The 130,556-nt window shown below is 44.0% G+C and overlaps 1 protein-coding gene and 4 long non-coding RNA genes across 8 annotated transcripts; 3 read left to right on the forward strand and 2 right to left on the reverse strand.

The window, feature by feature from the left end:
• Nucleotides 1-24,761: 24,761 nt before the first annotated feature.
• LOC147824741 (uncharacterized) lies at nucleotides 24,762-37,499 on the reverse strand. Its single transcript, XR_015441923.1, has 4 exons — nucleotides 37,250-37,499; nucleotides 35,572-35,716; nucleotides 26,450-26,590; nucleotides 24,762-24,935 (listed from the first exon to the last, which is right to left on the reverse strand). It is a non-coding gene; the product is annotated as an uncharacterized LOC147824741 (long non-coding RNA).
• Nucleotides 37,500-48,983: 11,484 nt separating this feature from the next.
• Nucleotides 48,984-53,252, forward strand: LOC110346902 (uncharacterized). The gene is made up of 3 exons (XR_015442042.1): nucleotides 48,984-49,435; nucleotides 50,886-51,191; nucleotides 53,081-53,252. It is a non-coding gene; the product is annotated as an uncharacterized LOC110346902 (long non-coding RNA).
• Nucleotides 53,253-53,329: 77 nt separating this feature from the next.
• LOC110346901 (uncharacterized) lies at nucleotides 53,330-93,768 on the reverse strand. 3 transcript variants are annotated; one of them, XR_002391193.2, is made up of 6 exons: nucleotides 93,584-93,768; nucleotides 93,380-93,508; nucleotides 58,119-58,259; nucleotides 56,740-56,942; nucleotides 54,817-55,728; nucleotides 53,330-53,510 (listed from the first exon to the last, which is right to left on the reverse strand). XR_002391193.2 is itself a non-coding variant. In XM_087189004.1 (6 exons), exons 4-6 carry the CDS (start codon nucleotides 56,863-56,865, stop codon nucleotides 54,348-54,350), a joined length of 957 nt encoding a protein of 318 aa, XP_087045130.1. In that variant the 5' UTR covers nucleotides 56,866-56,942; nucleotides 58,119-58,259; nucleotides 93,380-93,508; nucleotides 93,584-93,768; the 3' UTR covers nucleotides 54,178-54,347. The 3 variants fall into 3 exon arrangements, 2 of the variants coding, with proteins under 2 accessions (XP_087045130.1, XP_087045131.1); XM_087189004.1 differs by lacking the exon at nucleotides 53,330-53,510 and having other exon boundaries at nucleotides 54,178-54,978; nucleotides 55,529-55,728; XM_087189005.1 differs by lacking the exons at nucleotides 53,330-53,510; nucleotides 93,380-93,508 and having other exon boundaries at nucleotides 54,178-54,978; nucleotides 55,529-55,728; nucleotides 93,584-93,736.
• On the forward strand, nucleotides 72,455-74,072 carry LOC110346903 (uncharacterized). Of its 2 annotated transcripts, none has more exons than XR_015441924.1 (3): nucleotides 72,455-72,607; nucleotides 73,446-73,645; nucleotides 73,864-74,072. It is a non-coding gene; the product is annotated as an uncharacterized LOC110346903 (long non-coding RNA). The 2 variants fall into 2 exon arrangements; XR_002391196.2 differs by having other exon boundaries at nucleotides 72,468-72,806.
• A 231-nt stretch (nucleotides 93,769-93,999) lies between the features above and the next one.
• LOC147824742 (uncharacterized) lies at nucleotides 94,000-97,765 on the forward strand. The gene is made up of 3 exons (XR_015442041.1): nucleotides 94,000-94,177; nucleotides 94,253-94,381; nucleotides 95,297-97,765. It is a non-coding gene; the product is annotated as an uncharacterized LOC147824742 (long non-coding RNA).
• Nucleotides 97,766-130,556: the final 32,791 nt, after the last annotated feature.

A 130,556-nucleotide genomic window follows, 5' to 3' on the forward strand; every position in this document is an offset into this window, starting at 1 on the left:
TACGAATTGCCAAAGTTAAATGAAGAAGATATAGAAATTCTAAACACCCCAATTACAATGAGTGATATTGAAAATGTAATAAAAAATTTACCAACAAAGAAAACCCCAGGTCCTGATGGCTTCACTGCTGAATTCTACAAGACATTTAAAGAACTATCACCATTACGCTTTAAACCCATCAAGGAAATTGAAAGGGAAGCAAGGCTTCAACTTTCATTCCTGGAAGCAAGTGTTACTTTGATTCCAAAATCAAAGAAAGACCCAACCAAAAAAGAGAACTACAGACCAATCTCCCTAATAAACATAGATTCAAAAATCCTCAACAAGATACTGGCAAACAGAATACAGACAGTCATCAAGAAGATCATATGCACTGAACAAATTGGATTTATCCCAAGGATGCAAGGATGGTTCAACATACACAAATCAATAAATGTAATACACTATATTAACAGAGTCAAGGACAAAAATCATATGATCATCTCAACAGATGCAGAAAAAGCATTTGACAAAATCCAATACACATTCATGATAAAATCCCTACAAATTTGGAATAGAAGGTCTTTTACTGAACCTGATTAAGGCTATTTATGAAAAACCAATAGCCAACATCACACTAAATGGTCAAACACTGAAAACTTTCAAGCTAAAATCAGGAACAAGACAAGGATGCCCACTATCACCATTCATGTTCCATATAGTTTTGGAAACATTAACCACAGCAATTAGAAAAGAGAAAGAAATAAAAGGAATAAAGTTAGGAAAGGAAGAAGTTAAACTGTCATAAATTGCTGATGATATGATACTTTACATAGAAGACCAAAAAATCTCAGCCAAAAGACTTCTAGATTTAATTGACAGATTCAATAGAGCAGCTGGATATAAGGTCAACACTCAAAAAGCAATAGCCTTCTTATATGCAAATAGCAGATTCACTGAGAGAGAAATTAGGGAAACAATTCCTTTTACAATAGGATCCAAAAAATGAACTATCTAGGAATCAATCTAACAAATGAAGCAAAAGACCTCTACACTGAAAACTACAGCACTTTGGAAAAGGAGATTGAGGAGGATATAAGAAAATGGAAAGATATCCCTTGTTCCTGGGTAGGAAGAAGCAATATAGTGAAAGTGGCCATACTTCCAAAACTACTATATAGATTTAATGCAATGCTGATTGAAATTCCAATATATTTCAGAGAACTAGAGAAAAGAATTAAAAAATACATTTGGAACAAGAAGAGACCTAGAATAGCAAAAGCAATTCTAGACAACAGAGACATGGCTGGGGGTATCACAATACCCAACTTGAAACTATACTACAAAGCTACTGGGATAAAAACAGCATGGTACTGGCAAAGAAACAGAACCGAGGAGCAGTGGAATAGATTAGAAGATGCAGAAACAACTTCAGACATACTCAGCCACCTCATCTTTGACAAAGGAACCAACCACCCTCATTGGAAGAAAGATAGCCTATTTAATAAAAGGAGTTGGAAAACCTCGATTTTGACCTGCCAAAGTTTAAAACTGCACCTATATTTATCACCATGCACTAAACAAAGATCAAAGTGGATTAAATATTAAGACAGAGACAGTAAGCTTGCTGGAAGATAAGTTAGGTTGAACTCTTGAAGACACTGGCATAGGAAAAGACTTTATGGACAAAAGTTCAGTAGCATGGGGACTAGCACAAAGAATCAACAACTGGGATCTCATCATATTAAAAATCTTCTGCACTCCAAGAGAAATCACCAAAAGAGCTAAGAGTCAACCTACAATGTGCGAAAAAAATTTTAGCAGCTGTACCTCAGACAAAGGACTACTATCTAGAATATATAAAGAATTGAAAAAAATCAGAGCCCCCAAATTCAAAGACCCAATTCCAAAATGGGCATCTGAAATGAACAGACATTTCTCAAAGAAGTAAAAGCAGCAAATAAATATATAAAAAAATGTTCAACATCCTTGTTCATTTGAGAGATGCAGATGAAAACAACACAGATTCCATCTCACCCCAGAAAGAATAGCTGTTATCAAGAAATCAACCAATAACAAATGCTGATGGGGGTATGGGGAGAAAGGAACCCTTCTCCATTGTTGGTGGGAGTGCAGACTGGTGCAACCACTGTGGAAATTAGCATGGAGATACCTCAAAGAGCTAGGTATAGAGGTCCCATTTGACCCAGCTATTCCCCTGCTGGGTATCATCTCCAAAGAATTAAAAGAGTCATACCACAGTGATATATGTGCACCCATGTTTATAGCAGCACAGTTTGTAATAGCTAAAGCTAGGAAACAGCCCAAATGCCCATCAACTAGAAACTGAATCAAGATGTGGGTTTTTTTTTTTAATAAAATGGAGTATTACTCAGCCATAAAGAACAAGAAACTAGAGTCATTTATAGCTAAATGGATGCATATTGAGGCCATATTTTTAAGTGAAATAAATAGGACATACATGTGTAAATACCAAATAGTTTCTCTAATGTGAGAAACTGAAAGTGTAATTAAGGATTTAAATGATTAAAATGAATAACTGATAATTTGAAATAGGAAAAGTTCCAAAGGTGTAGGGGTGGTGGCAGGCAAAGGGGAAAGGAAAGAAGGGAAAGGAAAAATTGTGAGAAAATAAAAAAAAAAAAAAGGAAACGAAATCTATGTAAATAGGGAAGGGTGGAGGGCATGAGGGGTGCACAGGTAATGAGGAAAAAAACAACAACCAAGATTCATCATGTACAGGTACAAGCACCTAATGATAAATGTAAACATATTGTATACCTAAAATGTACCATAAAATAATTTAAGGAAAAAACTAATTTCTGTGAGTGTAAGGAAATAATTTACAGAATGGCAGAAAATATTTGCAAATAATATTATCTAATATAAGGTTAATATCCAAAATGCAGTGGTGCCTTGGTTTTTCAACTTAATTTGTTTCACATCTTGGGGAAGATGGCTCTGTTTGTGTTTGTGTGGGGAAGATGGTCATGGTCATGTTTGTCACCTGATGCAGAGTTTGTAAACAGAAGCAAAATTTTGTGAAAGCTTTTGTTTTGGAACTGAGTTGTTTGCAAACAGATGTGTTCTTGAATTGAGGCATTACTTTATTGAAGGAAATGCAACTTAACAAAACTGATTTAAAAGTAAGCAAATAATTTTAATACTCATTTCTCCAAAGAAAATTAAAGGTGGCAAATAAGCACACAACATATTTTTAATACCACTAATTATTGTGAAAATGAAAATGAAAATCACACAATCTTTGGGCCAGGAATTTAGCATAGTGGTGCTGCCACCTGCCTCACAAGCATGAGGTCCCAAGTTTGAAGCAAAAACTAAACAAAACAAAAGAAAACCATACTATCGCTTCATACCTCATAAAATCAACTTATATGCTATTTATAAAAAGTAAACCTAAATAACATCAGAAAGATTGAAAGGGGAAAAGATTTGTAAATTAACATGGAAAATAGTAACAATCATATCAGAAAAGTATGGAAAGGCATGAAACAGAACAAAATGAAGAGTGAAATGAAGACAATTCAGAATTATGAGAGAAAGGAGGGGCAGAGTCTATGTAAATGGAAAACAGAAATACTAAAGGAAAGGTGACAGACACACAAAAGCTGGCAATTGCAACATAATTTAGTGAATCTTTGACTGCCGTATGCAAGGAAAAAATAGATATGTTATTTAAACAGTATTATGAATGAAGTTGGATATATGCATTACAGAGCCTAAACTCTGAACCTTATATAAAAACACTATCTATTTTTTCTAGCAAAAGTAAAGACAATTAAAGATATAAGTAGTCAGTTTCAACCAATCTAAAAAGGTTCATAAGGATTTCAAAAGGAAAAAAGATCATATAGTTTTTATTTTTCATTTTATTTATTTATTTATTTTGGTACTGGGGATAAAACTGAGGATCTTGTGCTTGACAGGCAGGCATTGGAACCACTGAGCTAAATCCCTGGCCCATCATCATATAGTTTTTAAATGAGTGTGCATTACTAAAACTAGGCCCAATATTATGCCATTTAAAAAATAATGCATAAAAAGTAATAATGCATAGAAGTAAGGAAATGCAGGAAGGCAAATAAACATGTTAATAGCAGTTCTTCATTTCTGGGAAATAAGATTATGATGAATTTTTATTTTCTTCTTTTTGCCTGACTTTACTTTTAAAGCTTTCCTTAATTATTACATTATATTTATGATGTGGACTTATTTTAAAATATTAAAATATAAATATTATATTTAAAAATACAAATAAAACTGATGTACTTCAAGAAAAGTTCACACTTCTAAATGCCTATGTTAAGAATAAAGAAAACTAAATAGTGCATTCCAATACATTTTTATCTCTTTAAGGGATTCCATCTAGGCTAATATTGCTGACTGAATAGAATGTTCATTTCAACAATGAATCCAAACTTTAATAATTTGTACTTGACAATTTATATATAATACATACATGGTGTTCTTCCTTCACTGCTTCTTCTAGCTGAGCTCCAAATTTGGAGCAACATACCAAGAATGAATTTATATCAACTCCAACCTTTTCAAAAGAACAGCAAAATGGAACATTACTCTTATTTCATAACCTATCTGTATATTGTTTTATAACTAATTTTTCATAAAGCTTTGTTTGTGATTTGTCACCTCAAATACACAAGGCAAGAACATATGCTTCAAATGTACTAACAAATTTTCTCTGTAAAAGAATGTGTAAGAAAATATATTTTTGTAGTGGTTTCTTAATACTACATGTCTCTTCTCATTCTCTGCACAACTGCAGAAACTCAAGCAGCCAAGTCTCACATTCCTGTATTTTCTGGGTGACCCAAAAGAGCCACCCTTGTGTGTATACCTCTGCCATCTCTCTGTGTTGGAAGCTGAATGTGAGGCTGGGAGAATATCTCAGTGGCAGAGTGCTCACCTACCTCATGCAAAGTCCTAGTTTGATCCCAAGCAACACAAAAAGGAAAGGAATGAAATGTGAAATACAACTTTTGACTATAAGTGTACTTGCCAAAAACTTCAGTGTGTCTATTCTTTCATGCTGGGAAATAGAAAACGTGGAGAAAGGATGGTTAAAAACTGGGAGGAAAAACTAGTTACAAATGAAAACATCAAAATGATTATCTCTCTTCTCATGGGAGTAATTTGTAAATCAGAGTATTGTCTCAAGATAAATGGGACTCAGATGCTTATATACAGTTAGGACTTATATACAGTTAGAGTGCTTTTCCATGAAGAACGCATTCTGTAAACATTACATTTTAAACATACTTGTAGGGGAAAAAACTGAAATGATCCATTCAAGACAGGTAGAAAATGAATGGACTAGAGTTACTAGTCACAGATATAAAGCATGACCGTTGGTATCCTTGGGGACTTTCTTCTACTCACATTCCTGTGCCACAAATACAGAGATGGAGATCAATCAGACCAGATTTGCTGTTGAGCCAAATGAGAGCAACAGAGGAAACAATACAGAGCAAGAGAGTTCAGACACCAAGAGTGATAACATTAAAAATATACTAGGTGATTTCAACTGGGTAAGAGAACACAGGATTTGGTACAGTAAATGGCAGCAGATTTCAGGTACTAGTGAATTCAAGCATTTCTGGACTCAGAATGTAAACAGACTGAGTGGGGAGTATAGGATGAGGGGGTAGAGGCTAGAATGCAGTGATTAGTAATTTAATCTACACTAAGTTATTTAAGCTTAAGTATGCTAATCATATCAGTAAGATGTCCATCATCTTAAAGCTAAAATATGTCATTTATATAAATCATTAGTCTCATTTTACATGTGATTAAACTGAACTCAGAGAAGTTAGTTGCCAGCCACAAGTCATAAAATTCATTATCATTATGGGAGGAATTTCAACACAGATGGATTCAACTACAGACCTTCCTTCTTTTCTATTCTACTTATTGTTCAACTATTGGCATTTTTATCTACAGGATTTATAGCATTCTGTACAAGAGGGAGAAGAAAATTATCTCAAATTTTAAGTGATGGAGAGTTATCAGTTTCTATGTAGATGCTGAATCCCCAATTCAACTCCCCCAGTAGAACTTCTAAAATGGAGAGGGAAATATTCCTAACAACAAATAGTGAGAAGATTAAAAACAATGATCAGAAACCCATGTGAGGCTATGTGAATAGACATTTTGGATGAAGATGTAGGGAGCAAAGAAGGCAGAGACAACAATAACATAATCAGAAAAACTTGTAAATTCTGTTCTTGTCTTTCCTTCTGATTAAGCTAATACATACATGCCCTTAATAATGACCCTTTTCCCCAAAGGTATGTTGGGATAAGGAAATACAGAATGGGTAGGCCCTAGAGTTTCATTCCTTGAGCCTCCAAAGCTGAGCAAGACCCAGAAGGATGACTCCTCCTAAATATTTTCTTTTTTGAGACAAGGTCTTGCTATGCAGTTCAGGTTGGCCTTGAAGTCACTCTGTAGCCCAAGCTGGTCTTGAATTTAGAGTAGTCCTTTTGCCTCAGCCTCCTGAATGCTGAGGTTACAGGTATGTGTCACCATGCCTGCCTCCTCCTAAAGATTTTAAATTTGTGTTTGAGCATGGGAATTGTGGATGGAATGGCAAAAATTAAGATAGAATAATACTGGTTCCCTTTTGCAGTACTCTCACCACACTGTTGTTGTACATCACACTATGTCCCCTAAAAACATTATGTTCAAGTTCTAACTCCTGGCACCTGTAAATGTGCCATTTCAAGTTAGAGTCTGCAGAAATAATCGAGTTAAGATGAGATCATCCTGGACTACAGTGGGTTCTATATCTGATCACTGGTATCACTGTAGCCTGGGAGGTAGAGATTGGAGTGATGTACCCACAAGCCAAGGAATGTCCAGGGTTGCTGACATCCACCAGAAGCTTTGAAAGAGCAATATAGGTCTCCACCCTAGGGCCTTCAAGGGAAACACAATTTTGTCAACACTGACTTTAGACCACTGGCTTCCAGAGCTCTAAGCTAGTAAATTTTTCACACTAATCCTGGGATAATGTTTTAAGGAAGATTAATATTATAAGGAAAATGGTGCAGAAATTGGAAGAAAGTTTATAAAAGTAAAAAGCATCAAAAATGCCGAATAATTGATAATGTAAAATAGGAAGAAAAGGTCCAAAAGGGTAGGGGTAGTGGGAGAGGCAGGGGAAAGGAAAGAAGGGAAAGGAAAAAATGATGAGAAATGGAAAAAATGGAAATAAAGTCTTTGTAAATAGGGAAGGGTGGAGGGCGTGAAGGGAGGGCTAGGAATGGGGAAAAAATAAGAACCAAGATGCATTATATAAAGGTACAATTCCCAATGAGAAATGTAATTGTGTTGTATACCTACAATGTACCAATAAAAGAATTTAATACAAAAAAATGCTGAAGAAGTTTATATTATTAAAGAAATTTCATCAAACCATCGAGTCAAAGAGACGAGGAGCCAGTGATCCAGAAGGGAAAACCGAAAGGTGATCTATTGAAAGCGAAGTGAAGAGCACATCACAGAAGCCTGAGTGATGAACAGTGAAGAGCTAGGAAAGGTGTGATGGGGACTAAGAAGTGACCACCAGATTTGACAACATAGAAGTGCATCATATGTGACCTGAAAGAGCAACAATTTCCTTAAAGTTATAGAAGTGAATGCCTAACTGACTTAAATTCAAAAGACAACTGTCAGAGCTGCAAATAGTGCCTAGGAATATAAGAACTCCAGAGAAATCTTGCTACAAAAGGAAGTAAATAGTATAGTATAAAAAGAAAATCCAGTGCAAAGGAAATAATTTTAATAAGTGAAATAACAAGTTTGTACTGTTATGGATTAAATTGTATCCTCACCCAAAATATGTTCTTGTCCCAAATCCAGAACCTGTGAACCTGACCTTGACCTTGTGTGGAAACAGTGACTTTGCAAAGGTGAACTGAGTTCCCAATGCAATAACTGGACACACAGACCCATGCAGAAGAGAATGGCATGTGATGGACGACACAGAGAAATACTGGAGTAACAAGTCTACCATGCAAAGGTCACCAAGGACTGCCTACACCACCAGAAGCTAGGAGAGTAGGATGGGGCAAAGACTAAGAGCCTCCACAAGGAGCCACTCCTGGCAGCCCCTTGGTTTTGAACTTCCAGCCTCTGGCACTGGGAAATAATAAATGAATGGTTGTATCAACAGAAAGTATTTAAATATTTTACCCTTTTGCCACACAACAATTGGCCAGCTTTCATCACCCTGCCCCCACCCAGACCACCACAGTGCACTGAGGTTCGGCCCCAAAGGATGAACTCGGTTCCCCCCCACACCTAGGAGAGCAGGGTCAGGCATCAGTCTGGGAAGAGAGTGGTGGGCCCAGACCAGGCCTCCAGAGCAGCCCAGCCGCCAGGGCAGCAGGAGAATGGGGGACACGGGTGCAATTGGAGACCCCATACCTCCGCTGCTGGCTGCTGGAGCTGGGGCCTGCCAGACACTCAGGTGGTTGGGATCCCAAGCTGCCGGGACTTATGGGAAGGAAGCCTGGGGCTCTGCCCTCCACAGGCCGACTTTTGTGCTCACAAAAAGGCCCAGCCTTTGTGTCCTGGGGCACCACAAGGCCTACTGGGCACATGCCTGCATCACCTTGACATCATCATGCAAAAACGTCAGTGGGGCAGGGCCTCCTACCTCCTTGATTTCACTGTTCCCCTAGCAACTCATTGCACCTTTAGCAGGAGGCTAGTGGGTTCCAGCCAAATCTGACTAACTTAGCGACTTAAAGAAACCTTATGTAAAAATGAAAAATAAAAAAGGGCTGGGTTGTAGGTCAGTGAGAAGGATAGGGGTTCAATCATTGGTACCAGGAGCACTGTTTTCCCATTCAAGTACTGTTTTAGCTACATTCTACAAACTCTTAATAGCTTGGGGTTTTTGTTTGTTTGTTTTGGTACCAGGGATCAAACTTGGGTCCTTGCCCTTGCAAGGCAGGTGGTGGAACCACTGAGCTAAATGCCTGGCCCAATAGCTTGTATTTTTATCTTTGCCAGTAGGAAAATCATGCTTTCCAGATTGTCATTATTTCTTTTACCCAGGGTTATTTAGTCGTGAGATACCTAGTATCCAAACAGTTGGATATTTTCCAGAGATAGTGTTGTTACTCATTTCTAATTTGGTAGAATCATTTAGGGAAAATACTTTGCATGGCTTAAATCATCTTGACTTAATCCTCTTACTAAAATTTATTTTATGATCTAAGAATATATTCCATTTTAGTAAGAAGGGTGTTGTGCAAGTCTACCTGTTCTTGCTGAATTTCTGCTTTTTTCCCTATCACTTACTGAGGAAGGGATATTGAAATCTCAAGCAACACCTGTGAATCTGTCAATTTCTTTTTGTAGTTCTATGAATTTTTGCTTCTTGGGTACATTAATAATCAGAATGGTATATTCCCTAATTAATTGAAACTTTTATCATAATGAAATGACTTTATGGCCTGGAGTACTTTTGATAGGAAATCTACTTGGGTATAATGAAAGCTTTTCCTGTTGAGCTTTTTCTTGTCAAGTGTTAGTGTGGTACATTTTAAAAATCTTTCTCAAAACTTATGTCTCTACATTGAAAATGTATTTCTTACAGGCAGGATCTATTTACAGCCAGGGTGTATTTCTTACATAGCTGGTTACTTTTTTATTCAGTCTGACAATCCACCTTATAATAGGAATTTTAGACCATTTTCATTTCCTATGATTACTGATGGACAGTTGATACATTTGTGCTCATGGTTATCTCCCCTGCCAGGTAAATATTCAGTTGCTACCTTGAACAATGTGAAGGTTCAGAGGAGGGGCAGTGCCTTGTACAGTTGGGAATCTATATATTTTGACTCTCTTCAAACCTATGTATTAATACCTACTATTAATGGAAAGGAGGGCTTGCTGATAAATGGTTGATTAACACCTATTGTGTATGTTAAATATATTGTATGTGGAGGAAATACAAGAGAACTGTGAGAGAGCCTTTTTAGTGTGATAGGCCATTTCCTGGAGGGGGAAACTGCTGTCCTGGGAGTGGCATTCCCCAGCCTCAGATCCAGCTGCTTGGAACAGGAAGGAGACTGCACCAGAGGAGCAACAGGAGGTGAATACAAAATGAATACACTTGTGTAGTTGAGTAATACAATATCTTCATGTGTGCTTATGCTTGTCTTAACTTCAAATGGTACCATTTACAGGCTGTGGTCATGTGCATAAGAGTTGATAAATTTTTGCTAATATATTTATGTATATTTTATGGTTGTAAATGATAAGAGAGACTATAATCCACATGTACATCCTCATTTTTAATATCTCTGGGTTCATCTCGGAAGTTTTTCTCTTTCTTTTTATATTTCAAGTACTTTAGAAATAAGCATATAAGTGGACCTGCATAGTTCCAGCCTGGATTGTTTAAAGGGACAATGGTAGTTAGGTTTGTCTCTCATTGTGCTCTTTACAATTGTTTTCATTTTTCCAAGTACAATTTGGTTTTTAAAAAATAACCGTCATCTCTGTACTTCTGGTTTTGAATTTCTTTGGGAACAGTTCACTTATATATAAACAGATTGTCCCTTCTTGGTTTTGTTCTTATGCCTGGTTAGGTGTAACAGAACAGCAGTCAATAGAGGGTTAATCCACACTGTACTGGTGTTCGTGGATACTGGGGTGTCCAGGGGTACCTTCTAGGCTCTTGTCCTGTTGAAAGAATTGGACAAGATAAGGGAAGAACATAGAGATTTTACATTTATTAAAGGTAAAAGTAGGGAGAAAAGGGAGAAGTGCTTTGAAAAAAAAGAAAGGGTCTCATAAAAAGGAAGTGGTCTGAAGAGTGAGTGTGGAACAACACACAGAGACCATTACAAGAGAGACAGTGGCCATGAGGCCAATGGCCACAGTCTTTTATACCTCCATTCTGATGACAGATCTGGGCTGCCTATGCAGGGCTCTGAAGCTGCTCTGCACATGTGTCCTGATCATGATTAACAGGTCTCCATGACTGAGAGGTCACACCCAATTGCTCAGCTGCTGGGCCACACCCTAACCTCCTGCCTCACTGGGAGATGGCCTTTCTGATCACTCTACCTGTAGTACTGTGCACTGTTACTGTTCCAGCCTGACTGATGGGTGTGGACACTCTTCCTGGAACTGTGTGAGCACCAGGCACAGTTTCCTCTAATACTTTCAGGTAGTTTTTCCTTCAGTCTTGAGTAGTTTCCTGGCACATCTGTGTTGTTCCTCACTCTGCTCAATATTCAAGGAGGGCCCTCTGCAGATATCCAGGGTCCTTTCTCTCTACTGCCCTCACCATTCTGTCCTGCAATCTCCATCTGCCTTGGTTTTACCAGATTTAGCTTCAGCACCTCAGCTCAAGGTCTGGGGCACTCAAGTTCAGTTCCTGCTCCTGTGTCATGGTCTGGGAAGTCTCTAAGGGTAGCAGGGAGCTGGGACCTTATGAAGGCTTACCTCATCTGTTTCCTGCTGCTCAGCTATCATTGTCTTCATTAAATGAGGGCTGCTGTCTTGGAAATTGTTGTTTAATGTAGTGTCAGTTGAGGTTGTTTCAGACAGGAAGATAAACCTGTACCCATGACTCCCCTTGGCTAGTAGCAGACGCAGAGCCTCAATACCTGCTGTAGAATAATGAGTGTGTTCTTCTTCATGCTCTGCCTAACTGCTCCCTGTTCCTTTCCATTTCTCAGTGCCATCATCTCTTCCCCTGTGATATCTTCCAGAGCCAACTGTATATCACATTCCTGTATGTGATCAGAGATCTTTGCTTACACCATCTATGTGAATTTATAATGATCTTTTTTTGTCTTCCCCACTAGAATTGAAGGTAAACAAAAGCAGGAGGCTCATGTATTTTGTCTGCAGGGCTTTGTATAGTTTCACATTGTGGGCACTCAGTGTACATTTGTTCAGTCTATGAATGACTGAATGTGCAAGTGGAAGTTTCTTTATATGTAAAAGGTGGTCCTATATTTTATTTCTGTCTTCTGTCTCCCTGATATAGATACTGTTAGGCTGCTGAAAATATGGGGTGTATTTTATTCATGTAATAAATTAATAGAACTGCAAAATATGTAGAAGAAAAATTGAAAATAAAAGTAGTAGACTATAAAAAGAGCTTTCAGAAACAAAAGAACAAAATCACAGAACATGAAAAAGAAGAACAGGTACAAGAACTCTGCAGTGCAAAGTATAATATCCTAGGTTTAAAGAAGTGTTTGGACTACTTATTTTATACAGCAGATAGGGGAATTTTTATTATTCTTGACTAACTTCTGAGGGCTTTCAGGGGAGAATACTTCTTGGAAATAAAATGACACCTTGTTCATTATGAATATTTCTAATAAGTAAATGTGCATTTTCCAAATAATGATTGATTTAATAACTATACAAGCCCACCATATAGAAATTTTACTATTTAGTGAATAGAACTGTGAGGTTTAAAAATGTACATTTGTATTACAATTAGTGCTCCAAGGCACATCCTTTATGAAACTCATTTCTCATGTTACTAATTTTTCACCTTGAATAAATTTTTAAATTTTGTATTTAATTTTGAATTATTTGGTGAAAGTATAGAAATTTTAAAAATATATCTTTGCTGTTTCTAAATTGTTCTCAATCAGTGTATAGTAACTTACAATTCTGCCAACAGAGTATGAAATGGCCATTTGTTAACCTAGAAAAGTTTTTAAATAGTTATACAGTTTTATCTTTGTGTGTGCACATTGTGTGTGTGTGTGTGTGTGTGTGTGCATGCACATGCAGTGAGAAAGAGAAAACCCAGGACCTCCTACATGTTGTAAGGTAAGAACTTTATAACTCAGTGAGAATGCCCACTCCTGATTGATATTTGACATGCACAAAATAAAAAGTAAAATGGAAAGTGATTATTGATTTCTTTATTCAACATTTCTCTTTCATACATAGATAAAATTAATTCAAATTTCAATGTTGAAAGAATGGATTATTCTTTGTCATTTCATTATTCAATCCTGTCTTATACTACAAGGATTTAAAAAATTATTTTAAAACTATATAACAATGACCAGGATTGCCTGAAAGTTTTAAAATAATGAACATAAAAGATGTGATCATAATTATTAGACTCTTTAGTGTACTGTTGTATTAAAATAAATTCTAAATATATGCTCTGTGTAAGACAGCTGAAGGCACTATCTTATACTGTAAATCATTTCTCAGATACTTATAGTGTTTGAGAACACAAAATTTTACATGTAATGAATTTATAAACTTGTGAAGAATCATTTTTAAAATTGGTATATGCTTTCAATGGCTAATATTTATCCTTGTTTTGAAGAACTGGTATACATACATATTTTTCTTCTCTCACTTCTTCTGATGCCCATCTCACCAGACCCAGAAATCTTGGGCCCTGGAACTAGAGAGAGCTCAGGGAAGGAAATCCCAGAGCTTTGGGAGGCTGAAGAAGGAGTATCACAGATTTAAGATCAGCCAGGCCCAATTAGTGAATGAGACCATGCATGCCTCAAACAAAAAAGAAGAGAAAAACAAAATTTAAAATGATGGAATAGAACTCAAGGAGAAGTGCCTCACTCAAATTCTAGTACCAAAAAAAAAGAAGAATGATCAAATATCTTCCAACTAAGATATCCAGATCCGGAGAGGATATATGTAGTAGCATATTTGCAGTCATCTCATTTACATGCTTAGAAATAAAAAATTGAACCAACGCAAATAACCACCAGTATGCCAATGTCTACATGATTGTCAATCCCTTGCAAGGTGTGCTGACTAAGACACACATGAAAAAGGAACAGCAAAAGCTTTGGGTTCCTGAAATTATATGTGATTTTTATTGTTTTTCTTTTTAATTTTTTCTCCACTATAGAAATACTGAATTTATGTAATATAAACAGCATGTTCTCAGGCTGATTATACAAAATCAAATAAAAAAACACTGATAATCCAAGGATATACCTTCACAATCCACCCCCCAAACCAAGACACAAACAAAATGAAACAAAATAGCAACAAAAAAATCCTCAAGCTTGGCTTTCAAGTACTTCAAAATGAATTCTAACAATTTTAACATTAAACGTACATCAGCAGTATGATTGAACAATTTCACATCTAAGTATCTCTCCTAAGAAGTGACAGTCTACACCATAAAAACAGGTGTGTAAGAATGGTCACAGCAGCTTCACTTTTAAATCAACACTAGAAACAAAACAAATGGCCATCAGCAGATGGATGAGGAGCAATTCCTGCCCCATTCACACAATGGACTGTGAGGGCTTCACCACTGACAAGAAGCAGCACATGGGAAACCCACCATGGTTTACTGCCTGAAGACCTACAAAAATATATATACTGAATGGTTATAGCTCCCCACCCTCTAGAAAGGGCAAATCAAGTGGTCAGCATGGGATGAGGGGACAGAAGGGGATAGCAATGGACACAGGAAAAATTCCCACGTGAAGTGTGAATGTGCCCTGCATCACCACTGGGGCAATGATCTCCAGGGCCTCACAAAGACTGCACCTTGCACTCACCACCTGCTGTCCCTTTGCACTAGGTCAGAGCACTGAACACCGCCCTTTGTGATTGAGTTCATTATCTGTGTGAATACCTTTAAATGTGCACCTGAAAGTTACAGCCTGCAATGAATCTTCCATGACAGGCCATTCAGGAGATAATATTTCAAATGTTTTTAGCTCTTAAAGAAAATGACTGCACATATTTTTGGAACATCACCATAGTCAATGTTTGAATTGAAATGAAAATGAAGGCAATGCAGTAGAGAAAATCCTCCTAAAATTCAACAGATCTTTAAGTGATGACCCTGAGTACTGGATCTTGAGAGAATGAATCTTTTGGATGGAACATCACACTCCCCACCATGACTGCTGCATCTGAAGTTTCTACATATATGCTGCAATAAAACAAAGTTCATCAACCTGTACCATTACAAACAGCTTTTCTAGTTTTTCATTGCTGTTTTTAAGGACCATTCAAATTTCTTCCACTATGAAAGACATGGGTGGTATCTTCCCAAAATCATGAAAAGCTTTATACCACAGCAATATATGCACACCCCTATAGGAGCAAAATATATAACAGCAAAATCTTGGAAACAGCACAAATGCCCATCAAAAGTGTAGTGGTTAACAAAGATCTAGGGTCTCTTTTTTTACAAAAATGGAGCATTTATCAGTGACAGAAAAGGATAAGCTTGAGGCCTTATGCACCTTGAGATCATAGTCTTTATTGAAATTAAACTGACACACATTTTCAAACATTGCATTGTTTCACTCCAAAAGGGTAAAAAAGGTTCAAATTGCATAATAGATATTGGGGAATAGAAAATGAACAAAGAGAAAAGGGAATAAGGGAGTTGGGAGGGGGAAATTATAAAAGGTACAATGGAAAAAGAATAGCAAGAAAAAAATGGAAGCAAAGCTTTTGTAAATAATGAGGGGATGAGGAGTTACAGAGAGAACAGAGGACTGGGGAAAAGGAAATCATGACACGTCACATAGAGAACCACATTCCCTAGCATGACTGTGATCAATATATATATATCTAAAATGTACTAATATTAATTTTATTAAACCTCCATGATGGTAAGGTATTTCTGGAATGATATATACACAATACAACATAGTAAATTTTTCTGCCAAAATAAAAATAAAGGAAGGGGCCATAGGATTTTCTTCTCAGAGGGGGAGGCTCCACTTATGGACCCCAGCACATGACCTCACTTCCTTGGTGACAGGTTCCAACAGAACTTGGAACCCTGGAGTCACCAGGCACCACAGTCTCACCAAGGCTGCCTAACAGTCACTTGGCTGAAGAGAGTCAGCAGTGAACATGCTGTGCTGCTGTCCCAGGCCTCGAGGCCACAGCCTCAGGACCTCACACAGCAAAAGCACTTGGGAACAAGTGAGAGGATGGGTGACTAAGTCCAGATGTTACAGGCCACTCACCAGCAACTGCCCAGTCCTCAGGAGCAGCACAGGGCAGGCCTTACCACACCCAGAGACCTCAGAGCCTGAGATGAGAGGGAGCCCAGGGCAGGTCTCCCTGGGCCTGGCCACCAGGCACTCTGAGCAACTGAGTCCAGGGCAAGAACATTTAGGCCTGCCCACCACTGTGAGTCCCCTGCACCACTCCCACCCTAGGTCTTCACTCTCTGTGTGGGGGGTGGGAGGACAGGGTCAGGAGAGAAGTTCCTCCTGGGCTGGAGTGGGTGCTGGAAGGCTGTGAGCCCAGGGTCCTGTCACATCGCACCCATGACAGGGATGGCAGGAGGAGAAGGCCACTGCCCAGGGATGATCCACAGCCTCCGGAGCCATCTCCTGTCCTCCTGGGTTAGAAGCCTCTGGGTTAGAAGCTGTTTGCATTTGGGGAGCATAAGGTTACCTGGTGCAAAACCAGCACAAACTGTGACAAGGCAGAGACTCATACTGCCTGCCAGCTGCTGGACACTGTCCCACCAGAGCTGCACAGAGGACATCAGGACATGGGCCTGGAGCTGTCCCTTGTGCCTGTGACAGACACTGGGCCAAAATAACAGATGCCAGCTCAGGCCCAGGGTGTGTGTGTGTGTGTGTGTGTGTGTGTGTGTGTGAGCAGAGGGGACTCTGTCCTGAAGGCATGGGGCAACAGAGAGGCCCCTTGAGGATAGACAACACCTTCACCTCCTCCCTGCAGGGCTTGGTAACAGTGGGCCAGGGTCCTGCTCCCAAAGGTATCTGGGTCCCATGTCACCAAGATCCACATCCTCTCTGTTCAGCCTCCACTTTGGCCAGAGGCAAGGTCACCATCCACATGCTGGAGGAGACCCAAGAAAGAGATATGGACAAGGTGTCACTTCAATCCTCCCATGATTGCATTTGGCCATTTCACCTCACTGTAACTCCTGGCCCAGGCATCCATGTGGCTGATTCCTCATAAGTACCCTGGGAGGGATCTCAGGACCCAAGGGATGTTGCTCATAATGGCACAGAGTTACACACAACCTCTCAGCTAACAAGCTGGCCTGAAATGCTAGTATTTATAGGAGTCCCTTTTGAAATTGAACTCTAATATGAGGCCCACTTTCTGCCAGATCCTACTGTACCCTCCTGGTAGGAGCCACTATGGACAATTCAGAGTTTGATCAAGGCTTAATCCTCAATTCCTCCTTATGAGTGATGGGTGGGACACCAATTCCATGTCTCTTCACTGTTCCCTCATAGACTCAAAATCAGGTGGCCCAGAGCCTGGCAGAGGTGTGCACAGTGAGGGCAGCACAAATAGCCATGACAGACCCTGAGGGAGGCCCCGGGGCAGGCCTTCCTGGACAGCTGGCCCATCAACGGGCCCTCCTTCCCAGACACCAGAAGGGCCTGCATTGCCTTCCCACAGGAGGGGATGGTGGGAAGGTGCGTTTTGCTTTCAGCAGCACAGTGGACCTGGCCACTATGGCTCCTAGTTTGGGAAGGTGCAAGCCTCTCTCAGCCTCAGTTGCAACTCTGAGCAATGGAGTTCTGGGAAAATCAAGCCCACATCATGGCTGTGGGATGGAATGCGGCCTCTATGGTAAGGGTTGACCTTGGCCTTGGGGCTGGAAAAGACCAGCTACAGCCACCATGCTGATTCACACAGACAATCTTCCACCCCCACTGGGAAGCAGAGCCTCCCCATCACTAAGCCCTGCACTTGGGGAAAGTTGTACTGGTCATTTCAAAGATTGAAGAGTCACTGTATGGCTTCAGGGTGGTCCTGCAGCAGGAATCCTTGGGCATGTAAAGTCCCCAGGCCCACTCAGACATCATGCAACAGCAGGTGGGTACATCACTTGATGAATATACATGTAAACACACTAGGCACAGACACTTTTCCAGGCATTGACCATAATCCAATAACCACAGCACTGCCTTCTTGGATTTCAATGCTATTTGGGCTCCTTACAGCCACCCTGGACCTCACAATGAGTATTCCCCACAGTAGCACAGATGAAGCCCTTCCTGGCTTCCCTACTTGTGGATAATGAGCAGTGCAAGCATAGTCCATGAGACACACAGACACTGAGAACAACTTGGCTACTTGAGCTACAGCCTGAGGAGAGGCAGGGCAGAATGGGCGCCTGCTGTCCCTCACTTCTTAGTTATGGTGCACCAGCCCTGTGTCCATGAATACAACCACACAGAGGACACCAGACCCTGTCCTCATGGAGCTGACAGTGGGGACAGGCAGAGAGTCACAGGGTCAGGCTGCCCTGAAGAAGGAAGAGGCTGTCAGACCACTGAACAAAGGCTTTCTCCCATGGAGACTTCTGTCAGGCTCTCAGGGCTCTGGGGCAGGACTGCTACACCAGGCAAAGGGAGCAGATGGGGCTCACTCATGGGCAAATGGGGCAGGAGGTTCAGGTGTCCCTGGCAAGTAGTATATTAGCAAAGGCTCAGCTTCTCAGTCTGCCTCCTGCCTGCTTTCCACAGCTGCATGTCCTCTGTCCTTGGCTCCTTGCAGGAACTGCATTCCCACATGCATCACACTGCCAAACTTCTCCTGGCCCAGCTGTAGCAAGAGGAGTTCACTGAGGCAGAGCCTAAGGATAAGGAGCAGGAGGGTATGGGCCTGTGGGCATGGGGGAGGGGTGGGCCTTTGAACACAGAGGTCAAATGGGGATGGCGTGACCCAGGAACAGGGAGACATTGATTCTAGTGGGCATGTGCAGTCTAGTGTGTGTGTGTGGGGACTTCCCAGGGGAGGCTTCCTGAACAGAGCTCTCTGATGGGCAGTGGGAATACTGTGCCACAGAAAGGAACATGGACAGTTGGTCATCTTTTCTACTCTTGTAGCTGCGGGGTCACCTCCAGCCCAAGCTGAAGACCCAGCAGCAGAGCCCACACCAGCTCCACCTGCAGCTGCCTCCCCAGCTCTGGCACCACAGCCAGAGCGAGCCCCAGGAATCACTTCTCTTCCAGCTACACAACTGGGGCAAATGGTGGTTCCTCAGCAGGTGTCACCTCCTGATCTCCCCTTGGGGCCAGCTCCTGCCCCACACCTGCCTTTCCCCACCGTTACTGTTGCTCAGGTTCTGTTCTTTACTTTTGCACTTATTTTCTGGATTTATGTCAATAATAGAGTGATTTTTAAATAAAAGCTAAGATTTTACTTTTGCTTAACATGATTGGCTTGGTGGCATGAAGTGGCTTCTCAGTGTGGTCAACCTGACACCTCTGTCCAGGTCCAGAGCATTTCCCTCAGTGCTGCACCCATGAGTGGTTTCTCCCCTCTCCCCTACTCCTAGTCCCTGGCCACCACTCATCTTATGTCCCTGTATTTAACCTATTTAGCTCAGTACAATCAGATTTCTCCTTGGCCACATAATCCTGGAAGGGACTCATGAATCTTGCTTTGCTTAGTAGGGAAAATCCTACACAGATCCTATGCATTTTTCATTCACCTGTTCAGTAAATTACACCCTTATTTTTGTCAGACAAGACAGTTTTTAATCAGTGCTACATCGAATGAAGAATAAAAGAAAGGATATAGTCATCCCACCAGGAACCATGACCTCCCCCAGAGTTCTTCCTTTTCCCTATCTGTGTCTCAGTGATCAGGCTATGTGTTCCACATGCTGGGTAAGGGTGTGTCAGACCATAGCTCCCCCATCATCTCATGTATGCAATGGGGACATGACCTCTTCATGCTCCATCGCTTGGCATATTCCATGGCTCAATGACACTGTTGTCTCAGCAACTTCTGCTCAAGTCATTTTTCAGATTTTCTTGCCCATGACATAGCCAAAAGGAAAATTTGCTTCTCTAAATCTCATTTTTTAAAGATGGTCTCCTGCCGGTGGTGACTGCATCACAGTCATGGTAACATGGGCAGGGACAGACTCACATTTCTAACATCTGCCTGCTCCCTGTGGCAGAATGAACACTCAGAATCAGGGATACTGAGCTCACCGGGACCTCTGGGTCATGCAGCTCTACAGGAATCCAGGGGTCAGGGAGGCAGTCCATAGCTAACATTTGTCACATATTAGAGGACACAGGGACAGCACAGTGCTGCCCAACCACTCTATGTGAAATGGACACATCTTCTCTAAATGGTAATTTAATTTTATTTTTAAAATATAACAGTTTAAAACATTCACAACATACTGAAGAGGGCTGAAGTTCCTAAGGGGATTGGTCTAGTCTTGCACATGGACCCTGCAGAATCTTCTTGACTGAGGGACTTTACAAATCAGTAATTTGCTTTTCAGTACTGGGGATTGAATGTGGGACCTTCTCACTGAACTACATCACCATGCCATTTAATTTCTTTTTAATTTTGTCATAGGATCTCACTAAGTAGCTCATCTGCTCAATGTGGACTCGAATGTCTAATCCCCCTGCCTCAGCCTTGCAGAGTACTGGGATTATAGATCTACACCACCTCAAAAGGTTTCACTAAGCGGTTTTTAAAAATGGATTCTGTTGGTCCATGTTAGGGTTAGGATATAATGAGATACATCATTGGAAATTTGCACCTTTGCATAATCTCTTTTGGTTTTTGTTTTTTCCCCATTCCCCTGCCCTCCCTTCATCCCCTCCATCCCTCCCTATTTACAAAGACTTTGTTTCCATTTTTTAATTTTCTCATACGTATTCTGTTCCCTTCTTTCCTTTCCCCTTCCCTTCCACTTCCCATTCCCTTTTACCCCTTTCCTTTCTATTTGACATGATCTATTATATCTTTTAGTGCTTACAATTTCAGTTTCTCACACTACAGAAACTATGCATTATTTACACGTGTGTCCTATTTATTTCCCTTAAGAGTATCACCTCAATGCACATCCATTTAGCTATAAATGTCTCTAATTTATCATTTTTTTGAAAACTGAGTAGTACTCTATTTTATAAAACAAAAAACCCCACAGTTTCTTTTTAAGCCTCCAGTTGATGGGCAATTGGGCTGCTTCCAAGTTTTAGCTATTACAAATAGTGCTGCTATGAACATGGGTGCACATATATCACTGTGGTGTGATTCTTTTAATTCTTTGGGGAAGATACCTAGCAGGGCAATAGCTGGGTCAAATGGGACTTTCAATTCTAGTTTCCTGAGGTATCTCCATACTGATTTCCACTGTCAATTTGGAAAAAACAAACTCTGAAATCAACCACTCTGCCTAGGTATCAACCTGTAGGACTGGGGTCAATTTGTTAGCTCTGGTGAGGTGTGTAGACTCTGCCTGTGGGGTGCTTCTCCCTGAGAGGCTACCAGGGCCTCGCAGCATGCATGGTGACCACAGGCTTTGCCCTGACCTCCCTCCCACACTCCTCTGATGTGCAGAGACCCCACTTCTTTCTCACCTTTGAGCACGGTCATCTGGGCAGGGAGAAGGACAAGCCCGTCCCAGTGAGACCTGTTCTGCTCTATCCCCAAGAATCCTTCCCAAGGTGTAGGAGCTTCACACAGCCCCACACCTAAGCCTGTGCCCATGAACACTGTACAAACCATCTTATCAGTCTCCATACATGGCCCACAGTTCATGACCTGCACTGGACAGTCCTGGGCTCCCTCCCTGACTGTACACCCTCACCCCATCCTGGCCCAGACAGCCTCTACACTACCTGCCACACCTCAGGCCTCTCTTCCCTTAGTAGACCCCTCTGACTTTAGTGAGACCCCTTCCATTATCTGGGATCCCACACCAGCCCCCCCCAGCCCCCCCCACCTCGGAGACCCCATGTCCTACCTCAGTGACCTGGAGGACTTCAGGGCAAAACCTGAGGGATGCTGGGGACCCTGCCTGTAGCCCCCCACTGCACCCCAGCCTCCCCATGTCTGGCTGTCTCCACAGCACTGGGTCAGACAGCTGACTGAATTTTTACAGCCTCCCCAGTGGTCCACCAGGCTCTCAGAAGTGGTTACTCTGCCATTTCTGTGTGATTTGTGACTAGATAATTGCCAGGCCTGAGGAAAGGGTGCCAGCCAGTGCTGATTCCGATTTCTGTCATTCCCCCTCCCCTGCAGCCAGCTCAGTTCCTAGGGAACCCTCACTGACTCTGTGAGAGGGGGCAGAAACTGGAAGGCCATGGCTCCTGCCATCTCTGTGCTCTTCCCAGAGCCCAGCACTGAACAGTGTCCCCATCTCTCTCCATCTTGGCCCCTGTCTCCACCCCGCTGAAGACTGACAGTGAGCCGGGGCCCAGGCAGGATTCTGAGGGCTCCTGTCCTGGGGCATCTGCCCCTCCCTGGGACCTCAGACCTTGGGTCAAGGCTCAGAGATTCATGCTCCCATGGCCTGGGCCCCAGCCCTTCCCTAACTAGATCCTCACAGCCCCTGGGGCACTGAACACCTGCCACTCCTGCATTGTTCTCCTCTGGCTGCAGGGACAGCTGAGCAGAGGCCACAGCCAGGCAGCTGCATGGAGTGTCAGTGCACCCAGGGGGCACCATCCCTCTCCTCAGACTTTGTCCACACCAGGATGCCCCACATGGCCCCCAGTTCTGCTCACCAGGACCAGTCCTGCTCAAAACTGACTGTGGCTCCTTACTGCCTTCCCATTTAGCCACAGACTCCTCCCTTTCACACTCAAGGCCATTTATAATGTGACCCCAACCTATCTTTGGAGCCCTAACTTGTGCTTTCTCCTTTCAGAGCCAACAAACTGTTCCCTGGGCCTCAAATACACCTCTTTCCTGTCTCTCTGCTCTCTCTTCCAGGTCCTGCCCAAACGTCACCTCTTCCAGTTTCCTTGCCCAGTCCCCACCTGGTCTGATGCCCCCATGGCCTTGTCCAGCTTGAACAGATTCTTGAACTATGTACCATAGGCTGGCCTTGAACTCATGGTGATTCTCCTGCCACAGCCTTGAGAGTGCTGGGATTACATATGTAGGGCATCACACCCAGCTATTTTTTTTTGAGACAGTGTCTCTTGCCCTGACTCTGGTTGAACTTGTGATCCTCTTGCCTCAGCCTCCTGAGTAGCTGGGTTTATATGCATGGGGCATTGTGCCCAACTTCTTCCATTATAACTTGGGCTTCCCCTCGCTCACTGAAGTGTATTCCAGTTTAAGAGAATAACAGGTGCAATGTGTAACCACTTTGTTGCCCACTTCAGTACTTTCCGGATGAGGATATCCAAAGCCTGCTGAGGCTCCGTAACTGGCTTCCATTGTGTTATTTTACAGCCTGGAGAACAGTGCCTTTCTTTCCCTTCTTGATTTACTTTAAGCAAGTACTGTAAGTGAGGCATGGCAGTGGTTGCACAGAATCTGTGTAGCTGAGGCTGAAGAGACTTAGTCTGATTGAATCTAGGTGCTAAAGTTGCCTCTGCATAAATTAGACTATTTTAATTTGGGGAAAGGAATTATGGGTGGTAGTGGAGTGCTACACTGCTGATAAAACACTGCTTTTATTGGTCTTATATCCAACATTAGGATTGTGGGTTAGTTTCATTTGGGAAAAGATTTACACTGCTCAAAAATGTTTTCAGAGCTGGGTTTAGGGAGACATGACTTTAATCCCAGCATTCTGGGAGGCTGAGCCAGGAGGATCCTAAGGTCAAACTCAGACTGGGCAACTTACCAAGACCCTGTTTTAAAATAAAAACAAGTCTGGGGATGCAGCTCAGTGCGAAGACCCTGGGGTTCAATCCCCAGTAGGCATATGGGAGGAAGACCCTGGACACTGGTTGGCTGCAATGGTCCTAAAGGCCCAGTCTGCCAAGGAACCATGGGAATTCATAATGGCAGGTGACAAGATCCCTCATTAGTCTAAGTGACAGGCACTATCCCCAAGGTTCTGAAGGAGCCCTCAGGGATAGGGACTTGTCTTTAGCCAACATAGGGTCAGAGGACATAACCACAAATGCTGAAAGAAATACAACAAAAGGACAACTCTCCCAGGACAGCCAGACCCTAGCCAGCCCTTGGAGACAAACTGTCCACTCTCCACACAGCTCGCCCAGTATAGCTGACTGGGGCCCAGGTGTGGCTGAGATGGGCTTGGGGTCTCCTGTGTGTGTGTGTGTGTGTGTGTGTGTGTGTGTGTGGTGGCACCCCTGTCAGCCAGAAGGAACTTGGAGGGAGTGCCCCTACTTACCCAAGGCAGGAAGTGACCTCTGACCACTCCAGGAGCCTGGAAATGTCTCCAAGGAGAGCCATAGCAAGAGCTCAGCACACAGACCCCCCTCATGCCTCACTGAGCCTGGGGATGGGCTCTTCTGCCAGTGGGAATGGGGTCTGCGATGTCCCACAACTACTGCTGCAGGGACCCCAGGACTAGGGGATGGCCTGTCTTCTAGGGCCTCTGCGGTGCTGAGGATTCAGTTCTAAAAGGTCCAGCTCCCAAGTCTCCTGTGACTGGATGGTGGGGTGGTGGGTCCCTCCTGGAGAGATCTCCTCATTAAAAGGTTCTGCCAGGCTGGGAGCCAAGGGACAGTGATGGTTTGCCTAGAACCAGGACTCAGGTTTTGAGGCAGGACTCACCTCTGCTTTCCCATCCCTATTTCCTCAGAGACCATAAGACGCTGTAACTTATTTAATTCACCTGACTCCTGCCCTCCCTCCCAGGCCCCTGGAAGCAGACTCTTGACTTTAGGGGGCACTAACTCCCTTATGGCTGGAAAGCAGGGAATTTCACCTGTTCAGTAAACATACTTACATTCTATAGGAGAATGGAGAGGGATGGGGTAGATTTGAAATTAACTCCTGGGGCTGGCCTTTGTCCCTGGGGCCTCTCCCCAAGTCCCTCCTACCACCACATGGTGTCACTTGACTTACTTTTCCTGTCTGTGAAACGCTCTCACTCACCTGTCATGAGATTTGATGGCTTGGGAGGTCAGCACTTTGGAAGCAGTGATGGTGGTGTCAGGGAATGACAGAGGGCAGGCAGGGTGAGAAACCTGGGGGGGGGGTCACTATCACATTGGTGCCTTGACAGCCCTGGGCCTGCTTGCCTCCCCCAGTAGCTCTGCACCCTCAAAGTACCACCTTTCTAACAGGAAGGGGACCCCCAGTATCACCAGGACCTCAGGGCAGAGCCTCAGCTGCCCTTTCTCCTCAGGCAGGGAACCCTGCCCCTCTGGGTGTAGGGCAGCTCTGTTCTGAGGGGGACACAGCCCTGACCCACTGTGACAGGAGAGACCTAAGTCACGCCTCAGAGGACACCCAGACTGAGCAGAGACATGGCTCCCTCCACAAAGGAAGAGGCACCCCTAACCCAGGAAGCCTCCAGTCTAATGGCAGAGGCACAGGGCTTCACAGAATGATAGCAGAGGCACAGCTCTGTCCTGGGGAAGTCCTGGAACACTGAGCTTCTAATCTTTCCACAGGGGCACAGTCCTTGCCCCTAGGTGTGCCTAGGCAGAGGAACAGTCCTAGGAGAGTGGCCACAGGTCTAATGAAGGTAGTGATACAGATTAAAACACATGAGTGGCAGCCCAGCATGGTGGCACATGCCTGTGATCCCAGATTGCTAGGAGCTCAAGGTCAGCCTGGCTCCATAGTCCATTCCTAGTGAGACCCTGGCTCAATAAACCAAACCAGGGCCAGAGATTTAGCTCTGTGGTTCTGCCACCTGCCTCACAAGCACAAGGTCCAGAGTTCGATCCCTGGTACCAAAAAAAATGGCAATAAACCAAACCAAAATGAAACAAAAGAACCCACAAAACCCCAGAAAACACAGATATCACCCAAACCCATGAAGCTGAGCCACTGGTGAGCCCCAAAAGAGCTGTGTGAATTAGACAAGTCACTCCATGAGCCTCAGTCCCCTGTATTGTAAAATGCCAGCAATGTGAGAGGGGAGGCAAGGCTGTGTGTGCAGGGATGGGACTCATGGCTGCTGCTGCTGGGGCAGGGGAAAAGGTGGGAATGGGGGGCCTGGCCAGGTGTGCTGGGGTCCAGAGTCCCTGGAAGCACTTGTGTCTGAGTTTGCTGGGCAGGCGCTGGTGGCCAGATCCTCTGTCCTCAGCAGGGAGATAGATGGTGGGCCAGACAGACCTGGGTAGCCCTGAGGGGCCACTGTCTTGGCAAATGAGGTTTGGCTTCCTGCAGGGCATCCCCGCCTGCTTTCATTGTTCCAACCAGCCTTGGAACCCTGTCCCCTAAGTCTTCCTACCTCAGAAAACCCAGGCAGGGCTGTCGGGGCTCCCCTAGAACCTCAGGAGAACTGCCTAGGGGTATGGGGACTCTGCATGGCCAGCTCCAGGCCCCCTAGCCCATGGTTCCACTTCCTCACACCTCCTTCTGGATCACCGGTCCCTGGAAGCCCCCTCTGCCAAGTAACTCATGTGTGGTGGTTGCTGGGGCAACCTCCAACCAGTACCCAGAAACTTCACTATCTTGATGTACAGAAAATGTAACATCATTTGGCAGTTGGTCAGATGCATTACTTAATCTTCAAGTTAAAAAGTACCTGCTGTCGTGTTCTGGCAGAGGCTAGTGCAGAGGAGAAAGACACCTAAAACAGCCAAGCCAGGGTGTAGATGGGCCTGTAGCACTTAATAGCTGAATGTCCTTGGGGAAGATAATTAAACTCTCTGGTCTCTCGTTCTGCCTGCAAGCAAAGAATATTTTTATTGGAGCATAATTTATTAGTCACCTGCCTTGGGAAAGACACGGGGAAGGGCAGTTGTGAAGGAGTTCTTTTCTCTTGGCCCTCGAGTGTCTCCTCTAGGGTCTGAACTGCAATCCACCCAAGAAGGTGTCAAGAGAGATCTGGGAGCAGGGGGAGGGTGGGAGACTGCACTGGCTTCTGTGTCATCTCAGGATCTGGAGCCAGCACAGGCAGCAGCAGTCAAGACTGACTCCATGCCCCAGGCAGCTCCTGCTTCATCCAGCTGCAGGGCATCTCCAGCTGCTCAGGTCTCCTCACCATATAGTGCTGCAGAGGCTGGACAACCCTCCCCTCACCTGAGAAAGTCACCCATTGTTTTTTCCTGTTATCCTGCATCCATGTTTCTCCTGTCTGTATAAGTACTGATTTTAATAAAATGGAATTGTTCTTCTATTTTGAAATCCATGCCTAGGACACCAAATCCTCAAGCCATGCTAGGCAACCCCACAGCACTGTCCAGCTCATGCTGCCTGGAACCCCTAGCTGAGCTCCTGGGTCCTGTGGGGAAGACAAGCTCAGGACCTGAAGGAGGAGGGGACTGAGGAGCCCCCAAGGTGATAGGGATGCAGAAGTGTCGAGAGGGCACCAAATCCAGGCAGGAAAGGGGCTGCCTGTGCTGGATCAGGCCCCTGATGGCCTAGGACTTGGGCTCTGCTTTCAGAACCCCATGTGGCCTTGGAAAGCCATTCACTTTTGAATGTCAGGTTCCAGGCCTGTGGGATGGGACAGCAGCACCCTCCCTGGCTAAGGTGAAGAAACATAAAATGAGCAGGCATGGAGAGCTCTCTGCCATCCCGACACGGGGCTGGGCACCCTCCTGCTATACAGTGTACAGATGCAGAACTCTAGAGGCAGAAAAGTAAGTGTGCGGGAGGGTTTTCATTCTATGGGAGCCTATGGTTGCAAGACATAGCAGGAACATAAACAAATGTAATACTTCCACCCAGAAGAGGAAGCTAGGCAGGAGTGGATGCATATACCTGCAATCCTAGCACTTGGGGAGTCTGAGGCCAGAGAATCACAAGTTGAAGGCCAACCTGGGATGCTTAGCAACTTAGCAATCACTGAGTCAAAAGAAGTGCTACATAATGCCTTGCCTTGTAGCTCACTGCAAAAGTCTTTGGTTGGAACTGGATTGAAAAAGGGCCAGAGGGCCCTGCAGGAGCAGCCCCAGGATGCAACAGAGCTCCAGGGAAGTGAAGCACCACTGGGCATACAGTCACTCCTGGCACTGGGAAAGTGCTCCCACAGGCTGCCGCAGGGAAATCTCCATGTGTGTGGGGTCCCAGGGACAGGGACAGAGCCCAGGGCCTGTGATAGCAAGGCTTGTGCTCTACAACAGAGCTACCTCCCCAGCCCTGGGGATCCTCATGACTTTGTGCAGAGAGATGATGGGGCCAATGCAAAGTCCTCAGCTTCTCCCAATGCCAGCTTTTAAGGCTGGGGGATCTGTATGTTTCCTACCAAGGCAGCAACTGCCCCTCCACTCTGGCTTTGTACTCATTTACCTAAGGGAAGCCACTCAATGGCTCTACCACAAATAACAAAGTTTCCTCTACACTGCCTTCCCTCCTTCACCTAGGCAAGAAACTCCAGTATCACTTCCAAACAGTACCTTCTATCAGTTCACATCAGGCAAAGCAAATACCACAGTCCCTCTCATCAGACACTTGCAACACAGAGAAACTCACCCTGGTCATCGCAGCTCCCCATCACAATAGCAACCGAGGCTGATTTGTTTTGTTTCCTGACCTGGACCAGCAGGTGCACACTGACCTTGACACAACTGTGCAGGCATCTGGGTGTGCCCATAAGGATTGAGGCAGAAGCATGAGTTCCCCCAACTTGGCAGCACTGATGCTCCATGGTGCCATCCTGGGGGCTGGGAGAAGTAACCAAAGTTGGCCTTTCCCAGAAGAAAGCCCATGCCTTGAGATGTACTCTGCAGACTCCTGTTTGGGCATCCAATCCCTGAGCTGTCTCCTTTGTAAAGACAGCTGCAAATAAATTAAGCATCTCACTCAGGTCCCACTGCATGGTGGAAAGAAGGACTCAACTGTAGACAAAGATCCTAAAGCCCACAGTCATTGTCCCAGACTCTGAGTTATCACGGGATTTTGTTGTTGTTGATTTTTGTCTTTTTTTTGCTACTGGGGATTGAACTCTGGTCCTTGTGCTTGTGAGGCAGGCATCAGTAGCTCTGTGATACATCCTGTCCCCATCCCATAATTTATTACAAGTAGGTCAGAGTCCAAACACAGTAGCCTTCAAATCAGGGCTGACACAAGATTTATCTATTAAGTTTTCATAGAACACGGTCATGTGCATTCACGTTTGTACTGGCATGGTAGGCTGAGAATCACAGAGATAGGAGGACAATGCCAACTCAGCCTGATGCCATCAAATAAATGCAATTGATGTCTGCTGAAACTTTCATCCAAAAATATAATACACCTTTTTTTCAGAAACATGGGGAACTTTCTCAAGCACATACCACATCTGAGTGAAATTGATACACATGAGCTGAAAGGGTGCCCTGTATATTAACAGATCATAGTATAATAAAACCAAATAGCACCAGCCAAGGAAACCACAGAAATTATGCAAACACATGAAGACTAAACAATATGCTGGTGAAAGATCAACAGGCCCCAGAAGATATCAGAGAAAACCTTAAAAGCTCCTGTCATCGAATGAAAATGGAAACACAATACATCAAACCTGTGGGACATCATGAAAGGAATTCAAGGAGAGTTTGAATTGTAGCTGTGAAAGCTAACATTTGAAAAATAGAGCAAGCCCAATAAATAACATCATTATGTACATTGAGGTCTTGAGATCAAGAACTATCCAAATCCAAAGTGGTAGGTGAGAGAAATTACACAGATCAAACTGCAAATCAATACAACTGAGACTAAGTTAGCAAGAGCGAATGCCATGTCAAAACTAACACCTCAAGTTTCCAAGATATTCTGAAATTTGTAAAGAAAGGACACTGCCAAATTCATTATTGTAGATAACACTTCCTGATACCCTACTCTTTACCTTCACACTGATCCCACACTCTAATCCTCAACTAAAACCTAAACCTAAATCTTGAACCTGACCCCAACCCTAAATCATAACCCTAAGACTAACCCATTAGTGGAACCCTAATCTGAAACCCAATCCTAGAACAGAACTCTAATAGAAATGCTAACCACAATATTAAATATACCTGTAACTCACACCAAAACTCTAACAACTCACTCACCCTGAACCTCACCCTGACCCTAGCCCCAAACCCTTAGCCTAAACCCTCTCACCCTAATCCCCATGCTACCACTAACCCTCACCTTAACCCTCCTGCTCACCCTAACATCCAAACCTAATACTCACATTCACCATAAGCCTAAACCCTAAACATATTCCTTGACTCTAACCACAAACTCTAATCCTAATCCCTAAATCTAAACACTAACCACAACCTCAACACAAACACCAACCCAAATCCTACAGGAATCCCAACGCCAATCATAACCCTACTGCCAACCTTAACCCTAAAACCTAAACTCTCTTAAACCCTAATCCTTATACCCAATTCTAATCTTAACCCTAACCACTAACACTGATGGCAGAAATTAAACAGTCCCCTCACCTGAAACCCTAATACTATCCCTATGCATAACACTGAAGCTAAAGGCCAACACTAATCCTAATCCCTAACCATCATCTTCATTCTAACACTTACCCTCACTCTAAACCCAACACTCTCCCTTACCCTATGGCCAAACTTCACCTTAATCCTCAGACTAACCATAACCTTCATTCTCAGCTTCGTCCTCACCTAACACTCACAAATCCTAACACCACTTTTCCTCATGATCCAATCAAATGTATTATCAATGTGTTTAGTGATGAAAATTGTACACAACGTGACCACTAACCAAAACCCTAGAAAGCAGAATATCAAGAAAGGGTGAGGAAAGAACAAACTATTCAAACAGAAAACAAATATCTACATAGTATTCTCAAGCCTCTTAAGTCCCATTTACAAGTTCCTGCTGGCCTGACCACTAGTGGTACACGCATGACTGTCCCAATGGGTGGTTTTTAAATTAATTTTATTAGTAAAAACACCAATAAAGGTTGTATGATCTGTTAGTACCAGCAGAGGTACAAGCTGCATGATGGGACAGTCACCCATGTACCACCAGGGGTTAAACTGCCCAGTAGTAAGACATGAATGATGGCCCCATTGTGAATGTATTAAATATCAAAGGTCTGAATGCTGCTAAGACACTCCTTCCTCACTGTGAGCCACTGCCACCATTTCCAGTTTCCCTCCATGGACAAGTATAATTTTTGTCCTAAACCACTGGATTTTTCAAAGAATTAAAAAAAAAAGATAGAATAAAAACTAAGGATCTAAACAGTTGTATTATGGCTGGGCAGGTTGCAGAGTGTGAAAGAAAAATTAAAAAAAAATTGTCAGTATAGTAAGATAACCATAATTTAAATGACATTTTTAAATCACACTAAACTATTAATGCAAAACCAATATCCAATTCTCTATGATTAAAACAAGGATTTTCTAATATATATATATATATATAAATGACATTTACAAAGTACTGACTTAGAAAAGAAAGACTTTGTGTGTGTCAGGGTCTTGATCACTTAAGTGAAGTGAAGTACAGCCCATCCGCCTGACATCCACAGCTCCACAGCTCAGCCTGCTGGCCATAAGTGTGTGGGACACTGGGACACTTCCTCCACCTGAGCTGTCTTACAACAAAGGGCTTCACAGCATGTGTCATGGAGGAATGCAGCACAGCACAATGGCCACTCTCTCCCTCCCTCTGGACCACAGGGCTGAGTGGGAACTGCAGCTGCCCAAGACCTAGAGAGGATCAAGACACAGGTCACCAGCCCAGGACATGATCTCAGTTCTCAACGCTAAAGGCAAGGGAGGCCTCTGATGCATGTTTCCTCCACACCCCTGTGCAACTGAGGTCTCTAAAGTGAGCTCTGACAGCAATAGTGGCACCTGAGCACTTATAGGTCCCTGCCTCTCCAGGCCCTGGGTCCTGGTGGGGAGTGAAAGCTGCCCCTGGCCTGGGCACCCTGGCCAATACCACAGTCAAGTCGTGGGTAGAGGAAACCGAGTCCTTGTGGCCAGCTCCAGACAATGCCCTCCCTCCTGAGCACCCACACTCAGCACTTGCTTGTTCTGCAGCAGACAGGACAGCTGTGGCTGGGGACTAGCACACAGGGGCTATGGTGAGGCCAGGTGTGGGGTCCAGTGGGGCCTGACCTCAGCAGGCTCCACCATAGGACTCCATTTTCACACTTAGCTGGTCCCCACTGGGAGGATGATGGCCTGGAGGGAGAAGGAGCAGTCATACACTCAGTGTGATGCCACAGCGGGCCTGGCAGAGGCTCAGTTGCAGGTGACCTCCCCACCCACCACCACTGCAGTTACACAGTCCAGTGCCATTCAGGGCCAAACACCAGAGTTGGGCTCTGTGCTCATAGAGAGAAATTGAAAATAGCTGGTCTGGGGAGCTCGGGCCCCTTTCATTGTGAATTTTCCTTTCTGCCCTCCTGGGCCTTCCATTTCAAGAGTCCCAGCTTCCAAGAGAGAGGGTGTTTCTAAGCTCTCTGGTCTCCTATCCAGAAGCCCCGGGTCCAGGGGCTCTCCTCATCCCATCCCACTGCTGTCTGTGGGAGGGTGCTGTACACACCTCTCCAACAGGGCTGTGAGGGCATCAAGGGCCAGTCTGGGCCAACCCTCAGCACTGCATGTGCAGCCTGCACTTGGCATGGACGGAGGGTAGATGTGGTTTGCAAAGGAAGGATGAGGTCCTCCTGAACAGGGGTGGCTGAGCACCATCCTGACCTTGGGGCTAACTGGCCCAGCCTCTACCTGCATCTGCAGAGACAGGCTGGATTCTGGACTCCGTGTGCCTGGGTCTTAAGGGGTCCACTTCACAGCCTGTGGTCATCACATCTATGGTAGGCATGGGAGCCAGGAATCTCCAGGAAGATGCCAGGCCACAAGTCCCTTTGCACCTATGAGCCTAGTGAGGAAAGTCACCACGGGAGGCCTCAGCCCCTGGCCCTGTGCCTGCAGGGGGAAACCAGAGTGGTCAGGGTAAGTAAGCACACTCACACTTGTACACACATGCTCACAACTACAGATGCTCCTTACCTGTGCCTCCTTTCACTATCACATCCTAGCTCCTCACGTGCTCATATGCACACACTCAGCTATCCCGTGTCATCCTCACACACTAAACAACTCATCTGTTCACACCTACATGCACAATCACCGACCTGCTCACCACTTCCAGACAGCCAAGTGTTCACACTTACTACCAATCCACATTCTCCACCCGTGTGCACCCAACTGGACTACTTCCCATACTCACACTAGACACCTATGCATGCATGCTCACCATTCATCCACCCAGACATGCTTACACACTCAATACACACACACACACACACACACACACACACACAAGCATCCATCTGGTATGGTTTGGATCAGAAATGTCCCCCATATGTTCCTTCTTTTGAGTTTGAATTTTGGAAGGTGGCTGGGTCATAGAGGCTTGTGCTCCTCCATGGATTGATTAATCCAATCATGAGTTCAAAGCTCAGTGTATAGAGGATGTGTGTCTATGGGGGCCTGACCTGGAGGGTGGATTCTGTCCCCAGCCTCTTCCTTTCTCTGATTCCTGGCTGCTTTGTTTTGAGCAGCTTTCCTCTACAATACCCATCCACCATGGTTTTTCCTTGGAACTACCTGACCATGGACTGCACTCACTGAAACTATGAGCCTGAATTAACCTTTTCTTCTTTAAGATTCTCATGTCAGGTGTATGTCCCAGCAAGGGAAATGCTAACTAATACAAACTTAGACCCAGACACTCACCCAAAGTCAAGTTCATAACCTGATGGAAAAACATTTTGGTCCTTGCTCTGTCTAGCTGTCTCATTTCTGTTCTGCATTGCCTGGGGACCTTCAGACTGACATACCCAATCACACACCCATGACACTGGTCTCAGGAACTAGTGACAGCTCCTAGATCTCAGGCTTGGCATCGAGTCTCCTGAAGCAGGCTGCTATTGTGAATGGACACAAACTCCTGACAGAACATACCGCTGCAGGGTCCCAACTGTCTGCTGAGAAACAAAGGATGGTTCTGCTTCTTCTCAGCTTGGTGTCATAGCCAGAGCGAAGGCCAGGAAGGCAGATGCTTGTACAAATAAGGGACACCTGTCTATACTTCAAGCAGTCATGGCAGAGAGGGAGATCTGCCAACTTTCAGGGCTTGAGCCACAACTGAGATCAATTCCTGCACCTAAGGTCAGGCAGAAACAATCAGTGCACAGTAACACTTGATATGTGACTTTGATGGAGATATTTCTCCCCAAATCTCATGTTTTCTTCTAAGTGTAATTAAATCACTTTTGAATAAAATATGATTTTTAGAAAAATGGTCCAATGGACTCAGAGCTGTGTTCCAGGATATCATCATGTACTTTCTTTAACTTGATGACTTTTTGTGGTGAATATCATATTATGTGTGATGAGAACCTCAGAAAACACATAAATCACACAGACTTTCTCATTGAAAATTCTCTCTGAACAATAGAGAATAATATGAAAAATAATATAATAGACAAAGAACTACAATTTCACAGGAAAAACTCCAAGGAGGCTCCAGAGTTGGTGTCTCAGGTCCCTATACTGAGGACTGATAGGGGAGCTCCTTTTCTTGCTGTAGAAATGTCAAGATGACAGGAAGGAGGTGCTGGGGATGTGAATTTCTGCACCTTGGTGTTCCACAGGGTCACCTGTCACCCCTGGAACTGTGTCTTACAGGGTGGGGCTGGTGCCTCACGATGACATTCAGCGCTTCAACAGTTTTTCCCAGCCAGGTAGACATGGGTCCCACCCTGGGGATGAGGAAACAAAGGGAGACCAGTCCATCCTGCACCCTTCCAAGGCCCCGCGGGGATGGGTTTCTAGGATATGTAATGGGCTGTCACAGAAACGCTGTGGACAGCACCCTCAGGTTGCCTCTGGCAAGATGGACATGGTTGTCACCACTTTCCATAGGGTGAGGCTTGGGGACTTGGCCCAAACCCCAGTGGTGCAGTGGCACCTGGTGAGGCACTGTTATCATGGCATAGCCTATTCCTTCCTGCTCCTAGCCACAGCCTCTGGAGGTCTGGAGACCTCTCTGTGGATGGAGCAGGGGATGGCTGTGCACCTGTCCCTACTGGTAATGCCCCGATCCTACCTGCACTGCCCAGGAAAGACTTAGGAGCACTAAGCAGCCCAAGCACAGGGAGGGAGGCTGGCAGTTCCCAACCTAGACATAGCTGGATACTCCCTCCAATGCTCTTGCCAGACAAGAGCTTGGTCCCCAGTCCCAGAAGGCACAATTTCTACAGGGCTCCCTGAGAGAGAAAGAGGACCCCTGCTGTAGGTGGCTCTGGGCTCCTGGGGCTGAAACAAGAGGAGGAAATGCCTCCCTGGGCATCCTCAGCCCTCTGCCACTGAGGGACCAGACTTAGGGACTCTGCTGTACACAGGAGATGATGGGTTCACCTGAGCACAGGGCTTGCACAGTGTCTTGCTTAGGTGTGGCCCTAAAGTGGGAGGAGGACACCTGTTAGAGCAAGTTCTTGAGAACCCTGATACTCTGGAATGTCTCTGAAATCTGGGCATGAGCAAAGCTCCCTGATGCCAGAGATGTGACACTGCAGCCTCCTCCATATGTGGTGGCTCAAAGCACACAAACCAAGCAAAGTCTGTATATGGTGTCACAGCCCACAGCTTTCTCATTCTCAATTGTGTCCCTGGTGGGAGCAGGAACAGTCGCCCTGAGCCACACCCCCAGAGCCAGCATGCCATGACCCACCTTGCCACAGGCTCCTGGATGTGGGCCAGGAGCATGGGCTCCAGTCTTCATCCTGGATGTCAGGATGCTGTCCCCAATTAGGGCAATGTGACTTCCTCTGCAGTGTGGGGAGGAGATGCACAGCAGATGGCAAAAGGCAAAAGACCTGTGGAGGAAGCTGTCATCATACCAGAACCTGAGATTCCTCAGAACCTAACACAACATTCACCAATTCCCATAACTCCCTTGGGGTCTGGTTCCCAAAAATAAGTGGGGGCCCTACACACTAGGGGCTTCTTAGCAATGTGTCCCCCACCTACCTTCACTATCCCTATGGAAATGCAGGGTCTTGGCAACACCAGCTCTGGCTGTCCAAAGCCCATAGTCAGCCTGGGACAGCACTGGGGTGGGAGATGCCCATGTCTCTGTGGGGGAAATGAGGCCCACAGAACCTGGCCACAGCCCAAGGGGGCAGTGATGCCCTGAGACTGGAAAACAGACCACAGTTCTCCTCTAATCTCTAGGGTGTGGGCTTGAAAGCGGGGCCATCCCCAGATGCCCTCCCTACAGTCTGTCCCTGCAGCTTGGAACCTAGAAGTGCGCAGGTCCCTCCCATGTCACAGCATCTGCCCCACACATTCCTCCCATAGGACACCAGGCAACTGCCACACTGTGATCTGCTTCCCTATCCAGTGTGACAGGGGTCATGTGCTGAATTAAAGGAGAATCCAGGACCATCCTGTTCCAAAATGTGTCAGAGCCTTGGAGCTTGGTTAGCACTCAGCTGGCAGGTACTGGGAGACTTGTCAGGGCAGGAGGTAGGCTTGTTGGCCCCTGATCAGCCAGGGAATGGTATTCCCCAGTGTCTAGTGTACCCAAGGCTCCAAGAGGGGCACTGAGCATCCATCTCCCTGCCATCCTCTGTTTCTGTCTGACAGGAGGCTGAGGTTCAGGTGGGTCAGGATCCTGACAAAGCCCAGGGACACAAAGCAAGAGGCCATGCTGGAGTCAGTGTTCTGGGACTGCACAGCCTTAGTTTTTGAACCGTCAGAGCCACAAAGTAGGGCAGGGGACAGCGGGAAGAGGAAGGACCAGAGGGGCGGAACACATCCGAGTTGTTTCACAGGGCCCAGGAAGGAGAGAGGGAGACGGGGCTTCAGTCACACACAGGACCCACACTCAGCCCCACCCCTGCAAGCAGCTACCCCAACCTCCATCTCAGGAAGGGGAAACCAAGGCTGAAAGGACCATGCTGCTGCCCATAGGCAGTGAACAGGAGGGGCTGAGACCAGAACTCAGGCCTGTGGCAAGAGAAGCCTGCACTCTTCAGTTGTCCCTACTGGGCTCTGACTGTGCCAACATTCAATGTAGATGCACCCCACATGCTCCTGTCTGTGAGCTTGTCTCTGTCAGGAGGCCACTGCAGAACATGGTCCTTCATTCCTCCTCACCCTGGTGGGGAGCAAACCCCTTCCTTCCTGGCACAGGGAGAGAATCAAGGGTGGGGACAGCACCCCTGGCCATTTGTTTTCACATGATCATCCCCATGTCTTTAACTTGTTGTGACTCACTGGGGGTGGGGACATCCCTGAGCCCATCCCCCACTTCTGAAGATGTCCTCTCTGTGAGGAATTGCAGAGCCCAGGGTAGGACAGCTCACCCTAAATATTCGCTGGGCAACTGGGGGCAATTACTGTACCTGGCCCAGAGTTCTCTTCAGTTAGTAGCTTTACTGGCTTCTTCCCTGGACATTCTGAGGCCCCTGGCCTGGTATGGCCTTCAGCCTGTGCTTCTGGGAAGGTACTGGATTTTTCCTCAGGTGGTAGGACAGTTTTGCAGGACACAGAATTAGTAGCTGACAGGGCTGGTTTGGTTTTATTTTCATTCCACACTGTAAATGAAAACCAGATTCCTGACCTTCAGGGTTTTGATGAGAAATCTAATGATCTGCTCAGGACATTAAGATGAACAGTGTCTACTGATAGCCTCAGAGACACTGATAATATGCCTTTCTGTGTTTTGTGAACACTGTATTATCACACCAGTGACCACTTAGCAGCATTTTGAGACCAGTAAGGATTTAAAGAACAGACTATAAGATAAATTTAAGGATAGATTTCAAAACAAAATAAAAAAGGACATAAAAATGTCCAATGAGCTTTAATTTGTAAAAAACTAAATATTCTCCATACTCCATGAAAGCAAAACCCTGCATCAATTAACAGGGTTATGCATGACCTGTGGGATGCTGGCTGGGCCCTGGGCTGCCCACACACAGCTCTCCCCTGTCTCTGTGGCTGGGTGGGCAGCAGGTCAGGTCTGAGGTGGTCCTGGAGCATCCCACTAAAAGCAGGGACAAGTGACCCCAGCCCTTAGTGCTGAGGACACAGCAGCTTCTCAGGACAAAAACAGCAGAAGGGCTGTGCTGCCATCTGGAGGATGGTTCCCTAAGGAATCCTGATGACCCCAGGGTGGTGGAGGGCCCAGGCAGGGCCTGAGTCAGAGGGGCCCACTGGGAACACCCAGCAGGGCTCCAGACACATCTGCCAGGTGTCCTGACTGGATGTGATGCCAAGTAGCACAGGACTGGAGTCTTCTCACAGTGCCCCCACTGAGAGCCACTCTGAATTTGACTCCTTTGCTTTTCTAGAATCAGATTACAGGAGGTACCCAACTAAAATCCCATCAAACCAGCAGAAGCAATTTGAAAATCCTTTCCCTGAAACCAGAGAGGTAACATCAACTTTGGACAACTTTTCAACCCAGCTTCTGACTGCTCAGTTGTGGTGAATTGACTAATGGTTAACTTCTAACACCCAGCTGAACCGAATCATGCTGATCTGGCACAGAGGATCCAATTGTGGATTGTCACCAACAGCCATAAAATAGAACTGGTGGGGAAAATCATGGGCTGTTGATTTTCTAGGAGAAGCTTCCTGGGGATGGTTTTCCTGATGTGAAGTTGGTTTTTGTCATTGGAGGAGGAGCTTGGGGCCTTGCTGTTGCTGGGGATGCCAATTGTTTTCCTCAGGGGAGCTCTGATCTTCACAGAGAGCATCACTTCCTAGCTCTGGGATAGATCCCTCAGCCTGGGGGTACAAATCCTTCAACCCTCTGGCATAGGTTTCTGGCTTCCTCCACTTTGGGCCTTCTGGGTGCAAATCCTAAATACAAACATGAGACATTGCCATGGGCTCTAGGCCACTGGCTGGACCTGTGGGGGACATTGCCTTGGACTGTAAGCCTTTAGCTGGATTTGTGGGGGACATTGTGGGGTCTGGGGCCTTGGCTGGATTCTTTGGGGCTCTACTGTGTGGCTGATCTCTTGTACTCCTCAGTATTTAACTTTTTGGGTAAATATCATGAAATAATCCTATAAATCATGTGTCCTGTATTGAGTATATTCCCTGGCTAAAACCCTGACTTCAAGATCAGGCTTGAAAAAAGAATCATTTTTCAATAAAAATGCAACTGCCATCTAAAAAATTCCAACACAATCATGCACACAGGAATGAACTAAAACTTCTCACCTTGCAAGAATTTGAAGGAACATGAACAACTTTAATATTTCTACACATAAGAAGTTAGTCAGGCCTGGAGGAACACACTTGCAGTCCTAGCACATGGGGATGCTGAGGCCATGTGGGGAGGCTGATTGCAAAGTCAGGTCCTGCCTGGGCAGCTTAGCAATTTAGCAATCACTGAGTCAAAATAAATAATACAAAACAGTTCAGCTTGGAGCTCAGTGAAAAGGCCCTTGGTGCAAATGTCAGGGAGAAAGGGCCACAGGGCCCTGCAGGAACACCCACAAAACTCAGCAGAGAAAACAGGGAAGCACCTCTGGGCATCTACCCACTCCTGGCACTGAGACAGGCCCAGAGCCAGGGGGAGAGGAGGCTGCCACAGGCTGCAGAAGGGAAATCTCCATATGCATGGGGTGCTCCATAGAGGGATGGAGCCCAGGGCCTTTGCATGCAAACAACATGCTCTACAAGAGAGCTACATCCACGGCCCTTGGCATGTTCATTGCTATGTGCACAGAGGTGATGGATGATGCAAGGTTCTCAGCTTCTGAAGACACCAGCTTTGAAGGATAAAGTACCTCTTTATGCTTCCTGCCAAGGCAGTGACTGCCCCTCCACACTGGCTTCACACAGGCTTTCACTCTGATTTACTGAAGAGGAGCCATTCAATGGCTCTACCACAAATAACAACCTGCTCTACAGTGATTTTCTCCTTCATCTAGCAAGGAACTAAAATATTACTTCCAAATAACCACTTCTATCAGGTAATATGAAACAAAGCAAATATCACAGTCCCAGTAATCATTCACTTCCAACACAGAGCAACTAACCCCTGGTCATCACCTCCCCATCACTAGCAATTGAGGCTTCTTTGTTGGTGTTTTCTCCATTCTGGGTCAGCAGGTGCCGACTGAACTTCACAGAAGTGTGCAGGCATCTGGGCCAGTACAAAAGGATCTGAGCAGAAAAGGAGCTTCTCCCAATTTTGTAGGACTGCTGCTCCCTGCCGCCATCCTGTGGCTGGGCCTGTAACTCTGCCAAGTCCCCACAGCCGGCCTTTCTCAGTACAAACCCCATTCATTGAGATGTACTCTCAAAATCCCTGAGTCTGCACCCTTTGATTGAGCCTTCTCTTTGGGGAGAGAAATGCACAGAGGTTAAGCAGGTTACTTAGGTCACACTGCAAGGTGTGTATCAAGATTACAATTGCAGCCCAGGATCCTAAAGTCCACAATCACTGCTTACCCAGAATCTGAATTATCTCAGAATTTTTAGTACATGTAGATCAGTGCCCAAACATGATGGCCCTGGAGTCCAACCTGGTGCACAGTACTCATTTTTAAAGTCTTAGGTGAATATGACCACGTCTATTCATTTCTGTACTGAGTATAGCAGCCTGAGAATCACAGAGAACAGAAGGATAATACCAACTCAGACTCAACAAATGGACATAACAGCTATCTACAGTATGTTTCATCCAAAAAGAATATGTATTTTTCTCAGAAGCACAGGGAACTTTTTTGAATTCACATCATGTCTTAGGCCATAAAGGATGATGAAATTGCTACAAATGAGCTTAAAGAATCCCCTGCATATTAATAGATCATAGTGGAATAAAACCAGAAATGAATAGCAAAATACACCACAAAAATTATGCAAAGAGATGGAGATTAATGAATACATTCTTGAGCAATCAATTGGACACAGAAGATACCACTTGAAAAATTTAAAATCTCCTAGAATCAAATGATAATGTAAGCATGACACAACCAACTCATGAGACACAATGAAAGCAACAGAATGAAAATTTTATGTGTGAAGGCTCACACTGGAAAAATATTGCCATCCTAAATAAATAACCTATACTTTGAGGTCCTAAAAACAAGAACCATCCAAGTCCAAACCTAGTACAAAAGAAAGTTACAAAGATTAAAATTAAAATCAATAAAATTGAGACTACATGAAGAACTACCGTCAAAAGTTTTCCAAAACTTTTGAAGTTGGAAAGGAAGGACACTGCCAAATTCAAGATCAAAGCTAGAATTTCCTGAGACCCTAATCTTAACCCTAGCACTGATCCTTTAATCTAATCCTAAATAAAAGCTAAACCTAAAGATGACCCTACCTCTAAACTGTAACCCTGACACTAACCTTCAAGACAAACTCTGAAATTAAACCTAAACACTAACTCTAATAAAACCCCTCATCATAATATTAAATCTAAGCATATAAACTCTAACCATATTAACCCTGAATGTAACCCTGAACCATTATCCTAAATCAAACCCTCACCATACCCTTAATGTTCACCTGAACCCTAAACATAACACTCATACTCACCCTAAATCTTACCCCTAAATATTACTAACATCAAGCTTTAATCCTAATCCATAACATCTAACACTGACACTAACTTCTACCCCAATACCAACCCAAATACAATCATAAGACAAACAAAAGCCATAATTCTAACCCACAACCTACCACTAAAGCCTAATCTAACATAAACCCTATCCTAACATCCAACCCTACCCTTAAACCTTACTGCTAATCCCTACAATGTTTTCATCAAAGAAGACTCAGAGAGACCCTCTTTCTGTTGTTGACCTCTGCTCTACCCTCTGGAGCTCAGAACAATGTCCTGTATAACCCCTGCAAGTCTTTGGAATGGATCCAGGTAATGGCTCCCCACAGACTCTGGAGGAGGGTGGAGCTGGGGGTGTTAGAGGCTCCAGCACGGCTCACCTCCTTGGCACTAGCTGGGCTCTGCTCCTCAGAGTTTCGAGGCTGTAGAACCCAGGGCCTTCAGCCTCACCTATTCTGTACTGGCAGGGCTCTGCTACTATGCTCCAGGATGGTGCTATGGAGGCCTGAAAGGCTCACCTCTTCTGAGTGGGGACAGTGAGGGGTGGCAAGCGGCAAGGGGAGGTGGGGCAGGTCTGCTCCTTGGCAATAGGGGGCTGTGGCAGGCAGGTCCAAGAGGCTCACATCCTGGGCACTAGTGGGACGCTGCTCCATGAAGTTCAGGGGCTATGGCACCCAGGGACTTGAGCCTCACCTACTCCATGCTAGAGGGGTTCTGCTGCTAGGCATTTGGGGGAGGTGCTATGGAGTCCTGAGAGGCTCACCTCCTTGCCCCCACCACACCACACCCCCAAAGAGGAGGTGAGCCAGCTCCTTGGCCTTCAGGGTCTGGGGTAAGCAGGTCTGAGAGGCTCACCTCTTATGTACAGGCAAGGCTGTGCTACCTGGAGTATGGGGGCTGTGGCACCCAGGGCCTGGAGACTCACCTACTGTGTGCTGGGGGCCTCTGATCCTTTGCATTCACAGGTGGTACTATGGAAGCATGAGAAGCTCACTTCTTTGGCATGCTGGGGTGGGGGACACTTCTGCTACTCAGACTTCCTGGAGACTGGAACCCATGGCTGAGTGGCTCACCTCCTTGGCCCTAGCTCTTCCGCACTCAGGGGCCACAGTATGGATCCCCCAGTGGCTCACCTCCACAGGGCTGGCATGGGGTGGGGGGTTCTGCGCTCCTCAGTGGCAGGGCCGATGCCATGATGGCCACAGAGACTTACATCCCTGGTGCTCCAAGGCACTGCAACAGAGCCCCAAGAGGCTCATCTATTCAGTGCTTCGGGGGGGGGGGGCTCTCTGCTCACTGGCGTGGGGGGCAGGAGGGGCGAGCAGTTGTGGGAGTTGTTGTATTGAGGACAAAGAAGCTCACCTCCTTGGTGCTCTGATCACTAAAAAAAAAATCTTAAACCTCGTCCTAACTTGAAAACCACAACACTCTATGAGAATCATGATTGTGATGCTCAATCCACACACCAACACTAACCCCTAAAGTTGGTCCTCACTCTTGCACATATAGTCATGCTAAACACAAGGATGACCCTTACCCTATCATCAATTCTCACATAAACCTCAAACTGAACCCAATCCTCAACATCATCCTAACCTTCACCCTCAACCTGACAATGTCCCTAAGGCCTAAGATTACACTTCATCACATTCTAATAGGATTTCATTATCACTGTGGTCTATGATGAAAATACACACCATGGCCACTAAGCAAAACTTACCTCTAAAATTATCAATGAATGAATCCTAATAGGCCTCACCCTTACATGAAATGGTAAAAGACACATAAGCTGAACCCAGACATTAACATAAAAGTTTCAACCTAACCTGATCCCCGTTGTCTGGGGCAACTATGATAACCATGCAATCCTGCTTCAAAACCGTACCCTCAAGCTTTGCCTAGCCCTAATCTCAGGTCTAGACATCATATTGCCCAGAAGGTAAACCCTTCAGCATAACCCTCACACAAACCTCACTCTAATTCTTGAACATAGCCCCTAAACCTTAACAATAAATAGGACCACCTGGTTTGCAAACCACTGATTCTATCCAATGGTTGTTGGGTACATTTGGGCCTGCATGCAGATAGTAGGGCAGGGTAAGTTGGGGTGAATGTGTCCAATTTGCATAAGCAGGTTGGGAATGGGCAGTCAACAGTGTGAGGTGACCTCATAGAAGCAGGTTGGATAGGGGACCCCCAGAACTGACCTCACTTCCCTGACAAATCAGAGCCCCGGAGGCTGGTGGGAGTCAGTTACTTGCACAGAGACTGAACCACAGGAAGGATGTATGTTGTGATGCTTCCCAAATTACCTAGGCTCAGGCCAAAAGAGATGGTGGAGACAGATTACAAAGAATAAACTGCAAGTCAACAACATTGAGACTAACTTAGTAAGAATGAAGGCCCTGTAAGAAAACCCCAAAATTCCCCAGATACTTGTAAAATTGAAAAGGAAGGACCCTGACAAATTCAATATTGTAGATAACACTCGCTGATACCCTAATCTTGCCCTTCACACTGACCCATCAATCTAACCCTGAACTACAACCTAAACCTTCAATCTGACCAACCCTAAATCATAATGCTAATAGTAACCCACTAAACTAACCCTACTCTTAAACCCAATGCCTGAACACAAATATAATAGAGATGCTAAACATAATATTACATCTAAGTCTAACACAAACTAAAACTAAATACAAGTAACTCTAGCCCTAAAACTCACCCTGACCCTAACCCCAAACCCTAAGTGTGAACCCTAACTGGCACCCTAGTCCTCATCCTACCACTAGACCTCACCACAACCCTCTTGCTGACCCTAACCCCCAAACTGAATACTCACACTCTAAGCCTAAATGATAAATGCATTTGTTAACTCTAACTACAAACTCAAATCCTGGTCCTTAAAACTTAACACTGAGCACAATCTCAACACAAACACCAAACCAAATCCAACAGGGATCCCAACCCCAATCCTAACGCTACTGCCTCCCTTAAGCCTAAAATCTAACCTAACATACACCCTAATCCTTATATCCAATTCAAAACTTCACCCTAACCACTAAGCCCGAGTAAAAATTAAATGGTACCCTAACCTGAAACCCTAATACTATCCTGTATCTAACACTGAAGCTAAACCCCAATGGTAATCCTAACCCCTAACGTCTAACACGAATCCCACGTTCAAGCCCAATACCAACTCACATGCAATGCTAAGCCCAACCCTAGCCATAACCTTAACCTGCACCCTACCAATAAAGCCTAAACTATCATAAAACCTAATCCTAATATCCAACCATACCCTTCAACCTTACTGCTAAACCCTATATTTTCATCAGAGTGTCAGAGACTGTCTTTCTGTTGTTGACCTCTGCTCTCCCTTCTGGAGCTTAGAACAATGTCTCATATAACCCCTGTAAGACTTTGGAATGGATTCAGGTAATGGCTCTGCCCCCCCACCTCTGGAGGGAGGTGGGGGTGGGCATGTTGGTGGTTCCAGCATGGCTCACCTCCTCCGAACTAGCAGGGTTCTGCTCCTTGGAGTTCAGGGGCTGTATTACCCAGGACCTCCAGCCTCACCAACTCTGTGCTGGCAGGGCTCTGCTCCTTGGCACTCGGGGATGGAGCTAGGGAGGCATGAGAGGCTCACCTGGTTTGCATGGGGGTGCAGGGGGGAAGGGGCCTGGGAGAGCCAGGGCTGGTATGCTCCTCAGCCCTCAGGGGCTGTGGTAGGCAGGTCAAAGGCTCACATCCAGGGCAATAGTAGGACTCTGCTCCACAAAGTTCGGGTGCTGGGATACTGAGGGCCTCGAGTCTCACCACCTCTGCACTAGTGGGGATCTGCCCCTCGGAGTTTCAGGGACATGGTCTCCAGGGCCTGGAGCCTCAGCTAATCTGTGCTGGCCAGGGTCTGCTCCTTTGTACTCCTGGGTGGAGCTACAGAAGTGTTAGAGGCTCACCTTTTTGGCATGCTGGGGTGGGGCACGAGTCTGCAACTTGGACGTCCTGGAGGCTGTGGTATGCAGGGCCAAGTGGCACACCTATTCGGTCCTACCGGGGCTCTGCTGGTTGGCCCTCAGGGGCAGTGGAATGGAGGGCCCAGTGGCTCAACTCCACAGCATTGGCATGGGGTGTGGGGTTCTGTGCTCCTCACTGGTAGGGTCAATGCCATAGTGGCCCCAGAGACTCACCTCCTTGGTGCTACGAGGTATTGCTACAGGGGCCCCAGAAGCTCACCACCTCTGTGCTTGGGGGGGCACTCTGTTCCTCAGCACGGGGTGGGGTGGAGAGCAGGTTTGGGGGCTGTGGTACTGAGGCCCGAGAAGCTCACCTCCTAGGTGCTCTGATCCCTAAAAAAAACCTAAACCTTACCCTAACTTGAATACTGCAACACTCTATGAGAATCATGATTGTGATGCTCAACCCACATACCAACCATAACCTCTAATGTTGATCCTCACTTTACACTTATATTCAAGCTAAAAACAATGATGACACTGACCCTTTCACCAATTCTCACCTTAAACCTAATACTGAACCCACTCCTCACCATCACCCTAGACCTTTGCCCACACCATGACAGTGTCCCTCAGGACAAAGATTACACTTCCTCACACTGCAATATGATTTCGTCATCACCATCTGTGTTGACAGTACTACACACCATGGCCACTAAGCAAAACCTTGCCTCTAAAATTATCAATCAACAAGTCTCAAAAGACCTCACCCTAACAGGAACCCTTAAAAGACACATAATCCTAACCCAGACATTAACACATGAACCTGTTTCAAGGCCTTACCCTCAAGCTTGCCCTAGGCCTAACCAGAGGTCTAGACATAATATTAACCAGAAGGTAAACCCTGCAAGATAAACCTGGCCAAAACCTCACTCTAATTATTGAACATAGTCCCTAAACCTTAAAAATATAAAGGACCACCTGGTTCTTAAACCAACTGTCTCTCAGGCCTGCATGCAGATAGTAGCACAGGGTAAGTTGGGGTGAATGTGTCCAATTTGCATAAGGCAGGTTGGGAAGGGGTAGTCAACATCGTGAGGTGACTTCATAGAAGCAGGTTGGAGAGGGGATGCTGGAAGTGACCTCACTTCCTTGAGAACAGAACAAATGGAACTTGGAGGACCAGAGGCTGGTAGGATGTAGGTATTCGTGCAGAGACTGAACCACAGGAAGGATATATGTTGTTTTGCTTCCCAAATTACCTAGGCTCAGGCCAAAAGAGGTGGTGGAGTGAGAGAGATTATAAAAAATAAACTACAAGTCAACACCATTGAGAATTAGTAAGAACAAAGGCCATGTAAGAGCTAAAACCCCAAATTCCCCAGATATTCGTAAAGTTGAAAAGGACCCTGCCAAATTAGTTATTGTAGATAACAATCTCTGATACCCTAATCTTGCCCTTCACACTGACCCATCAATCTAACCCTGAACTACAACCAAAACCTTCAACCTGACCCCACCTCTAAATCATAACACTAACAGTAACCCACTGGACTAACCCTAATCTTAAACCCAGTGCCTGAACACAACTCTAACAGAAAGGCTAACTGTAATATTACATATTACTCTAATGCAAACCAAAACTGAATACAACTAACTCTAGCCCTGAAACTCACCCTGACCCTAACCTCAAACACTAAGCCTGAACCCTAACTCGCATCCTAATCCTCATCCTAACACTAAACCTCACCACAATCCTCTTGCTCACCCTAACCCCCAAACGGAATACTCACTCTCACCCTAAGCCTACACCCTAAACGTATTTGTTAACACTAACTACAAACTTGAAGCCTGATCCTTAAAACTTAACACTGAGCACAACCTCAACACAAACATCAAACCAAATCGAAAAGGGATCCCAACCCCAATCGTAACCCTACTGCCTCCCTTAAGCCTAAATCTTAACCTAGCATACACCCTCATCCTTATACCCAATTCTAAATGTCACCATAACCACTAACCCCAATCGTAAAAATTAAGCAGTACCCTAACATGAAAGCCTAATACTATGCTGTACATAACACTGAAGCTAAAACCCAATGGTATTCCTACCCCTAAATCTAACATGAACCCCAAGTTCAAGCCCAATAGCAACCCAGATCCAATGCTAAGCCCGACCCTAACCATAACCCTAACACACACCCTACCACTAAATCCTATCCTATCATAAAACCTAATCCTAATATCCAACCCTACGCTTCAACCTTAGTGTTAAATCCTACAATATTTTCATCAAAAAGTGTCAGAGAAACCCTCTTTCTGTTGTTGACCTCTGCTCTCCCTTCTGGAGCTTAGAACAATGTCCTGTATAACCCCTGCAAGGCTTTGGAATGGATTCAGGTAATGGCTCTGTACAGTTTCTGGAGGGGAGTGGGGGTGGGGTGCTGGTGGCTCCAGCTTGGCTCACCTCCTGTCTATTAGCACAGCTCTGCTCCTTGGAATTCAGGGGCTGTGGTACTCAGGGCCCCCAGCCTCACCTAGTCTGTGCCTGAAGGGCTCTGCTCATTGGAATTCAGGATGTTGCTATGGGGGCAGAACCTCCTCTCATTGGCACGAGGGGGGAGGGGGTGGGGGCCAGGGAATCCAAGGCACTTCTGCTCCTTGCCACTTGAAGGCTCTGGTAGGCAGATCAGAGAGGCTCACATCCTGGGCACCAGTGGGACTCTGCTCCATGAAGTTCAGGGACTGTAGTGCCAAGGGGCTTGAGCCTCAGCTCCTCCGCACTAACTGGGCTGAGCTCCTCAGAGTACAGCGTCTGTGGTACCCAAGGCCTGGAGCCTCACCTACTCTGTGCTGGCAGGGCTCTGAACCTTGGCACTCGGGGATGATGCTATGGAGATACGAGAGGCTCACCTGGTTGGTGTTGGGGTGGGGAAGGGGGTGGGGGCCGGGGGAGCCAGAGTGGTTCTGCTCAGCCCTTGGGGGCTGTGGTAGGCAGGTCTGAGGCCCACATCCAGGACAATAGCGGGACTCCACTCCACGAAATTTGGAGGCTGTGGTGCCCAGGGCCTCTAACTTCACCTCCTCCACACTAGCGGGGCTATGCTCCTCAGAGTACAGGGGCCATGGTACCAAGGACCTGTAGCCTCACCTATTCTGTGCTGGTGAGGCTCTGCTACTTTGCACTTGGGGGTGGTAGTATGGAAGCCTGAGTGGTTCACCTCGTTGGCGAGCTGTGGTGGGGGGCAGGTCTGCTATTTGGACCTCCTGGAGGCTGTGGTATGCATGGTCAAGTGGCTCACCTCCTTGGCCATAGCAGGCTCTGCTGGTCGGCAGTCAGGGGCAGTGGCATGGAGCCCCCAGTGGCTTGACTCCACAGTGCTGGTGTGGGGTGGTGGGTTCTGTGCTCCTCAGTGGTAGGGCCGATGCCATGGTGGCCCCAGAGACTCACCTCCCCGGTGCTATGAACCACTGCTACAGGGACCCAGGGGTTCACCATCCCTGTGCTTGGGGGGACATTATGTTTCTCAGCGCGGGGGGGGGGGTTGGCAAGTGGGATTGGGGGGTGTGATACTGAGGTCCGAGAAGCTCACCTCCTCAGCACTCTGATCCCTACAAAAAATACTAAACCTTATCCTAACTTGGAAACTGCAACACTAAGGCCTGCATGCAGAAAGTAATGCAGGGTCAGTTGGGGTGAATGTTTCCAATTTGCATAAGGTAGGGTGGGAACGGGCAGTCAAAAATGTGAGGTGACTTCATAGAAGCAGGTTGGAGAGGGGACCCCAGGATGTGACCTCATTTCCTTGACAATGGAACAAACAGATCTTGGAGCCCTGAAGGCTGGTGGGAGTCAGTTACTCATGCAGAGTCTGAACAACAGGAAGGATATATGTTATGTTGCTTCCCAAATTACCTAGGCTCAGGCCAAAAGAGATGGTGGAGTGAGAGATATTAAAAAGAATAAACTGCAAGTCAACAGCATTGAGACTAAGTTAGTAAGAATGAAGGATGAGACTGTTAGTAAGAATGAAGGCCATGTAAGTACTAAAACCCAAAATTCCCCAGATATTGGTAAAATTGAAAAGCAAGGACCCTGCCAAGTTTGATATTGTAGATAATACTTTGATACCCTAATCTTGCCCTTCATACTGACCCATCAATCTAACCCTGAACTAAAACCTAAACCTTCAACCTGACCACAACCCTAAATCATAAGCCTAACACTAACCCACTGAACTAACCCTAATCTTAAACCCAGTGCCTGAACACAACTCTAACAGAAAGGCTAACCATATTACATGTAACACTAATGCAAAACAAAACTGAAAACTAACTCTAGCCCTGAATCTCACCCTGACCCTAATCCCGATCCCTAAGCCTAAACCCTAACTCACACCTCAATCCTCATCCTACCACTAAACCTCACCACAACCCTCTTGCTCACCCCAAACTGAATAACTCACCCTAAGCTTAAAAGCTAAATGTATTTGTTAACTCTAACTACACACTCAAAATTCTCATCCTCAAAACTTAACACTGTCCACAACCTCAACACAAACACCAACCCCAATCCAACAGGTATCCCAACCCCATTCGTAATCCTACTGGCTCCCTTAAGCCTAAAACCTGACCTAACATACACCCTCATCCTTATACCCAATTCTAAACTTCACTCTAACCACTAACCCCAATAGTAAAGATTAAACAGTGCACTAACCTGAAACCCTAATACTATCCTGTACATAAGACTGAAGGTAAACCCCAACACTAATCCTAATCCCTAAACTTCATCTTCACTCTAACCCTTATACTCACTCTAAAAACAACACTCTCCCTTACCCTGTGGCCAAACCTTACCTTAACCCTTAGACAAACATTATCTTCATCCTCAGCTTCATCCTCACCTGACACTCCCGAATCCTAACCCTACATTTCCTCACAATCCAATTGAATGTATTATCAATGTGTTTAGTGATTAAAATCATACACAACTACACAACATGGCCACTAACCAAAACCCTAGCCCTAAAATTAGCATGAAGAAATCCTAATAGGCATAGCCTTACCATGAATCCTTCCATGACGCATAACCTAAACACTCTGAGTTTAATGTAAAGTCTCCACCTAACCTGATTTCAGTTGCCTGAGCCACCCTGCTACACTCAAACCCATTCAATCCCACTTCAAGGCCTTGCCCTGACACTCACCCTAACCCTAATAAGACCCCTAGACACAGCACTACCCCACCGCTGAACCCTTCCCCCTAACCCTCACCCAAACTTCACTCTCATCCTTGACCACAGGCCCTCAAAACTTGAACACTGAGAGGGCCTGGTTCTTAAACCAGCTGTTTCTGCCCACCAGGAGGGAGCTGGCTGAGCTGGGGATGTAAGCAGATAGTAGTGCAGGGTGGGTTGGGCCACGTGTATCCAGTTTTGCACATGCAGGGTGGGAAGGAACAGTCAGCAGTCTGGGATGATTTTGCAGATGCAGTTTATTGAGGGCGACACAGGAATTTATGCAGGAAGTGACCTCACTTCCTTGACAACAGACCAAGCTACCAAACAGAATGTGGAGTCCTGGAGGCTGGTGGGATCCAGTTCCTCGTGCAGAGACTGAAACACTAGGACTATGTGGTCATGCTGCTTCCCAAATTGCCTAGGCTCAGGCCATAGGAAATGGTGGAGTGGGGGCCTTGCCCACATGTGGACACTCTGGGACAGCTGTCAACCCTGGCACCTCTGGGGAAGGAACCCAAAGATAACAAAGGTAGCATGGGACAGCCCAGAGCAGGTGAGTCAGGCAGCCCATCATGCTGATGGCCCTGGGTGGGCCCCGATCCCTGCCTTGGCTGTGTGGCTTTGAGTGTGCATATGTGGGTGTGGGTGTGTGAAATTCAAGGGGACTTTCATGTGGATGGTGATTGCTTCCAAGTTCCTGCTGTTTCCAAGCTTGAACTATCCCTCCTTGGTCCCAAATGAGGATAAAAAGAGTTCACCTTGAACATGGAGGAGACTGGCAGTCAGGACGCTGGAGCCAGGCACATCAAAGAGGCTGGTGAACCTTGTGGTGCCCGCGCATCGCCTCGGGGAACCCTTCTTGGTGCCTGCATTCCTGTTCACCTACAGAAGGTTCACCAGCATGCAGCAGGTGCTGGACCTGCTCTTCCAAAGTTGCTCCCCCACCTCCCGGCCCTGGGGACTCACCAACTCCTGGGTGGCTCTTCAGAATCCCATGCACCATTCCATGCCCCAATTTGCCCTGTGGGAACCGGGGTTCTCTGAGGAATCCCTCAGATGGAGTAGTCAGGACCAAGTGGGCTGAGGCCCACCAGCACCTCCCCCAGGTCTGGCTCTGTGCAGGGTGAGGCCTGAGGCTGGGAAACTTGCCCTGGCCCAGGAAGGAGCTGTCTACCTGGGCTTTGCTTTCCTAGCTTCCTACCTAGAGGAATCCAGCATGGGGTGTCCTGAGGCAGACTGTGCACCCCAACATACTGAGATATCCAGGCAGAGTTAGTGGGGCTGTCACTCCACATGTGTACAAAGCACTTACTGTGGGGGGCACCTTTCCTTATACTTCCTGGCCACTCAGGGAGCAGCACAGACAATCCTTTCAGCTTCCCGTTTCTCTCCCCACCCTGCCATCAAATGGACCACTTAAGATCTCCTGGGATGTGGGGATACTGAGTTCTAAAAGGCCACACCCTACTGGCCCCTACAGGAATGGGTTCTTCCACCCCAACTGTGAGAAGAACAAGCAAAACCAAAGGTGAGGGCTTGGGTCTGACAGGGCAGGCTCCACTCTCCAGAGTGGGGTATATCTGGGGAACTGAGCTCAGAGTGGGCTGAGGAAACCCAGGTCACACACTTTTCACTGCTTCCTGCTGGAGGGCTGGGGTCTGGGGCTGTGCCTAGAGGAGGAGGACAGAGCTGTGGCTTGGGTCTAGGGCATGCAGGGAGCATGGCAAGCCCAGTGCCCAGGGCAGGTCCCTGTGAGGATCCATTCCCACACAGCCCAGGCCCAGCCAGGTATGCCTACTCCTGGATAGACTCTGTGTAGGAGGTGTGGGCCAAGACTGTTCAGTGTGGAACCTATACCTCTGCCCTCAGCCCAGCTGCTCACGGAAGGGCAGGCCATGCCTTTCAGCCCTCCCTCAGGGTCCAAGACAGGCTAGGTCATGGGAGAAGCCAGACTTCTCACTCTATGCCCCCTCCTGTCCCCAGCACCCTGTGCTCCATCCTGGAGACCTGGTTGGTCAAAAACCCAGGAGACTTCTGCCAGTGCCCAGACCTGGCCAGGCTGAACTAGCTCATGGCCTATGTGCTCATCAACTTGCCCAACTCAGATCTTGTTCTGCAAGTGGACAGACTCCTGACCCAATTAGAACCCCTCTGAGTAGGACCCCAAGGGTGAGGAGGCCTGGCTGGGTGCTTGAGGATGTGGCAGCCAGATCAGGCTGGGTCCCACCAGGAGGAGGCTCCAGAGGCTGCTGTTGGATTAGGGGCAAAGAAGTATTTGGGACCATGAATGGGGGCACAACCAAGAGAGGATGGCCTCCTGCTCTGGGCATAGTACTTGAGGCCTCTCTCTCACAGGAAGGGGCTTTCTCTGCATTGGGAAAGACACAGGGAAGGGCACTTGTGGAGGAGGTTTTTCTCTTGCCCCTCTCTTGTCTCCTCTAGGGTCGAAAATGCAATCCACCACAACAGGTGTCAAGAGAGATCCAGGAGCAGGGGGAGGGGGGAGCCTGCACTGGCTTCTGTGTCACCTCGGGATCTATAGCCAGCACAGGCAGCAGCAGTGAAGACTGACTCCACACCACTAGCAGCTCCTGATCCACTGGGGTACAGTTCATCTCCAGCTGCTCAGACCTCACACCGCACAGGGCTGCAGGGGATGGGTCTCCCTCTCCTCATCTGAGAAATTCACCTGTTGCTTTTTCCTGTTTTCCTGTGTCCATGTTTCACCTGTCTTCATAAGCACTGATTTTAATAAAATGGAACTGTTCTATTTTCAAAATCCACATCTAGGGCATTAAAACTTCACGCCATTGCTGAACACCCACAACACTGTCCAGCTGCTGCCTGGAGCCCCCAGCAGAGCCCCTGGGTCCTAGAAGGCAGGAAAGGGTGAGGAAAGAACAAACTATTCAAACAGAAAACAAATATCCACATAGTATTCTCAAGCCTCACAAGTCCCATTTGCAAGTTCCTGCTGACCTGACCACCAGTGGTACATGCATGACTGTCACAATAGGTGGCTTTTTAATTAATTTTATTAGTAAAAACACCAATAAAGGTTGTACAATCTGTTAGTACAAGCAGAGGTACAAGCTGCATGATGGGACAGTCACACATGTACTGCACCAGGGGTTGAGCTGCCCAGCAGTGGAGACATGAATGATGGCCCCATTGTGAATGTATTAAATATCAAAGGGCTGAATGCTGCTAAGACACTCCTTCCTCACTGTGAGCCCCTGCCACCATCTCCAGTTTCCCTCCAAGGACAAGTATAATTTTTGTCCTATACCACCAGATTTTTCTATGAATAATAAAAAAGAAAAGATAGAATAAAAATTAAGGATCTAAATAGTTGTATTGTGTCTGGGCAGGTTGCAGACGGCGAAAGAAAAATTTTAAAATTTTGTTGGTAAGGTAAGATAACCATAATTTAAATGACACTTTAAAATCACACTAAAATATTAATGGAAAACTAAAATCTAATACTCTGTGATTAAAACAAGGATTTTCTAAAATATATAGAGAGATAGATAGGTAGATAGGTAGATAGATGATAGACATTTTAATGACATTTACAAAGTACTGACTTAGAAAAGAAAGACTTTGTGTGTGTCAGGGTCTTGATCACTTAAGTGAAGTGAAGTACAGCCCATCTGCCTGGCATCCACAGCCCCACAGCTCAGCCTGCTGGCCATAAGTGTGTGGGACACTAGGACACTTCCCTCATCAGAGCTGTCTTACAACAAAGGGCTGCACAGCATGTGTCATGGAGCAATGCAGCACAGCACAATGGCCACTCTCTCCCTCCCTCCAGACCACAGGGCTGAGCGGGAGCTGCAGCTGCCCAGGACCTAAAGAGGATCAAGACACAGGTCACCAGCCCAGGAAAACATTTGAGTTCTCCACGCCAAAGCCAAGGGAGGCCTGATGATGCATGTGCCCTCCACACCCCTGTGAAACCGAGGCCTCTAAGGTGAGCTCTGTCAGCCACAGCATCTGCGGCAGCTGAGCTCTTGTAAGTCCATGCCTCTCCAGGCCCTGGGTCCTCGTGGGGAGTGAAAGCTGCCCCTGGCCTGGGTACCCTGGCCAACACCACAGTCAAGTTGTGGGTAGAGGAGACCAAGTCTTGTGCCCAGCTCCAGACCATCCCCTCCCTCCTGAGTGCCCACACTGAGCACCTGCTTGTTCTTCTGCAGCAGACAGGACAGCTGTGGCTGGAGACTAGCACACAGGGGCTATGGTGAGGCCAGGTGTGGGGTCCAGTGGGGCCCGGCCTCAGCGGGCTCCACCATAGGACTCCATTTTCACACTTAGCTGGTCCCCACTGGGAGGATGATGGCCTGGAGGGAGAAGGAGCAGTCATACACTCAGTGTGATGCCACAGCGGGCCTGGCAGAGGCTCAGTTGCAGGTGACCACCCCACCTGCCACCACTGCAGTTACACAGTCCAGTGCCATTCAGGGCCAAACACCAGAGTTGGGCTCTGTGCTCATAGAGAGAAATTGAAAATAGCTGGTCTGGGGAGCTCGGGCCCCTTTCATTGTGAATTTTCCTTTCTGCCCTCCTGGGCCTTCCATTTCAAGAGTCCCAGCTTCCAAGAGAGAGGGTGTTGCTAAGCTCTCTGGTCTCCTATCCAGAAGCCCCGGGTCCAGGGGCTCTCCTCATCCCATCCCACTGCTGTCTGTGGGAGGGTGCTGTACACACCTCTCCTACGGGGGTGTGAGGGCATCAAGGGCCAGCCTGGGCCAACCCTCAGCCCTGCATGTGCAGCCTGCACCTGGCATGGCCCAAGGGTAGATGGGGTTTGCAAAGGAAGGATGAGGTCTGCCTGAACAGGGGTGGGCTGCTCTGTGCCATCCTGACCTTGGGGCTAATTGGCCCAGCCTCTACCTGCATCTGGAGACAGGCTGGATTCTGAACTCCATGTGCCTGGGTCTTAAGGAGTCCACTTCACAACCTGTGGTCGTCACATCAATGGTAGGCATGGCAACCAGGAACCTCCAAGAACATGCCAGGCTGCAGCATCCCTCTGCAACTGTCAGCCTAGTGAGGAAAGTCACCATGGGAGGCCTCAGCCCCTGGTCCTGTGCCTGCATGGGGAAACCAGAGTGGTCAGGGTAAGTATGCACACTCACACTTGTACACACATGCTCACAACTACAGATGCTCCTTACTTTCACTACCACATCCTAGCTCCTCACCTGCTCATATGCACACACTCACCTATTCCCACGTGTCATCCTCACACACTAAACAACTCATCTGTTCACACCTACATGCACAATCATCAACCTGCTCACAACTTCCAGACAGCCAAGTGTTCACACTCACTACCAATCCATACTCTCCACCTGTGTGCACCCACCTGGACTACTGCCCATACACTAGACACCTATGCATGCATGCTCACCATTCATCCACCAGACATGCTTACACACTCAATACACACATACACACATACCCCCCCCCCCAACATCCATCTGGTATGGTTTGGATCGAAAATGTCCTCCATATGTTCCTTCTTTTGAGACTGAGCTTTAGAAGGTGGCTGGGTCATAGAGGCTTGTCCTCCTCCATGGATTGATTAATCCAATGAGTTCAAAGCTCAGTGTATAGAGGATGTGTGTCCACTGGAGCCTGACCTGGAGGGTGGACTCTGTCCCCAGCCTCTTCCTTTCTCTGATTCTTGGCTGTTATGAGTTGAGCAGCTTTCCTCTACAATACCCATTCACCATGGTTTTTCCTTGGAGCTACCTGACCATGGACTGCACTCACTGAAGCCATGAGCCCAAATTAACCTTTTCTTCAAGATTCTCATGTCAGGGGTTTGTCCCAGCAAGGGAAACGCTGATACAAACTTAGACCCAGACACACACCCAATGTCAAGTTCATAGCCTGATGGAAAAATTTTGGTCCTTTCACGGTCTAGCTGTGTCATTTCTGTTCCACATAGCCTGGGGGACCTTCAGACTGACATACCCAATCACACACCCATGACACTGGTCTCAGGAACTAGTGACAGCTCCTAGATCTCAGGCTGGCCACCAAGTCTCCTGCAGGAGGTTACTTTGGTGAATGCACAAACTCCTGCCAGCACGTACCACTGCAGGCTCCCAACTGTCTGCTGAGAAACAAAAGGATGGTCCTGCTTCTTCCCAGCTTGGTGTCACAGCCAGAGTGAAGGACAGGAAGGCAGATGCTTGTACACAGAAGGGGCACCAGTCCATACTTCAAGCGGTCACAGGAGTGAGGGAGACCTGGTGACTTCCAGGGCTTGAGCCACATCTGAGGTCGATTCCTGCACCTAAGGCCAGGCAGAAACATAATAATCAGTGGACAGTAACAATTGGTATGTGACTTTGATGGAGATATTTCTTCTCAAATCTCATGATTTTTTTCTAAATGTAAATCACTTTTGAAAAAAATATGATTTTTAGAAAAGTGGTCAAATGGACTCAGAGTTGTGTTCCAGGATATCATCATGTACTTTCTTTACTGTGTTTTACTTGGTGATGTTTTCCCCTGAATATCATATTATGTGTGATGGGAACCTCAGGAAACACATAAATCACAAAGACTTTCTCATTGAAAATTCTCCCTGAAAAATAGAAAATAATATTAAAAATAATAGAATAGACAAAGAACCACAATTATACAGAAAAACTCCAAGGAAACTCCCGGAGTTGGTGTCTTGGGTCCCTATACTGAGGACTGATAGAGGAGCTCCTTTGGTTGCTATAGAAATGTCAAGATGACAGGAAGGAGGTGCTGGGGATGTGAAATTCCACACCTTGGTGTTCCACAGGGTCACCTGTTGCCCCTGGAACTGTGTCTTACAGGGTGGGGCTGGTGCCTCACAATGACAGCCAGCACTTCAACAGTTTTTCCCAGCTGTGCAGACACAGGTACCACCCTGGGGATGAGGACGCAAAGGGAGATCAGTGCTTCTGAGAGACAGAAACAAAGATGCCAATATCCTGCACCCTTCCCAGGCCCCACGGGGATGTTTCTAGGAGATGTAATGGGCTGTCACAGAAATGTCGATAGCACCCGCAGGGTGCTCCTGGCAGGATGGACATGGTTGTCACCACTTTTCATGGTGTGAGTGAGGTTTGGGGACATGGCTCAAACCCCAGTGGTGCAGTGGCAGCGGGTGGGGCACTGCTATCATGGAACAGCCAATTCCATTGTGCAACTAGCCACAGCCTCTGGAGGTCTGGAGACCTCTGTGTGGGTGGAGCAGGGGAAGGCTGTGCCCCTGTCTCTAAATGATAATGCCCCGATTCTACCTGCACCTCCCAGGAAAGACTTAGGAGCACTAAGCAGCCCAAGCACAGGGAGGGAGGGGGGCAGCTCCTGGCCTGGACATAGCTGGATACTCCCTCCAATACTCTTGCCAGATAAGAGCTTGATCCCCAGTCCCGGAAGGCACAATTTCTACCCTGAGCCCCACCCCCGTGGCCAGCATCCCATGACCCACCTTGCCACACACTCCTGGGTGTGGGCCAGGAGCATGGGCTCCAGTCTTCATCCTGGATGTCAGGATGCTGTCCCCAACTCAGGCACCATGACCTCCTCTGCAGTGTGGGAAGTGCACAGCCGATGCCAAGAAGCAAAAGACCTGTGGAGAAAGCTATCATCAGACTGGAACCTGAGATTCCTCAGAACCCAACACAATATTCCCCATTCCCCATACTTCCCTTGGGGTCTCGGTCTTGGAAATAAGTGGGGCCCCTACCCACTTGGGGCTGCTTAGAAATGTGTCCCCCACCTACCTTCACTATCCCTATGGAAATGCAGTGTCTTGGCAACACCAGCGCTGGCTGCCAGAAGCCCGTGGTTAGCCTGGGAGAGCACTGGGGTGGGAGATGCCCACTCCTCTATAGGGGAAATGAAGCCCACAGAGCCTGGCCACAGCCCAAGGGGGCAGTGATGCCCTGAGACTGGAGAAATAGACCATAGACTTCCTCTAATCTCCTCTAGGGTGTGGGCTGGAAGGTGGGGCCATTCCCAGGTACCCTTCTCTACAGCTTGCAACCTAAAAGTGAGCAGGTCCCTCCCATGTCCCAGAATCTGCCCCACATGCCCATCCCACAGGACATCAGGCACTGGCCACACTGTGATCTACTTCCCCACCCAGAGTAACAAGGGTCATGCACTGAATTAAAGGAGAATCCAGGACCATCCTGTTCCAAAATGTGTCAGAGCCTTGGAGCTTGGTTAGCACTCAGCTGCCAGGTACTGGGAGACTTGTCAGGGCAGGAGGTAGGCTCGGTTACCCGAGTGCCCAGGGAACTGGTATTCTCCAGTGTCTAGTGTGCAGCGGGCTCCAAGAGGGGCATCAAGCACCCATCTCCCTGTCATCCTGTTTCTGACAGGATGAGGCTGAGGTTCAGGTGGGTCAGGATCCTGACAAAGCCCAGGGACATGAAGCAAGAGGCCATGCTGGAGTCAGCACCCTGGGACTGCACAGTCCCTATTTATGAACCAACAGAGCCACAAAGTAGGACAGGGGACAGCTGGAAGAGGAAGGACCAGAGGGGTGGGAGGAACACATCTGAGGTGTTCACCAGGCCCCAGGGAGGAGAAGAGAGACAGCTTCAGTCACACACAGGACCCACATTCAGCAACACCCCTGCAAGCAGCTGCACCGACCTCCATCTCAGCAAGGGGAAACCAAAGCTGAAAGGATCTTGGTGTTGCCCTCAGGCAGTGAATGGGAGGAGCTGAGACAAGAACCCAAGCCTGTGGAGAGAGAGAGCTGGCGCTCTTCAGCTGTTCCTCCCAGGCTCTGACTGTGCCAACATTCAATGTAGATGGACCCCTCACACTCCTGTCTGTGATCATGTGCATGTCAGGAGGCTGCTGTAGAACATGGTCCTCATTCCTCCTCACCCTAGTGGGGAGCAAACCCCTTCCTTCCAGGTACAGGGAGAGAATTGAGGGTGAAGACAGCACCCCTGGCCTTCTGCCTTCACATGATCATCCCCATGTCTTTACCTTGCTGTGACTCCACTGGGGGTGGGGACATCCCTGAGCCCTTCCCCCACTTCTGAAGATGTTCTCTCTGTGAGGAACTGCAGAGCCCTGGGTAGGACAGCTCACCCTAAATATTCACTGGGAAGCTGGGGAAACTTGCTGTACCCAGACCCTAGTTTTATTCAGTTGGCGGCTTTACTGCCTTCTTCCAGGGACATTCTTAGGCCCCTGGCCTGGTATGGCCTTCAGCCTGTGCTTCTGGGAATGTCCTAAATTCTTCCTCATGTGGGAGGACAGTTTTGCTGGATACAGAATTAGTAGCTGACAGGGCTGGTTTGGTTTGGTTTTCATTCCACACTGTAAATAAAAACCAATTTCTTGACTTCCAGGGTTTTGATGAAAAATCTAATGATCTGCTCAGGACATTAAGATGAACAGTGTCTACTGATAGCCTCAGAGACACTGATAATATGCCTTTCTGTATTTTGTAAACACTGTATTATCAGTGACCTCTTAGCAGCATTTTGAGACCAGTAAGAATTTAAAGGATAACAGTCTTTAAAAATAAATTTAAGAATAGATATCAAACCAAAATCAAAGAGGACATGAAAATATTCTATGGGCTTTAATTTGTAAAAAGCTACATATTTTCCATACTCCATGAAAGCAAAACATGCATCAATAACTGAGGGTTATGCCCCACCTGCGGAATGCTGGCTGGGCACTGGGCTGCATGCAGACAACTCTCCCTTGTCTCTGGAGTGGGGTGGGCAGCAGGGCAGGTCTGGTGTGGTCCATGAGCATCCTACTAAAAGCAGGGACAAGTGACCCCAACTCTTAGTGCTGAGAACACAGCAGCTTCTCAGGACACAACCAGCAGGACGGCCATGCTGCCACCTGAAGGATGGTTCCCTAAGGAATCCTGATGTTCCCAAGGTGGCAGAGGGGCCAGGCAGGGCCTGAGTGAGAGGAAACCCCTGGGAACACCCAGCAAGGCCCCAACCACATCTACCAGGTGTCCTGACCAGATGTGACATCAAGCAGCGCAGGACTGGAGTCTTCTCACAGTGCCCCCACTGAGAGCCACTCTGAATTTGACTCTTTTGCTTTTCTAGAATCAGATTACAGGAGGTACTGAACTAAAATCCCATCAAACCAGCAGAAGCAATTTGAAAATCCTTTCCCTGAAACCAGTGAGGTAACATCATCTTTCGACAACTTTTCAACCCAGCTTCTGACTGCTCAGTTGTGGTGGATTGACTAATGGTTAACTTGTAATGCCCAGCTGAACCGAATCACCATGAGGATCCAACTGAGGATTGTCACCAACAGCCATAAAAAGAGAACTATAGGGAAAGATCTTTGGCTGTTGATTTTCTAGGAGAAGCTTCCTGGGGATGGTTTTCCTGATGTGAAGTTGGCTGTTGTCATTGGAGGAGTTTGGGGCCTTTCTGTTCCTAGAAATGGCTGCTGTTTTCCTCAGGGGAGTCCTGATCTTCACAGAGGGCATCACTTCCTGGCTCCAGGATGGATTCCTCAGCCTTAGGGCATAAATCCTTTAACCCTGTGGCATAGGTTTCTGGCTTCCTCCACTTTGGGCCTTCTGGGTACAGATCCTAAATACAAACATGAGACATTGCCGTAGGCTCTAGGCCACTGGCTGGACCTGTGGAGGACATTGCCTTGGACTGTAAGCCTTTAGCTGGATTTGTGGGGGACACTGTGGGGTCTGGGCCCTTGGCTGGATTCTTTGTGGCTCTAGTGTGGCTAATCTCTTGCTCTCTTTGGCATTTGACTTTTTAGGTAAATATCATGAAATAATCCTGTAAATTATGTGTCCTGTATTAAGTATATTCCCTTGTAAAAACCCTGACTTCAAGATGTGTTGAGAAAAAAAAATCATTTTTCAATAAAAATGCAGCTGCTGTCTAAAAATTTACCACAATCACACATACAGGAATGAATTAACACTTCTCATCTTGCATGATTTTGAAGGAACATACAGCAAGTTTAATATTTCTACACCTAAGAAGGTAGCCAGGTGTGGAAGCATATACTTGCAGTCTTAGCATTTGGGGTGGCTGAGGCCACTTGGGAGGCTGATTGCATTTTGAGGTCCAGCTTGGGCAGCTTAGCAATTTAGCAATCACTGAGTCAAAATAAATAATACAAAACAGTTCAGCTTGGAGCTCAATGAAAAGGCCCTTGGTGCAAATCCCAGTGAGGAAAGGGCCACAGGGCCCTGCAGGAACATCTGCAAAACTCAGCAGAGATACCAGGGAAGCACCTCTGGGCATCTACCCACTCCTGGCACTGAGACAGGCCCAGAGCCAGGGGGAGAGGAGACTGCCACAGGTTGCAGCAGGGGAATCTCCATATGCACAGGGTACTCCATAGAGGGATGGGGCCCAGGGCTTGTGTATGCAAAACACATGCTCTACAAGAGAGCTACATCCCTGGCCCTTGGCATCTTCATTAGTTTGTGCTGAGAGGTGATGGCCAATGCAAGGTTCTCAGCTTCTGCAGACACCAGGAGCTTCTCCCAATTTTGTAGGACTGCTGCTCCCTGCCGCCATCCTGTGGCTGGGCCTGTAACTCTGCCAAGTCCCCAAAGCTGGCCTTTCTCAGCACAAACCCCATTCATTGAGATGTACTCTTAAGATCCCTGAGTTTGCACCCTTTGATTGAGCCTTCTCTTTGGGGAGAGAAATGCACAGAGGTTAAGCAGGTTACATAGGTCACACTGCAAGGTGGGAATCAAGATTGCAATTGCAGGGCAGGATCCTAAAGACCACAATCACTGCTTCCCCAGAATTTGAATTATCTCAGAATTTTTAGTACATGTAGATCAGCACCCAAACATGATGGCCCTGTAGTCCAACCTGGTGCACAGCATTCATTTGTAAAGTTTTAGGAGAACATGACCACATCTATTCATTTTTGTACTGAGTATGGCAGCCTGAGAATCACAGAGAACAGAAGGACAATGTCAACTCAGGCTCAATAAATGGACATAACAGCTGTCTACAGAGTGTTTCATCCAAAAAGAGAATATACATTTTTCTCAGGAGCACAGGGAACTTTCTCAAATTTACATCATGTCTTAGGCCATAAAGGATGATGAAATTGCTACAAATGAGCTTAAAGAATCCCCTGCATATTAATGGATCATAGTGGAATAAAACCAGAAATGAACAGCAAAATAGGTCACAGAAATTATGCAGATGGAGATTAATGAATACATTCTTGAGCAATCAATGGAACACAGAAAATTGCACCTGAAAAGTTTTAAAGCTCTTAGAATCAAATGATAATGTAAGCACAACACAACCAACTCATGAGACAGAATGAAAGCAACAGAATGAAAATTTTATAATTGTGAAGGCTCACAATGGAAAAATAGAGACAACCTAAATAAATAACCTATACTTTGAGGTCCTAAAAACAAGAACCCTCCATGTCCAACCCTAGTACAAAAGAAAGTTATAAAGATCAAAATGAAAATCAATAAAATTGAGACTAAATGAAGATTTTACCAGGAGTTCATGGAAGAACTACTTTCAAAATTTTTCCAAATGTTTTGAAGTCGAACAGGACACTGCGAAATTCATGACCAAAGCTAGAATTTCCTGCTCTTCTAATCTAACCCTAGCACTGGTCCTTAAATCTAATCATAAAACCTAAACCTAAACCATGACCCTAGTTCTAAATGGTAATGCTGACCTTAACCTTAAAGCCAAACTCTGAAACTAACCCTAAACACTAACTCTAATAAAACCTCTCACCATAATATTAAATGTAAGCATATTTCAATCCAAACCCCTAGCCACTAACTCTAACCATAATATTAACCCTGAACATAACCCTGAACCCTTACCCTAAATCAAACCCTCATCATAACCTTCATGTTCACCTGAACCCTAAACATAACACTCATACTCAACCTAAATCATAACCCCAAACATAACTACTAACACATCAAACTCTAATCCTAATCCATAACATCTAACACTAACCCTAACTTCAACCCTAATACCAACCCCAAATCCAGTGCTAAGCCCAATTCTAGGCACGACTCTAACCTCCACCCTAATACTAAAGCCTAACCTAACATAAACCCTAATCCTAATATCCAACCCTACCATTAAACCTTACTGCTAATCCCTACAATATTTTCATCAAGGAGTCTCAGAGAGGCCCTCTTTCTGTTGTTCACTTCTGCTCTATCTTCTAGAGCTCAGAACATTGTCCTATATAACCCCTGCAACTCTTTGGTATGGACCCAGGTAATGGCCACACAGCCTCTGGAAGGGGGTGGGGGTGGTGGTGCTGGCTCCAGCACAGCTCACCTCTTTGTCACTTGTGGGTCTCTGCTCCTCAAGGTTTGGGTGCTGTGTTACCCAGGGCTTCAAGGCTCACCTACTCCATGCTGGCAGGGCTCTGCTCCTTGGCACTAGGGGGCAGCACTATGGAGGCCAGAGAATCTCACCTCATTAGTGCCACTGGGGGATGGGGGGTGGGATTCTGCTCCTCAGCACTCATTGGCTGTAGTATGGAGGCTCAAAAGGCTCACCTCCCCAGGGCTGGGGGGGATGTCTCTGCCCCTTGGTGCTGGGGACAGTGCTACGGTGGCTGGAGCATACCTCCACAATGATCAGAGGCTGCACTACAGAGGCCTGAGAGATTCACCTCCTTGGTGTTTGGGGGTTGGTTCTCCTCCTCAGTGGAGGGGGGGGCAGCAGTGGTACTGAGGTCTGAGAGTTTCACCTCAGTGCTCTGATCCTTACAGTAAATCCTGAACCTTATCCTAACCTGAAAACCCTAACCCTCTATGTTAACCATGACTGGGAAGCTAAAGCCACACACCAACCCGAACCCTAACCCCTAACCTTGATCCTCACTCTTACACTTATATTCATGCTGAATACAACACTCACCCTTACCCTATCACCACTCTCACCTTAAGCCTCAAACTAAACCCAATCCTCACAATCAACCTAACCTTCACCCTCACCCTGACAGTGTCCCTAAGGCCTAAGATTACATTTGTTCACACTCCAGTAAGATTTCATTATTGACCTGCTTTGTGATGAAAATAATGTACACCACTGCCACTAAGCAAAACCTTACCTCTAAAATTATCAATCAACAAATCCTAATAGACCTAGCCCTAACATGAACCCTTACAAGACACATGACCCTAACCCTGACCTTAATATAAAAGTCTCAACCTAACCTGACCCCAGCTTTCTATGTCAACTCACTACCATAACCACTCAAACCTGCCTCAAGGCCTTACCCTCAAGCTTACCCGAGCCCTAACCAGAGGTCTGGACAGAATATTCTCCACTAGGTAAACCCTTCAGCATAACCCTCACCCAAACCTCACTCTTATTCTTGAACATAGTCCATAAATCTTAACAATAAACCTTAAGCCAACTGTCTCTGCCCAATGGGAGTTAGATACATTAAGGCCTGCATGCAGATAGTAGCACAGGGTATGTTGGGGTGAATGTGTCCTGTTTTGCATATGGCAGGTTAGGAAGGGTCAATCAACAGTGTGAGGTGAATTTATAGAAGCAGCTTGGAGTGGGCCCCAGGAAGTGACCTCACTTCCTCGACCATGAACCAAACAGAGCCTGGAGCCCACATTTAGGGCATTATGGAAGGACAGGAGGCGGGACTGCAGTGTTCCCTGCTCTCTGTGCCAAGGACACCTGGGTTGTGCATGCATCCTCGGTCCTCTCATCCAAGCTTGGGTGGAAATCCAGCACTTCCTACTACTGTAACCAAGTGAGTTGAAACTACAGTGATGGGCCACACTCTGAGTCAGGTTCCAGTCTGTTTATTTAAAGCTGACCACTCAGAGGGGGTAGTGGCCAGAAAGAACAACTGGCCCTGAGAAGTAATTTGGTTTCTCCTTTTAAACCATGCTTTCAATTAGAGAGGGCTCAAGGGACCAGCACACAGAATTTTACAAAGCAGAACTGTGCCAGGTTAGTGGGGGGCAAGAGGAAGTTTCACACACTGGGTAAGCTACGAAAAACATCTTGCAGCTGCAGCAAGTTTTCTGCCAAACTGAATGTGGGTTTTGGGTCCTTTGTAAAGCACAAGCACAAAATGGTGGTGAGGTTCAAGATGGAGTCGTGTTGGCTATCAAACCAATGCTCTCAGCACAGCCTCTTCTGCAGACAGGGTCTGTCACAGCTAGGCGCTCATACTGGAACTCCCTGGACTTGCCATAAAGTAAAGGCCACTTCACACAGATTTGGGACTTCAAGTTGCAACATCTAGGGACAGGGACTGTTTGTTTACAGAAGCCACTTTGAAAGCAATCTATGGTTGATAGACCAAACTGAAATGCAGCAGGTAGGGCGTAACCACAATCAAACAAGGAAATAAATTTCTGACACTTGGTAAGAAATATAACAGCCAAGTGTAGTAAAGCCTGCATAGGCTGAGACCCTCTACCTGGCAGGCAAGGGTCCTTCAGGCAGATGCAAGCCTGATGCACAGAGCCACTCCTGTCCTGAACCCACGCACAGGCTGATGGGATATCTGTGGCCAAGCCTGGTGTCACAGGAATGTGAAATGTCATAGCACTTGGCTCTGTGCACAGCCTAGTGCAGACACACTGAGAGCTTGCTGTGTGCTGACTGCTGGAGATCCCAAGAAGCAGCTCATTCATGGGGGAGACAAGGAAACACTCACTTCCAACACCCAGTGAGGACTGAGTAACAGAACAGAAAGTGAACACAGCACTCAGGCAAATCTTCTCAAGGAGGGCTTGGTCTTCCCCACCCGCCTTTGGACCTCTGCTCAGGCCCCTGATCCTAAGTTCTGGCAGTGTGACCAGGACTGCTAACTCTGGTCCCAGAATTCAAGCTCAGGGGTGGCCTGGAAGTGGCAGTTGGAGACACCCCTCCCCCATACCTGCTCTCTCCAAGAAAGGCCCTGGTCTTTCTGCAAGACACACCTTCCCCAGGGCACTTTGAAGACTGTGATTATGTGAAGAGGTCTGGGCAGGAGAGGCATTGCAAGGGCTTTCAATGAAACTCTAAACTTGCCAAATATACATTGCTTCCTAGTAAATGTCTGTGGGAGGAACTAGGTGGAAACAACATGATGGCTGACTTAAAGGAACCCTGCTCTACACATCACGACACCAGCATCATTGGTGCCTAGAAGGAAAAGGCAATAGTGACTACCCCACTCCACAGCCACTCAGATCACAGATTGCCCCTTTGCTGATTGCAGATGCCACCCCCTACCACCACATTCCCCTTCAGAGCCTCACAACCATCTGTGTCTAGGGCACTAGGTGATGTGACTCTGGCACCAATGGGCAGGGCAGGTGCAGAAACAGGGCAGCCTGGCCACTACCTGGCCATCAGCCAGAGCTGGACCAGCACGTGGGTTGTGCTACAGTCAAGAGTCTCCATCTTGAACTTAAGCCCTCACTTCTGACCACCACATCCCTATGAGAACACCTCATGCTGCTGGGAGATGCAGAGGCCACCAAAAAACAAGAAATGGGGCTCCTGGTAGCTTCAAACACAGGCCCTGGACCCAGGACAAAGCATGTTGGGTCCACCTTGGTCTCTTGATCATAGAACAACCATGCCTTGGAAAACTAGCTTCTCCCTGAGGCAGAAAGGGACTGGGGGAGCACCAAGCAGCCTCCAGGACAGCCATGTGCAGCACAAGGCCATGTGTGTGGATGAAAGGGCAGCAGTCAGGGAACAGGAAGAGGAGGAGAGATGGATCGTTGGGGAAGAGAAGGCCGAAGAAAGAACAGGAGTAGAAAAAAAGCACTGCACTGGGCAAAATTCTGACCCCTCATTTTGCCACTCATAATACTTGCACACTTACAGAAACATCCAACAAAGCAGAAACAGCCTGGAGAGGGAGAAATTAGCCACCTACACCTTAAACAGATTAGCTAATATCTAGAATGTATAAAGAACTAAAAAAATACTCCCCCAAATAAAAGGCCCAAACACAAAATGAGCAACAGAATGAATAGACACTTCACAGCAGTGCAAATGACCAAGAAATTCATGAAGAAATGTTCAACGTCAAGGCCGATAGAGCAATGAAAATTAAAACAACACTGAGATTCCATCTTATTCCAGAAAGAATGGCTATCATAAAGAAATCAAAGAATAAAAAATGCTGGTGAGGCTGTGGGGGAAAAGGAACACTTTTACATTTTTGTTGGCTGGAATGTGCACTAGAACCACCACTATGGAAACCAGTATGAAGATTTGTCCAAAAATTAAACTATAAATTCTTTGTGACCCAGCCATTCCCTTTCCTGATATGTTCCCTAAAGAGTTAAAAAACAATATGTCATGATATATGCATACCAGAGTTTATTACAACAAAATTCACAATGGCTAAATCTTGGAATCAGCATATATCCCCAACCACAAATGAATGGATAAACAAGATGTGCTTTTACAAATAATGGAAGAGTAATCATCCATGAAGAAAAATTTAGTCATTTTTTTAGGTAAACAATGACGCACCCTGAGGCCATAACGTTAAGTGGAACAAATCACATGCACAAGCTTCAATATTACACGGTTTCTTTTATAGGAGAAACCCGAAATGTACATGTAGAGCAAAAGAAGTGTCAGGGCAGAGGAGGTAGCAAAATAGGTCTTTTCAAGTAGCAGTGAGATCAAGAAATGGAGGACAGAGGGAAGAGGAAGGGAATGAAAAAAGAATCAGTTAAGTGATAAATGCAAGCACTTGCTCACTACAAGGAATGTAAACATCAGTACTGCCAATCTCTACTAAAAATGAAACGTCAGAAAATGTGCTCCAACATCATTTGAATGTATGCATCATGAAAGGTGTTTTTATCAGAACTGGTATACTTAGCTCAAATCACACTTTATTGCATACTATCCAGATGTTCTTGAACAAATTTCTCAGCCTTTGTAATTTTATATTTCTATTGTTCAAGGGCTTGCAAATGGAGGACTTCAGAAATTTCAGCTGGCTCTCCTCAACCCATGCTTTTTTTCTGCAGTGTCTGATAGTACACTATTCTTATTACCATGATCACAGGATCCCTAAAGAAGAGGAATGCCACACCACAAGGAATCTTCAAGATAGCTGGTACAAATTCCTAAATGCTATGTGAAGATCAGATGGAAGGCAGATGTCTGAGGTCTGGTGTCCTGGCCCTGGAATCAAAACAACTTGAGGGAGAGAAGGAGGAAGGACATGGGTCCCTGGGACCCAGGAAGGATCCAAAGAAGAACTGAAGCTGAAGGGAGAGTAAAGAGAGGGTCTGCAACAAACAAGAAGGAGGTGGCAGGCTGTGCCTCCTCCCTGAGCCCTGATTTACTGTGTGGAAAGGCCAACTCAAACCTACACATGAAGCATGGCTACCGGCCACCCAACAAACCTGCACAAAGAAATGCAGTGGTGGGCACAGTCATCTTCAGGGGTTGGTGAATTGTTGGGGTTTGGATGTCCCCCAGGAGAGAGCAATCAACAGGTAGCCATCTTGGAGAGGGGCCAACTGAGCTCAGAACTCAGAACAGCTGCTGGCTGGCTCCATCTAATGGCTGTCAGTGTCAGTGTGGGAGTTCAAGCCAGCAGGTCAGGGAGCTCAGTTCAAGCAGGCAGGGAGCCGAGCTGGAGCTAGTAGAAGGGGTGCATAAACTGTTCAAGGTTGCACAGGTCCAGTTCCAGCCTCACAGCCAGAAACCAGCCTGAACTTCACTGGAACCATAGGTGCAGGCTTGCTGGGATTATCCACTACCCCACCATAACCTAAGCCTGGCTTGCTGAGATTAATCAACTTGGATCTGTACTCTGCCCACATTGTCTACCAGTGAAAACAGAGTCAGGCCTTGAAGTGGACATTGTTTTTATCTTATTCCCTTTTTCTTTTTTAAAAAAATCTCTCTTTTCTTGTGTGTTTTTTTTTTTCCTTAACGGTTTGTTCTCATTTCTCTTTGCATGTAAACACAGTTTCTAGGTTTTTTGGTGGTTGTGGTTTCCTGTTCTTGTTTTTATTTCTTCTCTTTTTCCCTCCTGTCCTATTCACCAGTTTTCCAAAGTTGGTGTGATCTTCCTTTGTCCTCTAGCCTTGCATCTAGTCACTTCGTCTTTTTCTATTTCTCCACTTTTTTCTCTCTAACTCCTTTAAAATTTTCTCTCCTGAGGGTAAAATCCCTATATTGAGGGCTTATTTACTGCAACCCATTTTCTGGTTAATTTTAGATTTCATTGTATAACCAGAAATCTAGTTCATAGAGTTAAAGGTGGCAAATTAGCAGTTACCACAGTTTGTCCTTTTCTAGGCTGTGTTCAATGTTATTGTTATTGCTGATTGTATTACTTTAGCCAAAGGGACATAATTTGTTCTAATCAGTTGTTCTTCCTGATATACCAAGAATAATATTGACTAAGAGTCAAAAAAATACTATATGTCAGTGCCAAAGCTAGGGGAGCTAGGCCAAGTTCCCTAGTGAGGGACTAGGCCAAGTAGGCAGCAACTTCTAATCCCTGAAATTGAAGAAGGAGGATCTTTTTTTTTGTACCAGGGATTGAACTTGGGTCCTTGTGCTTTCGAGGCAGGTGGCAGAACCACTGAGCTAAATCCCTGGCTGAAGAGGTAGGATCTTGCAAAAGACTCAAACCCCAAAGCCCAGGTAACCTGGAAAACACCTCTGAGAGGAAGTCATTTCTGAAAGTTTCCAAATACCAGCAAGAAAGCTACTCACCATAAGCAATTTACAAGCATCAGGTCTGCCCAGATACCACTGCTAAGTGTGTGCAGGCCTCAGCCAGCAGTCTGTGTGGGACAAGAGTGGCATGGGTATGCAGGCCCAAACCAGGGCCCTGCACAGACACCAGGGATTTAGGGATACAGGCCCCAGCCAAAGGCCCTCCCAAACAACAGCTATGCAGGTGGGGAGGCCCCAGCCAGAAGCATGTCAAAGACCATCCTAAGTGTGCACAGGCCTCAGCCACACTCCCACTCCCCAGCAAACAGTACACCACAGGGATCCAGAAGGGTACCATTCACAACCCAGGAATTGGTGCACTGGTGAGCAGGAGAGAAAAGGCCTCTGTGTGGTCTCCTGAGAAGTGAAGCCCATTGGGTGCACAAAAAGTTGCCTCAACAAAGACACAGCAGCCTGCATCTCTTGAAATGAGAAGAAACATACCAGACTTCCAGATCACCTAAGGCAATCCCAAAGGGCAACAAGATGGAACAAGCCAATACTCAACTATCTGGACTCCCTCAACTAGCAACCAAAGAGCATCTGGAAATAATGAAATCAGAAATAATTTCTCAGATCCCAACACAGATTGTGTCCACAGTGCAAGACATGATTAATAACTCTAGAGCAAAAATAAAAAAAATAGAAGATCTGAGGAACAGGATGGAATTCCAGCATAGGAAACAAATGGTATCCATGAAACAAATGCAAACAGTATCCAGGTTAACAACTCCATTCAAAGTTTATGCAGCAGAATGAAAGGATTGCAACTGGTGACCAGGAAAAGAAAGATTTCTTAAAAATAGTAAGAGACCATGAACAATCAAGCCAGCAGGTGCTAGATGATGCAAAGTAGAATAACATAAGACAGATCAGAGTCAATGAAGAAACAGGAGAGAGTACAAATGACATTAAAAAGTGCTCACAGAAGTCATGGCAGAAATCTTCCCAAGAAGGGGAAAAGTATTTCACATATGGATGAGTGACACACTTAGGAGTCCAACTAGCCATGGAGAACTATTTCTCAGCCATAAAGAAGGAAAAACTAGAGACACTTACAGCTAAGTGGATGCACATTGAGGCCATACTCTTAAGTGAAATAAATAGGACCCAACGTGCAAATACCAAATAGTTTCTCTGGTGTGAATGACTAAAAGTGTAAATAAGGTTCAAATGGTATAACTGATAATGTGAAATAGGAAGAAAAGGTCTAAAGGAGTTGGAGAATTGGGAAGGGTAGTGGAAAGGAAAAAAGGGAAAAGAAAAAAAAAGGAGAAGAGGAAAAAAAGGAAACAAAGTCTCTAAATAGGGAAGGGTGGAGGGGGTGAAAGGATGTCAGGGAAATGGGGAAAAAAATAAGAACTAAGATACAGCATGCAAAGGCACAAGATCCCCAACAAGGACTGTAAGTGTATTTTATAACTAAAATGTACCAAGAAACTTAATGAAAAAAAGATACAGGGGTTTCTTTTCTACAATGGAGCATTTATCAGCCACAAAAAAGGATAAACATGAGAGGCCTGATGTAACTTGAGAAAACAGTCCTTATTGAAATTAAACAAACACACATTTTAAAATACTGTGTTTCCCTGGTGTGAGAAAGCAAAAGGGTAAGAGAGGTGCAAAATGTATAAGGGATATTAGGAAGTGGAAAGAAAATGTCCAAATAGAAAAGAGAACCAGGGAGGTGGGAGGGGGAAATTAAATAAGGGACAAGGAAAAAACAATTGAAAGAAAATATAGAAGTAAAGCTTGTGTAACTAAGGAGGGGAAGAAGAGTTAAAGAGAGGGTAGAGGACTGGGGAAAAGGGAATCAATACACATTATGTAGAGAGCCATATTCCCCAGCATGACTATGATTAGTATGTCTATATAAAATGTACCAATAATATTGTTTTCAAAGCTCCATAATTGTAAAAAAACTTCTGGAATATACATGAAACAACAGTAGATTTTTCTGCCAAAACAAAAATAAAAATAAAGGAAGGAGACACAGGGTCTTCTTCTCGGAGGGAGAGACTCCTCTTATGGACCCCAGCATATGACCTCACTTCCTTGGTGACAGGTTCCAACAGAACTTGGAACCCTGGAGTCACCGGGCACCACAGTCTCACCAAGGTTGCCTAACAGTCCCTTGGCTGGAGAGAGTCAGCAGTGAACATGCTGTGCTGCTGTCCCAGGGCTCCAGGCTGCAGCCTCAGGACCCCACAGAGGGAAAGCACTTGGGAACAAGTGAGAGGTTGGCTAAGTCTAGATGCTACAGGCCACGCACCAGGAACCACCCAGTGCTCATGGGCAGCATAGGGCAGGTCTCACCACATCCAGAGACCTCGGGGCCTGAGATGAGAGGGAGCCCAGGGCAGGTCTCCCTGGGCCTGGCCACCAGGCACTCTGAGCAACCGAGTCCAGGGCAAGAACATTTAGGCCTGCCCACCACTGTGAGTCCCCTGCACCACTCCCACCCTAGGTCTTCACTCTCTGTGTGGGGGGTGGGAGGACAGGGTCAGGAGAGAAGTTCCTCCTGGGCTGGAGTGGGTGCTGGGAGGCTGTGAGCCCAGGGTCCTGTCACATCGCACCCATGACAGGGCTGGCAGGAGAAGGCCACTGCCCAGGGATGATCCACAGCCTCCGGAGCCATCTCCTGTGCTCCTGGGTTTGAAGCCTCTGACAGAGCTGTTTGCGTTTGGGGAGCACAAGGTTACCTGGGGCAAAAACACCACATTCTGCCTGCCAGCTGTGGCACATTGTCCCATCAGAGGTGCACATCGGAGATCAGGACATTGGGCTGGAGCTGTCACTGGGGCTTGTGTGCCATGTGCCTATGACAGACACTGGGCCAAGATAACAACAGGTGCCAGCTCAGGCACAGGGTGTGTGTTTGTGTGTGTGTGTGTATGTGTGTGTGTGAGAGAGAGCGGGGGGACTCTGTTCTGAGGTCACACTGGGACAGAGAGGCCCCTTGGGGACAGAAAACACCTTCACCTCTTCCCTGTAGGGCTTGCTAAGAGTGGGCCAGGGTCCTGCTCCCAAAGGTGTCCAGGTCCCATGTCACCAAGATCCACATCCTCTCTTCTCAGCCTCCACCTTGGCCAGGGGCAAGGTCACCACCCACAGGCTGGACACCCAAGAACGGGACTTGGACAAGGTGTCACTTCAATCCTGCCATGAATTCATTCGGCCATTTCACCTCACTGTAACTCCTGGCCCAGGCATCCATCCTCATCTCTACCTGGGAGGGGCCTCAGGACCCATGGGATGTTGCTCTTAATACACAGAGGTACACACAACCTCTCCTCAGCTAACAAACTGGCCGGAAATGCTAGTATTTCTAGGTGTCTCTTCTGAAATTGAACTCTAATATAAGGATCTTCCTGTGCCCTCCTAGTAGGAGCCACCATGGGCAATTCAGAGTTTGATCAAGGCTTTATCCTCTATCCCTCCTGCTGAGTCATGAGTGGGACGCCAATTCCATGTCTCCCCACTGTTCCCTCACAGACTGGAAATCAGGGGGCTCAGAGCCTGGCAGAGGTGTGCACAGTGAGGACAGCACAGAAAGGCATGCCCGACACCCTGAGGGAAGCCCCGGGGCAGGCCTTCCTGGGCAGCTGGCCCATCAACGGGCCCTCCTTCCCAGACCCCAGAAGGGCTTGCATTTCCTCCCCACAGGAGGGGATAGTGGGAAGGTGAGTTCTGCTCTCAGCAGCACGGTGGACTTGGCCACCATGGCTCCAAGTCTTGGGAAGGGGCAAGTCCCTCTCAGTCTCACTTGCAACTCTGAGCCATGGTGTTCTGAGAAAATGAAGCTCACATTGTGATTACTGGATGGAATGGGGTTGATCATGGCCTTCCTCCCAAGGAAGATCAGCTAAGGCAGCCCTGCTGATTCTCATAGATGATCTTCCATCCCCTCTACAAAGCTGTGTATCCCCCTGACTGAGCCCTGCACTTAGGGATAATTGTGCTGGTCAGTGTAAAGATTGCATAATCATTCTATTGGCTTCACAGTGTTCCCAGAGCAGGAAACCTTGGGGTGTGCAAAGGCCCCAGGCCACGCAGACATCATAGAAGAGCAGGTGCCTCATCACTTTACCAACATACATGAAGACAAACTCTGTGCAGACACTTTTCCAGGTATAGATCATGAACCAATAACCACAGCAAATACAATCACTGCACTCTCGAGTTTCGGTGATATTTGGTGTCTACACAGTGACAATCAGAGCAGGTATTACTCAAATTACAGTAGATGAAGCCCCTCCTTTCCTCCCTTGATGTGGATTCACAGCAGTGCAAAGAAGTCCAGAGGCGGCACAGACACCAGGCAACATAGCACTACATACCATAAAGCCTCAGGAGAGGCAGGGCAGCACAGACGCCTACTGTCCCTCACTTCTCAGATAGTTATGGAGCAGCAGCCCTGTGCCCTTGAGTACAATCACACACCAGAAACCAGACTCTGTCCTCATGGAGCTGACAGTGGGGACAGGCAGGGAGACACTGTATCCAGCTGCCCTGAAGAAGACAGGAGGTCACACCCCTGAACAAAGACTCTCTCACTGAGCCTTCTGTCAGGCACTCAGGGCTGCTTGGGCCAGGATTGCTCTACTGGGGGTGGGAGAGGATGGGGCTGGAGCATGCACAGACTGGGCAGGAGGCTCACTGGTCTTTCCCTGCGTGTTTGCTGGGCACGTAGTGTGGGAGGAATGGCCAGACCTCTCACTCTGCCTCCCACCTGCCTTGTCCAGATCTATGTCCTCTGTCCTTGACTCCTTGCTGGAGCTGTGCTCCCAGGTGCATCACACTGCCAAACTTGTCCTGGCCCAGCTGGAGCATGCCTAGCCCACTGAGGCAGAGCCCAAGGGCAAGGAGGGCTGTGGCATGAGGCTGTGAGCATGTGGGGAGTCATGGGCCTTTGGACACAGAGAGAGCGTTCTGGTACTGGGTGTCCTAGTAACCTTGTGACATTCAGTAGTCAGAGGGCTGCTGTCTGGGGGGAATTTCTGGGGGAGGCTTCCTGCACAGAGCTGACAGGCAGCGGGATGGTTATGCCCCAGGAAGAAACATGGACCGTTGGTGAACTTTTCTTCTCTTTCAACTCCAAGAGCAGCTCCAGTCAAAGCTGAAGTCCCAGCTGCAGAGCCTGTGCCAGCTCCACCTGCAGCTCCCTTCCCAGCTCTGGCACCACAGCCAGAGGGAGCACCAGGAACCCCTTCTCCTCCAGCTGCATAACTGGGGGTCCTGGTGGCTCCTCAGCAAGTGTCACCTCCTGACCTCCCCCTGGGGCCAGGTCCTGCCCCACACCTGCCACGCCCCTCTATTACTGCTGCTCATGTTTTCTTCTTTACTTTTCCACTTATTTTCTGGATTTATGTACATGATAGGGTTATTTTTAAATAAAATTTAAGATTTTACTGTTGTTTAAAATGATTAGCCTGGGAACACGAAGTGCCTGCTCAGTGTTGTAAACATGACACCTCTGTCCAGGTCCAGGGCATTTTACTCAGTGCTGTACCAGCGAGTGGTTCCTTCCCTCACCCCTGCACCTAGTCCCTGGGCACCACTCCTATTATATCCCTGTAATTCACCTACTCTATGTTTTTCACAGCAGTGCAGTCAGATTTCTCCCTGGCCACATAATCCGGGAAAGGGCTCATGAGTCTCAGAAGACAGTGGGCTAGGACACCACAGCCGCACTTCTCCTGGGTGAAGAAAAATCGTTCTCTAGATTTTGACTGAATTTTATTTTTAAAATATGAAATCTCAGAGCATCCTGGACACCAGGGGCTCAAGGTTCCAAGGGATGATTGGTCCAATTTTGCCCGATGGACACTGCAAGACTCTTGACCTAGGTACTATACAAATCAGTAATTGGTTTTTATACTGGGGGTTGAACCTAGGACTTTCTCAGTGAGCTACATCACCAGCTCATTTAAATTTTGATTTTAGTTTTGTCACAGAATCTCACTAAGTAGCTGACTTACCCAGCCAGGACTCAAACTTCTGATGTGTTTGCTTTAGCCTCCCAGGGACTGTACTAATCCCTCAGTCCTGGGATTACAGATCTGCACCACCTCAACTGGCTTCTCTAAGGATTTTTGAAACACAAACTCCAAAATGGACCTCTATGCCTGAGTTTCCACCTTTAGAACTTGAGGTAGTTTGGTATCTCTGGTGAGGAGTGTGGACTCCACCAGCAGGGTGCATCTCCGTGAGAGACCAGTGAATCTCAGTGTAACCATCATTCTAGTGCCGCCCAGTCTGGGTGGTGACTGCAGGCTCTGCCCTGACCTCCCTCCCACACTGCCTTGATGTGCTGAGACCCCACTTCTTTCCACCTTTCAGCAGGGCCAGCTGGGCAGTGACCAGGACAAGCCTGTCAGTCTCCACGAATATCCCACAGCTCATGACCTGCACTGGGTGGTCCTAGGCCCCCTCCCTGACTGCACACACTCTCCCCCTCCCTGTCCTGGCCAGATGTTGCTGGGCTCTCACACTGTGCACAGCTACTAACTGCACTTGCCATGAAGAAAGGATCATCCAGACAGAGTCTGGACCCGAGGTGGAAATGCCTGTTGACAGGGACTGTCTGCTCCATAGAAGCGACTTTGAGAGCAATCTATGCTCTATAGATTGCACCATAATACATCCAAGTATGGCCCAATTTCCATTTTACACATTAGATGTACCAACTTCACCATGAATTAAATCATCATGTACTGCAATTGTGTACTAATAAAACTCATGTAACAAATTACAAACATTACAATTTTATTATATTAAATTTAAAATATTCAAATTATAAACAAAAAAGAGAAGTGAAATTTTGACAAATGCAAAAAAATAGGATAAGCAAGTCAAGCAAAGCCAGATAGACTCAGACCCTCTACCTGGCAGGCAAGGGTCCTTCAGGCAGATGCAACCCTGATGCACAGAGCCGCCTCTGTCCTGAAGCTACACACAGGCTGATAGGATCTCTGTGGCTAATGCTGCTGTCATAGGAATGTGCAATGTCACAGCACTTTGCTCTGTGCACAGCCCAGTGCAGACACAAGGAAAGCGTGCTGTGTGCTGACTGCCAGAGATCCCCAGCATCAGCTCATCCTAGGGGGACACAAGGAACAGTCACTCCCAACACCCAGTAAGGACTGAGTAACGGAATAGAAAGTGAACACAGCACTCAGGCAAATCTCCTCAAGGAGGCCTCAGTCTCCCACACCTGCCTTTGGACCTCTGCTCAAGCCCCCGATCCTCAGTTCTAGTAGTGTGGCCGGAACTGCCATCTCCTCTGGTCCCAGGATTCAGGCTCTGAGGTCAGCCTGGAAGTGACAGTTGGATATGCACCTCCCTCTACACTTGCTCTCTCAAAGAAAGGTCTTGGTCTTTCTCCACCTTACACCCTCCCCAGGGGTCTTTGAAAATTGTGCTGGTGTGAAGAGGGCTGGGTGGGAGAGGGTTAGTAAGGGCTTTCAAATATACTTATCTAACTTATCTAACTTATCTAAATATACTCTGCTGCACACATCAAGATCCCAGCATCAGTGTGGCCTAGGAGGGAAATACATGGGTGGCTTCCCCACTCAACAGTCCCTCAGAACACTACCCACTCCCACCCCAGTGGCCTTAACAACCTCACAAGCACCCTGTGTTTTGAGAGCTATACACTGTGACTCTGCCACCGGTGGGCAGGCAGGGGAGGAACCAGGGGCAGCCTGGCAACTACCTGGCCTTTAACAAAAGGAAAGGAAGACAGCTTCAGGAGTCTTCCTCACCTGAGGCCCAAGAGCTGGGGAAGAGGCACATCCCATGGGTGCATTATACACAAGGGTCCCCTGGGACCTCCTGGCCCAGCTGGTGTCCAGATCCTAAGGACCCAGGGACAAGCCAGCAGCAAGCCATGACATCACCTCCAGGCCCCATAACACAGACAGACAATGGCTGGCAAAGGGAGGATCAGGTCTTGGGCCCGGGACAGGGATGGGTGGCCCTACTGGGGAACCTTGTGTCCCATGACCTAAGTGGGCTGGTGCACCTTTATTTAACTTTCTGCCAATGTGGTCCAGACCTGAAGGCCCAGCTGCATGCTCTGGCACACCCTCCAGGGCTCCTTGGCCAGGTGCAATTCTGCCTGTCCCCCATGTATGTCCCCCATACATGCTCAGTGCCCACCTGGATCCGGCCAGCCAGGAAGATCCACACTCATCTCCCAAATATCCAGGTAAGCCCAACTCACACAGGGACCCAAAGCTTGGGCCAGGCCCTGGGATGCTCTACAGCTTGACCTAAAGACTTGGTTTTGACCACCAAGTCCTCTGAGAGCATCTGGTCCTGAATGCTGCCTGAGGCCATGATATGCCAAGAACAGGGCTTCCTGCTACCCTCAACCCCAGATCCTGTACGAAGAGCACCAGCCTGTTGGTTCAAGGTTGCTCTGGATGTCAACAGATCAGCCATTCCTGGACTACTGGCTTCTCCCTGGGCCAAGAAGGGACTGGGAGCACAGAGTAGTCCCCAAGCCAGCCATGTGCAGCACAAGGCCAGCTGGGTCGGTGGCAGGGAAAAAGGAGGACAGGGACAGGAGGAGAGATAGATGGATGACAAAGGCATGGGAAACAAAGGAAGAGAAGTAGAAAAAGGCACCGCAGTGATGCGACCCTGATTTTTCCACTCACTACACCTGCTGGGTGACAGCAGAGGCCAGGGACTCTGGACTTTGGGCAGCTTCACACACAGCATCTCCTCTCATCATCCCATCACAGGGCCTGGGGGTCTTGGGAGAACAAGGAAGAGACTCAGTACAGTAAGTCAGGCAGAGGAAGAACAAGGGAAGCATAGTAGAGGAGTGTGTACTGGGAAGGTGGTTGTGGGACACAGTCTGTGGTTTCCCACGTGCCCCACTGGGCTCCCAGGCACACCTTGTGCCCACTGGCCCCCCATTCAGGCTCAGTGACAGCAGGCAAGGATCCTCCTTGATCATCATGAGAGGCCCCCACACACACACAGACCCTGGAGCCCTAACACCTCAGAGAAGCTCTGTGCCCTCTGTGGGTCCCACAACACCTGCTCCTGCCCTTGCGCTCGACACCCCTCATGCTGCTCAGCACCTGCAGTGCTAGTGACCTATGCTTATTATTCCTACCCATGTTGTTGGAAGCAGATATGAAGCTGCCAACTTAATGTTACATTTTGACAGAATGTTACTTCCAAAGGTTATGCCACAACAGTCACAGATTCGGGTTAAAATCCCAGCAATGGAAATTACTAAAATTTTAATCATAACAACATTTTGTATTCATCACTTACTATGATCCAAGCACTATGCAAAGTATTTCTATTAATTACTTCTTTTATCTTCATAATAAATCTGCTAGCTTGGCCTTATTAATATTTGCATTTTACAAATGAGAAAACTGAACCATACAGTAGTTCAAAAATTTCCTCAAGAGTATATGAACAGTAAATTTTCAGAAATTTAATTAATCACTCTGGATTCTCTTACTCCACATCTATCACAGAGGGGATAATACCTGGGTGACTGAATATCAGTTTCAGTATATTTTTCCTTCCTACCACAGGGACAATCAAGATGGGAAATATAGTTACTATATTTTCAAATATGAAGTCTTTTAGATGGACTGTTTTACCTTTTTAGAATATACAATTTGGTGTGTAAAAAATTGTTATGCCCTGAACAGCACAGCATCAAGATGCCATTTGAGTTTTTTAAGTATTCTTACTATTTTTTTGGAAAGGCCTGGAGCAAAAGGGAGGAAAACCACTGGAATAGAAAAGACAATGTTTAGAGAAGAAATGCAGCACTGGACTCTTGAAAGGGGAGATTTTGCAATTAACTGAACCGAGGCCCATCCTGGCTTTGATGTTTCAGAGCCTGGCCACAGGTCATGGTCACCTGGGGTGGACAGAATGATGGCAATACCTGCTTCATGCCAGCAATTGCTGCCCTACCACATCCTGGGGGTTCACAGTGCAAAACTGTGCTCATAAAAGTCAGCATATTGTGTTAACCTCCCATATTCTCACACTTGGTCTTCATGTTTTCACAGCTACTGGAGCGGTGGTGTTCCACAGCCTTCCCAGACTTCGCCACACTGACCAGACCCCAGTCACTTCACAAGCTGCTTGGAGCTGCACTCCCTCTCCCACTGGTCCACAGTTTTATAAGACAGGTCCAATGGAATCAGGACCTGTATCTGTTTGACAAATCATGAGAACACTTGTAAAAATAAACAAGGTAGATTTAACATTTTTGCTGAAATGAAGACTTCAGGTATTATTTGGGGGAAATACTGCTTTTAAAAACAAAGTACTGTAAATTATATTCTAATTACTTTAAAATGGAAAACATTTCTGGGAGACTCAGCTCTGCTAACACATTATGTGATTCCTCTCCCAATCAAGTGCCTTGCTGTCTTTCTGTCCCATTCTGTACCCAATGCCACCCACATACAGTTCTGCATTGACTTCTCTCTGCTTCTGACCTTGGCCAAGCCCCACCCCAACTTCCAGACCCAGCTGAAGTGCCACTCACACACAAATCCTCCTCAAACGTATTATATGCATCGTATTATTTTTGTAAAATAAAATTTTGTCAAATTTATTTTTTCATTTCATTCATTCATTCACACCTTCTTTAGTAAGATTTAAGCATCAATATGGTGTCATTAAGTGTACCAAAAGGCAAGGCACTTGCCTTCCTACAGCATAGAGGAAAGTTTACCATCTGCCATACCGTCTGTGTTACAGCTACTAAACTCCACTGTGAGGGCCCCCAAACCAGCCAAACACAGTTAATAACACTGTAATTAACCAAACACACAGTTATTAACCAAACACAGTTAATAAACACAGTATGTCTCTTTCAGTAAAATTCTTATGAAAAACTGAATATGGGACAGTACTCGTCCACGAGCCATAGGCGAGCATTTCCACTTTAAATCAAATGAAAACTTTTTTTTTTCCTTAACTGACATTACATGGCAAATAGATATTCAAAAGGAATAGTTAACTTCCAGATACATGAACACAGTTTGGATACAGCTCACCTTTAAGCATGGTTTTCCTAGCCTGACACAGGCCACTGCTTATCTTAGTGTAAGAGCTCACAATCTATTCAAAGCTCAAAATGTTTTTCATTGGGTAAAAAGTGACCCCTTCATCAACCTACCCATTCTGTGGTGTTCACAATTTCTTTGTCTAAAACTTAAACCCAAATAAATGCTGTTAATAAACTTCTTGCCAAAGCCAAGCAGATTTACTGATTTTGTGGTGATTTTCCAATCCATGGAGTGAAATTTTCACAAAATTCTCTCTCTCTGTGTATATATCTCTCAACTTTTTCTCACAAAAGGTTTAAGGAAGTTTATAAAAGATACATAGTCCAAAAGGATAAAGAAAAAACAATTGGACGATCGCACTGAAGGAAATGTAAAGTACCAATAAAAGAGTGCGGTTAGCACTAAAAACTTGCCATGCTTGGAAGCCAGGTAGACTTGATTAAGACAAGCTGTCAAACTGTTTCTGTCACTCTAGCAAGGCAAGGAAGGGCACCTTATCCATTTCAGAAGTCACTGTGTTCACAAAGTGAAGTTGAAAAGGTATTTGGAAACAGTGTGACTCTTCCTGGTGTTTTTGCCCATGGCATCCTATGACACAGAGACTGAACTAGAGTGGTGTCCTCAGTACTGTCTTCCAATAGCAGCAGGCATTCCTCAGGGTTTCTCAGTACACTGCCCTTCACTGAGACACGATAACACAGCATCCTACCAAGTTCAACACAAGCAGGTCCATGGGCCTAAAATGCCGCAGTTCTCCTGTGCCACTTTCATGCAGGACTGCTTAATCCAGAGGGGAGATTGTGCAGCATCAGAAGGAATAAACAGACTGCATCTATTTTAGGTAGTCTGATTTATAGGGGATTCTTTGTTACTTTGGTCTGCCACCAACAGGTGTCCCTCTGTTAACAGGGCTCCTGTTTTCCTCAGAGGGTCACTGCTCCATCCTGGGTAAAAGCACGGGATGTACAGGGACCTAGTGCCCACCTGGAGCTGAGCAAAGCACAAACACTGCAATCTCAGCCAGGAAGCCTCCAGGGATTCCCAGGCAGACAGGGAGAGTTTTGCTGCTCCTGTGGTTTTGGGCTTTTTTAAAAAAAATTCAATTCTTTTATTGGTACATTGTAGGTATACAACACAATTACATTTCTCATTGGGAATTGGACCTTTACATAATGCATCTTCGTTATTTTTTCCCCATTCCTAGCCCTCCCTTCACGTCCTCCACCCTTCCCTATTTACAAAGACTTTATTTCCATTTTTTCCATTTCTCAGCATTTTCCCTTTCCCTTCTTTCCTTTCCCCTGCCCCTCCCACTACCCCTACCCCTTTGGACCTTTTCTTCCTATTTTACATTATCAATTATTCATTCTAATCATTGGTACATTTTAGGTATACAATATAATGACTTTCATCATTGGAAATTTGCAACTTTACATAGTCTCTCTTGGTTCTTGTTTTTCACCCTTGCCCAGCCCTCCCTTCAACCCCTCCATTCCTCCCTATTTACAAAGATTTTGTTCCTATTTTTTCATTTTCTCATATTAATCCCATTCCTTTCTATCCTTTCCCCTAGCCCTCCCACTTCCTTCCCCTTTGCCCCTTTTCTTCCTATTTCACATTACCTATTATACATTTAGTCCTTATTTACACTTTCACTTTCTCACACCAGAGAAACTATTCGGTATTTACATGTGTGTGTCCTATTTATTTCACTTAAGAGTATGGCCTCAATGTGCATCCACTTAGCTATAAATGTCTCTAATTTCTCATTTTTTATGGCTGAGTAGTACTCCATTTTATAAAAAAACCCCACATTTTCTTTATCCAGTCTCCAGTTGATGGGCATTTGGGCTGTTTCCAAGTTTTAGCTATTACAAACTGTGCTGCTATGAACATGGGTGCACATATATCACTGTGGTATGATTCTTTTAACTCTTTGGGGAAGATCCCCAGCAGGGGAATAGCTGGGTTAAATGGGACTTCCAGACCTAGTTCTTTGAGGTATCTCCATACTGATTTCCACAGTGGTTGCACCAGTCTACACTCCCACCAGCACTGGAGCAGGGTTCCTCTTTCCCCACAGCCCCACCAGCATTTGTTATTGGTTGATGTCATGATAGCAGCCATTCTTTCTGGAGTGAAGTGGAATCTCAGCGTTGTTTTCATTTGCATCTCTCGAATGACCAGTGATGTTAAACATTTTTTCATGTATTTATTTGCTATTTCTACTTCTATGTCTGAGAAATGTCTGTTCATTTCAGATGCCCATTTTTGGATTAGGTCTTTAAATTTGGGAGGTCTGACCTTTTTAAGTCCTTTATAGATTTGAGATAGTAGACTTTTGTCTGAGGAAGAGCAGGTGAAGATTTTTTTCCCACATTGTGGGTTGTCTCTTCACACTGCTGGTGGTTTCTCTTGCTGTGCAGAAGCCTTTTAATAAGAAGAGATTCCATTTGTTGATTGTTTGTGCTAGTTCATGGGCAACTGAGGTTTTGTTCATAAAATCTTTTCCTACACCGATGTCTTCAAGGGTTCTACCTAACCTCTGTTCCAACTGGTTCAGAGTTTCTATTTTAATATTTCGATCTTTAATCCATTTGGATTTTAGTTTAGTGCATGGTGAGAGATACAGGTCTAGTTTTAATCTTTGGCAAGTTGAAGCCCAATTTTTCCAGCACCATTTATTAAAGAGGTTATCTTTCCTCCAGTGAGGGTGTTTTGCTCCTTTATCGAAGGTGAGATGGCTGAGTCTGTCTGGGGTTGTTTCTGCATCTTCTAATCTGTTCCACTGGTCCTCAGGTCTGTTTCGTTGACAGTACCATGCTGTTTTATCACAGTAGCTTTGTAGTATAGTTGCAGGTTGGGGATTGTGATACCCCCTGCCATGTCTCTGTTACCTAGAATTGCTTTTGCTATTCTGGGTCTCTTCTTGTTCCAAATGAATTTTTGGATTGTTTTCTGGAGGTCTATGAAGTATGCTGCTGGGATCTCAATTGGAATTGCCTTAAATCTATATAGCAGTTTTGGAAGTATGGCCATTTTCACTATATTAATCCTTCCTACCCAGGAGCAGGGGATGTCTGTCCATTTTCTGATATCATCTTCAATCTCTCTTTTCAGAGTGCCATAGTTTTCAGAGAAGAGGTCTTTGATTTCTTTCATTAGGATGATTCCTAGGTATTTCAGTTTTTTGGATGCTACTGTGAAATGAATTATTTGCCCTATTTCTCTCTCAGTGAGTCTGTCATTGGTGTAGAGGAAAACTATTGATTTTTGTGTGTTGTCCTTGTAACCAGCTACTTGACTGAATTTGGTTATTAAGACCTAGAAGACTTTTGGTGGAGTTCTTGGGGTCTTCTATATAGAGGATCATGTCATTTGCAAATAATGACAATTTGACTTCTTCATTACCTATCTTTATTACTTTTATTTCTTTCTCTTGTCTAATTGCCCTGGCTAATGTTTCCAGAACTATATTGAACAAGAATGGTGATAGTGGACATCCTTGTCTTGTTCCTGATTTTAGTGTGAAGGATTTCAGTTTTTGACCATTTAGTATGATATTGGCTGTTGGTTTTTCACAGATGGCTTCTATCAGTTTGAGGTGGAGACCATCTATTCCAATTTTTTGCAGGGTTTTTATCATAAGTGCATGTTGGATTTTGTCAAATGCTTTTTCTGCATCTATGCAGATAATCATATGGTTTTTGTCCTTGGCTCTATTGATATAGTGTATTACACTGATTGATTTGCATATATTGAACCATCCCTGCATCCCTGGGATGAATCCCACTTGATCAGGGTGTATGATCTTTTTGATGATCTTCTGCATTCTGTTTGCCAGTATCTTATTAAGGATTTTTGCATCTTAGTGAGATTGGCCTATAGTTCTCTTTCAGTTGGGTCTTTCTCTGCTTTGGGGATCAAGGTGATGCTTGCTTCCAGGAATGGACTTGGGAGTATTGCTTCCCTTTCAATTTCATTGAAGAGTTTAAACAGTAGTGGCAGTAGTTCCTCTCTAAATGGCTTGTAGAATTCAGCAGTGAAGCCATCAGGGCCTGGGTTTTTCTTAGTTGATAAGTTTTTAATTACATTTTCAATTTCATTGGCTGATATTGGGTTGTTCAGAACTTTTAGAGGTCTTCTTTGTTCAACTTTGCTAATTCATATGTATCTAGGAATCTGTCCATTTCTTCTCTTATTGGCGTGTAGGTTCTGGAAGTAGGTATTGATGATCCTCTGGATTTCTGCTGGGTGTGTTGTAATTTCACCCTTTTCATTCCTAATTGCATGGATTTGGGCCTTTTCTTTTGTTTTTCTCACAAGGTTGGCTAAAGGTTTGTCAATTTTGTTGATTCTTTCAAAGAACCAACTCTTAGCTTCATTGATTTTTTTGTATCGTTCTCTTAGTCTCCATTGCAGTGATTTCTCCTCTGATCTTTATAATTTCCTCCCTTGCATGGGCTTTGGGGTTGTCCTGCTCTTCTTTTTCTAGAAGTTTGAGGTTCAGCATCAGGTTGTTTAATTGGGATCGTTCTGTTTTCCTAACATGCGTATTCACTGCTATGAATTTCCCTCATAAGACTGCTTTCATTGTGTCCCATAGACTCTGATATGCTGTATTGTCATTGTCATTTAATTGAAGAAACTATCTGATTTATTCTTTAATTTCCTCTATGACCCACTGGTTATTCAGAAGTGTGTTGTTCAATTTCCACGTGTTTATGAAATTTTTTGTTTCTTTTGCTATGGATCTCCAATTTCATCACACTATGGTCTGATAATATACAGGGGATAACTTCAATTCCTTTGCACTTACTTAAACATGTTCTGTGTGTGAGTATGTAGTCTATTTTGGAGAATGACCCGTGTGCAGCTGAGAAGAATGTGTATTCTGATTTTGTGGGGTGGAACACCCTAAACATCTGTTAAGTTCATTTGTTCAAGAGTTCGATTGAGTTCTAGTATTTCATTACTTATTTTTAGTCTAGTTGATCTATCTATTTGTGACAGTGCGGTGTTGAGGTCCCCCACTACAATTGTATTAGTGCATATATGACTTTTCATGTGCATTAGTATTTGTTTTATATAGTTGGGTGCACCAGTGTTTGGTGCATAGATATTTATGATTGTCATCTCTTCCTCTTGGATTCTTCCCTTTACAAGGATGTAGTGTTCTTCTTCATCTCTATTAATCAGTGTTGGTTTGAAATCTACTTGATTTTCAAAGAGTATAGCTACTCCTGCTTTTTTTCGGGTTCCTGTCACATGGAGTATTGTTTTCCACCCTTTAACTTTCAGTCTATGAGTTTCCTTTTGAATTAAGTGTGTTTCTTGTATGCAGCATATTGTTGGATTTTGCTTCTTGACCCATTCTGCCAGTCTATTTCTTTTGATTGGTGAATTGAGACCATTAACATTGATGGTTATAATTGAAACATATTGACTTGTCATTGCCATGACTTTTTCTTTTTGTTGGGTTCTTCCCCCTTTCCATTTAATTTCTTGTCATGCCAGATGGGTTCATTCTGCTTTGGTTCCTGGGGTTGTGATCCTCAATGTCTGTTCCTAGGATACTGTGTAAAATTCTTTGGAGTGCTGGTTTGGTATTCACAAAGTTCCTAAGGTGCTCTTTGTCATGAAAGTATCTTATTTCTCCATCCATTTTGAAAGATAGTTTTGCAGGGTACATCAATCTGGGTTGGAGGCTGTTTTCTTTTAGGGCTTGGAATATGTCACTCCAAGCTCTTCTTGCCTTTGTGGTTTGTGTTGAGAAGTCTGCTGTGATTCTGATGGGCTTTCCTTTGTATGTGATTTGTTTCTTTTCTCTGACTGCTTGTAGAACTTTGTTCTTCTGTTGTGTTTCTGGAATCTTAACAATTATATGCCTATGTGTAGATTTTTTTTGAACAAGGCTATTTGGAGTCCTATATGCCTCACTTATCTGTATGCCAAGCTCTTTTCCCCTGCTTGGGAAGTTTTCTGCCATTATTTCTGTGAAGAGATTTTTTATGTCATCTCCACTCTTTCCTGTTTCTTCATTGAGCCCAATCAGTCTTATGTTATTCTTCTTTGCATCATCTAGCAGCTGCTGGATTGATTTCTCATGTTCCCTTATAATTTTGAAGCAATTTTTCTTTTCCTGGTCACTCTTATCTTCTATATCTGAAATTCTGTCCTCACATTGGCTCATTCTGCTGTGTAGACTTTCAATGGAGTTTTTCATGTCCTGGAAATCTATTTGCATCTGTTTTATGGATTCTATTTGTTTCTTATGTTGAGACTCCATCATGTTCCTGAGCTCCTCTCTAGATTTATTAATCATGTCTTGCACTAGGGGCACAATTTCTCCTGTTATCTGAGAAATTATTTCTGATTTCATTTTTTCCAGACCCCTTTTTGTTGCCAGTTCAGTGGGTCCAGGTGGTTGAGTACCAGAGTGTTCCATCTCATTTCCCTTTGGGGTTGCTGTAGGTGATCTGGAAGTCTGGTTTTGAGACTTATTCAGGTGTTTTCTCATTTCGACTGGGGCAGTGGGCTGTCAGCACCTGCACAGATTACCTCCTCTGAGCTGGGAGAGGTGGGACGGGGGCGGGAGCAGTGGTAGGGATGGTGACCCAAAAGCCCTTTCCTGTGGGCTGGGAGCAGCGGGATGGATCGTGGCTGGGAAGCCCCTTTCTCTGGACCAGGAGCAGTGGGTCGGCGGCTCAGAAGCCCCTACCTCTGGGCCAGGAGCAGCGGGACTCAGTACCTTGGTCTGGTGGTCTGGTGTCCTCTGCATCTTTGTAGTGTGGAACCAGGTAGCTGCCTGTCTTCAGCGTGGTGATTCCGCATCTTCCGCATGACTCGGAACCTTGGTAGGGCGTGCACAGATCTGCCTGTCTGCAGTGGGCTGATCCTGTGGTTTTGTGTTTTGTTTTCATTTCCATTTTTACTGCTGGGAGTTGGGAACTATTGTTTGAGTCCTTTTCCCCAGCTTGTAGAAAGCTCACTTGAGAGGAGAAGCAGCTCAGTGCAAGTAGTCATGATTTTCAAAGTAGAGCATAGTGCCTGCATCCAGGAAAACATGGCTTCTCAATGACAGGACTGGATTACTTTTTGCTGAAATTAGTTTGAATTGGGGTTCCAGCACTTGCACCTAACCTAGTGATGAATACAATGTGTATTCTTTATTCACTTAGTATAGTTATCAGTACCTATTGAATAGCATTTACTACAAATATAACATTTTAGTCACTTTCCTGATGCTGAAAAACAATACCTGACGCTCACAACTTAAAGGAGGACAGGTTTATTTTGGGTCATAGTCTCAGAAGCTTTAGTCCATAGTTCGCTGGCTGATGCTGAAAAGGCATGGTGGAAGGGGCTGCCAGGAAGGAAAGCTGCTCCAATCATCCACTGTGGCCCAGAAGCAGAGAGGGAAGGGAGGAGCCAGAGAGGAAGGTACAGCCCCAGGGAACCACTTACCTGACCAAGCCCCACCTCCTAACAACACATTGAGCTATGAATTCTTCTGTGAATTGATTCACATGAGGCTTTTTGGAGACACTGCAGATCTAACCATATGGCTATTCTGAGTTCCCTCTGAATATGAAACCACCTGTTTCAATAGCCAGTCAAGCTGGAGCAATGGGCTCATGAAAAGAAACAAGGCTGAGTAAAAGGTAACCAGCCCCAGCAGGGAGGTAAACTGAAGGCCTCACAAAGACTGCACCTTGCAGTCACCACCTACTGTCCCCTCACACTAGGTCGCAGCACTGAACACTGCACTTTGTGATTGAGATCACTGTCCGAGGCTGAATAACTATCCATGTGGACCTGAAAGTTACAACCTGCTATGGATCCTCCACTCTGGGCCATCCAGGGGATATAAACTGAAACTGTTTTATTCATTAAGGAAAACTGCTATGGACATTTGTGGAAGAACTCCATGGTCCCTATTGAAACTGAAATGAAACTGAAGGCAACCCAGGAAAGAAAATCCTCCTCAAAATAAACAGATCTCTCAGTGAGGACCCTGATCACAGTGTCTTGAGAAAGAATGAACTCTTGGGATGGAAAATCACACCTCCTACTGTGCCTGCTGCATATGAAGCATCTATCTGTTCCTGACATTAAACTTAAAGTTCTTGAAACTGAAATCATAGGCAGATTTCCTAGTTTTTCATTGCTGTTTTTAAAGAGCATATAAATTTCTTCCACTATGAAAAGGATGGGGAGTATCTTCCCAAAATCATTAAAAGCTTTATATCACAGCAATATATGCACAACAATGTTATAACAGCACAATATGTAATAGGTAAATCTTGGAAACAAGATGGCCAAATTCCCCTCAGTGGATGAATACACAAGATGTGGTTTCTTATACAATGGAGTACTTACTGCTCAAACTAAAAAAAAGATAACCAAGGGCCAGGGATTTAGCTCAGTAGTTCAGGCACCTGCCTTGCAAGCACAAGGTCCCGAGTTTGAACCCCGGTACAAAAAAACCCAAAAAACAAAAAACCTTTCCAGGTAAACGGACGCACCTTGAGACTATATGCTTCATCAATGAGACACATGTTTGAATATTGCATTGTTTCTCTGGTGTGAGAAACCAAAAGGGTAAATAAGGTCCAAAATGTATAATAGATATTGGAAAATAGGAAGAAAATGTTTAAATGGGAAGGGGAAAGAGGGAGGTGGGAGGGGGAAACAACAAGATAAAATAGAATAGAAGGAAAAAATGGAAACAAAGCTTTTATAAATACAAAGAAAAAAGAGTTGAAGGGAGGGGCGGGAATGCGGCAAACACAAATGGAGATATATCTCATACAGGTCACACAACTGAAAAGGTTATAGGAAAATTAGTAATCTGATAAAATGGTAGTGGAAATTTAAAGCGACATACTCCCTTGCTGCAGAAGTTTTCCAAAACATCTACTTTTTCGTGGGACAGAAGGATTGCTTTGTGTATTGCTGTATCCAAGTAGCAACAGGAAAAGAACCTAGGTAGGGGATCCCTGAAAACAGACCATGAATCTTGCACCAGAGTCTGCAGTATCATGGGTACCACCTGTACCATATTTACCAGTTGTACCATATGTAGACACTAGGGGATGCTCCAGCACTATAACTCTGTATAGCACCAAAGAGGCTGCAGAAGGGAGGCCTGAGTAGAAACCCCCAAACTCAGGAGATAAGGGCAACTCACTACTGGGATGCAAGATTGTTAACCATATGAAAATCGATCACCTTATAACAAGATAAAGAACAGAAATCAAGTGATCACCCTGATCCATACAGAAAAATGATTTAATACAACCAAACATGCAGTTCTAATTAAAAAAAAATCAATCTGAGAACATAGAAAACGGTAGAAAATGCTATATAATTGAAAATGGTATATACGAAAATCTCATACTGCAGATCATACTGACAGGGAGGAACTAAAAGCTTTTGCTCTGATATTAGGTAAAAGGCAAGGAGATCAAGTCTCACCACCACTATTCACAAGTTGAATTACTCCAACTAGTGAGTAAGCTCTAACTAGAACAATCAGACAAGAAATAGGCATACAAATGGAAAAAAACCATAAAATTAGTTCTGTTAACAGGTAACACAAGTTTATCTCCAGAAACACCTAAAAATAGTAATAAAAAAGTATTACAACCAAAGTAAAATTGCAGAATAAAAATACAGAATCAGCCGCATTTTATACACTCACAATGACAAACATGAGAAGAAAATTGAGAAATCAATATATAGCATGAACAATATATACCATGAAAAAGAAGAAAAATATCCAGGAATGATCTTAACCAAAGAAGTGAATGACTTCTACAACAAAAACAACAAAATATCACTTAAATAAATCAAAGATAAGAACAAATGAAGATATATTGTAGATTGGAAGTCATAATACTGATAAAATGTCCACGCTACACAAAGCAATTTACAGATGCAAGGAAATCTCTACCAAAACCCTAATGGCGTTCTTTGCAGAAACAGAAAAAAGTGATCCTCAAAGCTCCATGAAACCACAAAGGACTCCAGCTAGCCAACCCAATCCTGAAACAACACAACTGGAGGCCTCACACATCCTGTCTTCAAACATACTACAAAACAACAATAATTAAGAGAATGGGGCGCTGGCCTAAAGACAGACGCATAGACCAGTGGAACTGAATAGAGAGCCCAGAAATAAACTCTTCAATATCTGGCCAAATGATTTGGCAATGATACCAAGACTATATGATGGCAAAAAATAACCTCAACAAATGGTGTGTGGAACACTGGATACCCACCTGCAAAAGAATGAAGTTGGGCCCTTATCTTATACATCATTCAAAAACTGACTCAATATGGATTGAAGATCGAAACACAAGATCTAAAATTATGAAACTCTCAGAAGAATCAGGAATCCAAACACTGAATTGTGCAATGACTTCCTGAATAAAAAATGTCGGAAAGAAAATAAAAAACAGATAAATGGAACCATATCAAACTTTAAAACTTCTGTGTGTGTAAGGAAACAATTTATAGAATGGGAGAAAATATTTACAAATAATATTATCTAATACGAGGTTAACATCCAAAATGCAGTGTTGCCTTGGTTTATGAACTTAATTTGTTTTACATTTTGGGGAACATGGATGGCTGAGTTTGTGTTTGTGTTTGTGTGGGGAAGATGGCCATGGTCATGTTTGTCACTTGATACGCAGTTTGCAAATGCAAGCAAAATTTTTTGAATGCTTTTGTTTGGGAAATAAATTATTTGCACATAGAAGTGTTCATGACTCAAGGCATTATTTTATACAAGGAATTTCAACTTAACAAAACTGATTTTAAAGTAAGCAAATAATTTTAATACTTATTTCTCCAAAGAAAATTAAAGGTGGCAAATAAGTACACAAAAGATGTTTCATGAAAATGAAAATCAGAACCACACCATCTCAGGGCCAGCGATTTGGCACAGTGGTGCCCCACCTGCCTCACAAGCATAAGGTCCGGAGATTGATCGCTGGTACCAAAAACTAAACGAAACAAAACGAAACAAAAAAACACACCATCACCTTGTACCTCATAATATCAACTTATATGCTATTTATAAGAAATAAACCTAAATAGCATTAGAAAGATTAAAAAGGGAAAAGATTTATATGTTAACATGGAAAATAGTAACAGTCATATCAGAAAAGTACTCAAAGGTATGAAACAGAACAAAATGAAGGTTAAAATGAAGGTAAGACAATCCAGAATTATGAGAGAAAGGAGGGGCAGAGTCTACATAAATGGAAAACAGAAATACTAAAGAAAAGGTGACAGACACACAAGAGCTGGCAATTGCAACATAATTTAGTGAATCTCTGACAGGTAGCTGAGGGCAAGGAAAAAAGATATGTTATTTAAACAGTATTATGAATGAAGTTGCATATATGCAGTCATTACAAAGTCTAAACTCTGAACCTTATAGAAAAATATTGCACCTATTTTTCCAGTAAAAGTAGAAGACTTAACTAAAAATATAAATAATCAGTTTCAACCAATCAAAAAAGCCTCGTAGGGGTTTCAAAAAGGAAAAAAGGTCGTATAGTTTTTAAATCAGTGTTAATTACTAAAACGAGGTAAAATATTAGGTCGTTTAAAAAATAATGCCTAGAAGTAAGGAAATGCAGGAAGGCAAATATGGTAATAGCAGTTCTTCATTTCTGGGAAACAGGATTATGGTGAATTTTATTTTTCTCCTCTTGCCTGACTCTACTTTTAAAGCTCTCCTTAATTATTACATTATATTTATGATGTGGACTTATTTTAATACCAAAACATAAATATTACATTTAAAAATACAAATACAAATACAAATGTTGTACTTCAAGCAAAGTTCACCCTTCTAAATGCATATGTTAAGAATAAAGAAAACTACCGCGCTCCCCGAGCCCCGCCCCCGCCTTGCCCACCTCTGCCCAATGCTGCTCAGGTGCTGCCTGGCTTCCTCCGCATCAGTGACGCCACAGCGCAGCCTCGCGGTCCTTGTCCCCAGGCCTTCAGGAGCCGCGGAGACCCAGCCCACTGCCATGTCCAGGAGCCTGAGGAAGAAGAGCCACTGGAAGAGCAAAGTCCGCAAGGGGCGGGGGGGCGCGGAGAACGGCCAGTTCTCCTACCTGGGTGACGTGCAGCTGGGCAAGGTGGCCTGGGAGAGCGGCAGCAGGCTGGTGTCAGAGGAGCTGCTCCTGGAGGTGCACTAGACTCAGGTGGCCGGGCTCACCAGCAGGGACTTGCTGAGGTCATCAGGAACTTCGAGGGCCCGCTGCGGCTCAAGAGCGTCCGGCGAGGTGAGCGGCGTGCGTCGTCTGCGTGTGGCGTTGGTGTGCGGTTAGGCGTGTGGCATCAGCGTGCCGGGTCAGCGAACGGAGTCTGCGTGTGGCGTTGGCATTTGGCGTAGGAGTGGGGGTTGGCGGGCATCTTCGGCATCGAGTTCGGCGTGCTGCATCAGCGTGCGGGGTAGCTTTTGGGGTCAGCGTGCGGCGTAGGCATGCGGCGTAGGTGTGCGGCGCACACGTGCGGGGTCGGTGTTACGTGTCATCGTCGGCAGACGCACTTGAGCCGCAGCGGGCCCTCGAAGTTCCTGATGACCTCAGCAAGTCCCTGCTGGCGAGCCCGGCCACCTGAGTCTAGTGCACCTCCAGGAGCAGCTCCTCTGACACCAGCCTGCTGCCGCTCTCCCAGGCCACCTTGCCCAGCTGCACGTCACCCAGGTAGGGGAACTGGCCGTTCTCCGCGCCCCCCCGCCCCTTGCGGACTTTGCTCTTCCAGTGGCTCTTCTTCCTCAGGCTCCTGGACATGGCAGTGGGCTGGGTCTCCGCGGCTCCTGAAGGCCTGGGGACAAGGACCGCGAGGCTGCGCTGTGGCGTCACTGATGCGGAGGAAGCCAGGCAGCACCTGAGCAGCATTGGGCAGAGGTGGGCAAGGCGGGGGCGGGGCTCGGGGAGCGCGGTAGTTTTCTTTATTCTTAACATATGCATTTAGAAGGGTGAACTTTGCTTGAAGTACAACATTTGTATTTGTATTTGTATTTTTAAATGTAATATTTATGTTTTGGTATTAAAATAAGTCCACATCATAAATATAATGTAATAATTAAGGAGAGCTTTAAAAGTAGAGTCAGGCAAGAGGAGAAAAATAAAATTCACCATAATCCTGTTTCCCAGAAATGAAGAACTGCTATTACCATATTTGCCTTCCTGCATTTCCTTACTTCTAGGCATTATTTTTTAAACGACCTAATATTTTACCTCGTTTTAGTAATTAACACTGATTTAAAAACTATACGACCTTTTTTCCTTTTTGAAACCCCTACGAGGCTTTTTTGATTGGTTGAAACTGATTATTTATATTTTTAGTTAAGTCTTCTACTTTTACTGGAAAAATAGGTGCAATATTTTTCTATAAGGTTCAGAGTTTAGACTTTGTAATGACTGCATATATGCAACTTCATTCATAATACTGTTTAAATAACATATCTTTTTTCCTTGCCCTCAGCTACCTGTCAGAGATTCACTAAATTATGTTGCAATTGCCAGCTCTTGTGTGTCTGTCACCTTTTCTTTAGTATTTCTGTTTTCCATTTATGTAGACTCTGCCCCTCCTTTCATAATTCTGGATTGTCTTCATTTCACTCTTCATTTTTTTCTGTTTCATGCCTTTGCATACTTTTCTGATATGACTGTTACTATTTTCCATGTTAACTTATAAATCTTTTCCCTTTTTAATCTTTCTAATGTTATTTAGGTTTATTTCTTATAAATGGCGTATAAGTTGATTTTATAAGGTACGAGGTGATAGTATATTTTTTTGTTTCGTTTTGTTTCGTTTAGTTTTTGGTAGCGGTGATCAAACTCCGGACCAGGCCTTTGTGAGGCAAGTGGCGGCACCACTAAGATCAATTCCTGGCCCGAAGATGGTGTGGTTTTCATTTTCATTTTCCCAGTAATTAATGGTATTAAAAATCTTTTGTGTGCTTATTTCCAAATTTCTTTGGAGAAATGAATATTTAAATTATTTGCTTACTTTAAAATCAGTTTTGTTAAGATGAATTTCCTTGGATAAAGTAATGCCTCGATTCAAGAACACTTCTCTTTGCAAACAACTCGGTTCCCAAACAAAAGCATTCACAAATTTTGCTTCCGTTTACAAACTCCGCATCAGGTGACAAACATGACCAGGACCATGTTCCTCGCACAGAAACGCAAATGCAGCTATCTTCTCCAAAATGTAAAACAAATTAAGTTGAAAAACCAAGGCACCACTGAATTTTGGATATTAACCTCATATTAGATAATATTATTTGCAAATATTTTCTCCCATTCTGTAAATTGTTTCCTTACACTCACAGAAATTAGTTTTTTCCTTAAATTCTTTTATTGGTACATTTTAGGTATACATTAAGTTTACATTTATCATTGGGTGCTTGTACCTGAAAATGATGTATCTAGGTTCTTATTTTTTCCCCACTACCTGTGCGCCCTTCACCCCCTCCAGCCTTCCCTATTTACATAGATTTCATTTCCATTTTTTTTTTCTTTTCTCATAATTTTTCCTTTCCCTTCTTTCTTTTGCCCTACACCTTCCACTACCCCTACCCCTTTGGACCTTTTCCTATTTCAAATTATCAGTTATTCATTTTAAACATTTAAATCCTTAATTACACTTTAAGTTTCTCACTCTAGAGAAACTATTTGGTATTTACACGTTTGCCCTATTTATTTCACTTTAGAGTATGGCCTCAATAAGCATCATTTAGCTATAAATGTCTCTAGTTCTCATTCTTTATGGCTGAGTAGTACTTCATTTTATAAAAAAATCCCACATCTTTATCCAGTTTGCAGTTGATGGGCACTTGAGCTGTTTCCTAGCTTTAGCTATTACAAACTGTACTGCTATAAATATGTGTGCACATATATCACTGTGGTATGACTGTGTTAATTCTTTGGGGATGATACCCAGCAGGGGAATAGCTGGGTCAAATTGGACCTCTATCCCTAGTTCTTTGAGGTATCTCCATACTAATTTCCACAGTGGTTGCACCAGTCTGCACTCCCACCAACAATGGAGAAGGGTTCCTTTCTCACCAGACCCCCGCTAGCATTTGTTATTGGTTGATTTCTTCATAGCAGCTATTCTTTGTGGGGTAAGGTAGAATCTCAGTGTTCTATTCATCTGCCTTTCTTGAATGACAAGTGATGCTGAACATTTTTTCATATATTTATTTGCTGCTCTTCTTTGTCTGTGAAATGTCCATTTCAGATGCCCATTTTTGAATTGAGTCTTTGAAATTGAGGGGTCTGATTTTTTTAAATTCTTTATATATTCTACATAGTAGTCCTTTGTCGGAGGTACAGCTGCTTAAAATTTTTCCCCACATTGTAGGTTGTTTGTTAACTCTGTTGGTGGTTTCTCTTCCAGTGCAGAACCTTTTTAATATGATGAGATCACAGTTGTTGATTCTTTGTGCTAGTTCCCGTGCTACTGAGGTTTTGTAAATAATGTCTTTTCCTATGCCAATATCTTCAAGAGTTCTTCCTTATCTTCCAGCAAGTTTAGTGTTTGTCTTAATATTTAGATCTTTAATCCACTTTGATCTTCGTTTAGTGCATGGTGATAGGTATGAGTCTAGTTTTAATCTTTAGCAGGTTGAGATCCAGTTTTTCCAACCCCATTTATTAAATAGACTATCTTTCCTCCAATGAGGGTGGTTGACTCCTTTGTCAAAGATGAGGTGGCTGAGTATGTCTGAAGTTGTTTCTGCATCTTCTAATCTATTCCACTGCTCCTCGGTTCTGTTTCTTTGCCAGTACCATGCTGGTTTTTTATCCCAGTAGCTTCATAATGTAGTTTCAAGTTGGGGATTTTGATACCCCCAGCCATGTCTCTATTGCCTAGAATTGGTTTTGCTATTCTAGGTCTCTTCTGGTTCCAAATGAATTTTTGAATTCTTTTCTCTAGTTCTATGAAGTATATTGTTGGAATTTCAATCAGCATTGCATTAAATCTATATAGCAGTTTTGGAAGTATGGCCATTTTCACTATATTGGTTCTTCCTACCCAGGAACAAGGGATGTCTTTCCATTTTCTTATGTCCTCCTCGATCTCCTTTTCCAGAGTGCTATAGTTTTCAATGTAGAGGTCTTTTGCTTCCTTTGTTAGATTGATTCCTAGATATTTCATTTTTTGGATCCTATTGTAAAAGGTATTGTTTCCCAAATTTCTCTCTCAGGGAGTCTGCTTTTTGTGTATAAGAAGGCTATTGTTAAATGAAAAAATGGAAACAAAGTCTTTGTAAATAGGGGAGGGATGGAGGGGTTGAAGGGAGGGCAGGGGAAGGGGGAAAAATAAGAACCAAAAGATTATGTGAAGGTGCATATCTCCAATGAGGAATGTCATTCTATTGTACACCTAAATTGTACCAATAAAAGGATATATAGAAGGCTATTGTTTTTTGAGTGTTTACCTTATATCCAGCTGCTCTACTGAATCTGTCAGTTACATCTAAGAAGTCTTCTGGCCAAGTTTTTTCGGTCTTTTATGTAAAGTATCATATCATCAGCAAATTATGACAGTTTAACTTCTTCCTTTCCTATCTGTATTCCTTTTATTTCTTTCTCTTTTCTAATTGCTTTGGCTAATGCTTCCAGAACTATATGGAACAGGAGTGGTAATAGTGGGCATCCTTGGCTTGTTCCTGATTTTAGCATGAAAGTTTTCAGTGTTTGACCATTTAGTGTGATGTTGGCTGTTGGTTTTTCATAGATAGCCTTAATCAGGTTGAGATAAAGACCTTCTATTCCAATTTTTCTGTAGGGTTTTTATCATGAATGGATATTGTACTTTGTCGAATGCTTTTTCTGCATCTGTTGAGATGATCATGTGGTTTTTGTCCTTGGTTCTGTAAATATAGTGATTACACTTACTGATTTATGTGTGTTGAACCATCCTTGCATCCCTGGGATAAATCTGACTTGTTCAGGGTGTGTGATCTTCTTGATGACCCTCTGTATTCTGTTTGCCAGTATCTTGTTGAGGATTTTTGAATCTATGTTTATTAAGGACATTGGCCTGTAGTTCTCTTTTTTGGTTGGGTCTTTCCCTGGTTTTGGAATCAAAGTAACACTTGCTTCCAGGAATGAATTTGGAAGTCTTGCTTTGCTTTCAATTTCCTTGATGAGTTTAAAGAGTAATGGCTATAGTTCTTCTTTAAATGTCTTGTAGAATTCAGCAGTGAAGCCATCAGGACCTGGGCTTTTCTTTGTTGGTAAATTTTTTATTACATTTTCAATTTCACTCATTGTAATTGGGGTGTTTAGAATTTCCAAATCTTCTTCATTAACTTTGGCAATTCATATGTATCTAGGAATCTGACCATTTCTTCTGTGTTTTCCATTTTATTAGAGTACAGGTTCTTGAAGTAGGTATTGGTGATCCTCTGGATTTCTGCTGGGTATATTATTACCTCACCTTTTTTATTCTCAATTGCATGGATTTGAGTCTTTTCTTTCCTTTTTCTGATATGGTTGGCTAAAGGTTTATCGATTTTATTCTTTTGAAAAACCAACTCTGTGATTCATTGATTTTGTTTTTTGTATCATTCTCTTAGTCTCCATTGCATTGATTTCTGTTCTGATCCTTATAATTTCCTGTCTTGTATGAGCTTTGTGTTTGTTATGCTCTTCTTTTTCTAGGAGTTTGGGGTTCTGCATTAGTTTATTTATTTGTGTTTTTTCTGTTTTCCTAATGTGGTCATTCACTGCTGAGTTTCCCCCAAAGAACTGCTTTCATTGTGTCCCACAGATTCCTGTATGTTGTACTGGCATTATCATTTACTTGGAGAAACTGTAATTTCTTTTTTAATTTCCTCTGTCACCCAGTGGTTGTTCAGGAGGGTGTTATTCAATTTCCAGGTTTTTGTGGGAGTTTTGCAGTTTCTCATGTTATTGATCTCCAATTTTATTGTGATATGGTCCGATAATATACAAGGTGTAATTTCAGTTCTTTTACATTGACTTAGTTATGTCCTATGAACTAGCATGTGGCCTGTTTTGGAGAATGACCCATGTGCAGCTGAAAAGAATGTGTATTCTGATTTTGTAGGGTGGAACACTCTGTAAATATCTATTAAGTCCATTTCTTCTGTAGCTTGTTTCAATTCTTGAATTTCGTTGTTAATTTTTTGTCTAGATGATCTGTCTATTTGTGATAGTGGGGTATTGAGGTTCCCCCACTATAACTGTATTAGTGCTTATTTGGTTTTACATGTCCATTAATATTTGTTTTGTGTATTTGGGGGCATTGTATGTTTAGGATTGTCATCTCTTCCTGGATTGTTCCCTTCACATGGATGTAGTGAACATCCTTATCTTTCTTAATTAGTTTTGGTTTGAAATCTACTTTGTCTTCAAATAAGTTTGCTACCCCTGCTTTTTTCTGGGTTCCTGTTGCCTTGAGACCCGTTTTCCATCCTTTTACTTTCAGTCTATGGATTTCTTTTTGAGTTAGGTGTGTTTCTTGTATACAGCATATTGCTGGATTTTGCTTCTTAATCCATTCTGTCAGTTTACTTCTTTTGATTGGTGAATTGAGGCCATTAACATTGATAGTTATTATTGAGAGATATTGACACATCCTTGTCCTGATGTTTTACTGTTGTTGGCTCTTATTTCTTTTTCCCTCTTTCCCTTTAGTTTCTCACCTTGCCTATTGTCTTCCCTCTTTTGGGCCTCATGGAGTTGTGACCTTCATTTTTTTTCTAGGATATTGCTTAGAATTGCTTGGCATGCTGGTTTGGTGTTCATGAAATTTCTCAGGTGTTCTTTGTCATGGAAGTATCTAATTTCCCCATTGATTTTGAAAGATAATTTTGCAGGATACAACAGTCTAGGTTGGAAGTTATTTTCTTTTAGGGCTTGAAATACTTCACTCCAGGCTCTCCCTGATTTGAGGGTTTGTGTTGAGAAGTCTGCTGTGATTTTGATGGGCTTTCCTTTGTAGGTGATTTGTTTCTTTTCTCTAACTGCGTATAGGATTTTGTTCTTCTGTTGAGTTTCTGGGATCTTGAATATTATAGGTCTAGGTGTACATTTTTTTTTGATCGTAGCTAATTGGAGTTCTATATGCCTCATTTATCTGTATGTCCAATTCTCTACCTCTGTCTGGGAAGTTTTCTACTATTACTTCTCTGAACAGTTTTTTTTTTATGTCAATTGTGCTTTCTCATGTTTTTTATGGATTCCTATCAGTCTTATGTTATTCTTTTTTGCATCATTTAGCAGCTGATGGCTTGATTTCTCATGGTTCCTGTTTTTAAGAAATCTCTGTTTTCATGGTCCTTACCACAATCCTGTCTTCTATATCTGATATTTTATCTTCACAGTCCCATAATCTGCTGTGCATACTTTCAATGGAGTTTTTAATCTCCTGAATATCTGATTGAATTTGTTTCATGGATTCCATTTCTTATATTTGGCCATCATGGTTTGCATTTTTTTCTTATGCTGGGCATTCGTGGCTTCTAGCATGTTTCTGAGGTCATCTTTTTTTTTATCTGTTTCTGTTCTAGAGCCTCTAATCATGTCTTTCACTCTGCTCACCATCTCTGTAGTTATCTGGGAGATTATTTCTGCTTTGAATTTTTCTCTAGCCACATTCTTCTGTTTTGTTACTTCCTATGCTATCAGTTCAGGATGTCCAGGTGGTTGATTATCAGACTTTTCCACCTTGTTTCCCCCAAAAGTTACTCTTGGTTGGGTGGAAGTCTGAATTTGTGCCTTGCTTAAATGTCTTCTCATTTTTGTTTTTGGTACTGTCCTTGGTTTAATTCCTGGGGTGACACTTCGAAATTGCTTATTGTAAGTATCTTTCTTGCTTGTAATTAGAGCCCTTATGGAATGACTGCTTCTCAGAGGTGTGTTCCAGGTATAGCTGGTCTTTAAGTTTTGATTCTCTAATGACTCTGAGGCTATCTCATTTTCATTATACCAGGAAGGACCACTGGCTAGGTCAATCTCAACACCTTAGCCCAAGGAATACAACCAGCAACACCCTAGCATCAAGTATATCTTAGAAAATGACAGTTTGTGAAAATTATTAATCTGTCAAGTTTAACTGTGTGAATTAAATCAAAATCGAGGACCTACCCAAGTTATGTTTATAATGAATTAACTCTTCAATATAGCAACATTACCCTTTGAGATAGGGAGTTAGAAGGAATTGTGGAGAGAGGGATAGATAGGTAGAAGGATAGGGGAAGGTTAGCAGTGAGGCCAGAGGACACAGGCAAGAGAAGGAAAAAGAGAATGAAAGAAAAATAAAGAAGAAATCTGAATTAGGGCCAGAACAGAAACAAAAAAGGAGATGAAGAACACTGTGGGACAGCAAGAGAGTGAGTGTGACAGACAGAAAGGAAAGAGAAAAGAAAGAAAACAAATGAAGAGAAAAATAAAAATTTGAAAGGAGAAAAAAAAAAAGAAAAGAGGAAAACTAAAACTGAAAATGAAGGGCCTCCTTCAGGGTATGTCTCCATTGTTACAATAGTCAGTGCGGGCAGCAGTGTTCAGATGTAAGTCCATGAGTGTCAACAAGCCAGTCGCAGACCCATGAGATTCAGGCAGATTTCTGGCTCCAAGTCCCAAGTTGAGCTACCTGTCCTCCTGTAGGGTTAAACTCTGCAAGGTTGTACTGCAGGTTCCAGATACCCTTTCCCTGAAGATAGTCCAGGTTCTAATGGGAGGTGATGATCCCTCCAACTTACCAAGTACGGTGGTCTCGTGTCCCTTGTGTCTTTGTAGTGTGGAACCAGGTAGCAGTACAGCCAAGGGGCCAGAGGAGGGCGGGGGGATTGCCACCATGGGCATGGCCAGTGGTGAAGGGTCCTCGCCTTCTGGCTGGTCCCTGCCAATGTGCTGCATGGGGCGGGGCTCTTAGGTTGATTTCTTATCAATAGCATATAAGTTGATTTTATGAAGTATAAGGAGATGTGTGGTTTTCTTTTGTTTTGTTTAGTTTTTAGTACCGGCGATTGAACTCGGGACCTTCTGCTTATAAACCAGGTGGTGGCACCACCATGCCAAATTCCTGGACCAGAGATGATGTGGTTTTGATTTTCATTTTTCCAATATTTAGTGGTATTAAAAATCTTTTGTGTGCTTATTTGCCACTTTTAATTTTCTTTGGAGAAATGAGTATTTAAAATTGTTTACTTTTAAATCAGTTTTGTTAAGTTGAAATTCCTTGTATGAAGTAATGTGTCGATTCAAGAACACATCTATTTGCAAGCAACTCGATTCCCTAACGAAAGCATTCACAAAATTTTGCTTCCATTTGCAAACACCACATCAGGTGACAAACATGACCATGGCCATCTTCCCCACACAAACACAAATGGAGCCATCTTCCCCAAAATGTAAAACAAATTAAGTTGAAAAACCAAGGCACCGCTGCATTTTGGATATTAACCTCGTATTAGATAATATTATTTGTAAATATTTTCTCCCATTCTGTAAATTGTTTCCTTACACTCGCAGAAGTTTTAACGTTTTATATAGATCCATTTATCTGTTTTCTATTTCATTTCCAACATTTTTTATTCAGGAAGTCATTGTTCAATTCAATGTTTGGATTCCTGGTTCTTCTGAGAGTTTCATAATTTTAGATCTTGTGTTTTGATCTTCAGTCCATATTGAATCCATTTTTGAATGATGTATAAGTTAAGGGTCCAACTTCATTCTTTTGCAGGTGGGTATCCAGTGTTCCCCACACCATTTGTTGAGGTTATTTTTTGCCATCGTGTAGTCTTGGCATCATTGCCAAATCATTTGGCCAGATATTGAAGAGTTTATTTCTGGGCTCTCTATTCAGTTCCACTGGTCTATGCGTCTATCTTTAGGCCAGTGCCCCATTCTCTTAATTATTGTTATTGTGTAGTATGTTTGAAGACAGGATGTGTGAGGCCTCCAGTTGTGTTGTTTCAAGATTGGGTTGGCTACCTGGAGTCCTTTGTGGTTTCATGGAGCTTTGAGGATCACTTTTTTCTGTTTCTGCAAAGAACGCCATTAGGGTTTTGGTAGAGATTTCCTTGCATCTGTAAATTGCTTTGTGTAGCGTGGACATTTTATCAGTATTATGACTTCCAATCTACAATATATCTTCATTTGTTCTTATCTTTGATTTATTTAAGCGATATTTTGTTGTTTTTATTGTAGAAGTCTTTCACTTCTTTGGTTAAGATCATTCCTGGATATTTTTCTTCTTTTTCATGGTATATATTGTTCATGCTATATATTGATTTCTCAATTTTCTTCTCATGTTTGTCATTGTGAGTGTATAAAATGCGGCTGATTCTGTATTTTTATTCTGCAGTTTTACTTTTTTTCATTATAATAGCATTTTTTAGGTGCTATCTTTAGGTGTTTCTAGAGATGAACTCCTGTTACCTGTGAACAGAACTAATTTTATGGGTTTTTTAAATTTGTATGCCTTTCTTTTTATTATCTAATTGTTCTGGTTAGAGCTTACGCACTAGTTCCAGTTATTCACTGAGTGAAGAGCGGTGGTAAGTGTGGGTCTTCTTGCCTCTTTCCTGGTATCAGAGGAAAAGCTTTTAGTTCCTTCCTGGTAGTATGATGTGCAGTGTGAGATTTTCGTATATAATATTTTTTACCATTTTCTATGTTTTCAGTTTATTTTTTTTCCAATTATAAAAGGGTGTTTGGTTTTATTAAATGATTTTTCTGTATGGATCAAGTTGGTCACGTGCTTTTTGTTCCTTATCTTGTTATACGGTGATTAGTTTTTCGTAAGGCTACCTAACTTTACATCCCAGTAGTGAGTTCCTCTTATCTCCTAAGTTTGGGGGTTTCTATTTAGGCCTCGCTTTCTGCAACCTCTTTGGTGCTACACAGAGTCATGGTGCTGGAGCACCCCCTAGTGTCTACATATGGTACAACTGGTAAATATGGTACAGGTGGTACCCATGGTACTGCAGACTGTGGTGCAAGATTCATGGTCTGTTTTCAGGGATCCCCTACCTAGATTCTTTTCCTGTTGCTACTTGGATACAGCAAGACAGAAAGCAGTCCTTCTGCCCCACAGAAAGGTAGATGTTTTGGAAAATTTCCACAGCAAGGGAGTATATCACTTTAAATTTCCACTACCATTTTATCAGAGTACTAATTTTCCCTTAATCTTTTCAGTTGAGTGTATTATCACCTCTTCAAATTTTACTACTTTTGATGAGTGAGAAATAGTAGATTTGTGTAGTTTTATACTTTATTTTTATGTAGGCATTTGAAAATCTTTCCATGTCCTTGAGGACCAGTTTATGACTTTTTGTAATAATCTATTTATGTCTCTTGACGTGTTCCTTACAAGATCCCCCCATTCCTTGTATATTACAAATATTGACTTATATCTGCAATTCTTTGCCCTTCCTGTTTTGACTTTGCTGATAATTATTTTAGGATTGCAACATTATTTTCATCTCCATCTTCCTCTTTCCTGGTTCTCCTTTTCTTGAATTTTTAAGTAGTCAAATGTATGGGTTTAATGTATTAAAAACATATCAATTGTTTATAATACATGAATTTTTAATCATAGAAAATGTTTTCCTGAAGTCATATTATAAAGAATTCACCCATGTTTCTTTTAGTACTTTTACAGTTTCATATTTTTGTATTTAGAGCTCTCCTACATGCAGAGGTTCATCCTGTGGGCAGTGTGATAAGTGATTTATTGGATCTATTTCCAAATGTCTTTCTAGCTGTTCTACACTATTTTTTTTTTGTACGAGGGATCAAATTCGGGTCCTTGCGGTAGCAAGGCAGGTGGCATAACCACTTAGCTAAATCCCTGGCTGTATTTGCTTAAATCTTTTTGCCCTGGTGATTCTATCATTATCATATTCTAGAATTCTATATTCCTGTGTTCTTATTTAGGGACCCACATTTCTATTATAGTGGTTGGCTTTTCTACTCATGTGATATACTACCCTGATGAATTTTAATTAAAATTAATTATAATTTCAGTATCTGTCAGGACTATCCTTCACGGCCTTTGGGTTTTAGTGCTTTCCCAGCTGTAATACATTGACTTGTCCTCCTCCAAAAGATATATCTAAGTCCTAGACTCCATTGCCTGTTAGTGTATTAGTAAATTAGTAGATGAAGTAAGTTGGCCCTAGATTTGGTGACACATCTGTTTATGAGACAGAAGAGAAGAAAGTACAAAAAACAAGGCTGTGTGAAGATGAAGACAAAAACAGCTTGGAGTCATGCATCCACCAGCCAAGGAGTAGCTGAAACCACTGGAAGCTGGAAAGAAGAGATGGAATCTCCCTTAGAGCCTTTGAAGGAGCTCAAGCATACTGACACCTTGTGATTTGTTTGTTTGTTAGTCTGGAGAGGTTGATTTTGCTGTTCTTTTGCTAAGCACATATTCTATAATTGAGTTGCAACCCAGCCACTGATTAGTTGTTTACTAATTGATTTATCTTAAGAACTATTTTAAAGTAGTTTTATGCACACAGAATTGAATAGAAGTTACAGAGAGTTCCCAGATATATACTTTGCCAAGATGTGCAGAGACTCCCCTACCTATCAACATCAGAGTAGCACCTTTTTTCCAGCCCGTAACTGCATTAACACACCAGTAGTGCCCAAAGTCCATAATTTGCATTTGGATTCACTTATGTATTTCACATTTTTTCATTTAGTAATGCGAATTTTAGTTTATTTAACTGCATATTATTGTATATTTAAGTAATTCTACCTTTTGATGGAGTTTAATTACCATTCTTTTTAGTGCAAAATAATATTATATTATGTAAGTTTTTCACAGTTTGTTTTTCCATTTCCTGAGGGACATGACATTTTAGTTGCTTTGACGTTTTGGCACTTATGCATAAAGATTTTGCCAATATCTATATGCAGGATTTTGTGGAATTAAATTTTTAATTCATTTGGGAAAATATCAGAGAGTAAGCCTGCTGGGTTTGTGGTAGTAATTTTTGTAGTTTTCGGAAACTTCCATATTGTCATTTAGTGTGAGTATATCATTTTGCATTTCCACCAGCACTGAAGGAGAGTTTTGTTGTTGCATGTCCTCACCAACAGTTTTCATCGGTAGCCTTGATTTTGTGTCTTAGGCATGTGGTGGAAAGTCTTGTTTTTTTACTTTGTATTTCCCTGATGACATATTACATGCACCATGTTTTCATAAGTATCTTATTTGCCATTCTTTGGTAAGGTATCTGTTCAGGTCTTTTATTCCATTTTACAGTTGTCTTTTATTGACACATGTTGTATATATATGTGGTGTCTAGAGTGATGTCTTCATACATGTACACATGGTGTAGGATCAAGTTAGGGTAATTAGCATACCCATCTCCTCATTTATCATTTCCTTGTGGTAAAAGCATTCAAAATGCTTTCTTTGAGCTATTTTGAAATATGCAATACTTGTTAACTATAGTCACTGTATGTTCAATAGAACTCTAGAAGACATTTCTGTCATTTGACTGTAACTTGATACTCTTGAGCAACCTCACGTCCTCTCTTTCTACCTTCCCAGCCTGTGTTAGTTTGAAACTTTACTGAATTTATTAGTTTTATAATAGCTCTTTGGAGAACTCTCTACAGTTTTCTATGTAACATCATGCCATTTGCAAACAGGGGTAATTTGACTTCTTTTTATTGTTTGTAATTTGTAATTTCTTTGGTGCTCCTTTATTTTTTTCTTAAGTTCTTTTATTGGTATGTTTTAGGTATACAGTTCATTTACATTTATCATTGAGTGTTTGTACCTGTATATGATGTATCATGGTTCTTATTTTTTCCCCATTACCAGTACGCCCTTCAGCCCTTCCACCCTTCCCTATTTACATAGAAATCATTTCCATTTTTTTTCTTTTCTCATAGATTTTCCTTTCCCTCCTTTCCTTTCCCCTTCACCCCTTCATCTTTGGACCTTTTTTCGTATTTCAAATTATCAATTATTCATTTTAATCATTTTAACCCTTGTTTACACTATCAGTTTCTCACACTAGAGAAACTATTCGGTATTTAAACATGTGTGTCCTGTTTATTTCACTTAAGAGTATGGCCTTGATATGCATCCATTTAGCTATAAATGACTCTAGTTTTTCTTTCTTTTTGGTTGAGTAGTACTCCATTTTATTAAAAAAAAAAACCCACATCTTCTTTATCCAGTTTCCATTTGATGGACACTTGGGCTGTTTCCTACCTTTAGCTATTACAAACTGTGCCGCTATGAACATGGGTGCACATATATCACTGTGGTATGATCCTTTTAATTCTTTTGGGAAGATCCCCAGCAGGGGAATAGCTGGGTCAAATGGGACCTCTACTCCTAGTTCTTTGAGGTATCTTCATACTGATTTCCACAGTGGTTGCACCAGTCTACACTTCCACCAGTAATGGAGAAGGATTTCTTTCTCCCCACACCCTACCAGCATTTGTTATTGGTTGATTTCTTCAGAGCAGCCATTCTTTCTGGGGTGAGGTGGAATCTCAGTGTTGTTTTCATCTGCATGTCTCGAATGATGAGTGATGTTGAACATTTTCTCATATATTTGTTCTCATATATTTGCTTTTCCTTCTTTGTCTGAGAAATGTCTTCTCATTTCAGATGCCCATTTTTGAATTGGGTCTTTGAATTTGGGGGGGTGTCTGATTTTTTTCAATTCTTTATATATTCTAGATAGTACTCCTTTGTCTGAGGTACAGCTGCTAAAAATTTTATCCCATATTGTAGGTTGTCTGTTAGCTGTGTTGGTGGTTTCTTTTGCAGTGCAAGTTTTTAATAAGATGAGATCCCAGTTGTTGATTCATTGTGCTAGTTCCTGTGCTACTGAGGTTTTGTTCATGAAGTCTTCCTATGCCAGTGTCTTCAGGAGTTCTGCCTAACTTATCTTCCATCAATTTTAATGTCACTGTTTTAATATTTAGATTTTTAATCCGCTTCAATCTTCGTTTAGAGCATGGTGATAGGTATGGGTCTAGTTTTAATCTTTGGCCGGTTGAAATCCAGGTTTTCCAACACCATTTAATAAATAGGCTATCTTTCCTGTTTCTGAGAAAAATGTGTATTATATTTTTGGATGAAAGATTCAGCAGACATCAATTGCATTTATTTGATGGCATCAGGCCAAGTTGGCATTGTCGTCCTGTTCTCTGTGATTCTTGGTCTACCATATCAGTACAAATGTGGATATACATGACCGTATTCTATGAATACTTAACAGATAAAGCCTGAGTGTCGGCTCTGATTCGAAGGCCACTGTGTTTGGACTCTGATCTACTTGTAATAAATTCTGGGATGGGGCCGGGATGTAGCACAGAGGTACCACTGCCTGCCTCGCAACCACAGGGACTGGAGTTCAATCCCCAGTACCAAACAAAAGATGAAATCAACAACAACAAAATCTGGAGATAAATCAGAGTCTGGGACAACAATGACTGTGGTCTTTTAGGATCTTCATCTGCAGTTGAGTCCTTTGTTGCACCTTGCAGTGGGACTTGAGTGAGATGCTTAATTTCTCTAGAGCTGTCTTCACAAAGGAGAAAGTTCAGGGATTGCGTGCCCAAACAGGAGTCTGCAGAGTACATCTTAAGGCATGGGCTTTATTCTTGGAAAGGCCAACTTTGGTTACTTCTCCCAGCCCCCAGGATGACAAAATGGAGAAGCAGTGCTGCCAGGTTGGGGGAAGATCCTGCTTCTGCCCCAATCCTTATGTATAGGCCCAGATACCTGCACAGTTGTGTCAAGTTCAATGTCGACCTGCTGGTCCAGGTCAGGAGGGAAAAACAAATCAGCCTTGGTTGCTGTTGTGATGGGGAGCTGTGATGACCAGGGTGAATTGCTCTGTGTTGCAAGTGTCTGATGAGAGGGACTGTGATATTTGCTTTGTCTGATGTGAACTGATAAAAGTGGCTGTTTGGAAGTGATACTGGAGTTTCTTGCCTAGGTGAAGGAGGGAAGGCAGTGTAGAGGAAACTTTGTTATTTGTGGTAGAGCCATTGAGTGGCTTCCCTTAGGTAAATGAGTACAAAGCCAGAGTGGAGGGGCAGTTGCTGCCTTGGTAGGAAACATACAGATCCCCCAGCCTTAAAAGCTGGCATTGGGAGAAGCTGAGGACCTTGCATTGGCCCCATTGTCTCTCTGCACAAAGTCATGAGGATCCCCAGGGCTCGGGAGGTAGCTCTGTGGTAGAATGCATGCCTTGTGATCACAGGCCCTGGGCTCTGTCCCTGTCCTTGAGACTCCACGTATATGGGGATTTCCCTGCAGCAGCCTGTGGGAGCACCCTCCCAGTGCCCGGAGTGTGTGGATGCCCAGCGGTGCTTCCCTGGAGCTCTACTGCATCCTGGGCCTGCTCCTGCAGGGCCCTCTGGCCCTTTTTCACTCCAGTTCCAACCAAAGACTTTTCCAGTGAGCTACAAGGCAATGTGTTTTGTAGCACTTCTTTTGACTCAGTGATTGTTAAGTTGCTAAGCATCCCAGGTTGGCCTTCAATTTGTGATTCTCTGGCCTCAGACTCCCCAAGTGCTAGGATTGGAGGTATATGTGTCCACCCCTGCCTAGCTTTCTCTTCGGTGTAGAAGTATTGCATTTGTTTATGTTCCTTCTATGTCTTGCAAGCTTAGGCTCCCATAGAATGAAAATCCTCCTGCACATTTACTTTTCTGCCTCTACAGTTCTGCTAATGTACACTGTGTAGCAGGAGGGTGTCCAGGTCTGGCTCAGGGTGGCAGAGTGCTCTCTGTGCCTACCCAATGAATGTGTTTCTTTAGCTGGGGAGGGTGCTTCTGTCCTACACCACAGGCCTGGAACCTGACATTCAAAAGTGCATGGCTTTCCAGGAGCACACGGGGTTCTGAAAGAGCCCAAGTTCTGGGTCATCAGAGGCCTGGTCCTGCACAGGCAGCCCCTTGCCTGCTTCTATTTGGTACCCTCTCAGCACTTCTGCATCCCTATCAACCTGGGGGCTCCTCTGTCCCCTCCTCCTTCAGGTCCAGATCTTGTCCTCCCCGAAGGACCCAGGGGCTCTGCTAGGGGTTCCAAGCAGCAGCGGGTGCCAGGGCTATGGGGTACTCAGCATGGCCTGAGGATTTGGTGCCTTAGGTGCGGATTTAGAAATGGAAGAACAGTTCCATTAAAATCAATACTTATACAGACAGGGGAAACATGGACACAGGAAAACAGGCAAAAGCAACGGGTGACTTTCTCAGGTTAGGGGAGGGAGGCCCAGCCTCTGCAGCCCTGTGTTTTGGGGAGGCCTGAGGATCTGGAGATGCCCTGCAGCCAGAGAGCAGGAGCTGCGAGAGGCCTGGAGTCAGTCTGAGCTGCTGCCTGTGATGGCTCCACATCCTGACGTGACACAGAAGCCAGTGCAGGCTCCTGCCCTCCCCCTGCTCCCGGGTCTCTCTTGACACCTGCTGAAGTGGATTGCAGTTTGGACCCTAGAGGAGACACGAGAGGGCCAAAAGAAAAGACTCCCTTACAACTGCCCTTCCCTGTTTCTTTCCCACGGCAGATGGCTAATAAATGAAGCTCCAGTAAAATATTCTTTGCTCGCAGGTGGAACTAGAGCCCAGAGAGGTTAATTATCATGCCCAAGGATGCACAGCTATTAAATGCTGAAAGCCCATCTACACCCTGGCTTGGCTGGTTCCAGGTGTCTTTCCTCTCTGCACTGGCCTATGCCAGAACATGATAGCAGGCATTTTGTCACTTGAAGATTAAGTGATTCATCTGAGCAACTGCCAAATGATGTTACATTTTCTGTACATCAAGATAGTGAAGTTTCTGGGTACTGGTTGGAGGTTGCCCCAGCGACCACCACACGTGAGTTGCTTGGCAGAGGGGGCTTCCAGGGACCTGTGATCCAGCAGGAGGTGTTAGGAAGAAGGACCCTGGGCCAGGGGGACCTGGCCATGCAGAGCCCCCATACTCCTAGACAGTTGTCCTGAGGTTCTAGGGGAGCCCCCCAAACCCCTGCCCAGGTTTTCTGTGGTACAAGGTGTTAGGGGGTGGAGTCCCAAGGCTGCTGTTGCAACAGTGAAAGCAGATGGTGATGCCCTGCAGGGAAGCCAAACCTCATTTGTGAAGACAACGGGTCCCTCGGCCACCCAGGCCTGTCTGGACCCCATCTATCTCCCTGCTGAGGACAGAGGATGTGGCCACCTGTGCCCACCCAGCACACTCAGACACAAGTGCTTCCAGGGACTCCGGACCCCAGCACGCCTGGCCTGGCCCCCTACTACTCTTTCCCCTGCCCCAGCAGCAGCCGCCGAGTCCCATCACTGCACACACAGCCTTGCCTCCCTTCCCACACTGCTGGCATTTCACAAGAGAGGAGACTGAGGCTCAGGGAGTGACTTGTCCAAGTCAAATAGCTCTTTTGGGGCTCACCAGTGGCTCAGCTTCATGGGTTTTTGTGACATCTTTTTGTTTTCTGGGTTCTTTTGTTTCATTTTGGTTTGGTTTATTGCTTTTTTTTTGATACTGGGGATCTAACTCCAGACCTTGTGCTTGTGAGGCAGGTGGTGGAACTACTGAGCTAAATCTCTGGCCCTGGTTTGGTTTATTGAGCCAGGGTCTCACTATATAGGAACGCACTGTGGACCCAGGCTGACCTTGAACTTGTAGCAATCTGGGATCACAGGCAGGTGCCGCCATGCCGGGCTGCCATCCATGTGTTTTAATCTGTGTCACTACCTTCATTAGAACTGTGACCGCTCTCCCGGGACTGTTCCTCTGCCTAGGCACACACAGGGGCAAGGACTGTACCCCTGTGGAAATATTAGAAGCTCAGTGTTCCAGGACTTCCCCAGGCCAGAGCTGTGCCTCTGCTATCATCTTGGGAAGCCCTGTGCCTCTGCCATTAGACTGGAGGCTTCCTGGGTTAGGGCTGTCTCTCCCTTTGTGGAAGGAGCCATGTCTCTGTGCAGTCTGGGTGTCCTCCGAGGCATGACTTAGGTCTCTCCTGTCACAGTAGGTCAGGCCTATGTCCCCCTCAGACCAGAGCTGTCCTGCACCCAGAGGGGCAGGGTTCCCTGCCTGAGGAGGAAGGGCAGCTGGAGCTCTGCCCTGAGGTCCCGGTGATACTGGGAGTCCCCTTCCTGTTAGAAAGGTGGTACTTTGAGGGTGCAGAGCTACTGGGGGAGGCAGGCAGGCCCAGGGCTGTCAAGGCACCAATGTGATAGTGACCCCCCCCCCAGGTTTCTCACCCTGCCTGCCCTCTGTCACACCCTGACACCACCATCACTGCTTCCAAAGTGCTGACCTCCCAAGCCATCAAATCTCATGACAGGTGAGTGAGAGCATTTCACAGACAGGAAAAGTAAGTCAAGTGACACCATGTGGTGGTAGGAGGGACTTGGGGAGAGGCCCCAGGGACAAAGGCCAGCCCCAGGAGTTAATTTAGAATCTACCCCATCCCTCTCCATTCTCCTATAGAATGTAAGTATGTTTACTGAACAGGTGAAATTCCCTGCTTTCCAGCCATAAGGGAGTTAGTGCCCCCTAAAGTCAAGAGTCTGCTTCCAGGGGCCTGGGAGGGAGGGCAGGAGTCAGGTGAATTAAATAAGTTACAGCGTCTCATGGTCTCCAAGGAAATAGGGATGGGAAAGCAGAGGTGAGTCCTGCCCCAAAACCTGAGTTCTGGTTCTAGGCAAATCATCACTGTCCCCTGACTCCCCGCCCCGGGGAACCTTTTAGTGAGGAGATCCCTCCAGGAGGGACCCACCACCCACCATCCAGTCACAGGAGACTTGGGGGGGCGGGCCTTTTAGATCTGAATCCTAACAGCACCGCAGAGGCCCCGGAAGACAGAAGTCAGCCCCTAGTCTGAGGGTCCCTGCAATGGCAGTTGTGGAAGATCGCAGAACCCATTCCCACTGGCAGGAGAGCCCCTCCCCAGGCTCAGCCAGGCATGAGGCACTCCATATGCTGAGCTCTTGCTATGGGGCTCTCCTTGGAAATATTTCTGGGCTCCTGGAGGGGTCAGAGGCCACTTCCTGCCTAGGGTCAGTAGGGGGTTCTCCCTCCAAGTTCCTTCTGGCTGACACACAGGGCGTCACCCCCTACACTCACACACACAAGAGGCCCCAAGCCCATCTCAGCCTCACCTGGGCCCCAGTCAGCCATACTGGGCGAGCTGTGTGGAGAGTGGACAGTTTGTCTCCAAGGGCTGGCTAGGGTCTGGCTGTCCTGGGAGAGTTGTCCTTTTGTTGTATTTCTTTCAGCATTTGTGGCTATGTCCTCTGACCCTGTGTTGGCTAAACACAAGTCCCTATCCCTGAGGGCTCCTTCAGAACCTTGGGGATTACACCTGTCCCTTAGACAAATGAAGGATCTTGTCACCTGCCATTATGAATTCCCATGATCCCTTGGCAGACTGGGCCTTTGGGACCATCGAAGCCAACCAGTGTCCAGGATCTTCCTCCCATATGCCTACTGGGGATTGAACCCCAGGGTCTTCACACTGAGCTGCATCCCCAGACTTGTTTTTATTTTAAAACAGGGTCTTGGTAAATTGCCCAGTCTGAGTTTGACCTTAGGATCCTCCTGGCTCAGCCTCCCAGAATGCTAGGATTATAGGCATGTCTCACTAAACCCAGCTCTGAAAACATTTTTGAGCAGTGTAAATCTTTTCCCAAATGAAACTAACCCACGATCCTAATGTTGGATATAAAACCAATAAAAGCAGTGTTTTATCGGCAGTGGAGCACTCCATTACCACCCTTAATTCCTTTCCCCTAATTAAAATGGTCTCTAATTTATGAAGAGGCAACTTTAGAGCTTACTTTCAACCAGACAAAGCTTTTTCAGCCTCTGCTTCACAAATTCTGTGCAACCACTGCTTTGCCCCACTTTATAGTACTTGCTTAAAGTAATTCAACAAGGGAAAGAAAGGCACTGTTTTCGAGGCTGTAAAATAACACAGTGGAAGTTGGTTACACTTGTCATGCGCAGAGCCTCAGCAGGGTTTGGATATCCTTGTCCAGAAAGTACTGGAGCAGACAACAAAGTGATTGCAAATATCACCCGTTCTTCTCTTAAACTGGAATATACTTCAGTGATCCAGGGGGATGCCCAAGTTATAATGGAAGAAGTCAGGCACAATGCCACATGCCTATAAACCCAGCTACTCAGGAGGCTGAGGCAGGAGGATCACAAATTCAAGGCAATAGACACTATCTCAAAAAAAAAAAAAGCTGGGTGTGGTGGCTTACATATGTAATCCCAGCACTCTCAAGGCTGAGGGAGGAGAATCACCATGAGTTCAAGGCCAGCCTAGGGTACACAGTGAGTTCAAGGCCAGCCTGAATTACAGAGCAAGACCCTTCCCACACTGCCCCCCAAAATGATTTTTTTTGTGTGAGGGCTGGGGATCAAACACAGAGCCTCTCACATGTGCTTGGCAAGGAATCGACGTCGGGACTCTGTGCTTAATATTCTGTTTAGAATTATTTCTTAGGAAGAATTCTTAAGGAAAAAAATTTCTCCTGACATTGAATAAAGATCAGGTGGTGTTAGAAATGTATATCCACAAGTAGACATTATTCTAGTTAGTCTTAAATATGTATCTCTAATCTATGTTTATTTTTTTCTTAGTATCTCTCCTACAGAGTTTTTCTGTGGTTTGTTGAGTTTTTGTTTTGACATGGTTTTGTAGGGGCAGGGTCTGTAAACAAGAAAATAAGGGACACATTATGTCTTCTAGCTATTCCTGGCTAGAAGGAGATAAAAACAATCTTTACTAGAGAAATTCCCCTGAGAAGCAGGTGTATATATATATATATATATGTGTATATATATGTGTATATATATATATAAAATCCTCATATATTCCACTCTATAGTCACGATATTCATGTCAGACTTATAGAGTACAACAGACATCCACACACCCCCTTTCGAACTGTAAGCTAACCATGAATGAGGAACTCCCTTATGAACTCATGAACCTTCAGAAACATAAAGGCCTGAAAGGTAGGTCAAGGACAAGTGAAGCAGCTGCAGAAAGAATCTCCACATAGACCAGGAGAAGCAATGACTTAGGCAGAGTTGCCTGGAAGCTGATGCAATTATGCAAAGTTCCAGGTAGGGGAAGGGTCTGACCCCACCCCATACATAATGCCCAGAACAAAGGCCTACAGGCCCTCTGCCTTCCTGGAGCTCCCTACCCTGATTCTTCCTCATCATGGTAGCTGTGTATCTCCCTACCCTTCTTTTTCCTCTTTACAAATAAAGTGTTTTCCTTCCCTTTAACTTTGTCTGTCTAAATTTTTGTTGGGGCTGAGTTTACAATTCTGGTTGCCTGCTTGAACAAAAGAGCAACATTTTGAATTCTAATATTTTTATTGTGTCCTCCATTAATATTGCTGTGAAAAGTAAGGAATTTACATTTTCTTTCTGAAAGATTGATGGTTTCAGTTTATGAAATAAATTGAAAATAGATTAACAAAGAAAAATATAGAAGTTTTATTACATGTCTAAACATGTTCACGTGGCATGAGTCTCCAGAGAGCCAGACAGCTGAAGCTTGCCCAGAAGTGGACAGAGAGACAGGGATGTGGGCTTCTGGTGGAGGGCAGGGGTCAGGAGCAGAGGTTGAATAGAAGACTTGCCCAGCCAGAAAGGATGGTCATGTTATCCAGGTAATATCCACCAGGTAACAGCAGCTTGCAGCAATCTGTGTCTTGCCCATGTTGAACCTGTTTTCTCTTCCTGGTAATAGATCTTTCTTAAGAAGGAAATGGATATAAACAATGGAAGACTTGTTAGGTTCCCTGGTGTAGGTTGTTTACTATGTAAATTGCCCATTGGAATGTAGACTCATTTTCCAAAAGGACAACTTTGTCTAGTCTTTCCTGAGTCTAAAATGGTGACATCTTGAAATACTGAAGAAATATCTGTCAAAGTTAAATATATTGAAGTTCCACATGGTTTGAAGTAATGGTTATATGGAATATTTTATACATACAACAGTCTACATTTATCTAATGAGATAGTTTCGATTAAGTACAATACTAAAATTTTATCTTTCCTTCCAAATACTATATACTGCTGTAAAATTTCACAGCAATTATCTTAAAATTTTTCTTTAAAAGTTTTCCTCTAATTTTTTCCCTATACTTCTGAATATTTCTGTCTCTTAAACACTGCACTTTGTGGAATTGTTTACACACACTGTTACAGTCCCCCAAATATCCAGAATATGGCTAAGTATTTCTTACATCTTTGAGTTTTATACACTCATGATTTTTATGTTGTTGATTAGTTGCCTTGTGCCTCAGGTTGAGAACACCCTCAGACTGTCATATAAAGCATACCCCAGGTTTTGAACTCCCTCAGATTTTGTGGGCCAGGAAAGAATTTATTTTTTTCTCACACCTCAAAGAGGGTTTGCTAGGTAAATCATCTTGCATTGCTAAGTTGTGTTTTTCTCTATCCAGGATCTTGAGTATATTAGCCCCCTTTCTTATGTCTAAATGGAATTGTCTGAGGTGTCCTCTGATGATCACTTGGAATTCACTCACATGGGGGGTTTTCCTTATGTGTTGTTGATCTCAGGGTTTTTTCCTTTGATTTAGATTTTTGATATGTCTATCATTATAAGTCTCAGTGAAGTCTTCCTTGGGTCACATTTGTCAGAGTTCCCTGGTTGTCTGTATCTTCAAGTTGTCATCATTTCAGATCTGAGAATTTTTCACCCTTTATTTTTTAAAATATGTTTTATGGGTTTACTTGTCTTTCTTCCCCTCTCCAAATTCCCAACATCCATAGTTTGCATGTCTGTGTAGCAGTCTGTGATTCCCATGGACTTTCTTCCTTCCTTTCCCTCTTTCCTCCTTTGCTTCTCATGGGTTACTTCCTGCAGCCTGGGTGTAGCTCATTGATCTTCTTCACATGGACAGAGCCCATGAGTCCTTCTCACTGCATTTCCCAGGCCAGCTGCTCTTCCCAGGGTTCCCCTCTTTTTGATTGATTGTACTTCTTTAGAAAACATCTCTTTCTCATTATGTACTCATGTATGAATTTTATTTGTCTTGGGCTATGCTTTTAAGATCACTAACTACTTTGAGATTATTTAGAATTATTTGTCATTGCACAGATCTTCCTTCTTTTGAACCCATTATTGCACTTCTTCACTTTCTTTTAGATTTGCCATGGCTTCCTGTCTAGCTCACCCTGTGTTCTCATCTTGATGAATGTCCAACTCAGGAAATGACCATCTTCTCTGAGTTTCTCCAGAGTACTTGGACAAGGATAGAACATTTCTAGTGAGCCTGGGAATGATCCTGGGTGGACCAGTTGATAACTGCAGGACCAGGGCAGGCAGAGCTGCAGGTTTCATACAATGCTGACCTCCTGCCTTGTCTCTAGCTCTGGTGGGGCAGGTAGGCCATTTCTGTATCTGCTAGCTCTTGAGACTGCTGGCTGAGCCATGCAATTTGGCTGGGCTTCTGGGTCATCACTGAGAGCCTCTGTGATTTTAACCAGCTGACAGGCTGTTTCCTTACCAAGCAGTTAGGACCCTTTGAGATTGACAGTCTAAGTTGTTTCTAGAGGGGTTCTGCAGTGTGTTGTTGTCACTGATAAGCAGGACAAGCTATTACACCAACAGTAAATGCATAGGGAAGATTGTCCTCTCTACCTACACACACACACACACACACACACACACACACACAAACACACATCTAGTTGAGCCCCTGATACGCACAGTTTAAGAAGTTCCCGAGATCAGTTTTTCCAGTGTCAGCCACAGTGAGCACATACTCTTTTCTGTGAGCATAGTGGCTGAGTAGACAAAAACAAAAGGCAACAAAGTATGAAGATTGTGTACAAGGTTAAGGGCACAAAAAACATATTGATCAAATGAGAACCGAAAACTTCCCTAATCTTTGGAAATTGGTGGATGACTGGGTACAGGTGGCTGATATGTTAAACATGACTACAGAAGATGTGTACCATGATGTGTTATAGTCTTAAAAGTGTAGAACTAAAAAATGCTTTTGGAATATAAAAAAGAAAAGATGATGATATACTTATAGACAGCCTTATTTGGCTAACTGTAAGTGTACTAGCAGCAACCCTATAGTGCATGGGGAAAGGGATGCTGTATTTCAACTTCTGAAAGAAAAACAATTGTCAACCAAGATTACTACACCAAGGAAGACTTTAATTATACATCAAAGGAGATAGACCATCCATGATATGCAAAGGGAAATAAATTGATGTGTACCAAGTCCATGCTTGAAAGAATCCTACACCTAAAGTAAAACATACCTACCAGACAGGCACATCTGCAGTCACCATAACAGGGTCCCCGGCCATGTGGAACACTCCGATCCAGCCAGCTTCAGACAGGTGTATCTGCAGACACCATAGCAGGGTCCCTGGCAGTGCGGAACACACCGATCCAGCCCAGACCCCGGCAGGAATCCACTGGACCCCCCCCACCCCCCCAGCTCCTCTGACCTCTTGGCTGTACTGGCATCTGGTTCCAAACTACAAAGACACAGAGGACACCAGACCATCAGACCACTATACTGGGTAAGTTCTAGCAATCATCACCTCCCATCAGAACTGGGACTATCTTCAGGGGAAGGGCAGCTGGAACCTGCAGTACAACCCTGCAGAATTCAACCCTAAAGGAGGACAAGGAGCTCAACTTGGGACTTGCAGTCAAACATCTGCCTGAATTTCATGGGTCTGCAACTGGCTTGCTGACTTATATCATTGACTTATATCTGCACACTGCTACCCACATTGTCTATTGTGACAACAGACACATACCCTGAAAGAGACCCTTCATTTTCATTTTTATTTCCAAAATTAGTATTGTTTTTTCTCTTTTCTTTTTCTCCTCTTTAATTTTTTTCCTACTCTTTGCAAATTTTTGTTTTTCTCTCCCTTTTTTCTTTCTTTTCTCTTTCCATTCTCTTTCTCTTACACTCACTCTCTTGCTGTCCCATATTGTTCATCTTCCTTTTTGTCCCTGTTCTGGCCCTCTTTTGGGGTTCTTTATTTTTCTATTATCCTCTTTTTCCTTCTGCCCTGTGTCCTCTGGCCTCACTGCTAATCTTCCCCTATCCTTCTGTCTGTCCTTCCCTCCCCAACTCCTTCTAACTCCCCATCCCAAGGGTAAAGTTGTTATATTGAAGAGTTTATTCACTATAAATATATGTTGGGTTGGTCCTTGATCTTGATTTAGTTCACACAGGTAAAGGTGCTAGATTAATACTACCACAAAATGTCATTTTCTAAGATGTACTTAATGCTATGGCATTGCTGATTGTATCACTTGGGCTAAGGTGTTGTTATTGATCTAGTCAGTGATCCTTCTTAATATAATGAAAATGAGAGAGCCTTAGAGTCATCAGAGACTCAAAACTTAAAGACCAGCTATATCTGGAAGACACCTCTGAGAAGCAATCATTCCATAAAGGTTCTAATTACAAGCAACAAAGATAATTACAACAAGCAATTTCAAAGTATAAACCCAGGAGTTAAACCAAGGACAGTACCAAAAGCAAAAATGAGAAGATATTTTAAGCAAGGCATAAGCTCAGACTTCCACCACACCAAGGGTAAACCCCACGGGAAATGAGGTGGAAAAATCTGATAACCAACCACCTGGACACCCTGAACTGATAGCACAGGAAGTAACAAAACAGATGAATAAGGCCCTAGAAAAATTCAAAGCAGAAATAATCTCCCAGATATCTACAGAGATGGTAAGCAGAGTGAAAGACATGAATAGAAGCTCTAGAACACAAACAGATAAAAAAATAGATGAGCTCAGAAACATGCTGGAAGCCATGAATACCCAGCATAAGAAGGAAATGGAAACATAATCACCAAACATAAGAAAGAAATCAAATTCATGAAACAGATTCAAACAGATATTCAGAAAAATAAAAACTCCATTGAAAGTATCCACAGCAGATTAAGGGAATCTGAAGATAGAATATCAGATATAGAAGACAGGATTGCAGTTAAAGACCATGAAAACAGAGATTTCTTAAAACTAGTAAGGGACCACAAAGAATGAAACCAATAGCTGCTAGACAATGCAAAGAAAAATAACATGACTGATAGGAGTCCATGAAAAAACAGGAGAAAGCACAATCGACATAAAAAACCTGTTCACAGAGGTAATAGCAGAAAATGTCCCAGACAGAGGTAGAGATTTGGACATACAGATAAGTGGGGCATACAGAACTCCAACTAGCCATGACCAAAAAAATCTACATATAGACATATAATACTCAAGATCCCAGAAACTCAACAGAAGAAAAAAATCCTACAAGGAGTTAGAGAAAAGAAACAAATCACCTACAAAGGAAAGCCCATCAGAATCATAGCACACTTCTCAACACCAACCCTCAAATCCAGGAGAGCCTGGAGTGAACTATTTCAACCCCTAAACGACAAAATCTTCCAACCTAGACTGTTGTATCCTGCAAAACTATCTTTCAAAACTGATGGGGAAATTAGATACTTCCATGACGATGAACACCTGAGAAATTTCATGTACACCAATCCAGCATACCAAGAAATTCTAAGCAATATACTAGAAAAAAAGCAGTGACAGTCACAACTCCATGAGGCCCAACAGAGGGAAGCCAACAGGCAAGGTAAGAAACTAAAGGGAAAGGGGGGAAAATAAGAAACAAAAAAGCCAACAAAAGTAAAACATGACAAGGATGACTCAATATCTATCAATTATAACCATCAATGTTAATGGCCTCAATTCACCAATCTAAAGAAATAGACTGGCAGAATGGATTAATAAGCAAAATCCAACAATATGCTGTATACAAGAAACACACCTAACTCAGAAATTCATAGACTAAAAGTAAAAGGATGGAAAACAGTTCTCCACACCACAGGAACCCAGAAAAAAGCAGGGGTAGCAATCTTATTTGCAGACAAAGTAGATTTCAAACCAAAACTAATTAAGAGAGGCAAAGAAGGTCACTACATCCTCGTGAAGGGAACAATCCAAGAGGAAGTGATGACAATCCTAAATATATATGCACCAAATAGGAATGCCCCCAACTATACATAACAAATATTAATGGACATGAAAAACCAATGAAACCCTAAAACAATTGAAGTGGGGACCTCAATAACCTATTATCACAAATAGACAGGTCATCTAGACAAAAAGTTAACAAGGAAATTCTAGAACTGATCCAAGTTATTGAACAAATGGACTTAATAGATGTTTACAGAGTGTTCCAACCAACAAAATCAGAATATGCCTTTTTTTCAGCTGCATATGGGTCATACTCCAGAATAGAACACATGCTAGCTGATAGTACATGTCTAAGTAAATGTAAAAGAATTGAAGTGACACCCTGTATATTATCAGACCATAGTGCAATAAAATTAGAGATCAATAGCATAAGAAACTGCAAAACCCCCACAAACACATGGAAACTGATTAACACCCTCTTGAACAAGCAGTGGGTCACAGAAGAAATTAAAGAAGAAATTAAACAGTTTCTACAAGTAAATGAAAATGCCAGTATGACATACAGGAATCTATGGGACACAATGAAAGCAGTTCTACATGGGAAGTTCATAGCAGTGAACACCCATATTAGGAAAACAGAATACTCAGATAAATAACCTAATGCAGCACCTCAAGCTGCTAGAAAAAGAACAGCATAACAAATCCAAAGCTCATACAAGAGAGGAAATTATAAAGATTGTAGCAGAAATCAATGCAATGGAGACTAAGCACAATACAAAAAAATCAATGAATCAAAGAGTTTGTTTCTTGAAAGAAATACAATATCAATAAACCTTTAGCTAACCTTATCAAAAAAAGTAAAGGCACAAATCCATGCAATTAAGAATGAAAAAGGTGAAGTCACAACAGATCCAACAGATATTCAGAGGCTCATCAATACCTACTTTGAGAACCTCTACTCCAATAAAATAGAAAACACAGAAGAAATGGGCAGATTCCTAGATACATATGAATTGCCAAAGTTAAATAAAGAAGATATCGAAATTCTAAACACCCAATTACAATGAGTGAAATTGAAAATATAATAAAAAATTTACCAACAAAGAAAAGCCCAGGTCCCAGTGGCTTCACTCCTGAATTCTACAAGACATTTAAAGAAGAACTATTGCCATTACTCTTTAAACTCAGCAAGGAAATTGAAAGGGAAGCAATACTTCCAAATTCATTCCTGGAAGCAAGTATTACTTTGATTCCAAAACCAGGGAATGACCCAACCCAAAAAGAGAACTATAGACCAATCTCCCTAATGAACATAGATTCAAAAATCCTCAACAAGATACTGGCAAAAACAATACAGAGGGTCATTAAGAACATCATACACCCTGACCAAGTTGGATTTACCCCAGGGATGTAAGGATGGTTCAACATTTGTAAATCAAAAAATGTAATACACTATATTAACAGAGTCATGGACAAAAACCATATGATCATTTCAATAGATGCAGAAAGGGCAATTGACAAAATCCAACACCCATTCATGATAAAAACCCTACAAAAAACTGGAATAGAATGTTTTTATCTCAACCTGATTAAGGCTATCTATGAAAAACCAACAGCCAATATCATACTAAATGGTCAAAACTAAAAACTTTCACGCTAAAATCAGGAACAATACAAGGATGCCCACTATCACCACTCCTGTTCAATATAGTTTTGGAAACATTAGCTAGCCACAGCAATTAGAAAAGAGAAAGAAATAAAAGAAATAAAGATAGGAAAGGAAGAAGTGAAACTGTCATTATTTGTTGATGATATGATACTTTACATAGAAGAACCAAAAAACTCAGTCAGAAGTCTTCTAGACCTAATTGACAGATTCAGCAGAGTAGCTGGATACAAGGTCAACACTAAAAACCAATAGCCTTCTTGGATGCAAATAACAGACTCACTCAGAAAGAAATTAGTGAAACAATTCTTCTGACAATAGCATCCAAAAAAATGAAATATCTAGGAATCAGTCTAACAAAGGAAGCAAAAGACCTCTACACTGAAAACTACAGCACTCTGAAAAAAGAGATTGATGAGTATACAAGAAAATGGAAAGACATCCCTTACTCCTGGGTAGGAAGAACCAGTATAGTGAAAATGGACATAATTCCAAAACTACTATATAGATTCAATGCAATGCCAATTGAAATTCCAACAATATACTTCACAGAACTAGAGAAAACAGTCCAAAAATTCATTTGGAACCATAAGAGACTTACAATAGTAAAAGCAATTCTGGGCAACACAGACATGGCTGGGGGTATCACAATACTCAACTTGAAACTATACTACAAATGTACTGTTATAAAAACAGCATTCCAGTGGCATAGAAACAGACTCAAGGATCACTGGAATAGATTGGAAGATGCAGAAACAACTCCAGACATACCCACCTCATCTTTGACAAAGGAGCCATCCACCCTCGTTATAGGAAAGACAGCCTATTTAATAAATTGTGTTGGTAAAAGTGGATTTCAACCTCCCAAAGATTAAAACTAGACCCATACCTATCAATATGCACTAAACTAAGATCGAGTGGATTAAAGATCTCAATATTAAGACAGAAACACTAAACTTGCTGGAAGATAAGTTAGGTAGAACTCTTGGTGACATTGGCATAGGAAAAGACTTTATGAACAAATCCTCAGTAGCATGGGTGCTAGCACAAAGAATCAACAACTGGGATCGCATTGTATTAAAAAGCTTCTGCACTACAAGAGAAACCTCCAACACAGCTAAGAGACAGCTTACAATGTGGGAAGAAATTTTTAGCAGCTGTACCTTGGACAAATATATATCGAGAATATATAAAGAATTGAAAAAAATCAGACCTCCCAAATTTAAAGACCCAGTTCAAAATGGGCATCTGAAATGAACAGACATTTCTCAAAGAAGTAAAAGCAGCAAATAAAGATGAAAAAATGTTCAACATCATTGGTCATTCAAGAGATGCAGATGAAAACAACATTGAGATTCCACCTCACCCCACAAAGAGTGGCTGTAATTAAGAAGTCAACCAATAACAAATGCTGGTGGGGGTGTGGGAAAAAAGGAACCCTTCTCCATTGTTGGTGGGAGTGCAGACTGGTGCAACCTCTGTGGAAATCAGTATGAATATACCTCAATGACGTAGGACTAGAGGTCCCATTTGACCCAGCTATTCCCCTGCTGTGTATCTTCCCCAAAGAATTAAAAGAATCATACCACAGTGATATATGTGCACATTATGTTTATAGCGGCACAGTTTGTAATAGCTAAAGCTTGGAAACAGCCCAAATGCCCATCAACTGGAAACTGGATAAAGAAGATTTTTTTTAATATAAAATGGAGTGCTACTCAGCCATAAAGAATGAGAAACTAGAGTCATTTATAGCTAAATGGATGCATATCGAGGCAATAGTCTTAAGTGAAATAAATAGGACACACATGTGTAAGTACTGAATAGTTTCTCTAGCATGAGAAACTGAAAGTATATATAAGGATTAAAATGAATAACTGATAATATGAAATAGGAAGAAAAGTCCAAAAGGATAGGGGAAGTGTGACGGGAAGGAGAAAGCAAAGAAGGAAAAGAAAAAATTATGAGAAAAAAAGAGAAATCCTTCTACATACAAGAAGTTGGATGTACCTCAGAAAAAGGTCTGCTATCTAGAATAGATGAAGAATTGAAAAAAATCAGATGCCCCAAATTCAAAGACCCAATTCAAAAATGGGCATCTGAAATGAACAGACATTTCTCAGACAAAGAAGTAAAAGCAGCAAATAAACATATGAAAACATGTTCAACATCACTGGTCATTCGAGAGATGCAGATGAAAACAACACTGAGATTCCACCTCATACCAGAAAAAGCAGCTGCTATCAAGAAATCAACCAGTTCAATCCCTGAAACCAAAAAAAAAAAAAAAAAAAAAAAAAAAAAAAAAAAATCAACCAATAATAAATGCTGGTGGGGGTGTGGGGAGAAAGGAACCCTTCTCTATTGTTGGTGGGAGTGCAGACTGGTGCAACCACTGTGGAAATCAGTATGGAGATACCTCAAAAAACTAGGGCTAGAGGTCTCATTTGACCCAGCTATTCCCCTGCTAGGTGTCTTCCCTGAAGAATTAAAAGAATCATACCACAGTGATATATGTGCACCCAAGATTGTAGTGGCACAGTTTGTAACAACTAAAGCTTGGAAACAGCCGAAGTGCCCATTAACTGGAAACTAGATAAGGAAGATGTGGACTTTTTTTAATAAAAGGGAGTACTACTCAGCCATAAAGAATGAGAAACTGGAGATATTTATACCTAAATGGATGCATATTTATCCATCCTGTTAAGTGAAATAAATAGAACACACATGTGTAAATACCAAATGGTTTCTCTAGTGTGAGAAACTGAAAGTGTAAATAAGGATTAAAATGATTAAAATGAATAATTGATAATTTGAAATAGGAAAAGGTCCAAAGGTTGTAGGGATAGTGGGAGGGGAAGGGGCAAGGGAAGAAGGGAAAGGAAAAATTATGAGAAAAGAAAAAAAATGGAAACAAAATCTATGTAAATAGGGAAGGGTGGAGGGGTGAAGGTTGCACAGGTAATGGGGGAAATATAAGAACTAAGATACATCATGTACAGGTACAAGCACCCAATGATAAATGTAAATGTATCGTATACCTAAAATGTACCAATAAAAGAATTTTTAAAAAATTAAAAAGAAAGATACCTGTCATCAGGACAGCCTGAGAAATTATAAATCTCACTGCAAGGGTAGATATACAAAGGAGAAGTAGAAAGAAGTTAAACCTCATCAATGTAGTAGTTGTTTCTCTAGGCACATGTGTCATTGCTATGAGACCTTCTAAGCATGGTGCCTGTCTCCAGGTATCCAAGAGTCTTCTCTAACATTGCTCTGACACTTTTTCAATTATTGCTGTTGAATGTTCTGTTGATGAAAATACACAAATTCAAAGTGAGATTCACTTCTATTGTGGTGAAGAGGAATGTAGAAATGGACCACTTTCCTGTGTTATGATCACACATGGGAATATTATACACATCATACATGCTAGTATCTCATTAACCTGAAATGCATTTTCCTGTTCCATCTGGATAAGTGTAGAGTGGAGATTGTAACCAAAAGCCTGAATAGCATGTTTTGGTGACCTTTAGATGAAGAGTGCTCTCTGCACCCTGTGAATCCCATCACAAGTATAAATAAGAGAAAGAAGAGAGTAAATATTAGCGACAAATTAATGATGACAAAATAAATAATAATCCAGAACTAAAATAGTTTTGAATGCTGTAGGAACAAGCCTACAAGGTTATTCACAATCAGGGAACCAAGGAGAACAAAATATTAAAGACACAAAGATAATTTGGAAGAGGAGGTGCAGGTGACTCTTGGCTCTAGTGGACAAAGAGCCCCAAACTGATAAAGTTCCTCACTTTCATTAGATTCTCCCAAAGAAGAAGCAATCAAGCATGTGATCCAGGGCTCAGGGAAAGTTCATCAGATTCTCATAATTTGTGGACTATATCTGAATGTTTATTTTCTTTTAATCAGACTTCAGCTACAGTTGTTTCTGTCCTTGAAACTAGTTGATACTGGCATGGGAGCGAACAGCCTGAGGTGGAGGATGCATTGCTATGCCCCTATTGGGCTCCCCAAGGAAAGTTCAGCCCAGGCTCTGGTCTCACACCCAGTTTCCCACGGAATGTGTGCCAGGCAATCTTCAAATATTTGACCCTGGTTATCAATACATACAGTTTAAAATATTTAATTTTTAAACAGTATTTATGACCACACACACACACACAATTAGAACTCAGAATATATACAGGGTCTAAGTGTAATCATTACTTTTATGAAAGCTAATTCAAATGAAAAGGAATGTGCCCAGAATTACCTTGCATTTGATGGTGGCCTGATAACACTTTCACAAGTACAGTATCCCAAATTTGGAACTTCTCTTAGGAGCCTTCTCCAGGGGCCTCTCTGTGCTGTCCCCTCCTGCTCCTGGTGGGGCTGGTACAGATACAGTCTGAGTGTGCTGTGCAGTGCTCACATGCATGTGTCCCAAAGACAGATCTGGGCAGCATGGTCACCAATGTGGAGGTTAGAGTGTCTATGGAGCCTTGGAGGTGGAGCCAGCAAGGCCTGGAGGCATAGAAGGCCAATGTAACACCTATCTCTTCTTTCATTCTGTTGCAGTTTGTGGGTTTGTCTGCAACACAGTAAAAATACTTTACTCCACTGATATAGGATGAGGGAGGGGAATGTTAATTTAATTATACATCCACATACTGGCTGGGATTCTTCATTTATTCCATAGCAACTCAAACCTATCATTTCTTAAAAAATAAATGATGTATGAAAACTGAAGACCTGTTTGTGAATTTGTTATACTCTGATTCAAAGTTTTTTTTCGACTGAAATGTGGGTCCTGAATGACTCTCTAACAACATCTAAAGGTTTAGGGGTGATGGGAGGGGAAGGGGAAAGGAAAGAGGGAAAGGAAAAATTATGAGAAAAGAAAAAAAAATAGAAATGAAATCTATGTAAATAGGGAAGGGTGGAGGGGTGAAGGTTGCACAGGTAATGGGGGAATTATAAGAACTAAGATACATCATGCACAGGTACAAGCACCCAATGATTAATGTAAATGTATTGTATACCTAAAATGTACCAATAAAAGAATTTTTAAAAAGATGTTGGATGAACACTGGTCATCTTATGTTCACTAAAAGAAGATACAGAGAGGCAATTTCATACTGCATGAGCCCACTCATCTAAGAGACCAGAAGTCATGGAGTCCTGCAGACAAAGAGCACAGTGGTGATGAACTGCACTAGCAGGGAAGAGGAGATGGAGGTGCACATTTCCATTATGCAAGATGAGTACTTTCTCCGGACCTGATGTTCAACAATATGAGTATAAGTAATAGCATTTTTATGTGTGCTTGAGGCCTACCAATAGAGCCAAGTGAAAATGTTCTCAATACCAAAATAAATCAATAAAGTGGTAGGTATCTGTGATGATGGGTAAAGAATGAAGCAAAAATGCCCAATTCAAGAAATCATGATTTTTAATTGAGAAATTACTACAAATCTGCAGCAGAAATAAAATGACTTGAAATTAATAAACAGTATGATCAAGGACACAGAATAGAAAATCAAAATGTAAAATTGTGTCATATTTCTATATATCAGCAAAGAAAATCTTGAAAAGAAAACTAAACACTGGTTATACCTTCAATAATAAAGAGAATAATTAAATAAACTCTTAAATGCAATATATACTTTGTTTCCCATGTACCATAAAAATCTGATAAAAGATATTAAATATCCATGTGGGAACACATACTATACTAAGAGTGATAACACAATAAGGTTTCTCTTTCTTAGAATAGTGATACTGTATATTCAGCATAATTTTATGCAGAACACCAGTGCCATACTGTACATCTATACAAACTGTTCAGGAAACTCAAATGCACAATATAATGTGCTTAATAAAACAATAAAGTTTTAGAAGGTTCACTTTGGATGAATTATTCCTTTTATAGAATTTTAATTAGATTAAGTAGACAATATTAAGGAAAGTTCCAGTGCTTAATATTGCTTAGCATTAGTATTTTTAAATCTCATGACATAAATCCATTCTTTTCATTATCTAGGGATTATTGTGAGAAATAAATCTAGCACACTTACAGAATCAGGTAGCAATGCTGGCTTACTGAGAAACATGCAGTCCTGTCTCCCAGACTCAGGCTTGTGGCTCAGTGATCCACTGCAGAGGTTTCTCTTTTCCAGATCCTCAGAGTTTCCTCCTACGTTGCTCTGCACTTTTCCATCATTGCACTTGAACATGCAGGTGATGGCAAAAGCAAACTGAAAAGTCTGGTCCACTCCTGTTACTATGAAAAGGAAGGCACAAAACAACACCTTTCATTTTGATGATGGCACACTAGAGTAACAACATCACAGCTGCTGTTATCTCATTAATCTGACTGTATTGTCTGGTTCCGCTGGATAATGCCAGGCTGGTAACTGTAGCAACAGACTGAAAGGCATGTTTGATGATGACACTTAGATGATGAGCACTTTCTGAAGGCTACTAATCATATCAAAAGTTAAATAAGAAAAAGAAGCAAATAAATGTTAGTGATAAATTAAAAATCACAAAAAATGAGTAAACATAGAGATACAAAAAGCAGAATGTGTTCTATAAGCTTGATAGTTTTCAAATATTTGAGTCTGATATTCAACACACACAGTTTAAAAATTCATTTTATGTACATGTATCAAATCCCTGAGATGAATGTTATTATGTATGGCAAACACATACTAACAAAAATAAAAATTAAAAAATATTTTAAAGAGTTATATATGTGGATATTCTATATAGAGAGAATAACTTAGCCTATGTGCAGTATCTAATAGTAATTACTTTTTTTTGAAAGCTGTTTTATTTAAAATGCATTATAACCAGAATTGCACCCTTGATTCTGATAGGTATCTGGTAACATTGTCACGTATACAGTAACTGGAGAGGTTTTTTTAGAGTTAGTTTTTAATTACTGCGTGTCTGCAGTACATAATGGTCACATTCATTGTGGGGGATTTACACATGCACAAAACATCTAATTCCTTTTATCTTCTTTTGTCCCTCTCCCCTCTTCCCTCTCCACCCCTTTCCCTGTCTATGCGCAGCAGCTGTACTGGATTTGCCCTCAGGATCCTTCACCAGGGCCTCCCCATTCTGATCTCTCCTGCTCCTGATGGGGCTGGTGCAGCTTCAGGCTGAGTGTGCTGTGCAGAGCTCACACAGGTGTGTCCCAGAGGGGAGGTATGGGTAGCATGGTCACCAGGGTGCACAGAGAGGTGGTGGAGCTGGAGGAGACCTTCACCCACCCTGGTCCAGGCTGTCCTGAGTGGACCCTCTGAGCTGGGCCTGCCACCCAAAGCTCCTGTCTTCTCCTTCCAGCCTCCTTGCCTGTGTCCACCACAGTGTCCAGACCTCAAGGCCACAGAGAGGCA

The sequence above is a fragment of the Heterocephalus glaber genome, unplaced genomic scaffold, assembly GCF_053883595.1.
Source record: "Heterocephalus glaber isolate CG9 unplaced genomic scaffold, H.glaber_assembly_v1.0 deba00001532, whole genome shotgun sequence".
Lineage (NCBI taxonomy): Eukaryota > Metazoa > Chordata > Mammalia > Rodentia > Bathyergidae > Heterocephalus > Heterocephalus glaber.

What these genes read in the sequence shown, in the direction of transcription:
- LOC110346901 (XM_087189004.1), bottom strand. Translation starts at nt 56,865, where the DNA reads ATGGACTGGTGCCCCTTCTGTGTACAAGCATCTGCCTTCCTGTCCTTC. An exon ending in ACAGTTGGGAGCCTGCAGTG is followed by an intron (nt 55,729 to 56,739) that starts GTACGTGCTGGC and finishes TTCCCCATGCAG; the next exon opens with GCACAGGACCAGGGGCTGAG. An exon ending in CAGCCTGTCTCCAGATGCAG is followed by an intron (nt 54,979 to 55,528) that starts GTAGAGGCTGGG and finishes TTCTCCCTCCAG; the next exon opens with GCCATCATCCTCCCAGTGGG.